The following is a 144,179-nucleotide window of genomic DNA, read 5'->3' as shown; positions in this document are numbered from 1 at the left end:
TTTAGTTGCATAATATTAGGTGGAGAGGGTTCAATACTCATGTGTGACGCATTTTGCTTATTATTTGATTTTATCTTCCTTTAGCATTTTTTATCCTTTTAGTATTTTGTTAATATCTTCTTTTTACGTTAATATACTTATAATTTCATTTGTTAATAATGCATAGTTATTGTATTTGAATTTAGTTCAAAAACCATTTTTTCAAACTATAAAAATCATACTTTTCTCGGTTTAATATCGAGCCCATTTTCTACACCCTTGTAAGTCGATTGCTTTTTAAGCATCGCCATCAACCTCACATAGCTTACTCTTGGGCTTTCTTACAATGAGCCGGTTCCCTTACACTTACACTCATACATTGTTTATTGTTTCATTATTTCATTCTTTGATTATTTGATTCGATTATATACTTGTTTATATCTTACTTGTTTGATTAACTGTTGCCTACTTGTATGATGTATGAGGCATATATTTATATTGTTTGATTGCCATGACAACCCCCATTCATAACAAATGTATCCCTCTCCCATGAAATGTATAATATTTATTCTTTCATTCTTTATTCATTTGTTAATACAAGAAATAAAATGGGCATCCGATAACCATTTCATAACAAGATCAAAACCTCGATCCAACGTCGAGTAATCATTTTCAAAACTTAACAGAACCAGCACGTATTCCTCCACCCTTTTGTAAGTCGATTGCTTTATGCATCGCCATCAACCTTGTAAGTCGATTGCTTTATGCATCGCCATCAACCTTGTAAGTCGATTGCTTCATGCATCGCCATCTACCTTTATCCCTAACACTTCTCCTTGCTCCATTCGTCGATTCTTGTTCCGATTAGGTAGCACCCATTAGATAGAACCCTTTGTATGATAACATAGGTAGAATTCCCATATTCTTTGCATGCTAACCTTAGGTAGATATTCCCATTTGTAAATCCTAACACTTAAGTACACATTGCATGACAACTCTAGGGCAGAGCTTTCCCATTTCTTTTAGACCTTTCCGAGCGTCTCCGATCTTGTGGCATGTAGTCCGTCCTATTGCAAAGAGGTAACTGCCTAAGACTCGATTCAGCGAGCTGCGACACCTACTGCTAGGACGTGAACACATCGCCCACTCTCCTTTGACACAACTGGTGTCCTCCTTTGTAAGTCCATGTTCAAATGGCAACCCCTATGGAGGGGAACTACATCGCCCTGATCCTTGTTCCAGACGAGGTATGTAGGCAGGTGGTCGTGCGAGACCACTCCGGGCACCTTTCTTTTTCTTTTTGTGTGTGTTTTGGTTCGGATGCTGATGTAAGTCCAGTGATTGGCAGTCGGGCTCCACGTTTGCCCTTTTGTGTGTATTTTGGTTCGGATGCTGATGTAAGTCCAGTGATTGGCAGTCGGGCTCCACGTTTGCCCTTTTGTGTGTGTTTTGGTTCGGATGCTGATGTAAGTCCAGTGATTGGCAGTCGGGCTCCATGTTTGCCCTTTTGTGTGTGTTTTGGTTCGGATGCTGATGTAAGTCCAGTGATTGGCAGTCGGGCTCCACGTTTGCCCTTTTGTGTGTGTTTTGGTTCGGATGCTGATGTAAGTCCAGTGATTGGCAGTCGGGCTCCACGTTTGCCCTTTTGTGTGTGTTTTGGTTCGGATGCTGATGTAAGTCCAGTGATTGGCAGTCGGGCTCCATGTTTGCCACCTTTTTGTGTGTAGGTGTCTTGTTTTGTTTGGCGTGCGTGAGCCGAACTACGGCAACTCTGATTCTCATGTTCAGATGAGATACGTAGGCACAAGATGCGATATCTTGCCGAGTTTGACTAACGACTAACAACTAATCCTTGTTTGCTTTCGCCCTTGTTGCGATCCTTTCTCTCGCCCTCGTTGCGATCGAGACATTCCCTTTCTCTTGCCCTAGTTGCAATCGAGACCCTTGTTCCCGTAGTTAGTTTGAACTACGTTTTGCTCTGATTCTCATTCCCGATGAGATACGTAGGCATAAGACGCGATGTCTTAGCGAGCACACTTATCCTTAACCCATAGGTAGCCGAGCTACGAAGACTCTGATTCTCATATTCAGATGAGATACGTATGCAGTGGATGCGACATCCGTGCGAGTCATTTTCTTTGACCCTTTCTTTTAGTAAATAGTACATTAGATAAACGCACACCCTTTAGACAAGAAACAACAAGAGTGGATCCCGTAGAGTACTACGGATGCGTAGGGGTGCTAATACCTTCCCTTCGCATAATCGACTCCCGAACCCAAGATTTGGTTGCGAGACCTTGTCTTTTCCTTTCCTTTCTCCAGGTTTACTTCGAGCATTTCCTTTCCCTCCTTTGGGATAAATAACGCACGGTGGCGACTCTTCTGTCATTTTCTTTCTCGTCGGTTGTTTTTTTCGCAGACCGTATTTTTCGGGTCGCGACAGCTGGCGACTCTGCTGGGGATATCGGTTTCCCTAAGTGAGTCCCTCCTAGCTTTTGTAGGTTTCTTGTTTGTTGGGTGTTTATTCTTTTGTACAGTTAGTTATTTTCAGCATTTACCTGCCTTACCTTATTGCATTCATGTACATATGCTTGCTGTATCTGTGGTTTGTTTGTTTGTTGGGTTGGGACTGTTCTATGAGAGATAAGCCCACTACCCAGGCTTGAGTGTACACATAGGTGTTAGAGTGGATAGTCGTGAGGCTTGCGTGGTATGTTGCTACGTTAAGTCGTTCATGAGACCCACATTCCAGACGAGGTTTCTTTTGGATATATTCTGTCCTATGGGTGTTCCATAACGACAGATATTCCTCTAGAAATTGTCGACTCTGGTGGCCATTTCCCGAGAACTCAGTCGAGGCCTCTCCTCCGAGACGTGATTATGTTAGCTCTGGTGGGCGCATTCTCGCTGCTCAATCCGAGGACCCCGAGACTGGGAACTTGCTTTAGGATATCCTGTTGAGGGGAGTCAGCAGAGGTCTTTTATCCCGTAATAATGCCAAACCTTCAGTGGTAAACGTATTATTCTCGACTGAAGGGCTGAAACTGACAAACTTCTGTTCTTAGAACCTACCAGTGAGGGGCGGGCTAAATTCAGGAAACCTTAACCTCCAACCAACCCGGTTTTCTGGAGCAAAGTTTTGGTCTTGTATTATATTCCTCAGTGGGTTTCTCTTCAGACAGTGCAACCCGACAGATGTTCAAGCGGATACAGCAGTCCTGGTTTCCATGTCATTACATTGCATCACATCATTTTGCATTCATATCATTTAACACATGTTTATCCATTTCTAGGGGGTTTACATCTTCTTCTTGATTCCGGTCGGGGTTTTCTGGTTCTCCTGAGATGGATATTAGCAGGAAGAGACACGTCGCTTACAAGTTTCCAGTGGTTTGTCTGGAGCCTATTCAACAACTGATGAAGTCAATGGATCACGATTCTCTAGAAGGATTCCGGAAGGATTACGGTTTGATTCTAAGCTTCGTCACGGTTCTCTCCAAAGATCAACACGATGCTCTCTTTACACTGCTGCAGTTCTATGACCCTCCGTTGAGGTGTTTCACATTCCCGGATTATATTTTGGTCCCTACTTTGGAGGAGATTGCCAGTTTTCTCAGAGTTCCTATCAAGTCACAATTGTTGTTCTACAGTTCTGAGTTTCTGCCTGATCTCAGCATGGTTGCTTCGGCCACATATTTGGGGAAATCAGTCTTGAAGGCTAATATGTGTCAGAAGGGAGGAGTCAGTGGTTTTCATTTGAGTTTCTTATTGGGAGAAGCAAAGAAGAAGCTTGAAGATGGTGACCAGAGGGGTTTCAATGCTGTGTTGGCTCTCTGTGTGTATGGGATTGTCCTGTTCCCTAATGTTGCAAAATTTGTGGACATAGACGCAATACGCCTCTTCGTGTTGGGAAATCCAGTGCCGACCTTGTTGGGAGATTTCTTTCATTCGGTGCACCACAGGAATGAGAATAGAAAAGGAGGATTGGTGAATTGTTGTGCGCCTTTGTTTTATAAGTGGTTTAGTTCTCACCTACCCAAATCAGGAGCGTTCGTTGATGTCGAGGACTCGTTGAGTTGGTCGAAGAGATTGATGGGGTTGAGGACTGAAGATATTTCTTGGTGGTCTGACAGGAGTTTGCTTCGGGCAGATATTATTCACAGTTGTGGGAATTTCCCAAATGTACCGTTGGTAGGAAGAAGAGGAGGAATCAACTATAATCCTTCTCTAGCAGTCAGACAGTTTGGATATGCTTTAAGAACTCCGCCTTTGGAAAAGGATGTGGAAGAATCTCTGTTTTTCCATTCTTCACTTGATTCGACTGTATCCCGTAAGGCAGCTGAGGCCTGGCTCAAGGTGATCAAGAGAGGAAGAGCTGTGCTTGGAAAAGGAGATTGTAGAACTTACCCTCAGTGTGAAGAGTGGCTTCAAGGAAGAGTTGAAGAGTTTGGTCTGCCGTTTCCTATAGAAGAACCTTTGTATCCACCGACTCCTGCGCAGTCAACAGTAGTGAGCCGAGAGGAGTATGACAAATTGAAGAAAGCTATGGAGGAGCTTCAAATTGAAAACTCGGAGTTAAGTGTGAAGTTGCAAGACTATATGCATCAATTCCATGAGGCAGAATATCAGAAGGGGGAAGCCGTAAGATTGCAAGGGGAAGCAGAAGGGAAATTAGCTGTGGAGGTGGACTTCTTCAGGAAGACAGACAAGGCCTTGGGATCATCCAGTTCTGAGTTGAAGCGAGTCAAGCAACAATTAATGGATGCTTATGGTAAATTGGCAGGGTGGCAAGAGCGATGGGATGCATTTTCAAATTCTCGGAAGGCAAAGGAGGAGGAGATGGTGACCGAACTGACTGGTCAGATGGGGAAATTGAAGACTTTGCTGAAGGAGAAGAACAATGAGCTTCTGTGTGCCCGTTCTACCAATGGTTACATCACCGATCAACTCAATGAGGCTCGAGGACAGATTGAAGAACTTAAGGTGTTGGCAGGTTTGAAGAAGTCCAGACTTGAAGAGGTATTCGGAGAGGATGATGGGAATTACTACAGAGAGCACATCAACGAGATGGATGGAGTTATTCACAAGAGGAATCTACTTATCCAGCGTTTGACAGAATCTCCAGATCATCCCGACACGATAGCATTACTGGCTGAAGTGAGGAGCAGTCCTTATGGTTTGTACACAGGAGGCTGAGTCCTGATTTTTGTTCCTCCCTTTACTTTTGCTTTATTGCTGTGTAGTGATGATCCACAGGCTTGTTGTGGAAATCCTCTTTTAATGTACTATCGGCTAAGGCCATTCTCTTTGATTTTATCTATATGAAGACCTTCTCTCTATTGCATCTTGATCTCCGAAGTTTATCTATGGCTCGATTTTCTCGTGAGACTGGAATCAAGGGGGTAGAATACCTTTTTGAAGTGATAAACATGTCATTGCATTAACATTTCATTTTTGCATATTCTTGCATAACAGGTGTCGCCGCGGTGTTCTCATATTATTTGGTGTTCCATCAGCAGGATAGCCGATTCAGGAGTTCACCGGTACGGTACCCGCAGAAACCAGCAAAGAGAAATGGAGAATCTACAAGCAGAGCTCGCAGAGATGAGGGTCCGCATGAACCAGTTCATGGACGTGGTCCAGGGAGTAGCGCAGGGACAGCAAGAGATTAGACAAATGATACAAAGAAATCCCGCAACTACTCAACCAGAGGTCGTGACTGATCCTCCAAATGCAGAGGTTAATGGACCGGGGCCTGTCCCGATCCCACATAACAATCCTGATCAACAACCCATCCACGATGATCAAGATGATCAGTTCTTGCTGCCAGAAGACTTTGGCATGGGCCATGGCATGGATCCCATGTTCAGGAGATTAGAGGAGAGGCTGAAGGCGGTAGAAGGACAAAACCCTCTGGGGGTAGATGTTTCTGACTTGGGATTGGTCCCAGGCGTGAGGGTCCCACCAAAGTTCAAAGTCCCAATATTTGACAAGTACAATGGCAGCTCTTGCCCGAAGACCCACGTGCAAGCCTACTTCCGAAAGATGGTTGCGTACTCTGATGACGAGAAGCTACTCATGTATTTCTTCCAGGACAGCCTAGCTGGGGCATCCCTGGAATGGTACATGAGATTGGATAGGGCCCATATCCGTTGTTGGAGGGATTTGGCGGAGGCTTTTGTGAAGCAATACCAGTATAATGCAGACATGGCCCCAGACAGAACTCAACTCCAGAACCTGTCTCTTAAAAGCAATGAGTGCTTCAGGGAATACGCTCAACGCTGGAGGGAGACAGCTTCCCGTGTTCAACCTCCCATGTTGGAAAAGGAGATGGCCAACATGTTCATGAATACGTTGCCTGGACCTTACCTTGAGCGTCTGGTGGGGTGCAATGCCTCTAACTTTGCTGATGTGGTCTCTACAGGAGAGAGGGTAGAGAATTACCTGAAGACCTACAAGAACTACAATGGAGGTGGATCTTCATCAGGAGTAAAGAAGCCGTTTATGGGAGGACAGAAGCAGAGGGAAGGGGGTGTGAATTCTGCATCTTCATATCAAAACAGGGATAACAGGAGGAATAATTTTCAGAACTATCATCAGCAACCGTATGTTGCGGCTGTGACTATTCCGGCTGCAGCACCACTACAACAACAGCAACCACAACATCAACAGAATCAATACCGACCACAGCAACCACAACGTCAACCAGCTCAGTATCAACAACAACAACAACCAGGTAACAGACCCACCTATCAACAGAGGCAGAGGATGATGGACCGGCGTTTCGACACTCTTCCAATGTCGTGCGCTCAACTGCTTGCCAATCTTCAACAGCTACAACTGGTGCAGCTACGCACTCTGGCTCCTCCTGTGGGTAGACTTCCGGTGGGATACGATGCCAACGCTAGGTGTAGCTTCCACTCTGGGGCACCTGGCCACAACATTGAGAACTGCAAAGCTTTTAAGCACGTAGTTCAGGACCTCATTGATTCAAAGGCTATCAGCCTTGCACCGGCTCCAAATGTCGTCAACAATCCCATGCCACAACATGGTGGTGCAAACGTGAATATGCTGGAAGAGGAAGCCAAGTCTGTTAAGGATGTGTTGAAGCTGAAGACCCCGTTGCTGGAAATTAAGGAATGCTTGTTGAAGGCCGATGTCTTCCCCGGTTGTGGGAAAGGTTGTTCGGAATGTGCTACACAGGGTAAGGGTTGCTTGAAACTGCAACAGGGTATCCGGGTCTTGCTTGACAATGGTACCCTTCAAGTTGAAGACTTGTCTGTCAAAGAGTTTGCTGAAGGGGTAGTTGAAGAGGTGTTTGAAGATGCTGTTGAAGAATTCACAGATGTTGTTCCTGCTGATTGTGTATTTCCCATTGATGTATTTGATTTTCCAAATGTTGTTGATGATATACCAAACAATGTGTTTGATTTTGATGTAACTGAACTTGATTCCGGTGTTCCGGATGTTTTTGTTTCAATGAATGAGATTCCCGAGTATGACTATGATGTCGCTACCATCACCATCTTCTACCCGACTAATCAGATCAGTGTGCCAGAAGCGCAACCAGTGCCACCAGTGCGACCGGCCGCCATGACAATCACAACCCCTGGTCCTTTACCTTTCACAAGTGAAAGGGTCATTCCGTGGCATTATGGGGGGAGTGTATACACACACGATCATGGGGTGGAACGACCTTTGAAGGTAGAAGAGGGTCGAAAGTCTGAACTCGAAGTTGAAGGTCCCGCAGTGGATAATGTTGGTGGAATCGGGCGATTCACCAGGAGTGGCAGACTGTTCTCACCACCGGTTACCCAAGATGATAATGTTGATGCTGCGGCGAAAGCCAAGGGCAAGCAAGTTGTAAATGAGGGTACCTCTGCACCCCAAGCCGGCTCTGAGCCCACTTTTGCAAAGGATGTGGACGAGCTTCTGAGAATCATAAAGAAAAGCGATTACAAGGTAGTCGATCAGTTGATTCAGACGCCGTCTAAGATATCCATTCTCTCACTCCTGTTGTGTTCAGAGGCACACAGGGAGGCACTTCTGAAGGTCCTTAATGCTGCATACGTGCCTCAGGAGATCTCAGTAAACCAGCTAGAAGGGATCATTGCAAATGTTCATGCGAGCAATGGGCTGGGCTTTACTGATTCTGACTTAACACCAGCTGGACGCAACCATAACAAGGCTTTGCATATCTCAATGGAATGCAAAGACACCGTGTTATCTCATGTTCTGGTGGATACAGGTTCCTCTCTCAATGTGCTACCCAAGAGAGCCCTGTCAAGGTTGGAAGTAGAAGGTTTGATCTTGAAACCTTCCGATCTCATGGTGAGAGCCTTCGATGGTTCTAAGAGGTCGGTGTTTGGAGAGGTAGAATTGCCAATTCAGATTGGATCGCAAACCTTCAACACCGTATTCTATGTGATGGATATCAATCCTTCGTATAGTTGCCTGCTGGGTCGTCCTTGGATTCACAATGCTGGGGAAGTCTCTTCAACACTGCATCAGAAAATTAAATTCCCGGTCAACGGACGAATTACCACTGTCTGTGGTGAGGAGGACATCCTGGTCAGTAACCTGGCTACATTCAAGTATGTAGAGGTAGAAGGTGAAATTCATGAGACTCTCTGTCAGGCCTTCGAGTCAATTCAGATCAAGGATGCAGCTCCGGTGGAAGAGGTTAAAGCAGGCGCCCCTATCTCATCCTTCAAGCAGGCGCAGGCTTTGGTGGATTCAGGTGTTGCTCCCGGTTGGGGACGTCTGTTGGAGTTACCAATGAAGGACGACAAGTTCGGGATCGGGTATCAACCAGCGCTGGCTTCTACAACTTCAGCACCTCAGACTCGTCAGGGGCCGATTACTTTCTCCAGTGCTGGCGTCATCCAATATGGCCAAATCTCTGCGATCAACGACGAAAACGGAGATAGTGATTGCGACATCGACAACTGGGTGCGTTCGAGGATCCCGGGTGAAGTCATCAACAATTGGTCTTCCGAGGAAATTATCCAAGTCACTCTTCTAGAGGAGTAATTTTTCTTTGTTTATTCATGCATGTCCAAGTCTTACGTTCCGCCCAGGGCGTAATGACTCATTGTAGGGCTCATCTATGTGACACTTGCATTTTTTATCAAAAATAAAGGACATCTTTTTGCATTCAAATATTTCGTTCCCTGTCTTTCTATTTTTACAGTTTTCAAAATTTCAAAAGAATAAAAATATTTGGCAATGACTTTGTTTAGTTTTCACTCACTGTTCACACTCATAAGCACATACCATCACTCATGCAGATGCACATCACCGGATCCTATTGATAACGGTTCTGCTATGGCTCGCTTCGACTTCGAAAATCCAATCTTCCAAGCTGAAGAAGAGGTTGATGAAGACTGTGAACTCCCTGAAGAACTTGCCAGGCTGCTAAAACAGGAGGAAAGGGTCATTCAACCGCATCAAGAGTCTACTGAAGTGATTAATCTTGGCACCGAGGACGTCAAGAAAGAAATCAAGATAGGGGCTGCTTTGGAAGATGATGTGAAGAAGGGGTTGATTGAACTGTTGCAAGAGTATGTTGACGTCTTCGCTTAGTCTTATCAGGATATGCCAGGGCTTGACACAGACATTGTGGTACACCGTTTGCCTCTCAAAGAGGGTTGTCCTCCGGTCAAGCAAAAGCTCAGAAGAACAAGACCAGAGATGGCTGTCAAGATAAAGGAAGAAGTGCAAAAACAGTTGGATGCAGGGTTCCTAGCGGTTACCAATTATCCGCCATGGGTCGCAAACATCGTTCCAGTACCTAAGAAGGATGGAAAGGTACGGATGTGTGTCGACTACCGGGATCTGAACAGAGCCAGTCCTAAAGATGATTTCCCATTACCTCACATCGACGTTTTGGTGGATAACACGGCTCAGTTCTCGGTATTCTCCTTCATGGACGGCTTTTCTGGCTATAACCAAATCAAGATGGCACCAGAAGACATGGAGAAGACAACTTTCATAACCCCGTGGGGCACCTTCTGCTACAAGGTGATGCCGTTTGGTCTGAAAAACGCTGGGGCAACATATCAACGAGCTATGGTGACTCTATTCCATGATATGATTCATCATGAAATCGAGGTTTATGTGGACGATATGATTGCCAAATCTCAGACAGAAGAAGAACATTTGGTGAATCTGCAGAAATTGTTTGAACGGTTAAGGAAATTCAAGCTGAGGCTTAATCCGAACAAGTGCACTTTCGGGGTGAGATCTGGAAAGCTACTGGGTTTTATTGTTAGTGGAAAAGGGATTGAGGTGGATCCTGACAAAGTGAAAGCGATACAGGAAATGCCTGAGCCAAGAACAGAGAAGCAAGTTCGTGGTTTCTTAGGGAGGTTGAACTACATTGCAAGGTTCATCTCTCACCTAACAGCCACGTGTGAGCCAATTTTTAAATTGCTGAGGAAAGATCAGGCTATCAGGTGGAACGACGATTGTCAAAGGGCTTTTGAAAAGATAAAAGAGTATTTGCAGAATCCTCCTATCCTCATGCCTCCAGTCCCAGGGAGACCGCTGATTATGTACTTGACGGTACTCGACAATTCCATGGGTTGTGTTCTCGGTCAACACGACAAGACAGGTAGAAAAGAGCATGCCATCTACTACCTGAGTAAAAAATTCACAGACTGCGAGTCGAGATACTCAATGCTTGAAAAGACATGTTGTGCACTTGCATGGGCTGCTAAGCGATTGAGACAATACATGCTGACTCACACAACTTTACTGATCTCCAAAATGGATCCAGTCAAGTATATATTCGAGAAGCCAGCTCTCACCGGAAGAGTTGCTCGTTGGCAAATGGTACTGACAGAGTACGACATCCAGTATACATCCCAGAAAGCCATCAAAGGGAGTATTCTGTCAGACTATCTTGCTCAACAGCCGATTGAAGACTATGAGCCGATGAAGTTTGATTTTCCGGATGAAGACATCATGTTCCTCAAGATGAAAGACTGTGAAGAGCCAGTTGTTGAGGAGGGACCTGATCCAGATGAAAAGTGGACTTTAACGTTTGATGGGGCCGTCAACGCCAGAGGAAGTGGAATTGGTGTTGTCATTACAACTCCGAAAGGTGCCCACATGCCTTTCACCGCTCGTCTGACTTTCGAGTGCACCAATAATGAAGCTGAGTACGAGGCCTGTATCTTGGGTATTGAGCAAGCCATTGATTTGAGAATCAAGACTCTGGACATCTTTGGAGATTCAGCTCTAGTGATCAATCAAGTGAATGGTGATTGGAATACTCTCCAGCCTACTCTGGTCCCCTACAGAGATTACACGAGAAGACTGTTGACTTTCTTCACAACAGTAAAGCTGTATCATATACCTCGTGATGAGAACCAGATGGCAGATGCTCTTGCTACTCTATCCTCCATGATTAAGGTGGTTCGGTGGAACCATGCTCCCAGGATCGATGTAATGCGCCTTGATAGGGCCGCGTATGTGTTTGCTGCTGAACTAGTAGTTGATGACAAGCCTTGGTATCACGACATCAAGTGCTTTCTGAAGAATCAAGAGTACCCTGCAGGGGCATCCAACAATGATAGAAAGACTTTGAGAAGATTGGCAGGCAGTTTCTTCTTGAATAAAGACGATGTGCTGTATAAGAGGAACTTCGACATGGTTTTGCTCAGGTGCGTGGACAGACACGAGGCGGACATGTTAATGCAGGAAGTTCATGAAGGTTCCTTCGGTACTCATGCCGGCGGACATGCAATGGCTAAGAAATTGTTGAGAGCGGGTTATTATTGGATGACCATGGAATCAGATTGTTTCAAGTATGCTCGGAAGTGCCATAAATGCCAGATTTATGCTGATAAGGTGCATGTACCACCGAATCCCCTGAATGGGATATCTTCGCCGTGGCCGTTTGCTATGTGGGGCATTGACATGATTGGAAAGATTGAGCCGACTGCTTCCAATGGGCATCGCTTCATCCTTGTTGCCATCGACTATTTCACCAAGTGGGTCGAAGCAGCGTCGTTCGCGAATGTCACCAGACATGTGGTTGCCCGTTTCATCAAGAAAGAAATCATTTGTCGCTATGGAATTCCCGAAAGAATCATTACTGATAATGGTTCCAATCTCAATAACAGAATGATGAAGGAGTTGTGCCAGAACTTCAACATTCAGCATCACAATTCTTCCCCCTATCGTCCTAAGATGAACGGCGCTGTTGAGGCGGCAAATAAGAACATAAAGAAGATTGTGCAGAAGATGGTCGTCACGTACAGAGATTGGCACGAGATGTTACCCTTCGCCTTGCATGGGTACCGCACTTCAGTACGTACGTCGACCGGGGCAACCCCTTACTCCCTTGTGTATGGTATGGAAGCAGTCCTACCTGTTGAAGTGGAGATTCCTTCTCTAAGGGTCCTGTTGGATGTCAAGCTAGACGAAGCTGAATGGATTCGAACAAGGTTCAACGAGTTGAGTCTTATCGAAGAGAAGCGAATGGCGGCCGTTTGTCATGGGCAGTTGTATCAGAGTCGGATGAAGAGAGCCTTTGATCAGAAAGTGCGTCCTCGTTGTTTCCAAGTCGGAGATTTAGTGTTGAAAAGGATCCTTCCTCCTCAGACAGATCACAGGGGCAAGTGGACTCCTAACTATGAGGGACCTTATATTGTCACCAAGGTTTTTGATGGAGGGGCCTTAATGCTCGCAACGATGGATGGCGAAGACTTCACTTCCCCTGTGAACTCAGACGCAGTTAAAAAATACTTCGCATAAAATAGACCCGCTGGACGGTAAAAAGAACAGTCCAGGCAAAAATGGGCATCCCGACGAACCAAGAAAAGGAAAAAGGTTCGGGCAAAAATTAGGGATTTAAAAATGAAAAGATAGTACACCCGGTAAGTTGAAAACCTGAAAAGGCAACTTAGGCAAAAATGGGTATCCCGGTGGATTGAAAACCCGAAAAGGGCAATCCAGGCAAAAGTTAGGGATTTAGCGAATGACTGCGTTCTGAGTTAGTTCTGAATCTCATCTCATGTCGGTGACTGGAAACTTTCAGAAGGGTAGGAAACAGTCCAATCACCTTTTTCAGAAGGCTGATCATCTGGAAGATCTTGAAGACGAGCAAGTCATAGCAGAATTGGAACCCAATAGAAATCCATTTCACATTGCCATTAGATTAATTTCTGTTTTTTATCTTCTGTGCGATTACCTCTTTCCAGGGATTGCTTCCTGATGTAAACGCCTATTCAGAGGCCATTCAATCAATAAAATCATGTTATTCAGTACATCTCTGTGTTCATTTTCATCTTACTGTTTTGTTTGCAAAAATGACGTCCGAATTTTTGATAAACATTGCACCATGAAACATAAGAGCTTTACAGGTACATGCTCAATGAATATTTAAAATTGCTGTAAAGGTACACTCGGGGCATTTCCTTAAGATTCCCAGCAGTTTCTCACTACTTTACTCCCCAAGCGTTTGTTTCAGGACATACACTCCCCAGTAGAGTTAACAGTGCCAGACTGTATCTCCCCAGTAGAGTTAACAGTGCCAGACTGTATATCCCCAGTAGAGTTAACAGTGCCAGACTGTATATCCCCAGCGAAGTTGACAGTACCAGACTGTAGCTTCCCAGCAGAAGCAGCTGTTCCTCAGAGTTCGATGCCAGATCGATGTTTTCAGTCCCAGATCGATGATCTCTTTCCTGGAAGCATAACCTCGGTACCGTATCGGTGTTCGCCTCCCCCTGCTGAGTCATCTCTCGTAGATTATGGTTGCCAGAACCACTATTGATTCCCCAACAACAGTTTTACAGCGCCGTTCTCTCCCCAGTCAGAGCCTCGGTATCTCGCCATTACTAGAACACCGCGCGGCCGGTCATCTCCCCACATAGTTCATTATGCTGTGCATCTCCAACAGTAGTGCCAGGGTTCGGAAGATTATAATCATTTCCCCAACGGGATTCCTTGCTTCAGCTTGGCATTTTCCCCAGCATTTCGCATCCCTGCATGTAGAATCATATTGCATTGCATCCTCCCAAATCGCGTAGCATTTCCGTTTTCACGGAGCATTACGCCATCGTAAAATTCAAACATATGCATGCAAGCATAAAACATTCTCGGTATCCCAAGTGACAAGCCAGAAGTTTGTTTCCAGTGCTCAGACTGAAGTTTGTTCATGACTTATTATCCCCAAGCGGATCGGGTTTGGAGAAAATCATCCCCAGTAGAGATAAGAATGGGTTGCCTCCCCTAGCAGGGTAATCTCCAAGCAGTTCGGGTTCGATGGAGTGCATCCTCAGCAAGGTTTGTCTTTCCCCAGCAGGGTGGAAGTTGACGTGATTATAAGATCCTCAGCACAGTTCCTGGAGTTCCCCGGTGTTGTCTCTGGAGGAGACGTGTGTTTATGCATTCATCATTTAGATAAGCATAACATATTGCATCATTAGTGCATAGCATTTCCATGATCATGGGGCATTGTGTAAAACAAAAAAACTCATGCATCAACATTGCAAACATGTCCATTAGCCCTAGGCCGTGGTGACCAGCCGAGATTGGGTTGTTGGAAAGAGTTTAGCATCGCGCCATTGGATCGGCTTCAGAATTGGGTTCATCAGCATGGTTGAGAAGTTGGTGTTTTCCCGACAAGTGACTCCTTAGTTGAGTGGGTATCCCCAGCAGTGTTACTCCTCGAAGTTGGCAGCATCTTGCAAGCATTGGGTCCATTCCCTTAGCAGCAGTGGGTGTGTCTGATCTCTCCATGTAGAGTCTACCCCTTAAGCAGAAAGTGTCTACCATTTCCTTCTGCGCTCCCCACTGAGTTATATCCTCGTGGATGACGGTTGTTTCCGTTCCCTCCCTAACGGGATGGGTTTTCCCTATTGAGTTCTTTCCTCATTAGGATGAGTCCTGTTTCAGTCTGCCTTTTTGGGTCGATCCTAAATTGGCTTCCTGTTGGTTGTCTCCCGTGCTTCCCTGGGGCATAAATAAATAGTCGCTCGCTAACCGGCACTCATTCATCTCATCCTCAGCGGAATTTGTGGCTTCTACCAACGAACCGGTAGTTGTAAGTCCTATCTTTGTGGTTTTCTACCTACTAACTGGTAGTTGTAAAATCCCACTTTCATCCCCTAGCAGAATTAACCCTTTGTGCTCATCCTGGTCGATGACTGGTTGCTTTTCTGTGGTTTTCTGCCTACAAACCGGTAGATGTAATCCCCTCTTTGTGGTATTGATAGTCTTGTCCCCTTTGGATACTTGCCTTGATCAAGCAGTATTATCCCCAGTGGGTCTTCCCCTTTCTTTTGGGTATTTGCTCCAAGTCAGCAACTTTATCCTCTTTTGATTGGTCATCTTTGGCACGCGTGCCGGCTCACGTATCACTGTTTTGTTATCTTCGCCGACGCTGATGGACATGAAGAATTTTCCGGTGTTCAGACCGAAGAGGCATTCAGGCTAATTTTCCGGTATTCAGACCGAAGTGGCATTCAGGCCAGTTCCCGGTATCCAGACCGAAGTGGCATTCAGGCCAGTTCCCGGTATCCAGACCGAAGTGGCATTCAGGCCAGTTCCCGGTATCCAGACCGAAGTGGCGTTCAGGCCAGGTTTCCGATTTCCAGATCGAAGAAGTTCTCAACAGTCAGGACCAAGAACTTGTGGTGTTCAGGCCAATTTCCCGGTATCCAGACCGAAGTGGCATTCAGGCCAATTTTCCGGTATTCAGACCGAAGTGGCATTCAGGCCAGTTTTCCCGGTATCCAGACCGAAGTGGCATTCAGGCCAGTTCCCGGTATCCAGACCAAAGTGGCATTCAGGCCAGTTTTCCCGGTATCCAGACCGAAGTGGCATTCAGGCCAGTTTCCGATATTCAGATCGAAGAAGTTTCCGACATTCAGGTCGATGCAACTTGTGGCATTCAGGCCAAGTTTCCGGTATCCAGACCGAAGTGGCATTCAGGCCAGTTTCCGATCTTCAGATCGAAGAAGTTTCCGACGATCAAGGCGAAGTACTTGTGGCATTCAGGCCAGTTGCCGATTTCCAGATCGAAGTGGTGTTCAGACCAGATTTCCGGTGATCAGACCAACATTGATACTCTCATATTCCAATGCTTAGTGTTCAGACTAATGTGTGGCGTTCAGGCCATGGGTATTCCTGTGTTACCATTTATTTTGGTATCCAGGTCGATTTTCTGTTTCGGTACTCAAGCCGATTTTCACTGTACTAGACAGATTCTTCTTTTGGGGATTGCTTCTTTGTCGATTCTGACAGGCATGGTTAATTATTTCATCGGGATTCAGGATCAAAATCCGGGTTTTCTTAGTATTTAACCATCTCCCACAATGATCATGTGAAGAACGTCTTGCTTCACATTCTCTAGTTGAAGACGCTTAAATAGGGGCAACTGTCGTACCCCGATTTTGGTCCTGAATTTTTCTTGTTTGTTTGGCATGCTTGGCCTAACTTTGCTTTGGTTTTATATGAGGTTTGGTTTTGAGTCAAAGTCATGGTGTTGTGATTGTGGATACATCTATGGTCTGGGTCATCTGAACAATCAAGATTCTTGTGTTTCCAGCCACTTGCCAGTCATGTTATTGGTTCATGGATACTATGTCAAAACCCTGACCTTACGGTCTTGTTTCATGGTTTTGTTCATACACATTATCAGTCAAGTTATTTTCTTTTCAAGAGTCAAACATTCAAGTTATGATTAAACCAATTGTGAAAACCAACTTCAAACCATTTTATTAATCCATTTTAATTTTATTTCATTACATTTGATTCCATACAAAAAATACACAAAAATTGACACTTTGACCAATTGTTGACTTTGGTCAACAGTTGACTTTTTGGTCAACTTTGACCAAAGTCAACCCAAAATCCACAAACCCAAAATTTCACCCTAACCAATATTTCATTTTTCATTTACAAAGAAAATACAAAAAAAAATGCATTTCTGACCGTTTGTTGACTTTGGTCAACGGTTGACTTTTTGGTCAACTTTGACCAAAGTCAACTCTCATTTGCCTTTTATCATCCAAACTTAGCCTAGCCTTTTTTCTTCAGTACATCACCCAATCTTCATGTTTGTTGATGAGTTTTTTTTGGTTTCTCCCATTGCAAGCAAGTCCCACTGTGCACCTGCCATGTTATCTTGACATTTTGGCATCAATAACCCTTGAATGTGGTCTGTTCCAAATCAATCTCAAAAGAGCTCTAACAGCACAACCTTGTCACTCATGGTTCTAACCAAAGAAACTCCCCCTGAAACTTGCAGTTGGCACACTTTACCGCAACCTGGAATCAACAGCATTTCATAAGCCAGTGTTGCACACAATAAAACCTGCTCCAGGAACACCGACATCCTGCCCAACAATCCAAAAAAAAAACAGTTCAGAGAAAAAAAAAAGCATAGAGTTGAAGGTCAAGCCAAATAATATACCAAAATCAAGTTCCAAATTTCTTTCTCTTACAATGAAGCTCTTATGGAAAACTCACATGAGGCTACAAGTGATTAAACTAGTCTTCTGCTGCAAAGAAGTTCTACCAATTATACACTGAGAATACATCTGAGAGATTAAACTGCAATATAGAGGCTATTTCTGCCTCAGATAACTCAGCTGCTGTTGGCTTTAAAACTCAAGCCAAGTACCTCTCCACAACAGGAGCCAAGCTTCTCCATTGTGTTACCACTACACTGGATGGCGTGTATTGGAAACGACCTCAAACAATAATTTCCAACTCTCGGATTGACCTGGAAGAGAAACTGCAAGACTTGGATATACCGATAAGAGGAATGGACATTGCTCTATCGAGCGGCTTGTCTTTTCCTGTTGGTGGTATAGATGAAGAGCTCAGAGGTGTTCTGCTCGACTGCAGAGAACAAATCAGCCAAAAATTAGATCAGCAAGCTAAATGCTTTGTTCCTTTTGATGTAACCACGGCTCAAGAAATGAAACAGGGCATTTTCAACAAATACCTATCCATAGCCTACAAAGATCTTCCAACCTCATTCTTTTTATACTGTGTGCAACTTCTCGTAGACGACGTGTCTATTTCAAAGAAAACTGACCATGCGCTGAAGAAAGCTCAGAAAAGCGGTAATTGCTGCCAATGGTGCTTCAATAAGATCAGTGAGCTTTTGAAGAACTTGATTCCCAGCTACAAAGGCTTGATCTTTGCATTCAAGTCCTCTCTGTCATTAGGCCTTGCTGTGTTACTTGGTTTGCTATATGACAGGAATAATGCATATTGGTCAGGGCTCACAATTGCAATCAGTTTTGTGACTGGACGACAACCGACATTCTTAGTTGCAAATTCACGAGGACAAGGTTCACCTGGGAAGCTCAACCAGAACGATGAAACAAAAGCACGAGAACAGTTCCATAGCAGTTTGATCATAAGTGAAACAATGAATAAATAAAAACAAGGCATTTGTTTCAGAGGGTCTTGTTGACATTCAAGAGGCCATTTTGAGACAACTTGATAATAAAGATTTAACAGTTGTTCAAGCAGCTTTAAATGTTGATGGCTTGCAAAATATACTAGGTGCTTCTAAGCTTATTGAGACATTGCAAACTGTGCTAAGAAGATGTGTTGGCAAGCTGCTGTCTGGTTCAACTGATAATGTTAGACTAACTGGAGAGGTTGCTGTCACCTGTTTAAAGAAAACCATATCATATTTCCATGATCATTCTGAATATTTGAAACGCTATAGCTACCATTACCTGATTAATGGGTTTGCTGTTCTTGTTACCCAACAGCAGGCAGAGAGACTATCAAGCAGCGATGAAGTGTCCAATGTGGTTTTGGATTTTTTCTGTCAGAACAGCGGCTACACATACTCCACAATTTTTGGGTATGCCACAAGGAGCATGGTCTCAAAATGGTGGTTTTGATATTGCTGGAGAAGGAGTTGTTATTGGGTTTGTTGACATTGGAATAGATCCATCACACCCTAGTATCGGCGACAATAAATCTCAACATCCATATCCTGTTCCTGCTCATTTTTCTGGTATCTGCGAGGTTACTCGAGATTTTCCATCTGGCTCTTGCAATAGAAAACTTGTTGGGGCCCGTCATTTTACAGCATCTGCTATAACAAGAGGAATATTTAACATGACTCAAGACTACGCTTCTCCCTTTGACGGCGATGGCCATGGCACGCATACTGCATCGGTTGCAGCAGGAAACCATGGGATTCCGGTGATTGTTGCTGGGCATCACTTTGGGAATGCTAGTCTCCATAAGTCCATCAGGTTATCAGTCCAGTAGGAATAGATACAATGTTCCATTGGGTACTAGCAATAGTTATGGGAAGAGAGTGGCAGATACCAAGGATCCAATTGTAGAGTCTGAGTTAATTGTTTATGATGAAATGGTTGAACCGAGCTTACATAAGTTTGAGACAATGAATATGGGTAGTCCAAACATGGAGAGGCAAGAATCTTCAAGAAGCAGCAACTTAAGTGTGTCTTCTGTAGCAGGACGAGTGAACGTGGATGGAGCAAAGAAGAAAGTGAACAGCAAAACGAGAGTGTGATTACCAGCAGGACAATGAGACGGGCGTGGCAGGCTTGGCGCCAGTAATTATCTTCACATGAAACCAGTTGTCACAGCAGCTGCATCCACATAAATGAGTAACCTCTCATGACCAGCTTTATAGTAACTCCATAAGACTTGTGAAACACTGAACCAAACCTATGTTACCAACATCCACAATTCAAAAGAAAAGGTGAAGTGATTAATCATAACCAACAAGCAGGAATTATCACACCTTACACTCATGCTTTATGCAAGTCTAGCTCTGCAACCTCAAGCCAATTCAAGGTCCTGCATCATGGTTCAAATAGAGGAAATTGAAAAAAAAGAGTACTTCGCCTGCATTATAATACAGTGAACGTCATTAGTGCACCAGCCAAGAACATCTATTGCAAGACATATATTATTACTTACCATCAAAATGAAACAAACAAGTGCAAGGCCAATTCGAGCATGTTGCAGCAAACCAAGCTCACCATTTTTTTTACTGCGGTAAAAAAGGGACACATTAATCAGTCAATTTGCAAAACCTACAGTGCAAAACCATTAACCAACGGTCAGAGGGCAAAGTCCAAAAACATCCCAAATTGGTATGAGGTCAAAGCAGAGAAGAAAGTTTGTGAAGGATACCTTTTCTTGAATCTAACATGGATAGGGTAATTCTGTGTCTGAGCATCCAAAGTGCTTTGCAGAAACACTCCTTTTGAACAGCAAAGACCCAATTTGTAACCCTAATTCACAGAATATAAAGAGGAGAGGCAAATCAGTAAAGAGGAGAACCTAGAGGCATAAAAAGAGACCAAAAAAAACCCTAGAGAACAACAAAGAACTGGGAGGCGAAATCTGAGAAGAGACCCTAAAAATCCCAAGATTGATTACCTGGAGGCCAGCATCTGTACGTTCTTCACCGCCACCACTGCGACATTTTGTAAGGACTTTTCTTTCTTTCTCTCTATTTTTCTCCTAGCTTGTTGTCTGAAAATATTTGTGAAAGTTGAGAGGGTTTGATTCGTTGGGTTTTGAGAAGTAAGAGGGTTTCGTTGATGAGCGGCGTCATAAGAGGGATGAGAGGGGCGAGTGCGTAAGGATGCCATTGTTGGGGAAGGTCTGAGCTCGTAAGGTGAGAGAGAGTGAGGGAGACGAGCTTCTGTTTCCATTTTCTTTTTTCTTTTTAATTAATTCTTTTATTATCTAATTTATTTCATTTTTAACACAAAAATAAAAAATGTATATGTTCTTATTTTCTTTTATTATTATTATTTATTTTTTTGTTTAGCTTAATTTGTTTTTAACAGAGATATTAAAAAAAACATAAGAATGTTTGTTTTGTTTTTTTTATTTATTTTAAATCTGTTAGCCCAGTTCATATATTTATGGTAGTATTTCAATAGCAGATAGTATTGAGTGGCCTAGTGGAGAGAGTTTAGTTGCATAATATTAGGTGGAGAGGGTTCAATACTCATGTGTGACGCATTTTGCTTATTATTTGATTTTATCTTCCTTTAGCATTTTTTATCCTTTTAGTATTTTGTTAATATCTTCTTTTTACGTTAATATACTTATAATTTCATTTGTTAATAATGCATAGTTATTGTATTTGAATTTAGTTCAAAAACCATTTTTTCAAACTATAAAAATCATACTTTTCTCGGTTTAATATCGAGCCCATTTTCTACACCCTTGTAAGTCGATTGCTTTTTAAGCATCGCCATCAACCTCACATAGCTTACTCTTGGGCTTTCTTACAATGAGCCGGTTCCCTTACACTTACACTCATACATTGTTTATTGTTTCATTATTTCATTCTTTGATTATTTGATTCGATTATATACTTGTTTATATCTTACTTGTTTGATTAACTGTTGCCTACTTGTATGATGTATGAGGCATATATTTATATTGTTTGATTGCCATGACAACCCCCATTCATAACAAATGTATCCCTCTCCCATGAAATGTATAATATTTATTCTTTCATTCTTTATTCATTTGTTAATACAAGAAATAAAATGGGCATCCGATAACCATTTCATAACAAGATCAAAACCTCGATCCAACGTCGAGTAATCATTTTCAAAACTTAACAGAACCAGCACGTATTCCTCCACCCTTTTGTAAGTCGATTGCTTTATGCATCGCCATCAACCTTGTAAGTCGATTGCTTTATGCATCGCCATCAACCTTGTAAGTCGATTGCTTCATGCATCGCCATCTACCTTTATCCCTAACACTTCTCCTTGCTCCATTCGTCGATTCTTGTTCCGATTAGGTAGCACCCATTAGATAGAACCCTTTGTATGATAACATAGGTAGAATTCCCATATTCTTTGCATGCTAACCTTAGGTAGATATTCCCATTTGTAAATCCTAACACTTAAGTACACATTGCATGACAACTCTAGGGCAAAGCTTCCCCATTTCTTTTAGACCTTTCCGAGCGTCTCCGATCTTGTGGCATGTAGTCCGTCCTATTGCAAAGAGGTAACTGCCTAAGACTCGATTCAGCGAGCTGCGACACCTACTGCTAGGACGTGAACACATCGCCCACTCTCCTTTGACACAACTGGTGTCCTCCTTTGTAAGTCCATGTTCAAATGGCAACCCCTATGGAGGGGAACTACATCGCCCTGATCCTTGTTCCAGACGAGGTATGTAGGCAGGTGGTCGTGCGAGACCACTCCGGGCACCTTTCTTTTTCTTTTTGTGTGTGTTTTGGTTCGGATGCTGATGTAAGTCCAGTGATTGGCAGTCGGGCTCCACGTTTGCCCTTTTGTGTGTGTTTTGGTTCGGATGCTGATGTAAGTCCAGTGATTGGCAGTCGGGCTCCACGTTTGCCCTTTTGTGTGTGTTTTGGTTCGGATGCTGATGTAAGTCCAGTGATTGGCAGTCGGGCTCCACGTTTGCCCTTTTATGTGTGTTTTGGTTCGGATGCTGATGTAAGTCCAGTGATTGGCAGTCGGGCTCCACGTTTGCCCTTTTGTGTGTGTTTTGGTTCGGATGCTGATGTAAGTCCAGTGATTGGCAGTCGGGCTCCACGTTTGCCCTTTTGTGTGTGTTTTGGTTCGGATGCTGATGTAAATCCAGTGATTGGCAGTCGGGCTCCATGTTTGCCACCTTTTTGTGTGTAGGTGTCTTGTTTTGTTTGGCGTGCGTGAGCCGAACTACGGCAACTCTGATTCTCATGTTCAGATGAGATACGTAGGCACAAGATGCGATATCTTGCCGAGTTTGACTAACGACTAACAACTAATCCTTGTTTGCTTTCGCCCTTGTTGCGATCCTTTCTCTCGCCCTCGTTGCGATCGAGACATTCCCTTTCTCTTGCCCTAGTTGCAATCGAGACCCTTGTTCCCGTAGTTAGTTTGAACTACGTTTTGCTCTGATTCTCATTCCCGATGAGATACGTAGGCATAAGACGCGATGTCTTAGCGAGCACACTTATCCTTAACCCATAGGTAGCCGAGCTACGAAGACTCTGATTCTCATATTCAGATGAGATACGTATGCAGTGGATGCGACATCCGTGCGAGTCATTTTCTTTGACCCTTTCTTTTAGTAAATAGTACATTAGATAAACGCACACCCTTTAGACAAGAAACAACAAGAGTGGATCCCGTAGAGTACTACGGATGCGTAGGGGTGCTAATACCTTCCCTTCGCATAATCGACTCCCGAACCCAAGATTTGGTTGCGAGACCTTGTCTTTTCCTTTCCTTTCTCCAGGTTTACTTCGAGCGTTTCCTTTCCCTCCTTTGGGATAAATAACGCACGGTGGCGACTCTTCTGTCATTTTCTTTCTCGTCGGTTGTTTTTTTCGCAGACCGTATTTTTCGGGTCGCGACAGGTTACACAACACCTATCTCGTACAGGGGAACAAAATAATTACGACTCGACTCGACCGACTATGCTCTGATACCACTAATGTAACACCCTTCTAGAATACCCCAATAGTTAATTAAAATAACAAAACATAAATCAGAGTAAATATGCAATTCAAGGGTGTCACACATGACACTTCACACCATTTTCCAAAATATCTTGTCATGCTCATTTATTTAATCAAAATAAAACATTTGCATAATACGCAGCGGATAAAATCTAACAACAATGCAGAACATGTAACACATTACATGTAAACTTGCTCAACAATCAACAATGAAAAACAAGTAAAACATCCCGTCCCGATGTTACATCTACCAGAGCATGACCCACTAAGGAACTACACTAGACTCCAAGGACTAGCTTCTACTCAATCACTGCTCGTCACCTGAAAACATAGATGTAAGGGTGAGTTCCTCAATCGATATAATAAGCATTATGAAATATCATGTAATGCTAAGTAATTTAACACATATCATCACCCTAATCAGATCACACATATTCAGCAACGACAATATCAACTCATAATCATCATCATCATCATACTCAAACTCAACACAACCATAAAACACACGTATAATATTGGAATACATCCATTCATATTATACGCCATACATACATATATTATGCAATGAGACTCCATGCATGCGGTACCGACTATTCGTGAACATATAGTTCAACCTCACCGATCAAATCCAGACACGGCTACCAAGCTCACTAGTCCCACTCATTTGAGACCTAGTGACTCACTCACTAATTCCTCACCATGGGAATTAGCTACCACCCCAAGGGCTATGATATGCACGCTAATCACCTAGCATGCAAACATCAACAACAATCCACAATACTAACTCACTAATTCCTCACCATGGGAATTAGCTACCACCATAAAGGCCACAATATGCAAGCTAAATCACTTAGTCATGCAAACATCAACAATCATCCACAATGGACATATGCTCACACTCTAAGCCATAAACAGTCCATTCAAAATTTCATACATGATAGATACATTCATAACATTATGCATATCATCATACATCATCAACATATTCACCACATAATCATATCATGTCATACCACATAGTCAATCACAGTATTAGCACACTCTACTAATACCTATACTACTCAAAACAACGGGAAATGATCCCTACTCTATCATACATCAGCTAAATTACATTACTCAGCTGAACAACCAAAAACTGCACAACAACAGCACAGAAAAATCACAATCCTGCCCATACGCGTACTGCCTAGTCCCATACGCGTATGGCCCATTTCTCAGCCAATCCCATACGCGTATCACCTGTCTCATACGCGTATGCTACGCGTACCACTTCCTCATACGCGTACCAACAGAGACCAAACCACGTTCAAAACATCATCTTCCTCATCCATACGCGTATTGCCTAGCGCCATACGCGTACCAGACCATCTCATACGCATATTGCCTAGTGCCATACGCGTATGACCAGAAACCAGATTTTCAGATCTGCTATGGTTTTCTCTGCTACGAGATCTCCCAATTCCAACCTCCCACAATCCAATTTTACACAGTATTCGTTCATATCATCTAACATGAATCATACCTTATTTGATTTCACAAATTCTAGCATTATTACATCTAATTCCTACGAATTTCCTTCAATTAAACCCATATTTCGTTCATCCAATATTTTCACAAATTTCAGCATACATCATTCTAATCAGAGTCAAAACAATGGTTTATCACTACCCACTACATGTTATCCCATAATACCCATTAATCGACGATAAACCCCCCTTACCTGAGTTAATCCGGCAATCCTTCGGCTTCGAGCTCTTCCTCTCTTCAACCCTTGTTCTCTAGCTCTTTGCCCTTTTTCCACTTTAGAGTCGTTCCCCTGTTTTCACGTGAAAACCTCTTTTTACCAAATGGGACCTTTTCTAATTCCAACTTTTATTCCAATAATAATAATAATAATCCAATAATAATAATCCCAATAATATTCCAATAATAATCCAATTATTTAATTAAATTAATAAATATACTATTAACTTAATTTAAATAATTATCTTATTTTTATCGGGGTGTTACACTAATCAGTTTGAATGTTTAAGAGGGAAATTGGGGATTTGTATTCATGAGAATTTATAGCAATTAATATGGAGTGGAAAAGGTAATAAGAATATTGTCTGCCCACTTAAAAGAAAGTGCCCCATTTATGGTAAGTCATTACCTAGTATTGGAACTAGCATCTATACCATTTTCACACGCTACCTCAATACAACCACTTCCATCTTCATCAAACTTCTCAGACCATCTCTGCTAGGGCAACAAAATTTTTCTCAAAAGTTCAACAAAATGTCACAACATCCCTCATCCTCTAGTTCAAAACCCACTCACAAAGCAAGGAATCCCTCCATGGAGTTTTTGGATGAAGACATTTTGGAGGTTATTCCTCTTTCTGTAATCCCAGTCGATGCCCCTGGTCCTTCTTCCACAACAGGAAACAATCAAGGTAACTTTTCTGATAATCCTCCACCTAAGGATGACATGCACTATACAGATCGTGTCATTAGGAACCTGGTAACTAGGATCCTAAATAAAGGACACTCAGTCAAGGGAGTTTCGACTCCTCTGTCTAGAAGGGACCCCTCACCTGAGGTGGAACCTCAAACTGAGAAAGATGATGATTCATCTAGATCAGAGAAAGACATGGTTGCTGAGGGACTATGCTCTCTAGGTAAAACCTTGCCTGGTAAGAAACCAGTAGATGTTTCTCATGAAACTGCTGAGAAGGTTATTGATTTGGAGGAAGAGAGTTCAGAAGAGGAAGATGACACCTTGGTTCATCATTTGAAACCAAGTGCTGCAAAGAAAATGAAGACCAGGAAAGGCAAGATTGTGGTTGAGATGTTGACAGCCAGAACTAGTAAGAAGGTTGGTGTTGTAGGTCCTTCTAAATCATGGAGTAAAGTAGAGGTCAAGAAGAGGAAGGTCAGAGAAAGCTCTGATTCTGAAGATGATGTCGAAGACGATGTCCCAGACATCTCTCCTGCTAAAAGGAAAATTGTTAGAAAGTCTTCAGCTAAGGTTGTAGCTGTGCATTTGGACAACATTTCCTTTCATTTGGAAGATGGTGCAGCAAAGTGGAAATTTGTGATACATAGGAGAGTTGTTGTGGAGAGGGAACTAGGGAAAGAGGCTGTGGAAGTGAAGAAGGTTATTGAGTTTATCAAGTCTGCAGGTTTAATGAAAACAGTGGTTGCATTACCCCAATGTTTTGAAGGTTTAGTGAAGGAGTTTGTGGTGAATATCCCAGAGGATATTTCTGACAAGAATAGCAAAGAATTCTGCAAGGTGTTTGTGAGAGGAAGATGTGAAAGGTTCTCCCCAATTGTCATCAATAAATTCCTAGGGAGAGGAACTGAATGAGCTGTTGAGTTAGAAGCCACAGACAATGAAGTCTGTAGGACAATCACTGCTGGCCAAGTCAAGGAATGGCCAAGCAAAAAGCATCTTCAGTTGGAAAATTAATTGTAAAATATGCCATCTTACATAAGATTGGTTCAGCCAACTGGGTGCCAACAAACGTTATCTCAACTATCTCTAATGGTCTTGGAAGGATAATCTATGCTATTCGAACCAGGCTCAACTTTGATTTTGGAAGGTTCATGTTTGAACAAATTGTTAGACATGCCTCCACTAATGCAGTTAAACTGCCAATTGCCTTTCCCTCTATCATTTGTGGAATTATTTTAAGCCAGCAACCTGGTATTCTAAACACAAGTGATATCCCCAGTCGAAGGAAGCCTCCATTGTCCATTCACTACAAGTTATTTGAAGGCAGTCATGTCAATGACATTGTCATGACATCTGCAAGGAAGGAGCCAGCCTCACAAGGTGGCTTGATTGCTCAATTAAAAGACACTTGTAAGGAGCTGGAAACTGGGATTATGGTTGCCAAGGCTAGGAAAGAGGATTTAGAGGTTCTAATTAGTAGCTTAGAGCAGGAAGAGATGGATAAGGTTGGTGAAGCCAAGGAGTCAGATGCCCATACCTCAAGTGAGAGGTCTAATTCTCAAGATCAATCTAGTGGCAGTTCTGAATCTGAAGGTGAAGCAGATGCTACCTCCTCATACTAAGTTGTGATGGTCCCCCTGTTATGAAGACATGTGTGTTTTGGATGCTGTTTTGGATGCTTGGATGATTTGTTGTTTTTCTGTTTGATGTTTGTAATTTCTGGCAGTCCTTTTTGATGCCATGATGTAATATTTGGGCTATTTATGAGTTCCCTGGATTTCTGATTATCTCAACTATTGCAGCTGTGTATAATTATGGTTTTGTACCACCTGACGTTTATGTTTAACATTTTATATGTTATAACATCCTTTGTGACATTCTCTGCTGGACTCATTGACATTTATTTTGTCTAATTGGTCACTTTGGTCTATTTTGACTAAAAAGGGGGAGACGTTATTATGTGGAGAGCTGCAGTTAATGTGAGGAGATGTGGAGAGCTGCAGTTATTATATGCTGATGTAGCTAGCTAGGCTAAACAGGTGACATCTGATGTTGAACAGAAAAATGTTATGTGTAGTACAAGTGGTTGTACAGGTGATGTTAAAGGAGATGTCAGAATGTGATTCTGAATGTTACAGATGTTGAAGGAAATGTCAGAAGGATATTCTGATTGTTACAGGTGTTGTTGTTGTTGAAGGAGATGTCTGTAGGTGAACAGACTTAGGGGGAGAAGAAGTACCCATGTGCATTTGTGTATTACTAGTTGCTATTATAGCTAGTAATTGTGTTTGCTTCTGCTGCTGCTTAAACTGCTGTTATGCTGTTTATCTGCTGATGTGTTTTTTTTCTTGTGAACAAAATGGACTGATATATGTTTTAGCCAAAATTTACCAAAGGGGGAGTTTGTTGGTTCTAGGTGTTGGCAACAATTTTGGTAAAACCAAGAGTGTTCACAAGAAGTCACATGTGATGTCTTAACATAAGATATCTTGTACCTGCTGGATGTTGAAAATATAATTATGCAAGATTGTTTCAGGATGTCATACCCGATGTCATGAGATCTGATATAATGTACCTGCTGGATATTTAAAATGGAATTATGCAGTATTGTTCCAGGATGTCAGGCCCGATATCATGACATCTCTATACAGAATATTAAGTTTGAATATTATGTATTATGTGATTGCACTTTTAATGACAATCTGTGTATGATTGATGAGTTAATTAAACACGCTATCAATCAGTAATTACAACATGATTAGCTTATTTTCCAAAGAGATCTAATCAGCTGTCATGAGAAGATTTAAAAGGAAAATAGTTTTAGGGTTTTATGATGTCCAAGCCCAGCAAATTGCTTCTATAAAAAGGACATGGAAAACTTGATTTGATACACAAGAAATGCAGAGCGAAATATTGAGAGAGAATAAGGGTTTAAGTCTTGTGTGGTCGTGTGACTTGTAAGCCATTCAATTCATCCATAGATGATTGAATTGGTCTGATATTTGAGTTGTAATTTGTCACTCTAAGCTTTTAAGCATGAGTGTGTGTCTACTTGATTGAAGCTGCTAAGTAAGATCAAGTGTGTGTCTTTGAAGAGTGTCTTCTTTTCATTGTAATTCTTGTTTAATATCACTGGTGTGATTGAGGGGGAGTGAGTGAGATCTCATATCTAAGAGTTCTTAGGTAGAAGTCACACGGGTAGAGATTAGGTGAAAAAGACTGTAACTTGTGTTGTTTACTGAGAGTCTTTGAACTGATTTTATTTAGTGGATTTCCTTCCTGGCTTGGTAGCCCCCAGACATAGGTGAGTTGCACCGAACTGGGTTAACAATTGCTTGTGTCTCTTGCATTACTGTTCTTTATCTCTTATCCTGTTTGTATTATTCAGATATTAGTGTCGTGACATTACCTTCGACATCTCATATCTGATACCAGAATTTCACATATGAAAACATAAAGATGCGGTAAATTTGGTTTTCCACCCTTTAGTAGTTCATAGGGAGTATTTCTCTAAAATAGGACGTATTAGTATCCTATTTAAGACATAACATGTCATGCTAATGGCATCGACCGATAAATACTTAGGTAGATTACCCTCATTGAGCATAGTTCTAGCTAACTCCTTTAAAACACGATTCTTCGCTCCACAACACCGTTTTGTTGTGTAGTTCTTGGAGTGAAAAAATTATGATCAATTTCATGTTTATCATAAATTCTCAAAGAGGCGATTTTCAAATTCACCTCCATGATCACTTAGGATAGAAACTATTTTTAAATTCATCTTATTTTGGGATAACCTTGCAAATTGTGTGAAAGCTGAAAAAGTCTCATCTTTACTATACAAAAAGATGACCCAACAAAATCTCGAATAATCGTCTACTATCATAAAACCATAGTAATTACCACTTATTCTTTTGGTCTTTAAGCGACCAAAAAGATCCATATGAAGAAGCTCAAGAGGTCTCGAAGTTGAAACAATGTTTTTTGATTTAAACGAGACTTTTCTTTGCTTACCCATTTGGCATTCATCACATAAATGGTCTTTTGAACACTTCATTTTTGGTAGACCGATTTCTAAATCTTTTGAAGTCACTTTGTTTAGTAAATCAAAGCTTACATGAGCTAGGCATCTATGTCATAACCAAGAGTTTCACTCATGGTCACTAGACACTTAGTTCCTATCAAGGATACATCATCTAAATTAAGCATATAGGTGTTATTAACCCTCAAGCCTTTAAATATACAATATTTATTTTCATTATGTTCAAACAAGCAACAAGTATTTGTAAAAGTAACTTTAAAGTCCTTGTCGCATAGTTAACTAATGCTAAGGAGATTATGTTTAAGACCATCAACTAACATAACATCAGAGATAGTAGTAGACAAAGGATTACCTACACTACCTTTTCCAAGTATTTACCCCTTGTTGTTATCTCCATCGGAAAAAATAACCCTTCTTCTTTGGCACAAAGTCAATGAAAAGAGATATGTTAACTGTCATATGTCTTGAGCATCTACTATCGAGAAACCATATTTTCTCCGTAATGCCAAGAAATTCAATCTATAGAATCAAAAAAGAGTAATAGGTACCCAATTTTCATTGGGTCCTTGAGAGTGAGTTAAATTAAGGTTTCATTTGGGTAACCATTTAAAAACACCTTTAGGAATAAAAAGTCTCCTAAACTTGCACTTTTCAATAGTATGACCTTTTTTATAACAATAGTGACAAGATAAGTTGTGATGACATGTACTTTTGCTATTTGAGTCCTTTTGAACATATTTATAATTTTTATATGAAGGGTTCAAAGACCTTTTAAACTTTGATGGATCAATAGTAAATGTAATCTTTGGTTGTAAGGTCTTGTCCAATTTAGCTTGAAGAGTATTTACCTCTCTTTTCCAAATGTGACAAGTTTCACAACTAAACCATGAAGGTTTTCCATCCCCATTCTTGTATTTTTGAATATATACCATAGATTGCTTAAGAGCTTCCATATTCTTTTCAGTTTCTAAAACTTTAGCTTCTAAGTGTGAAAAGACTATTTTGTTTGAAGCTAACTTTTTAGAAGCGTTTACGGGCTTCTCTATGTAGATTTTCAAAAGCTTTTTGTAATTGAGAATAAGATAACTCATTCATAGATTCAAGCTTAGAATGACTTACATTATTCTTCTTCTTATTTTTGTTGGCCATGAAGCAAAGCTTGGCAATTTCGACATTGGAACTTGAGCTTTCATCACTTGAAGAATCACTTTCACTTTCCTAAGCAATATAAGTTATTCTAGACTTGCTAGATTTCTTGTGATGGACATTCTCTTCATCATCGGAATTTTTGTAATCTCTTGTTTCACAACCACTTTGCTCATTAGTTAAGGACTTTGAACTTGAAGCCTTTAGAGCAATAGAATTATTTTCTACCTCCTTGTCTTTACATTTCTCCTTCTTTATCTTATTCTCATGCTCTTTTTCATGTTTTTCCAAGAAAGTGAGTTCTTGCTCATGTTCTTCTAGTTTTCCAAATAAAGTTATGAGATCAAGTGTTTTAAGATCATTCGCTCCTTTGATTGTAGTGACCTTAGGTTGCAATTCCCTATTAAGACACCTCAAAACTTTATTAATAGAAATATCATTGGAAATAGGCTTACCTAGAACATTCAAACGATTTATAAGACGTGTGAACCTCTTTTACATGTCCGTAATGGTTTCACCATGCTTCATGCGGAATAGTTCAAACTCTTGATTTAAGGTATTGATCCTAGCTTGTTAGAGTTCATTAGTTCCCTCATGGGCAACTTCTAATGTGTCCCACATAGCTTTGGCGGTTTCACAATGGGAAACACAATAATATTCATCAACACCAAGTTTGGATATGAGAATATTTTGTTCCTTTCAATCATGTGATCACAATTTATTATCATTATCATTCCATTGTAATTATGGTTTTGGTACGACAACACCTTCACCATTAGTCATTGTAATTTGATTAGGACCATTGGTGATGACTTCTCAAACACCCTTATCAACCTAGTTTATATAAATACGCAGACAAGCTTTCCAATAGCCATAATTTTGACCGGTAAAGATGGACACTCTATTGTACGCTCTTTTAGGTTCGGTAGCCATTTTATAATAAGCGAATATTGAAGCACGAAATCAATTGGAGCTCGTGAAACCACTTGTTAAACGATAGGAAACGATCTAGAGGATAGGGGGGGGGGGGGAGTGAATAGATCCTAAGTTAAAAAACTTAACAAAAATTCTATTTTAAAAATTTTAATGGCTAGCGGAAGTGACCCGAATCGAATCGTCTAAACCGAACAGCTATAAAAAATCTTGGATATGCATATGTAGAACCAAGTTATGATAATGAGAAAAATTTGATCAAAATACTATTAATCACAATCACTTAAATGTTACTCTAATAGTAAAGACTATTCCCAATGATAAAATACACAAAATGCTATAGAGATAAATTATCAAACACCTTGTGTGCAATCGATTTTGTTTAGAATTTTATATGTTTTTATTGATCTTAAAAACCAACCACATTGTAAAAGATTATGATTAACTCAAAAAAACATCTTTCAAAAGGTTATCAATTTTTTTTAGCCAAACGTATTGATCGTACAATTGATGAATTCAACAATTTGCAAATGAAAAGTAATATATATATATATATATATATATATATATATATATATATATATATATATATATATATATATATATATATATATATATATATATATATAGAGAGAGAGAGAGAGAGAGAGAGAGAGAGGGGGGGGGGGAGAGAGAGAGAGAGTATACAAGGATTTGTTTAAGCAGTTCCCCAATCGGCTTCGCTATGGGTACATCTACCCTTAATTCGAACTCGAATTAAGATAATGAAATTTAAATTTACTTTGCAAAAGTAAAATACAAGATAAATGTAGAAATCCAACCCTTCAAAACTTGTGTTTGATGTTGATTCCAGCACTTTCTCTTCCTTTGATCTGAGCTTGATCAAGTCATCCAACAATACCAATTTGATCCATCGCCTCACGCCACTCCTTTGCAAGAAACCTCCGTTGTTCAAAGCTTTCACTCGATTGGATCCAAATTTTGAATTGTTGTAACCCAAGATTTACCAAGATGATCCACCGTCTCACGCTACTCCTTTGCAAGAAATCCCCGTTCTTCAAAGCTTTCACTTGATCAGATCCAAATTGCATAATTTTGTCCAAAACCTTCAAATCCTCAATTGATCTTGAAGGAAAACCCCAACTTGGTTCTCTTGTTTAAAACCCTCAAAGATCTCAACCCAATTTACAATTCAACAACCTAAATTTGAAGTTATCAACAATGATTCTAGATGACACCCAAACAAAGAATGATTATGTTAAGTTTGTTTGTATGTATGTATAAAATGTAGATTGAAGATGAAGAGAACACTTTCAAATCCCGGTTTCATGTAGGTTTACTCTAGAATCTTACTAGAAATGGTGCATTTATGAAGTATTTATATGTATGCAAGTTGGAGGCAAAAGAATGCAAAATATTTAAAAAAAATCATGATTTTTTGGAAAAATGTGTTGCATGTGTCGGTCTATGTAAGTCATGTGTCGACATATTCGATGTATGTATAAGTCATGTGTCGACCTGTATAGGTCATGTGTCGACACACTCAATTGGCACATCAAACAGAAGCTACATGCTTTAAAAATGACTTACATGTGTCGACCTGTAACTCGTATGTGTCGAATCATAGGAATATTTTTCTTCTATGTGTCGACCTATAACACGTATGTATCGACACATAGACTGTTTTTCCCATAAAACCCTTTTTTAATGCATGAAACCTTTTCTAAATCATTTTAAAATGTTTTTATGCTTCATAATGCTAAGATGCACATTAAGAGTCAGAGAGATATCGTCAAATATACATAAATACTAAAGTATTATAGTTTTAACATCATACAAAATACATCTAGCAAAAAGTTGCACTCACAAGATATGGCGATTAAAATAACATAAACAAAACCATACAGAGCATACATGATGATTATAATATTAATTAAATAAAGTAGAACCAGAATAAGTAGACAGTAAAAATAACTTCATTAAAACCTGCTCTAATGGAGACTTGAAGTGCAACACAAATACAAAGAAAGTAAAATAATATTAAACAAAATTCTAGGGTAATGTTGTGTATGTTTCTCTCATAAGGCCTTTCCTTTTATATGCTCTAGAACATGATTACAAACTCAATTTTAGTAAATAACAATCAAGGCAAGTTTTTCCAATCATCAGAGCAGTTTGGAAGAAAAAGGGCAGGAAAAACACTTCGGGATCGAAAAGCTCACATTCTCTTCTAGGGCTGCTACATACAATGTTGAAGGCTATGAGGGAGGGGGCTTAGTGCTGCTACAACCCGTGTTGCTCACAACGGGGCACCCATAGTAGCCTCCGGTCTTCATTATGGAGGAGTGTTAAGGGTCACTACAGGTTGTAGCACAAGCCACATGTCAATCATAGTGGCTACTGGAGATTATATTGCATGACTTCTCATTTTTGTGCTTTATCGTTCTTTGTCATTCCGGGATTTCCATTGTGTTCTAGTAGATTCTTTGGCCTGAAACTAAGAGAAAACATACAAAACACGCGTAAAAGTAGAAATAACAAGGATTAAAGCAAATGAAGACCTACTTAAAAATAGACTAAAAAGGCAGTTATCATTATGAAAATAGGTAATTCATTGGTTCAAGACAAGATCATATGCTGCTAAAAAGAGGAATGATCAATTTTATCTATTTCATTTCTTCAAAGCATGAATTCTCATAACGGAATGAAAAATAAGAGTTTTACACGAGTAAATCAAATTCTCTCAAAACTCGATTTACAAAACTTTGTTTTACAACCTGATATTTATGTGCTTAACGAATGTCTTTAAGAAAGTAGAGGCAACTTCAGATATCGGCCGATGGACTAAAATGTAAAGGTTGATATCAAAACTTAAAAATCAGACAAATAGGTCGACACATGAAAATAATTTAGATTTATCTAAGAAAGCGCATACAAATGCAAATAGCAATTCTTAATGGGTTTTGACGCTGAATCAAACCATAAAAATAGGAGGGGTTCAGTGATTGAGGATACGATCATATGCTTTGAAACAAGATATAATCTATTATTTCTTTGAAAATAAAAATTTTCCAAACAAAGTTAAAAGCACTATTTTATTTGATCTTCTGAAAGATAAAAATCATGATCATAGATGTAATCTTTTATAAAATTTATATCAATCAAAATCACTTCAAATCAAATTGACCATTTTTTAACTAATTAATAAGATAGACATATCTTGTATTCCAAACTATTCTTAAGTAAACAATATAATTTTTTTATATATTTTTTTAGAAGAAGACATATACCAAAGTAAAAAATGGCGATAGAGCAAAAAAAGCCTTTACATAGCTAACAAGTGTCACTCTCCATCTCCAATATAGTACTACTCCTTTAATCTTTGCATGATTGCTTGGTCAATCTTGAAAAGCGATTTCTCCCACTCTCTCATAAATTAGTGGCTTTTCCTTCTTTTTTTTTCATTGAAGACTATTCTTATTTTTCTAAACTTCTTTTTTGATCGGTCATGATTAGAAAAGTAGTTTAAGTCAAGCCAAAAGAGTATTCAAATTCAAATGAAATGACAATGATCACAGCTATATAGGGCTACAAAATAATTGACATAATGTATTGTATTTCTTGTTTTAAAAAATAAAATAACATAGCATATTATTAAACGCAAGATAGGACAAAAACAATCTTTCTTTTGGGTCCAGATTATCCTCAATCGAAATAAAGTTTGCAATGCATAAATTTGTCTTTAAAGAAACTACAAGGTCTAGATTTGATATTAACATTTTTGAAAAATTGATATCATAGGTTTCTTTAGGCATGATAAGGTCTATTAACATTTTAAAAACATATATCATAATTATTTTTATTTTAAAATTTATATCAATGTAATAACATAATTTATTTTTTAAACTAATAAATTAAGCAATTTTAATATTGATGATAGATCATTCAAAGAATTTATACAATGCGATATCCTTCATCTTACAAATCGATTTTGTAGGAGGAATTATCTCAATTCAAATTCATAGATGGTATATGAGAGACAACACTCTATATAAATTCTTCCAATGCTCTATTACCAATCAATATGTGACTTGAGATTTTTCTAATACACCACATCACGCCAACATTCTTTTTTGGGTTTGGTAGGTAGATATTAACGGTGGACAATCCATGGTCCAATCGATAGACTCTGATACTATTTGTTGGACAGTCTGGAGAGCAAGATCCGAAAGTGTCAATGAGTCAAACTTTAGGGATCCAAGAGACCTTAACGCCACATATCCACCTACAACCATGAGGCATTAGGGTATCAATCATTTCCCTCATAAACCCAAAATTCACTATTATAAAAAACGCTTTTTACCTCAGAATATCTCGGCTAAATAAGCAATGTAACGAAGGACGGCATAAAAACTCGTCACTTATCACCTCGGTGAAAATAAAACTGAGAGATAAAGTTATACGGACATGGGTTTGAGCCCCATCAACTACACTTTTATTATTTTTAAAATTAGTTTATCTTACCTTTCGGTTTATAAATAAAACCGAGGGGAAAATTATTATTTTTTTAAAGAAAAAGCGTTATATTGTTTATTCATAATATTACATTGTTTATCCAAAATATTATATTGTATACCCATAATATAAATTATTTACACAATTAAATAAATATCAAATTTTATATATATCTAGATAAAAATCAAATTCCCTAGGCTGGTGAAGATCAAACGTTGGTGCAAATATATTCTCCAAGGCTTTGCATGCATTTGATTCTGAAGCAAAACAAAATAAGGATTAGATAAATAAAATCAATATTCAAATATATAATTTTGTGCTCAAATAAATATTTAAGAAAATAAACCTTAAATCCAAGTAATGTTCTACTCTTCCAATCCATCTTAGAGAACTTTTCCAAATATCTTTATGTTTCAGGCGCTTCATATTCCATATAGGTTAGATTTTCAATATTCAACATGCTTTTATAATGAATGTCCCTTAGGTTTCACGTGAATCACTAATGACAGATTCTTGAGCGTTGATAAACATTAAATGGACGACAAATATTTGTTTAAGGGCGTTGAATATAGTAAAAAAATGATTAACTATCCTTTCGGTCACAAAGAAAATCGAGGTGAATAAGCTGTTTTTTTTAAATTACATTGTTTACACAGAATGTTAAAAGTATATTGTAAAATTTGTTTTCCAATGATAATTTTTATTTTCCAGGTCCAGGTCCCATGCAAGATACTAGAGATCTGTTTCAATGAGAATTTTTATTTTCTGCACTTGCAATTCATCCCAGAGATTTGTAGTAACAACTCATGATCAAATTGATGGTGGTGAATATTTCTTCTCTTTAGGGCTGCTACATATAAGTTAGTTTTAGGGTAAAAAAAATTTAACGAGTGTTTTTATTGTAAAATATGATTATTAAACACATCGGTTATATTATAAAACTGTGGTTTTTTATCTTCTCATTTTCACTATCACATCGGTGATGACGAAAATCAGGGTGAATAATTTTTTTAAAATTACATTGTTTACACAGAATATTAAAATAAATTATTTACAACAAATATTTGCTCTTATTTATGAATATCTTCGATGGTATCCAGATTTAGTTGCATTCCTTTCTTTGTTCAAATGTTAAGCTTCATTCCTTGTTGGTTAAGCTCCCTTCTTTGTTGGTTGAGCTTCATTATTTGTGTAAATTGAAGCAAGAATGATTTTCCGCACTTGCCATTTATCAACTGAGTACTTTTCAAAGGTTGAGTTTCCTTCTTTAACTGAGGGTTATTCCAAAAATACAACGACGACAACATCAACACCATTATGTGAGATAAATTGCAAGGACAGAAAAAATATTTTGTTCAAGATAGAAGAACATTGAAGATTTTTTCTGTCTTGCAATCCATCCCAAAGAATGATGCTTGCGAGTTTGGGACAACTTCATATTAGTAAGGATTAAGGTAAATTTTATTTAACGAGTGCTTTAATAGTAAAATCTTATTATTTTATGCCTCGGTTAAATAGAAAATCGAAGGGTTAAAACTTTTTGTTTACATTTATAAACAAATAAGGTTATAAACTGCGATAGCTCGGAATCGAAGCTTGTACTGAGTTGTTTTTTCACCTCAGTGTTATGAAAAACTGAGGGAATGCATGTTTTTTTAAATAATAAAAAATAGTGCGCCTTGACTTTATACCTCAGTTTTCTATTGTTCAAGATGAAACTTTCGTCATGAAAAGTGTTCTTTGTTATAGTGATTTACTTCATTCCTAATCGATGTCAGACTTTAACACTTTCACACTTGAAACTCAACAGTCTCCTCGACAAATGTGAGTCACACTCACATCACTAGCTTTGATCCACACTAGAATCTACTTTTGCTTCTCCACCGAGCCAATCAGAGCTCTGATACCATATTAAAGTTTGACATAACACATCCTTATAAAATCGGTTTTAAGGTGATGGATGTCACTATATATAAATTATTTCAATGCTCTATCACCAACCAATATGTGACTTGAGATCTTTCCAATAATTAATATGTATATGAGCCTTATATATATATATATATATATATATATATATATATATATATATATATATATATATATATATATATATATATATATATATATATATAATAATTAAATAAATAAAATTAACACATATGACTTTATATGATTTATGTACTTGCTATAAATTACAAAACATGATAACCTCTAATGATTCAGGGTTGCTAGAGATTTTAAGGTATGTTGTAGGGATAAGAGTTAGCTCATGTAGGAAGTGTGAAGCTCTGTATATGTGATTTTCTGTATCAGAATGAGATTGTCCTTCTCAAATTTAGTGTTGAGGTATTTATATTGGTGTTGGGCTTGAATCATATGCCATTTGGAAATATAAAACTACCATTGAGAGGATGCATAAATGGATGATTAATCCACTGCTATTTCAGAGAACATGGTCAAATGACCACTTCCGTACCGTTATAGAATGAGAACACATTATTTCCCCATTTTCCCATGTCGGGCAACCTTTTTAGAGGGAGGAAACATATCCAATAAAAAGAGTTGTGTGTCTATTAAAAAGGCGCTCGAGCTAGAAAATGGACGACCAGGAAGGCGTTATGGACTCAATTAAAGTCCTTGGTCTCTGACTCCACCTTTGTGGGCCCTTTTTGGATAATATTAATACATAGTCCCTCAAGCACGAAGGCTTGTAAAGGGCAAAATGTTATAGTTTCTTCCCATTCATTCAGACGCCATTGAGAGGCCCTTAAGTGGAGTACTTTAAACAGGGTCATATTGAGTTCCTCTAACAAGACTCCATTTGAGTCCCTCAAGCAAGACTTTAGTTGAGTCTCATGGGCGAGACTTTAGTCGAGTTCCTCAGGCAAGAATTTAGTCGAGTCCTTCATGTGAGACCTTAGTTGAGTCCCTAGGCGAGACTTTGTTCAAGTTGTCTTATGGAGATGACATTTATGCCACCCCTTTCTAAGGCGCTCGTGATATTTTAGTAGAGGTCCAATATTTATATTTCCTTTTAAGGAGACAATGATCTTCAAGTGGAAGTACAACATTGATATTTCCCTTTTTAAGGCAGCAAAGATTTTCAAGTGGAAGTCCGACAGTTATATTACCCCCTTTAAGGCGGTGGGTCTTCCATCATAAGTACATTATATTGCCCTTTTAAAAGGCGACAAGGAGATTCTAGTGAAACTCCAATATTTATATTACCAGCAAAGCCAAAATAACCAGTTGTAAATGATAAAAAGTTTTTCAAAGAGATTCATACATTGATATGAGACTCACCTTTCTAATAATCAGCTATAACAATCATAGATTTAATGAATTCCAAGTTTTGTGAACGAGTCGTCCATCTAACTCCTCAAGCTTGTAGGATCCACAAGGTAGCTTTTAGTAGATGTGATATGGTTCCTTCCAGGTGGATTGTAGCTTTCCCTATTGGGCGGGAACATCGACTTGTCTCAACACTAGGTCTCCCTTGTTTTTTCGACCATATCAGTGACACATCTTACCCATGCCTCATTCTCCTATACATTAAACTGAGTCGCCAAGAAGGAAGTCTCCTTGATATCATGTTGCCCCATATACTAGAGTTAATGAGGTCTCCTTCGTATTTGAATGCGGAGTGGTGTGATATGTCCATAATACTTTGTGTAGCTACTCCTCCCATAGTCCTTTGGCATATACAACTTCTTCTTGATCCCTTTCAATATTGTTTTCTTTGTTGATTTTTCTTTCCTGTTCGCTTGTGGATAGATAACCAAAATAAATTTTGTTTACACTCTTAAGTCATGATAGAAATCAACCACGTCCACGCTAGCGAACTGAGTTCCATTGCCCGAAAGAATAACTCATGGAAACCCAAACCTGCACATAGTTATTTGCCAATAAAACAAAAATTCTTTCTACTGTGATCTTGGATACGACTTCAACCCCTATCTATTTCGTGAAATAATCTACTCTAGCGATCAAGAACTTTAGTTTACCGCGAACTAGGGAAAATGACCTACAATATCCACACCCCACTGGTAAAATGGTTAGGTCGTCGTGACAGAGTAGAGGAGTTCAACTGGTGTATAATGGAGATTAGTGTGTCTCTATCATTTATCTCACTACTTGATGAATGCCATATTATCCTCTAATAAGGTAGGCAAATAATAGTTCACCCTCAATAACTTGTGGGCTAGGCTTGTTTGCCAATGTGACTGCTATAAGCCCTTGATGTACTTCAACAAGAACTAAAGTGATTTCATGCTCCCCCAAGCACCTTAACATGGGAGAGGATTTTCCTATTTTATAGAGATTTCATGCCATCATAATATACTTTATTACGCATTTGCAGATTTGTTTCGCCTCTAATTCATCTTGTAGTAATTCGTCTGATTGCAGATAGTTTTTTATGAGCGTCATCTAACTAACTCACTAGGAAACTTCGAAAATATTGGCCTCACTCGCCTCAATACTAGGGGTGGCAAGGCTCTCATGAATTATCGTATGGTTGTACCCCATTCTCTTTGAGCTAGCAAGTTTAGACACGAGATGTGCCCTAAAATTTTGCTCCTTGGGCACATGCGTTATCTCAAAAGTTTTGAAATGCTTAAAAAAATCATGTACTTTTTCAGATGACTGATGAGATGGGGCTTTTTTGTCTGATATTCCACAGCGACCGGTTTTGCTACTAATTAGGAATCACTCTTACCTTTCAGATTCGATGTGCCTACCTCTAAGGTATGTTCCATGTCAACAATGAGAGTTTCATATTCGGCTTAATTGTTGCTAGCTTTGAACTTAAATTTCAGTGATTACTCGATCAACATTAAAAAATTGTTTGGTCATTCTAGCACTATCCATGTGTCATTTTTGTTCACACTAGAGGTGCCATCTACCAACAACGTTCTGGTGGTCAGAGTCTTCTCTCCCATTATCAAACTGAATTATGCCAGAAAATATGCCAGTACCTGTGATTTGATGCTTCCTCTAGGTACGTATTGGGTGTCGTACTCTGACAACTCAACAACCCAAGACACCATTCTTCTAGATAAATATGGGTTCTTAAGGACATGGAGAATAAGATAGTTTATCATTCTCATTACCCAATGTCCTTGGAAGTAATACTTAAGCCTTCTCGCGGTTAACACCACTACCAATGCAAGCCTTTAAATCTTTTGATATCGAGACCTAACGCCCTTGAACACCTTTCTCATGAAATATACATGTCACTCCACTCTATCTATTTCCAGGATGGGTTTTGAGCTCATCAGATACAAGGGCAAACCAACTATCAAATGCGTCAAGATGGAAAGAGATGTTAGGAATGCGTTTAAGTTTGAGAATGCCTCCTCACACTCGTTTGTCCATTCAAATATCTATTTTTCTTCAGCATGATAAAGAAGTGGAAAACCTTATCACCTTCACATAAAAGAAAACGACATATGGCGTTTAGGCACCCTGTTAGTTGTTGAACTTACTTAACATTGAAGGGACTCCTCATATTAATGATGGATTGAAACTTGTCTGGGTTCACCTCTATGCCTTTCCTTGTCAACATGAAACCAAGGAATATTCCTACTTGCACACAAAATAAACAATTGGAAGGATTCAAGTGCATGTTGTAAATCGTGACTGACCCTAAGATATATTGTAAATATACCATATGACTCTCCCCTTTTAAAGTCTTCACTATCATATCATCAATGTAAACCTATAGGTTATGCCCTATATGTGTTTAGAACACTGCATATATGTGTCTCTGATAGGTATCACATACGTTCTGTAGGAGAATTGCCATCCATGGCGCAGCGGAATTTAAAAATTTCTCCATTTAGTGATCCTTACGAATGGGCATGATCAGTGATAGAATCGTTACCTCTTGTGGCGATTCAAACCTTTGGTGAAGATCTCTGATAATGATCAAAACCTTTGATACAGATCCACGGGGCGATCACGAACGTTGAACGATGACAACGTCTCTACTCAGTCCACACGAACGGATTCCTTCAATCGCAGTGCTAGCTGTTATGAATGAAGGCTTTGAGTGAGAGAAAGAGGGAAACAAAATTCCAAGTCTCTACTTGAATTTCTGTCTGAGTGGAGTGGAGTGACAATGCTTCTACCCAAGGGGTTCTATTTATAGAACCACTTGTGTGGGCTTCAAGCTAAAAAGCCCACTTAAGTGTATTTTGGCCCATATCTTATAATATGCCCAAAATCACTTAAGTATTTGGTACCTTACCATATTTCGTCTCCCACTTAAGTGCACCGTACCTTACGGTGTTCCTTAGTTACTCTATCTCTCATCAATCCGTCATTTGTGTGTGACCCTATAGGTTTTCGCGGCGTTGGCAATTATATTAAATCACGCATTTAACATAATAAACAGTGAGCGGTATCTAGCAACACATCACTGCTACCCAAGTCACGAAAATGTCATGTGATATGACAAAACCTCCTGTGATAATAATTATGTGTATAATTACCCCTTTGCCCTTATGTCTATATTGAACACAAGGTATAGACCGTGTCACCCTTGTCCAGTTCAATATTGGACCCATAGACATTTATCATGTTACGCAGGATTGGCAAATTCCATCTAGGACACTCATGTCCCTCAGCATGCTTTGTGGAGTACTCATCAACTGTCTTTATGGTCATCCAGTTACGGACAACGTTGGATCAGCAATAAAGCACTCAACTCTACATCTAGGATCCATAGTGGTTTCAGGTCGAAGAGTGGTATACACTATTATCACCATGAGAATAACTTATGACACTTTGCATAACTTTCTATATAGTATTCTCATAGCGGGTCAATCCGGTATAAATATTACTCCTAATATTCATACCTATGTTTAAGACTTGATAACTCTTTATCCATGATCCATGAGATGTGATCATCAGTCTACGAACATAATAGTCTTAATGCTTTAATGTTATCCCACTTCACACTAAAGCTCGACTACGGATACTTTAAGAATAGTGTCCTTGTGTTTAATGTGTTCTCATGATTAAGTCACACTTAATACATTAAACGGACTATCTATTCCAGGGACTTTATTAATCAACCATAATAAAGAAAATGCCTTTAAATAATTCGATACAAGTACCAAAAGTATTGGCCTCTAGGGCTTACACCAACAATCTCCCACTAGCACTAGAGCCAATCAGGCATACCCCGTATGCCCATTGATCTAGTATGGACATCATGCTTCTACTGCGCAAGAGGCTTTGTCAGTGGGTCAACAACATTGTCAAGTGTAGGTACTTTACATATTTTCACACAACGTCTAAGTATGTGTTTGGATGGTTGGTGAGATCTAAGCTCCTTAGCTTGTGCGATAACACCATTGTTATCATAATAGAGACCAATGGGATCCACAACGCTAGGGACTATGCCAAGTTTATTGATCCAAACAGCTTCCTTTGCTGCACTTAAGGCAGCAATATACTCGGCCTCAATTGTAGAATCAGCAACTGCATCTTGCGTTGAACTTTTCAAGCTCACAGTGCCACCATTTAAGCAAAACACATAACCAGATTGGGATCATTCATATTAAAGCGTCTCAGCACTTTGTCTATGTACTCTGACTTAGGCCAAGCATTTCATGATCTATCTCTATAGATTCTGATAGGTTGCTTCACTCAGGTCCTTCATAGAAAAGCATTTCCCCAACCAAGACTTTACTTGTTGCAGGGTAGGGATATCGATTCCAATGAGTAATATGTCATCTACATATAATACCAGGAATACGATCATGCTCCCACTAACCTTCTTGTAGACACAAGGCTCATCTTCGTTCTTGATGAATCCATACAGTTTAACTGTTTCATCAAAACGAAGATTCCATGAGTAGGTCACAGGCTCATCTTGATCCATGAGTAATACATCACCTTGATCAGATATCCATATATCTCAGGTAGGTGACGTATCCTGCCTGACCTACGTTGGTCTTGTTCTACTTGAGCAGGTTGCTCTTACACAACTACTTGTGTTTCCTGCTCTAATTCCTCCATAGGTGTATCGATGCTTTGTGATTCTTGAATTTCTTCAAGCTCTACTTTCCTCCCACTGGTTCCTTTGGAAATAAAATCCCTTTCTAGGAAAACTCAAGTTCGAGCAACAAACACTTTGCCCTCAGAAGGATTGTAGAAATAATATCCTCTTATTTCTTTAGGATACCCCCACAAATAAGCATTGGTCAGATTTGGGCTTAAGCTTAGTTGAAATTTGTCGTTTCACATAGACTTCGCAACCCCAAATCTTCATGTAAGACATATGTGGTCTCTTACCACTCCATATCTCATATGGTGTCTTTTCAACCTTTTGGATGGAACACGGTTAAGTGTGTAAGCTGATGTCAATGGTGTATGTCTTCAAAAGGAGTTTGGAAGATTGGTGTGACTCATCATGGATCTTACCATGTCCAACAGGGTTCGATTTCTTCTCTCAGATACACCATTCCATTGGGATGTGCCAGGAGGAGTAAGTTGGGATAGGATCCCACACTCTTTCAGATGGTCATCAAACTCTAGGATTAAATACTCACCACTTCGATCTGATCGAAGAGTTTTAATATTCTTACCTAGTTGGTTTTAACTCGTTAGGTTTCACCCTTTTGTATTAATGTTATTAATAGGCATTTCAAGATCAAGGACATATAGTCCATTGTTCATTTGTGCAGTAGCATAGAATATATCATTCAAATAAATTGAGCAACAATTGTTCTTTATTATAAATGAAAAACCAAACTTGTCCAAACAAGCAATGGAAATAATATTCCTGCTAATTGCAGGTACATAATAACAGTTCTCTAACTGAATTATTAAACCACTAGGTAAAGTCAATACAAAAGTTCCTACGGCTAAAGCAGCAACCTTTGCTCCATAGCCAACTCGTAGGTCGACTTTACCTTTTGCCAAATCTCTACTCCCTTTTAGTTCCTTCACATTTGTACAAATGTGAGAACTGCATCCAGTATCTAATACCCATGATGCAGAAGTAGATAAATTAATAACAAAAATACCTGAAGTTGAAGTCTCTACTCCATTCTTCTTATCTTCCAGGTACTTTGGGCAGTTCCTCTTCCAGTGTCCGGTCTTACCGCAATGGAAGCAGGTGCCTTCTTTTGCTATGCCTCCACTAGGCTTCAAAGCAGCAGTGGATCTGGGATTGGCAACTTCCTTGCCCTTCCCCTTATCACTCTGCTTAGTGGGCCTTTTGTTATGTCTCTTTCCATTTCCGATCATCAGAATGGACTTCCCTTTTGACTTCAGATTCTGCTCGGCAGTTCTTAACATGGCGAGCAGTTCAGGAAGAGATTTGTCCATATCAATCATATTGAAATTTAGGACAAATTGACTGAAACTATCTGGCAACGATTGCAAGATCAAATCAGTTGCAAGTTCCTTTTCGAGGGGAAAACCCAATCTCTCAAGGTTTTCCACATACCCAATCATCTTGAGTATATGGGGACCTACAGGGGCTCCCTCAGCTAACTTGCTTTGAAAAAGGGCTTTTAAAACTTCAAACCTCTCATGCCTTGCTTGCTCTTGATAGAGCAACTTCAGGTGTTCGATCATATCGAACGCTGACATGTTCTCATGTTGCTTTTGCAATTCTGAGTTCATGGTAGCTAGCATGAGACAAGCAGTTTCATTGGCATCATCGACATGCTTCTTATAAGCATCTCTTTCTGCCTTAGGTGCAGAATTAGGAGGTTCCTCTTCAGGAACAGGTGTCTCCAAGACATACAACTTTTTATCATGTTTGAGGACAATCCTCAGGTTTCGGTGCCAATCCAGAAAATTTGTCCCAGATAATTTTTCCTTATCAAGGATTGATCGCAAGATGTTGTTAGAGGTGTTTGCTGTCATGGTAATCTACACAAGGATTAATGAAAATATAAGTATCATTGACATATTTAATTAGGCCTTTAATTAAATATGCTCCCACTATTTTACTCAAAACAAATGACCCTCATCATCTGATTCGGAAAATCCCGTTGGAAGATTTTCTAGTGGGTCGAGATCCATATTTCACTTCGTTCTAAGTCCGCGTAGGCGGATTACACACAACTAGGTTATTTAGGTAGGAACTCCTTCCAATTGTATCTCATACAACTCTCGAAAATTTCAATTGGGTGAATAACTCCTTATTCCAATCCATCATATGGATTATTCCCAACTCTTACTTCTAAACATATATAATAAAATTATAATTAAGTTTGAACCATTGTCGTAGCAGTTGGATATTACATTTATCCCATCGCACCCTACTAATATAGAACATTCACCTCGCGTAGGCGAAACCTACATATCCTATACCAATCTTGATGAGTGCTAAAACTTGGAAAGCAAACACATATAATATTATTATAATTTGTTTAGTTAAGTTTGACCCATTGTTTTAACAGTTGGATATTACAATTATCCCATCGCACCTTACTAATATATAGATCATGCACCTCGCGTAGGCGAAACCTACATTATCCATTGCTAGTCTTGATGAGTGTTAAAACTTGGAAAGCATAAACTTAATATTTAATTTGAGGGAATTGCAATTTTTCTGATCTCACCGGCTTGTTTATCATATAAACCGTCTCTCACATGCATCAACATACATTCACATGCATTAACATACATACAAACAAAATGAAATAGTTATGGCCCCTAGCGCAATTGTTCTCCCAAGCCAATGAGAGAACCTCAGCTAACCTACAACGATCTAAGCTTCTCCAAGCAAGATCTTCAAGGTTGTCCTCCTTTGGCACTGACTTCTTTGCTTTCTTCATATCATTACATTACATGAAAGAAACTCGTTTTACATACGAGGGAGTGAGATGAGAAACGAAGTTACATTTGGGAGATTAAGAGAGAGGCGCGACACGCAGGTCGTATTTTAAAAACCCAAAACAAAACAAAGGAAAACTAAGGCCATAACCGATCACCACAAGACAATAATAAACACTTTATTATTATTATTATTATTATTAATTCCTTTAATTAATTAAAATCAAATTAAATTTCGACGACCGATCACACTACGCAGAGTTAGCCGGGGGTCCGCTGCCCGGACAGTGGGAACGGGTGTTCCGCTGCCCGGTCAGCGGACAGGGGTCAAGCGGACAGGCGTTAACCGGTTAACCAAATACGTTAACCGGTTAACACTGTTTGAAAATTTAAAAAAAAAATCGCATTGCGTTAACCGGTTAACACTGTTCGGAAAAGTGTTTAGAACACACAACTCTTGTGCAATCAAACCACAATCGCATAACTCTCTGACAACACAACCCTTGTGCCGTCCCTAACCCTGATGCACCAATTTCAGACCGTCAAACACATCTCGATTGTTAATTCAGTATGATTGATCAACACGTCATTACTTCACCATACTAATGTCGGATCAAGAAGCAAACGACCATTGATCGCTCAAAGGAAAACAATCACTGAGGGTTTGAATGAACGAAACGAGAACACTATATCATATATAATGTATTTTGCATCAGGATTACATATATCACATATATGTAACTTGATCGATCTCAATTTAACCTTTGATTCATTCCGTCTTTAATCATATTATTACAGAACAAAAACAGATATCAGATTCATGGTTTCGTAAGTGGCTCTGATACCACTGTAGGAGAATTGCCATCCATGGCGCAGCGGAATTTAAAAATTTCTCCATTTAGTGATCCTTACGAATGGGCATGATCAGTGATAGAATCATTACCTCTTGTGGCGATTCAAACCTTTGGTGCAGATCTCTGATAATGATCAAAACCTTTGATACAGATCCACGGGGCGATCACGAACGTTGAACGATGACAACGTCTTTACTCAGTCCACACGAACGGATTCCTTCAATCGCAGTGCTAGCTGTTATGAATGAAGGCTTTGAGTGAGAGAAAGAGGGAAACAAAATTCCAAGTCTCTACTTGAATTTTTGTCTGAGTGGAGTGGAGTGACAATGCTTCTACCCAAGGGGTTCTATTTATAGAACCACTTGTGTGGGCTTCAAGCTAAAAAACCCACTTAAGTGTATTTTGGCCCATATCTTATAATATGCCCAAAATCACTTAAGTATTTGGTACCTTACCATATTTCGTCTCCCACTTAAGTGCACCGTACCTTACGGTGTTCCTTAGTTACTCTATCTCTCATCAATCTGTCCTTTGTGTGTGACCCTATAGGTTTTCGCAGTGTTGACAATTATATTAAATCACGCATTTAACATAATAAACAGTGAGCGGTATCTAGCAACACATCACTGCTATCCAAGTCACGAAAATGTCATGTGATCTGACAAAACCTCCTGTGATAATAATTATGTGTATAATTACCCCTTTTCCCTTATGTCTATATTGAACACAAGGTATAGACCGTGTCATCCTTGTCCAGTTCAATATTGGGCCCATAGACATTTATCCTGTTACGCAGGATTGGAAAATTCCATCTAGGACACTCATGTCCCTCAGCATGCTTTGTGGAGTACTCATCAACTGTCTTTATGGTCATCCAGTTACGGACAACGTTGGATCAGCAATAAAGCACTCAACTCTACATCTAGGATCCATAGTGGTTTCAGGTCAAAGAGTGGTATACACTATTATCACCATGAGAATAACTTATGACACTTTGCATAACTTTCTATATAGTATTCTCATAGCGGGTCAATCCGGTATAAATATTACTCATAATATTCATACCTATGTTTAAGACTTGATAACTCTTTATCCATGATCCATGAGATGTGATCATCAGTCTACAAACATAATAGTCTTAATGCTTCAATGTTATCCCACTTCACACTAAAGCTCGACTACGGATACTTTAAGAATATTGTCCTTGTGTTTAATGTGTTCTCATTATTAAGTCACACTTAATACATTAAACGGACTATCTATTCCAGGGACTTTATTAATCAACCATAATAAAGAAAATGCCTTTAAATAATTCGATACAAGTACCAAAAGTATTGGCCTCTAGGGCTTACACCAACACGTTCTTGAGCCCAAAGGGCATGATGTTGTACTAATGGTTACCATGATTATAAACAAATGTTGTCTTGGGCGCATCCGTGGGATCCATCTTAATTTGATTGTATTCAGAGTAGGTGTCTATGAAACTCAATGTTTTGTAGTCCAAAAATTCGTCGATCAAGCAATCTATATTAGGTAGAGGGTATGAATCCTTTGGGCATCCAACATTAAGGTTAATGAAATCGACACACATGTACCATTTGTTTAATAAAAACAAAGCTAACAATTTTTTTCAACAAACTTATAATTGTTGGATATAAATCAAAGATAAAAACAAATTGAATAAAATGAAAATTGTTAGGTCTGTGCTTTTATGATTGGTAGCAATTTTGTTAAAACATGTATCACAACAAGATATTAAGCAAGATGTCTTGACATGTTGATCAGACATCTTTGCAGGTTTTGTTTTATTTCTTGGAAGACTTATTTTATCATGAGGTATGTGAAGATTCTCTGAATATTCAGTTATCATATCTGACTGTCCAAGAAGGTTTATTTTAGGAACTCTTGTTTCGTTTCTAGCTATGCACTTGTTTCATAAAAAGGGAGGTTGAGACATTTTAAGGAAATATTAGATCAAATTTGATTGGATTCTACAGAAGATTATGAAGACTGAATGTCGAAACATTTAAGGAAATATTTGATTTGATTCTGTAGAAGATTGTGCAGACTGGATGTCGAACACATTTAAGGAAACATTTGATTTGATTCTACAGAAGATTGTGCAGACTGGATGTCGAGACATTTAAGGAGACATCAAATTTAATTATACAGAATGAATGTCAAAAAATTTAAGGAGACATCATATTTAATTCTGCAGAATGGATGTCAAAACATTTAAGGAGACATCTAATTTGATTCTACATAATGGATGTCAAAACATTTAAGGAGACATCTAATTTGATTCTACATAATGGATGTCAAAACATTTAAGGAGACATCATATTTGATTTGATCAAATATTATGCAGAATAACTGTCAAAACATTTAAGGAGACATCATATTTGATTTGATTTGATTTGAATTGGATCTGCTGATTTTTATGCCTAAGTCCATGCTTACCAAAGGTTATTTAAAGAGGACGCTACTAAACCTAATTCAGAAGAGAGAGCTACATTTGAGCATTGGAAAATTAGGGTTTTAGTTGTTTTTGTTATTTGTGAGTCATTCTAGTATCTCCTTGATACTTGAATTGGTCTGAGTTTATTGAGTTGTAATTATGAATCACTCATGAGCTTTTAAGCAAGAGTGTATTTTGTTTCATTGGAAGTGTGTCTTCTATTCTTTGATTGTTTTCAGTTGTTATCACTGTTGTGTGATTGAGGGAAGTGAGAGGGGTCTCATATCTAGAAGAGTCTTAGATAGAAATTCCAAGGGTAATGATTAGGTGAGAAGTTTGTAAAACTAGAGGTTGTTTAGAACTTCAAACTAATACTATTATAATGGATTTCCTTCCTGACTTGGATTTCCGTGGATGTAGGTGACGTTGCACCGAACTGGGTTAATAATTGACCTGTGTTATTTCCTTTCTGCTTTTTACACTATAATTATTTCTGATGCGACATGTCCTGAACCTGATGCCGTGACATCGTATATGACATATGTTATCTTCTTACTATTATTGTTGTGTGAAGTCCTGATATTAGTGTCGTGACATCGCATACAACATCTGAATCTACGTACCGGAATTTCAATTGGTATCAGAGCAGGCACCCTGTTCTGTTTTGGGTGAGCTCCGGGGAGATACTTTTTGGTACCATGGAAGGAGGATTTGTTAACAGACCATCCATCTTAGATGACACCAACTATGACTATTGGAAGACACATATGGTGACATTCCTAAAATCTATGGATAATAAGACTTGGAAAGTTGTCATCAATTATTTTAAAAAAACTATTTGAATCATTATTTAAATATATATTACTTTACATAAAATTTACTTTTAATCAAAATTAATTTTAAAATCAATTTTTATCACTATAAAATTTACAACCTACCATCAATTATTTGACTATCCTAGATGCTCTCATTTAGCTCTAATATTAGTTGGTGAATAGAATATTAAATAAAGAACCCTATTAAGGGTGCAAAGAAGGGAATTGAGGTGACTTTTTGAATGAATTTGTGTCCTTCAATGCAGAGAAAATGGCGGAAAAGGAATTTGGAAAGCGTATGTATCTAGAAACCTACACGTTGCATCCCATATATCACGTCTTAACCTTTACGTTAATATACCATGCTTTGACTTTGTTTTAATGTTACTTTATTTATCCGTCTTAGTTTTACCTTTTATATTTAAACTTTTTATAAAATATCTAATTAAAAAAATGTATTTATACTTATTATATATATATTTTTTTAAATTATACTAATATGCTAGTTTATTACGAGTTTTTTTACCAACAAAAATTATATTAAATAAATTAATAAAATACAAAGATTAGATATTAAACTCGACTCGGTTAATCCAAACAAAAATATAACCAAACTAATATATATATTATTAAAATTGTCTTTGAAAAATATTAAAAGAAAAATATCCCTTATTATATTATATTATTAAGTGAAAAAAATGTAAGATTAATATTTTTGAAATTAATTACTAAAACTTTTTTTAACACCTGAATTTTTTAAAATAAGATTATAATTGAAGACGAAGGAAATAGTTGTATTTAATGATTAAATAAATGGTAAACGAGTTAAATAGAAATTTTTGAACTTATTACATTATAATTCATGTTAACTATTAGTCATAGATGGAGAACGATTATATTTGTAAAAGAAATGATATTAGATTAGGACCGGGCCAAACAATACTGTTACAAAGATCAATTTAAATATTAAATATATAATTTTTGAAGATAATCTCTTTTAAAAAATTTAACTCGTTGAATCTTAACAATTTCTTTGTGAAAAATATAAGGAGAAAGAAAAAGGAGGAATTTGAGAGTTAGTGTTCGGGATTACAATTTTTCTCTAATCAATTAAAGAAATAGAGGTGTATGATTCATTAACGGTAGGATATAGCTGATTTTTGGACACATAGTTTGTGAGACACAATGCTATCTTTTCACCGTTTGGATTGTAGAAACAAGGTCCGAGGAAGGTGATATCTTGTTCGCACGACACAAGGTTTTCTGTAATGTTTTGTTGGGGTTTAAAAGAAAACCTAATCGGCACAAGCTCCTCCGGTGTTGATCCATGGTCGACTCTTCCGCTTCTAATGACTCGTATGTCTCCATCCCAACCCTAAGCACAAAAGAAATCTTTTATACAAGCTCTTCAAAATGCGCGTGATATACCCGTTTTTAATTTTACCAAGACTTGTCTCAAAGGTAACCATCTCTTGATCAAGATACCTGAAAAGGTTACAAAACATGACTCGAACGCTTCAAGAATAATTTACATGCGACATTGATCACTACTATAGATAACATGCCATTGAGAATATCAAAATTACATGATAAACTCATGAAATTATGGAGTTCCATCACTAATTGAGATTTAACTCCTTTGGGACATGACTATTTTGGTTTTTCGTTCAAATAAAGGGAGGATTTCATCAAAATTTTGAGTGTAGGGACATGGAATATTAAGCCATCTCTCATGCGTTTTTCTGCTTGGACACCAAGATTTAGACCTGAAAATTTGAAGATTACGCATGCTTAAGTGTTGTTAAGGATGCATGGTCCATCCTTAGAGCATTGGGAACCAACTACTTTATTTGCAATTACTTATGGTATTGACACCCTTTATCAATTGAAGAGCTTACAAGAAAAGGTATTTAGAGCATTTTGCGCGTGTCCAGATAGACCTTAACATGTCAGATATTATCCATAATCGTGTTGGACAAGTGACTCCAAACACAATATGGGGGTGAGTTGTGTGGGTTAGAAAAATTATGTCCAGTTATAAATAATATTTGATAAACTAAATTGTTTAAAACTATTTTGCAAATCAAACATAGAGTAAGCAGGAAAATAAATAAAGAAAACGAAATCAGAGTTAGGAAGATATAAAAGCACATTGGAAATAAATAAATTTTGGATCTATGTGGTTTTGGGTACAGCCAATAAGTGACCCCAGATGATAAATCTTATAGATAACAAATATGCAAGAAAACTACTAGCTGCTTAGTTTTGATGATGACAACACTTGAAGTCAAGCAATCTGCTGAAGATAGCTCAAGCGGTTAAAGATGCACAAGATGGTGTTGGTTGGGAATATAAGTACGAAAAATATCTTGAAGGGAGGTTGAATAGACATATCCCCTTTAATACGGTTTGAAAACTTTCAATACAAAAATTGGAGTTTGGTGGGTGGAAACTAAAACAACATAAAATGAAAACATAGAATCTCATCACAATGGATTCTAACCAATGTATTTCAAAGTTATTGTTAAGATAATGATCAAGAATGACTTTAGTCAACTAGGACAATTTAAGTTGCTTAATCTAAGCAATTCAATATATCAACTTAGTCATGTTGTTTAACACAATCAACTTAAGAATGACTCAATAGGTTTGATGCAAGACAGACTTATGTTTATATAATAAATCACTACAAACATGATCTAACCTAATGACATACAAATTATATTTTGATTTAGCTTCTACATGCTAAACAACAAAAAATAAAGAGAGATAGGGAAGAAAGAAAGTACACAAAGATATATAATGGCTCAACAACCGACCTCACTATTCCTACTCCACTGATCAATGGTTTGAAACCATTGAGAAAAATAATGAAGTCTTCCACTATTTTCAAGAGTTAATATACAAGTATTTTGATACAATAAACTATCATCAATATGAATGCTAATAGCCACACTGCATTAGCCTACACAAGAATCCAATAACATTCCTTTTGTTGATGCAAGTACTCAACTACTACAAACAAGATCCTCAATGATCTTGATCCAATACTCTTTCTATCCATAATAACCTGCTATAAGCTTCCTTTCTGTAGGATCTTCTCTCAAAACTCATGAAGACTTGTCTGAGCGATTTCCATTAGCCTCGTTTAATTAGATAACTTCCAACTTTGTTTTACGAAAACCTTCACATGGTTTCACCAAAGTCTTCAATGGAGTATAGAGACACTTTTCTCTCTTTATAAAAAACAGACAACCAAAATACATATCTCATAATATATTCTTCCACCTGATACACAAAAATACAACTTAAAAGAAAAACATTAGATTCCCTAATGTACCTTTTATCTACCTTTCATACTCAATCTTTAGAGTTGAAAGTCCATAACAATGTTTTTTGACAAGGGTTAAAGATGATGAATAATGTCTAAAGAATCTCACACACACAACTAAAATTCACAAGATCCATATTCTAGAAGGTTAATCACAAGGTATAAAAAAGTAATCAAGTGTTGATGAATGAATAAAACTTTCTAAGATCTCTTAAGATTCTCAGCAAAAATGGGTTTCAAGGTTCTTTAGTGGTTGTTCTAAAAAATTTCACTTGATTGATTGAAGCCTTTCACTTTCTCTGGGTTTCTTGGTTTTCAACAAGAACACAAGAACAACAATGATTATAGTGATATGATTCTCACACTTTTTCTGATATTTTCTCTCAAGGGTGACACATGCTCTCTCATTGAGAAAAATAAGAAAGATGAAAATTGGTGCAAGAAAATAGTCACACTCTCTTGGGAATGTTACTCCCAACTAACTAAGACGGAAGGTTTTTACTAAATCATAAATTTATGATTTAAATCATAGAGATAATTACCTTGAATCAAAGGTTGGAAAGATGAGAAATAGGCCATGATTCGAGTCATGTATATCTCATGATTTGACTCAAAGAAATTGTGATTCGAATTACACCTCGCCATGATTCAACTCAAATGAGGTAGAACTAAGTCCCACCTTTCTGTTAGAACAAGATTTGGTTCTACATCTATACCTTGAGTTTTGATGATAACAATATTGTATTTGTGTGAGAACAATTTTGGTACCCTAATGGTTTGTTATTGTGTAGCTTTAACAACCAGTTCTGATTCTGAATATATGATGTGCAACGTCATTAGTTTCTGAACTACACGTTCTAAATCCTCTTCCGCGCCAGCTATTAGAAGTTCTGAAATAAGTTTAATATTACTGCTATAATGTTCTTTCTGCTTCTGTGTTGATTCACTCATAAGAAGCTTCTAAGGAGACACTATGTTGCTGCTGCAATGTTCTCTCATCTCATGCTTCTGGACGTGACTCTGATCACCAAACTTCTAAAGAATGGCAAGCTTCTGAAATTGTGTTATGTAGCTGAAGATTATGAAGATCTCAAGCCATACAATTGAAGTTAAGGTTCTGACTGAGGACTCTGAAGATTATGAAGATTCTGAAGATTTCAAGCTAGACTACTGACGTTGTCAAGGTTTTGACCAAAGATTCTGAAGTTTCTGAATCTAGCTTTATGTTTCTTCATTTCATGCTTCATCAAATTTCATCAAAAGCCAATGAACTTGAAGATAAGATCAAAATGGGAACGTGATCAAATAATATATAGTACAAATCGAACATCCTTTCTACTACCTGATTTAGTGGGCAAGGATAGTACTATACATCACACCTGTCACTGCTTTTATTGGTGAAGGACAATACATAATATCATTCCTTTCCCATCAAACAATGGACATCCGCTAAAATAAGCTTTCCCCATTTTGCCCTCTAACGGTCTTATGCTTATGCTATATAAGTAACACTTGGAGACTTGAAGAAATGTCGGTGATACAATATTTTGACAAGTCTATTTCTTTGTGAAAAGCTATCATTCTTTTGTACATAGTTTTCTTTAAGTATTTGTTATTCATTTGTGTAAAACTTGCTTGTGTAGAAGCATCTTGTAACACACAAAATATTATTCAAACTATTTGTTTGATTCCTTAAGGAGGTTATCCTTGAGAAGACAAATAATGTTGTTCTTTGTGAGTCCTTAAGGAGACTGGGTATTGTTGGATCCTTGAGAAGACAAAGAAGCTTATTCTTTGTGTTTGTTGTAATCTGTTGATTATAGTAGATTAAGTCCTTGTGTATAAGGAAAAATTACCTTATCGGGTTGATTGGATTAGCTTTAAGTTTCAAGCGAACCAGGATAAATACTTGTGTTTTTATCTCTTTGTTATTAACTTGTTAGTGGTGTTCTTGTTTTGGAAAAAAAAATTCCTTGTAAAATCCAATTCAAACCCCCCTTTTTTGTGTTTTTCACACCTTCAATTGATATCAGAGCTCCAGTTATGATTGTGATAAAAGCTTTATCAACACCTCACGGTATTCAATATCGATCCAGTTTGTGTGAGAAACAATGGTTACTGCTAACGTTGTTAATAATAATGAAAGAGAACATTATAGTGAAAAACCACCTATCTTTGATGGTGAGAAATTTGACTATTGAAAAGATAGAATAAAAAGTTTCTTTCTTGGTTACGATGTTGATCTCTGGGATCTTGTAGTCCATGGCTACGCTCACCCAGTAAGTGCTGAAGGAAATACTATAACAAGAAGTTCTATGTCTGATCAATAGAATAAAGACTTCAAAAATCATCATAAGGCCAGAACCATATTGCTTAATGCTATCTATTATACAGAGTATGAGAAGATAACAAATAGAGGTTATACCAAATCCATTTTGACTCTCTGAGGATGACTCATGAGGGAAATTCTCAAGTAAAGGAGACAAAGGCCTTGGCCTTAATCCAGAAATATGAGGCATTTAAAATGGAAGATGATGAAACAATTGAGACTATGTTCCCAAGGTTTTAGATGCTAGTTGCAGGACTTAAAGTTCTAGACAAAGGATATTCTACAGATGATCAGGTCAATAAAATTATCAGAAGTCTTCCCAAAAAATGGAGACCTATGGTAACTGCCTTGAAGCTGGCAAAGGATCTCAACAACATCAGTCTTGAAGAAACTGTTAGTTCTTTAAGAAGCCATGAGATTGAGCTAGAAGAAGATGAACCTCATAAGCAAGGTAAATATGTTGCTATAAAATCCAAGCTTGAGAAGACAAGAGCTTATAAAGCTGAGGAAGAATCAGAAGGATCTGATGAAGATTATGATGATGATGATGAGTTGTCTCTAATCTCAAAGAGAGTCAACAGACTCTGGAAACACAGGCAAAATGGTCAAGGGAAGTTCAGAGAAGTTAGAAGGACTGTTGGTCGCTTTGATTCTTCGTTTGGACAAAATAAGCAAGGTTCTGGAAAAGAAGTTATCTGTTTCGAGTGCAAGGAGATAAACCACTACAAAATGATTATTCTAAACTGAAGAAGGATAGAAGGACCAAGAAGAATTTCTCTAAAGTCAAGAAGGGGTTGGTGGCTACTTGGGATGATTCAAAATCTAAAGAAGATTCTGACGAAGAAAAAGCCAATGTTGCACAGGTGGAAACTACAGAGGATTCCACAAGTTTTGAAGAACCAGAAGATAAGGTATTATCAGAATCAGAATCAGACTCCAATTTTAAAGAGGTATTTTCTAACCTATCTCGTTCTGATATTGAGTCATGTCTCTCTGAAATGCTGGAAAAGTACCAAAGTCTTTAGAGTAAATACAAGGACCTTAAACAAGTCCAAGTAATTGCTTCTGAAACTCAGAGAGAGCTTGAGAAAGATATTTCCTCTCTAAATGAAAAAGTATTTTCTTTAGAAAGTAACAACTCTGCTTTGAAAAGAAATTTTTCAAAACTAGAGGAGGAAATAATCTCAGAAGCTTCTGGTACTGATTGCGTCATTAGATATGACAAAGCATTCTAGTACTTTCTGGCTAAAAGCATAGATATAAGCAAAATGGCTTCCTTGATCTATGAAGTTAACAAAAATGGAAAGAAAGGTTTAGGTTGTACAAAATCTATAAAACTTGACGAAAGTCAGAAGGTAAAACCAAAACCTCTCTATGTATATTTCGTTCCTGCTGACACTGAGCTTGATACATCTGCACAGACGCAAAAGCATATTAAGGATAAGAACTCTTTTTTGAAACCTAAGTATCATGCACAAATATCTCATGATTATCCTTAATGCCGTCTTTAAATGAAAATCAATTTCTTTATATGTTTAAGTGTAATTCCAACATAAAAATATATTCTTAAAATGATCTATGAAGTATTTTTAAATATTGAAAAAGAGATAATGAACACACGAGACAAAGAAAATAAATGTGAATCGTTCTCCCACAAATACTTTTCAACCTTTAAAAATCTTAGATACAATATTAGAATTTATATCTAAGTTCCGAGCGAAATTAAAAAACTATTCCATAAATATATAAAATAATTTGTAATTATCTAAAAATAAAATCTCTCTATAAAAAAAATTCTATCAATTACCCTTTTGTTTAGTCCAATCAACTATTCAAAAATTTCGTGAGAAATTCTTCCTCACCCCAACCTTTAGTATCTCAAAATTTTCAAAATTTCATTCGAATTTTAGAATCTAATTATATAAATGTTTTTTTAATAGTAAATACTAAAGAAGAAGAAAAACACCCTAAATTATAAGTTCGAATTCTAGAATATGAATATACTTTCTAAATTTTACGTGTTATATTTTCAAAATCCGAATAGATGTTTTTAAATATAAATGTTAGAATTCTAAAATTTAAAGAATAGTCAAATAAAATACACAAAACCTTTTATTATAATTAGATTAATCAATTTACATTTTACTATATATTTTATACTTTTATCATTCTTTTGTACCTTTGGCCTTTTTCTCCTTATGAATCTTTATAGTATATAATTTTCGTAGTACTTGCATTGAAAAGATTTCTATGTCACCTACCATTATATGGTCCATGAGGAATAATAATATTGAGGACTGAATGGTAGGGCACATCTATGTATTTCGTCATTTCTATGTTTGACAAGTTGCACAGAGCACATGAATGTATTTATGATTCATGTACTAGCTCTAGTAAATTGTGTATATATAAAGGAAACATATCGGACATTGTTAGCTCAAATTCAAACTCAACAAATTTGGTAGAAATTAATTGAGATTAGATCTGCATGGATGTAAAAAAAGATAGGCAAAAAGAGAAGCAACATGTAAAGCATTATTTAGGTTGGCAGGTTTGAGACTAGTGAGTTAAGTAGGCAGAATTTTTTACAAAAATAATCCTTTTTTTTATGGAAATTTTCAAAATATCTTTGGTTTTAAAAAAATTCCCAAACTATCCCACTTTTAGGAGGAGTCGCCAATTGAATTGGAGATTCCTTTTAAAAATTGAATGGAGGCGTCAATTGGATTGGCGCCCCTGTGTAGGACTTAAGAGGAGGCGCCAATTCAATTGGAGCCTCAGTGTAAAATGCTATTTTTTTTGGTAAATGGTATACGTGATAGATAAATTTGATATATGACCAATTGATATTAATAAAATTTGCCGTTTACACAAAGAAACCTAATGGTGATGACCGGGATTACCTAACCGACCTCCGGTCCCACATCCTCTAGCTACCCTAACCTGTGACCCTAACCCATGTTGATGATTCGGTACCGGTGTTTGAGCATCTGAGGGGCCAGGAGCGTCACTACCAACTACATGAGAAGGTCTGTTGAGGTAGTCAGACAAGTCGACATAGTCTTCAGTATGCATCGATGATGTACCGCCGTAACTGAGCTCATGACCCATGCCAGAGAAGTTAGGATGTGGTTGACTCATTGATGGGCGACTAGGACGGTTGAAGGGAGACATGGGTGTGAACGATGCGTGGAGGAAAGGTTGGAAAGGTTGTTGGGGTGTTTGGTAGAGATAGGGTTGTTAGATGTTTTGGTTTTGTGAGGTTTGGGCTTCTTGGCTACGATAGGAGGAGGGGCGGTTGGTGTTGAATGATCGTTGGATGTTCTGGCTTAGGCAACTTTGGTAGGGTGATGGGGTGGGTGCGAAGCGATGTTGAGTCTCAGGTTGATGGTTAATTTGTTGGTGGTGGTATGGGGTATGCTCTTGGTATTGGGGTTGGGTGTATGAAATGTTTTGGTTGTATGTTTGTGTGTTGGTTGAACGGAACGTTTGACGGACAGGGGGTTGTGTGTATCCGGTCTGACATTGTTGTTAGGGGTTTGATGTTGAGGTGTCAGGTGTATAAGTCATCTGGCGTGGGTCGTACAAGTACATATCCTCGGCGATGAACTGAAAACCAACCGATCTGTACCAAGCCATATAAGTACGACTTGGTTTTTCTTCAGTTGGCATGACTGCGTCAGTTAACACATGGTCATGACGGTGCTTCCATTTGCGACACTCCGATCTTGCGAAGCTTTGCCATGGATTGAAGTTCCATTGGTCGTTAACTTTGCGCACATGCCATTCTCCTAGGCTAGCTGGGGGATCTGGGATATTTTGGGGCATACAAAACTGCAGCTTCACACGATCACTGTTGTGCATCTCCACAGTTGTGAACCGTATTATCGGTGTGCATGCAGTCCATACGGCCGCGTCTTCAACGTTGACTTGATGGTCATGGTCCAAATTAAGGTATGGACGCCAAATGAACTGAAATGTAAAATAAGATTGGATTATAGTCAAGGTAGAAGAAGTTAACAAAATATAACGAAATAATTAAGTTATTTTCCTTACGTCTGTCGGTCGAAGGTGATCCAACAGGTTGCGATACTGAGTAATACAGTGTCTTGGACATCTGTTGTAACTCATACCACGTGCAGGCCATCTACACGAAAAAGTCAAAAAATATTAGTTAGAGATAATAATCTTTAAAGAAGTAAATAAAGATATAGCAATTTAAACAACTTACTTTTGTGCATACGGAAATGTGAAAGGGTTGTTGTTGACGGGTGCTAGGGACAGTAGTCTTGACCAACCCCATGCTTGTAGTAAAACAACACATCCAGAAAATATAGATGTGTCTTTGTGTGAGTTTTTGCACAAGGAACTATAGAGATAGGCTGGACAACCAGATCCCCAACTATAACTTCCTATTCTATCTACATGTCTAAGTAAAGGTAAATACATAATATGCATGCTAGAACCATACCTTCGGGAAATAAAAACGAGCAAATTAACAACATAATGTAACACCTAGTTTTTATTATTCGAGCATCTTTGGTAGAATGCTCATCTAAGTATAAACTATTATAGTACGACTTAAGGCGTGAAAGTAGTATACCTTGACCTCTTGCGTTATCATCTAACAAATCAGTCTCCAAGAGATCCTTACCTTTAATGGGTAGTCCCAAAAGCATGTAGACGTCTTCTAACGTCACAGTACACTCACCGGTTAGGAACCAAAATGTGTGTGTCTCTGGTCTCCATCTTTCGCATAAAGCTAGAATGAATTTGTTATCTACGAATCAAGACAAAATCTTGCTTATATGACAAAAACCGGCAAGTTCAACATAAGGTTGAATCATCGGGTCCATATGGACATATTCGTGGACCCGAGTTCGGAACCTTGATACATCCTATAAAAGAAAGAAAAAAAAACTTGACTAAGTTGGTGTGTTAAAATAAAAGGGGGTTAGTGAAGATGAAAGATAAAAAGTTAACAAAAGAAAAAACTTACATATGTTGTGATGTTTGCAACCGTTCCTCTATGTGATTGGCCCATTGTGAGGATAGACATTTTGTTGGGGGATTGGTGTAGATGAAACTACAAGAAGTTGTTACAGATGAAATTGTAGAAGAAGTATTGTAGAAGAAGTAGTGAGAGTGATGGTGTGGAAGAAGTGTTGATGGAGTGGATGTATTTATAGGCAAATGGATGGGAGCATGAAAAGTTGTGCTTGCATGGTGTCTTCACTTGAATTGGCGACCATGTACAACCTTTAAGAGGGGACGCCATTCAAATTGGCGCCTCCATAGGGACATGAATGCAAGACCTAGGTCTGATTTCTTGGTTTCGAGGTCTCAATGCATGCTTTGACAAGGTGTCTCCACTTGAATTGGCGCCCATGTGTAAGGAATGAGTGGGGGCGCCAATTCATTTGGAGTGTGTGTCTGCATGTCTGACACGTGGTTGTCCTCTCTCTTGTATGCTGAACATGTCACTTCTTAGTAGCTTGCATGGTTGATACATCATTTCGGAGTAGCTTGCATGTGCGACACGTCAAATCGAAGTAGCTTGCATGTGCGACACGTCACTTCGAACTAGCTAGCATGTGAGACACTTCACTCCTCTATTTAAGTGTCTTACTATCAACATCCAAGACACTTCACTCACATTCATCTGCATTAAGAAAATAGTTTTCATCTGTACAATGTCCTCTTCATCATTATACAGTGTCAACGTTCACTGCAACGGTGAAACATACGAGTCTGAGCTATATGGTTTTTGTTTTTGAAACACCGATACCATTAGACTCACGATCAAGAGAAATGCAACCTTCTTACATTTGAAAAAAAGAATACAATTCTGTATAGGATCGGGTATTGTGTCAAAGATCACATATCAAAATCCAATATTTTTTTAGAATAGTCAATGCAAGTATTTCCCCCTTAAGGTACGAGACGATGAAGATGTTGAATACATGTTTGTTAGTCATGAACATTCAGGCTGCAACTGTATTGAGTTGTACATTAATCTTCAACCATGTATACCATCTCAACAGTCTCAACTAACCAGTCAAGATGAATCTGGTGAATTTGATCCACAATGGTCAGATGAATCTGATGAATGGCCAGAAGCAGAAGTAGAAGTGGATGTCGTTGATGAAGAAGAAGAGGAGACTGAGATACAGGTTGATCACATGCTGAACAACGACGATGAAGATGATGATCAACCACCACCAATACCTCCTAGTCATGTTCACAACCCTCCTCAACATATGACAAATATGGATCTGCACGACGATGAAACATCTGTCATACCCCAAAATTCGCCCGTTAATTTTGCAAGACATTTTTGAGGCACCCCAACTTATTTTCCAAGGCGTTGACCTTAAAGGAACCAAAACCCAGCTCGCAGATGGCCAAATCCAGAAAATGGCCCAAACTGGCATGCTCGCTAGGCGAGCAAATCCTTCGCCTAGCGAACCCTTCGCTACAATACTCGCCTAGCGAAGCTTGCGAATACCAGAAAATTCTGGGCTTCATTCTGATCCCATTAGGTCACAAAAACTATTATAAATACCAAGGACTTCATTCGGAAAGGGAGGAGGAAAACTGAAGGAAAACCGGAGATAGAAAGAAGGCACAACAAACCCTGGAGGCTAACCAAGAGAATTCAGAGCAACCCTAAAGGAAACCCCGAAGGAAGCTCATCCTCATCAAGGTCACCTCCGCCCAACTCAATCCGACTTGCCAATTCAAGGTTGCAATTCGATTGCAAACAGGTTTGTATTACCATTACCGCTTTATGTTCTTAATTTGCATGTGATATTATAATCGAATTCATGGACATATTTGAGATTTTGCATGTGAATTTAAGTGTGCCTGAATATTGTGAATGCTGAACCATGTAATTTGTGTATTGGACGCCATAAGGCGTGCAACAGGCTGAGGTCATACTGTTCTGAAATTCAAAACCCGCAGCCGCTCGCTAGCACATCGCTAAGCGAGCATGTAGCGAATATTCGCTAGGCCTTCGCTAGGCGAGGCAGAGGCGAACGTGACAGTCGCTAATATTTTGGTTGTTCTGTTCTATGCTTATTTGATCTGTCCTATGTTAATCATGCGTTATTTTGCCTGACATTCCTACTGCTGTGTTTTCCTTTGCGGTGTAATCCTCGATTGCACCCCCCATTTGGTATTCTGACCTGTGTGCTGAATGTTGTAAAGGTTCACATATTCCCAGGAACAAGTAGCTTGCTAGGTATTCCACTTTATTTGTGGGATACCCTTGTGGAGATTCCTCCTAATTATTTAGTTGATTTTAATGTGGAGATTCATCCTAATTGTTTAATCGATTTTAATATGGAGATTCATCTCAACTGTTTAATCGATTTTAATGTGGAAATTCACTCTAATTACCTAATTGATTACGGCTATCTAATTAATTGTAAAACTTTTCCTTTAAATAAGTGATCCTGGACCTCTCTTTGTTACCCTACGACTCCGGTATTACGGTCATGTCCCGCGAATGTGGGGATATACTTAGCCAAGACCCTTCGATTAAATCATCATAAAATAAATCATAGTCCCTCGGATGTTGCCTTCGAATATATGATTTTGTCCCTCGATGACCCTTCGGTGTAGCCTACGGTTAAATGATGAGTGTCCCTTCGAAGGCTAAGGTATCCTTACAACTGTTGCCTTCAATGACCAATCGATGACCCTACGATGACCCTTAAATCCAAAAGGACAAGACTACTTACTTCTCAATAGTAAGGACAGTTTTACCCTCATAAGGATAGGAAATGCCCATAAAGACCTTGGGTAGGTATAACTCTTAAATGCTGAATCACAACTCAACATGCTTTTCATACCTCACACTTTACAAAATATCTACTAGAAAATCACCACTTGGTATACATTCATACTAGAATCATTACCCAGTTATATTTTTCTAAACCGTTTTCAAAATCAAACGAGATAAATACTTTGTATACATTCGTACAAGAATCATTACAAAGTTAAACTCTCTTTTCAAAACATTTTAAAGCAATTCACAAACACTTTTTTCAGACAAAACATAAGTGATCCAGCAATTAAGAGCCCATGGATAACCATGGATACAAAGGGTGCTAACACCTTCCCTTTGTATAATGTACCTCCCGAACCCAAAATCTAACTAAGGTCTTTCCTGTTCTTTTCCACCTTTCCTTATTGGATAAAAGAAAAGTCGGTGGCGACTCTTGCTAACCGCGACATTTGCTTTCCAAAGCAAAAACACCAAAAGTCAGTTCACCGTATGACAGAACTGGCGACTCTGCTGGGGATACTTTAAAAAGAAAGGTTACCTTAAAAACAAGATCACTTATTTAAATTGTCTGATTTACTTTTAAGGGATTGCTTGGGTATTTTATGCTTGAGTGAAAGATCCTACACCCGGATCTAGTGTACCTTAGGTAAGTAGCAATAGATCATCGCGACTACCCGGCGGATACTGGAATGGTCAAAATGATGGCTACGGTTAATGTGACACTTTGGATGTCCTGATGTTCCTCATGTTTACTTGAGGAAAAATTTGGCTTCCGCGTGGTGTCATCAAAGCATTAACCAGACTTTAGCACCCTAATTGACTCATCCTAGCCATTAGAAAGTAGTGAGATAACTGGCTTCGTTTCCGACTGGGGTTGGTTGATACTCGATACTACACTCTTTGAGATTGGACTTTAGGGAAGCTTTGGTCAACCACTTGGTGTTGCACTGAACTGGACCTAAAGAAAGGTCGATGATTTGAGATCCTTCTAGAACCCGGTTACTATTCTAGGACAGGTTGAACCAACCAAACTTCAGTGGGGAGGGTATTTACCTATGGAACTCATGCAAGCCTTAAAACCTAAGAACGATTGTTGTGTGACTTGTTTGTATTTTTTACTTATTTAACATCATAACATCATGACATTGTACTAACCATTTCAAGGACTTAGGGATTTAGCTTTGCTCTGTTAAACAGATTATGGCTTCCAGGAAGACCATCCGGATCAATTTTGTAGCCATCTCTCCTCAACTCAAGGATTTAGTGTCAGAACTTCCCGATCACGCTCAGTTCATCAAGAGACATGGCTCCCTCCTCAATTTGGTTACCATTGGTTTCAAAGAAGATATGATAAGAGTCCTATTCCAGTTCTTCGATCCTAAACATCATTGCTTCACATTCCCAGATTATCAGTTGGTACCCACATTAGAAGAATTTTCCAGGCTGCTTGGGATACCTATTCTTGATCAAACACCTTTCAGTGGTTTAGAAAAGATTCCGAAGTCTGAAGAAGTTGCCGCAGCTTTGCACATGACAAAGTCAGACATTGAAACCAATTGGGTAACGAGAAGTGGAGTTAAGGGTTTACTTGCCAAGTTTCTGATAAATAAGGCCCGAGAATTCTTAAAGGTGGTGAATGTACATGCTTTCGAAGACGTTCTAGCATTACTGATCTATGGTTTGGTGTTATTTCCTAATCCAGACCAATTTGTAGATATGAATGCTATTAAGATATTCCTCACTCATAACCCTGTGCCTACCTTGCTTGGAGACATTTTGCATTCCCTTCACACCCGTACTATGAAAAGGCAAGGGACTCTCATGTGTTGCATACCTTTATTGTCTAGGTGGTTTATTTCGCACCTTCCTCAATCAGTCTTGAAGAATGAGCAAAATCTGAAATGGTGTCAAAGGATAATGTCGCTCTCCCATTCAGACATCCGTTGGTGTCCTCATCTCAAAGAAAATGGTATCATCATTGACCATTGTGGAGAATTCTCTAACGTACCACTCCTGGGGATAAGAGGAGGTATTACTTATAACCCAGCTTTAGCCCTACGTCAGTTTGGTTATGCTCGACGAGAGGGTCCACATGAATTAATCCTTCAAGGCACTGTGGTTGACTATGACAATGACTCTCAAGGTCTCCGTCAAAGGTTCATACGAGCTTGGGGCATGGTGAAAAGAAGTACTTTAGGACCGAAAAACTCTATTCCTATGGAACCTTATCTCAGATGGGTACGCGCAAGAGCTCGTGAACTTGTCATGCCATATCTCGCAGTCGGACCACTGATTGTTGAACCAGAAGTTGAGGGAGGTACTCCTCAGATCATTCCTTATCCAGATATGCCTACCAATGTGGAAGAATTAAAGAGATCCTGGATCCAGTTGAGGGAGGAAAGGGATACTTTTGAAGCCCAGTTCTGTGCTGAAAGGAAGAAAGTGTTGGAACTCACCTGCCAGCTTAATAAGGAACGAAGACTCAATACATATCTTCGCCCGAAAAGAAGCCGCCCCTGGGAGACTTGAGCTTTTATTGTATTTTATTATTTATTGTAATAAACATTGATTAAAAATTATTAATAAAAGTCCTTTCGTGGTGGTTCATGCAAAGTTAAATTCCGAAAGTCCTTGAAAACATTTCATACATTGCATAGCATGACATAACATTGCATAACAGGTATTCTAAAGGATCTATGTTCTCACGGTCTTCCTATTGCAAACAGAAAAATGGCTCTCGAACAAACTGTCAAAGATCTCCAGGCTCAGAATGCTCAATTCCAGGAGATGATGCTGAGCTTATCCAAGGGGCAGGAGGAACTGAAGGCTCTCTTGCTCGAGAAGAAGAAAGACTAGAAACCTGTGAGTTACATTAACCCGGGAAGAAGGCGTAAAGGACAGGCTGCGGGAATCAAGATTAGACTTCAGAAAGATCAAGAAGAGGAGACGGAAAATGATTCGGAAGATGAGAATGCTGATCCCCTCAACCAGGAGGACGACGATGAAGATTATGAAGATGAACAGTACTCTCCAAAAGAGGATAAGTATAAGTTGTTGGAAGAACGCATGCTAACTATGGAGGGTCAGAAGGCGCCCGGTCTGGATTTCGAAAGCTTGGGACTGGTCTCTGATGTGGTCATTCCTTGCAAATTCAAGATCCCCACTTTCACTAAGTATGATGGTGCGTCTTGTCCTCAGATGCATTTGAGAGCTTATGTGAGAAAGATTCAGCCGTATACCACTGATAGGAAACTATGGATCCATTTCTTCCAGGAGAGCCTGTCTGGCACACAGTTGGAGTGGTATTATCGGCTCGAGAGCTCTAACATCCGCACTTGGACTGATTTAGCGACAGCTTTCTACAAGCACTACCAATACAATTCTGAATTGGCACCTACTCGGCTACAGTTGCAGAATATGACTATGGGCTCTAAAGAAAGCTTCAAAGAATATGCTAAAAAATGGAGAGATTTGGCTGGCAGAGTCAAACCCCCTATGACTGATCGAGAATTAGTGGACATGTTCATGGGTACACTGACTGGTCCATTCTACAGCCATCTACTGGGAAGTTCTTCATCAGGTTTCACTGACCTTATATTGACGGGTGAACGTGTTGAAAGTGGTATTCGAAGCGGAAAGATACATGCAGCTACCTCCGCAAGCACCAGAAAGACCCATCAGGGAAAGAATGAGTCAAATGTTGTGTATGGTGAAAGGGGTCATAACAAGAAAAGCCGTGACTATACCATCGGAGCAGTTACAATTGCAGCCCCGCCAGCTCAAAACTTCCAGCACAGACAAGACAGGCCAAGAAGGCAGTTTACCAAGATCAATATGACTTTAGCACAAGCATTGCAGGGTATGCTGAAGGCGAATTTAATTACCCTCAGAGGCCCTCCTGCGAATGTCAACACTACTTCTCCTCGTTATAATCCCAATGCCAGGTGTGCATATCACTCCGATAGCCCCGGGCATGATACAAACGATTGCTGGTTGTTGAAGAATAAGATTCAGGATATGATCGACGCTGGAGAAATTGAATTTGATCCTCCAGAGACTCCTAATGTTATCACCGCACCTATGCCTAACCATGACAAGACTGTTAATGCTGTGGAAGACAATTCTCACATTTCTAATGTATCAGACTTAGCATCTCCTCTCCTGACCGTCAAGAAGAATCTTTTGCAAGCTGGTTTATTTCCAGGTTGTGCTGAAATTTGTGATCTCTGTATACTCCGACCCAATGATTGCTTGAAGTTGAGAAGTGGTATTCAACGGCTGATGGATGATCGCACAATCCTCTTCGAAAAGATCCATGAGGTGGAAAACCCTATTGAAGAAATATCTGTGATTGCTAGGTCCAAAGTTCCAGTGAAGATTACCGCTACCAGAATGCCTGTGAAGATCATTGCTGAGCCCAAGGTAGCTCCCCTAATCATTACCGCACCTGGCCCAGTACCGTATTCCTCAAGCAAAGCCATTTCGTGGAATTATGGAGGTGATATTTACATCCATGGCGTGAAGCAAGATGATAATCCTGCTAATCCTAATGACGTTGACATTGTTGGGACTAGTAGAATTACTCGAAGTGGAAGGATCTTCTCTCCATAAATCTCACCTCCTTCCCTTGAAACTCGAGGAAAGGAACCAGTCAACCCTTCTCAGTCAGAGACACCGGTCGAAGTTACTACCGAAGATGTTGCCAAACAAGAAATGGAAGAAGTGCTAAAAATCATCCGCAAGAGTGATTTTGATGTGGTAGAACAGTTGGGGCATACCCCGTCTAAGATCTCGATGTTATCCTTGTTGTTATCTTCTGAATCTCATGCCAATGCATTGATAAAATTCTTGAAGACTGCTCATGTACCTCAGGAGACGTCTGTCGATCAGTTCGAAAATTATGTTGCTCACTTGGCTGTTGACAATGGCCTAGGCTTTTCTGATGCTGACCTGACACCAGCAGGAAAGAATCACAATAAAGCTCTGCATATCTCCATTGAGTGTAAGGGGATCACTTTGTCTCATGTGTTGATCGATAATGGCTCTTCTTTGAATGTACTACCGAAAGCCGTGCTCGATAAACTTGACTGTAAAAGCATTGAACTGAAGCCTAGTGACATTGTGGTGCGTGCTTACGATGGTGCGAAGAGTGTTGTCCATGGTGAAGTGGTTCTCCCTATCAAGATAGGACCTCAAGTCTTCAACACTATCTTTCACGTAATGAACATTCGTCCTGCCTATTCCTGCTTGCTGGGATGCCCTTGGATTCATGGGGCAAGTGCTGTAGCTTCATCTCTCCATCAAAAGCTGAGGTATCCAATAGAGGGTAAGGTTATCACTGTGTGTGGAGAAGAAGAATATATTGTCAGTAGTGTGCAGGCCTTCAGATACGTCGAGATGGATGGTGAATTCTTTGAGACTCCTTCTCAGTCATTTGAAGTAGTTCCTCCGACCAGCCCTGTCCTTAAGCCAACTCCCCTGGTGCCCAAGGTTATTCGTGCTCCTCCTGCCATGATTTCTCTAAAAGATGCTCAAGCCGTGGTTGAAAACGGTGGTCGTATTGGTTGGGGTCAACTGATCAACGTACCATGCAAGTCTGACAAGTCTGGTCTGGGATTTAACTCTGAAAGGGTGGTCAAAGATCAGATTAATGCTGTAGTAGATGCTGATAGCGATTGCGACCTGGATAGCTGGATTTTCCCAACAATTGGTGACGGACTCAATAATTGGAAGGCTGAAGACACTATCCCGATTTCCTTTAGTCAGGAGTAATTGTTATTGTCTGTTTTATTGTTGCAATTTTTTTTTTAGTTTTACAATTGAACTTCTTAAAGCATTGTGTCTATGCCCGAGGCACAATAGCTAATTTGTTAAGGGTTTTGTCATTTTTATAAGCATATTCACGTTCAATAAATCAATGGACTTTTTGCATTCAAATATTGCGCTCTTTATCTTTCCTGTCATCTTCCGAAAAAGCTATGTTTTCTTACACACACTCACGTAACGAATTGCAGATCCATACCCACTCTGGATCCTGTTGATAATAGTTCTACTACTGTTCATTATGACTTTGAAAATCCGATCTACCAAGCCGAGGATGGAAGTGAGGAAGATTGTGAAGTACCTGGAGAACTTGCCAGACTGGTACTGCAAGAAGAGAAGACTATATAGCCGCATGAAGAGTCAATCGAAATTGTAAACCTGGGTACTGAAGTGGACAAGAAAGAAGTCAAAATAGGAGCAGGCTTGGAAAACAGTATTAAAGAAAGATTGATTCAGATGTTACATGACTATGTAGAGATTTTTGCTTGGTCTTATGAAGACATGCCAGGATTGGATACTGACATAGTAGTGCATCGTTTTCCAACGAGGGAAGATTGTCGTCCTGTTAAGCAAAAGGTTCGCCGCATGCGTCCTGAAATGTCTGAGAAAATCAAAGCCGAGGTTATGAAACAATTTGATGCAGGTTTTCTGGCTGTTACTTCTTATCCTCAATGGGTTGCTAATGTGGTACCGGTACCGAAGAAGGATGGTAAGGTGTGAATGTGCGTCGATTACAAAGATTTGAATAAAGCGAGTCCCAAAGATGACTTTCCACTCCCGCACATTGATGTTCTGGTAGACAATACCGTTCAACACAAAGTATTCTCCTTCATGGATGGATTCTCAGGTTATAACCAGATTAAGATGGCACCTGAAGACATGGAGAAAACTACGTTTGTGACGCAATGGGGCACTTTTTGTTACAAAGTAATGCCATTCGGTTTAAAGAACGCCGGGGCAACGTACCAGCGTGCTATGGTGGTTTTGTTCCATGATATGATTCATCATGAAATAGAAGTATATGTGGATGACATGATAGCCAGATCTCATACTGAAGAAGAACATCTCGATCATTTGTACAAATTGTTTGAGAGGTTGAAGAAATACAAGCTGAGATTGAACCCGAACAAATGCACCTTTGGAGTAAGATCCGGTAAACTCTTGGGATTTATTGTCAGTGGTAAAGGAATTGAGGTTGACCCGGCTAAGGTGAGAGCTATCCAAGAAATGCCAGTACCCCGTACAGATAAGGAAGTCAGGGGTTTCTTGGGACGTTTGAATTACATCGCCCGGTTTATCTCCCATTTAACTGCTACCTGCAAACCCATCTTCAAACTACTGAGAAAGAATCAAGAGATGATATGGAATGACGAATGTCAAGAAGCTTTTGACAAAATCAAGAAGTATCTCCAGGAACCTCCGATCCTGATACCACCAGTTGAAGGAAGACCTCTAATCATGTATTTGACCGTGTTAGAAAATTCAATGGGGTGCGTGTTGGGGCAACATGACGAGTCTGGTCGAAAATAGCATGCCGTATACTACCTTAGCAAAAAGTTTACCGACTGTGAAACAAGATACTCACTGCTCGAGAGAACTTGCTGCGCTTTGGCCTGGGCTGCTCGCCGACTAAGACAGTATATGTTGAATCATACCACTTTGTTGATTTCTAAGATGGATCCCATCAAATACATATTTGAGAAACCTGCCCTCTCCAGAATAATAGCGAGATGGCAGATGATTTTAACAGAGTATGATATCCAGTATACTACCCAGAAAGCAATCAAAGGAAGCGTGCTAGCTGATCATTTGTCTCATCAAGCAGTGGATGATTACCAATCTATGAATTTTGAGTTCCCAGATGAGGATGTCATGCTTGTTACTGATTGTGAAGAACCTGAACCGGATGAAGGACCCGAACCGGGATCCCGATGGACTATGGTTTTTGATGGATCCTCTAATGCATTGGGTAATGGTGTTGGTGTTGTAATCGTTTCCCCCAAGGGTTATCATACGCCTTTCACTGCTAGACTATGTTTCGATTGTACCAACAATATGGCCGAGTATGAAGCATGTATTTTGGGACTCAAAGCTGCTATAGACCTGAGAATCAAGTTTTTGAGTGTGTACGTGGACTCAGCACTAGTAATCAGTCAGATCAAAGGAGAATGGGACACTAAACATTCGAATCTCATCCCTTATCGAGAGCGGGTGTTGACATTAATCCCATACTTTGAAGAGATTACATTCGAACATATTCCACGAGAGGAGAATCAGTTGGCAGACGCCTTGGCCACCATGTCATCTATGTTCAGAGTCAGATGGTACAATGAAGCTCCCAGGATCACCATTGAACGACTAGATGAACCAACATATTGTTATGAACTTAACGCTGATGAAGTAGCAGAGAAACCTTGGTTCCATGAAGTAAAAAGATATTTAGAAGCTCAGGAATACCCTGAAGGGGCGTCCATCAATGACAGAAAATTCCTGAGGAAGTTCTCCGCTAAATTCTTTTTGAGTAATGGAATATTATACAAGCGTAATCATGATTCGACTTTGCTTTGTTGTGTGGATAAAAAGGAAGCAGAAAGGATTATGGAAGACATGCATGACGGTATTTTTGGGACTCACTCTAGTGGACATACAATGGCCAAGAAGATTCTGAGATCAGGGTTTTATTGGTCTACCATGGAAGCTGATTGCCACCATCACTCCAGAACTTGTCACAAGTGCCAGATCTATGCGGATAAAGTACATGTGCCTCCTGCTCCTTTAAACGTGTTGACAGTCCCTTGGCCTTTTGCAATGTGGGGCATTGATATGATTGGAGAGATTAAACCTACTACTTCCAACGGACATCGTTTCATTCTGGTTGCTATTGATTACTTTACAAAGTGGGTAGAAGCAGCCTCATTTGCTTCTGTCACTAAGAATGTGGTGGCACGGTTCATCAAGAATAGTCTTATTTGTCGATATGGCGTCCCTGAAAGAGTCATCACTGACAATGGCACCAATTTGAACAACAAAATGATTACTGAACTCTGCACGCAATTCAAGATAAAACACCATAACTCTTCTCCGTACCGGCCAAAGATGAACGGCGCTGTGGAGGCTGCTAATAAGAATATCAAGAAGATCATACAAAAGATGACAGTAACGTACAAAGACTGGCATGAGATGTTACCATTTGCTCTTCATGGTTATCACACTTCAGTACGCACTTCGACAGGGGCAACTCCTTTCTCTTTAGTCTACGGGATGGAAGCCGTCCTACCGGTAGAGGTTCAGATTCCCTCTCTAAGAATCATGAAAGAGGCAGGTTTAGACGAGGATGAATGGATTCAGAATCGACTCGATCAGATAAATTTGATTGATGAAAAGAGACTTGTGGCTATTTGCCATGGGCAGGTATATCAGAAGCGCATGACCCAGGCATTCAACAAAAAGGTCAAGAGACAGGTGTATCAAATCAGCGACTTGGTGATCAAGCGCATCATTCTGCCACAAAGTGATCCCAGGGGCAAATGGACTCCCACATACGAAGGGTCATTTGTAGTTAAGAAGGTATTCTCTGGTGGAGCCATGATACTTGCTACGATGGATGACGAAGACTTCCCACATCCCGTGAACACAGACATAGTCAAAAAATACTACGCATAAAAGAGACCCGCTAGGTCGACGTACCTAGGCAAAAGTAAGGGCATCCCGGCGAACCAAAAGGGTTCGGGCAAAAATTAGGGATAAACACATAAAAAATGTACACCCGGCAAGTCGAAAACCTGAAAAGGCGGCTTGGGCAAAAAAGGGTATCCTGGTGGACTGAAAACCTGAAAAGGCGGTCCAGGCAAAATTAGGGATTAAAAGCGTATGACTATGTCCCGTTCTCCGACAGCTTCATCAAAGTTCAAGGGACTGAACAAGCCAATCAATTCTATCCGACAGCAGGAGATGAGATGCTTGAAGACATAATGACAGTAGTAGAATTAAAATCAACAGGGCTTTTCCTTCATAGCTTTTCTTTATGTCCTCGACAATTTCCTCTTACTAGGATTTCTGTCTCCGTGTACACAAATTGCCTGTTTATAGGCCCTCTTTCAAATCAATATAATTTTATTTCCAAAAAGATGCTTTTGTTTTTACTTTTTCTGTTTTGTTTGCATAAACGTCAATTGATTTAATTTGAATTGATATGTGCATTTGAATATGATCGATGTGTACCAAAAATGCATGCATAAAATAGAAATAGCAATCACTACAAGACTTCAGGATTGAGGAGAAGGTCTAACCATGCGTTCCAATGAATCTGTTGCTAATTCTATCCCCCAGCAAAGCCAGTTATTCCCCAAAAGCAATTGGCATTACTAGACAAATTGGTCATCTCTTCCACCCCCAGCCAGGCTTCTGTTAAATATTTCTACCATCAGACAGAAATCAAGTATCCCTAGATGAGAAGGGGTCATCAATACAAGTATCTCCAACCAGAAGATGGGGATTTATTTTCCCCAGGGGGTCGCCAAAAAAAAAAAAACTTTTCAGACGCATAATTCATTCATTACATCATTTCACAGCATCCGCATGCATACATTGTTCGCATTTATTTTCATAAACATAAAATATCTCATGCATCATGACATGGCATGAGACTAACTTTGTTTTTCAGGTTAATTATCCTCCTGATATAGTCAAAACAAAGGTCCATTCAGACGGACATCTTTATCAATTACATTCAGGATTCAACTACATCTCTCAGATATAATCCATATGAACATTCATTCCACAAACACTCGGATATCCTCCTAATGGTGGCATCCCAGATATTCATTGCAAATACAACATATACAAATACTATCAGACATAGCCTAGCGTACGGTTCATTCTGACTCAGCTCAATATATGACTCCTTCAACTCAGATACAGCCTAACGTACGGCTCATTCTGCAACTCCAATACGGTCTAGCGTACGACCCATTTGGACCTTCAAATCCTCAGATACTGCCTAGCGTACGGTACATTCCGGGGTGTAGTCTAGCGTACGACTACTTTCTTCTTCAGATACAGCCTAACGTACGGCTCATTCTGCAACTCCAAGACGGTCTAGCGTACGACCCATTTGGACCTTCAAATCCTCAGATACTGCCTAGCGTACGGTACATTCCGGTGTGTAGTCTAGCGTACGACTACTTTCTTCTTCAGATACAGCCTAACGTACGGCTCATTCTGCAACTCCAAGACGGTCTAGCGTACGACCCATTTGGACCTTCAAATCCTCAGATACTGCCTAGCGTACGGTACATTCCGGGGTGTAGTCTAGCGTACGACTACTTTCTTCTTCAGATACAGCCTAACGTACGGCTCATTCTGCAACTCCAATACGGTCTAGCGTACGACCCATTTGGACCTTCAAATCCTCAGATACTGCCTAGCGTACGGTACATTCCGAGGTGTAGTCTAGCGTACGACTACTTTCTTCTTCAGATACAGCCTAACGTACGGCTCATTCTGCAACTCCAATACGGTCTAGCGTACGACCCATTTGGACCTTCAAATCCTCAGAGACTGCCTAGCGTATGGTACATTCCGGGGTGTAATCTAGTGTCATACGGTGAACTGGACTTTTTGTGTTTTTTATCGCAATGTCGCGGTTAGCAAGAGTCGCCACCGACTTTTCTTTTATCCAATAAGGAAAGGTGGAAAAGAACAGGAAAGACCTTAATTTAGATTTTGGGTTCGGGAGGTACATTATACAAAGGGAAGGTGTTAGCACCCTTTGTATCCATGGTTATCCATGGGCTCTTAATTGCTCGATCACTTATATTATTTTTGTCTAAAAAAAAAGTGTTTGTGAATTGTTTAGAAAAATTGTTTTGAAAAGAGAATTTAACTTTGTAATGATTCTTGTATGAATGTATACAAAGTGATTATCTCGTTTAGTTTTGAAAATTGTTTAGAAAAATATAACTCGGTAATGATTCTAGTATGAATGTATACCAAGTGGTGATTTTCTGAAGGTATTTTGAAAGGTGTGAGGTGTGAAAAAAAGTTTTAGGTTGTGAGCCAGCAATTAAGAGTTATACCGACCCAAGGTCTTTATGAGTATTTCCTATCCTTATGAGGGTAAAACTGTCCTTATTATTGAGAAATAAGTAGTTTTATCCTTTGGATGTAAAAGGGTCATCGTAGGGTCATCGATTGGTCATTGAAGGCAACAGTTACGAGGATACCTTAGCATTCGAAGGGACTATCATCTTTTAACCGTAGGCAACATCGGAGGGTCATCGAGGGACAAAGTTGTATATTCGAAGGCAACATCCGAGGGACTATAATTTATTTTATGATGATTTAACCGAAGGGTCTTTGCTAAGGGTATCCCCACGTTCGCGGGACATGACCGTAATATCGTAATCGTAAGGCAACAAAGAGAGGTCCAAGATCACTTATTCAAAGGCAAAGTTTTACAATTAATTATATAATTAGGATGAAACTCCACATTAAAATTATTAAAAATAATATATTAAAAAATTAATACATTAGAAATTAATACATTAAAAAATTAATTTAGGGTGAAACTCCACAAGGGTATCCCACAAATAAAGTGGAATACCTAGCCAATAACCTTTTCCTGGGATATGTGAACCTTTACGAAACTCAAAAAAAAGAAACATGTCAGAACACCAAATCAGGGTGCAATCGAAGATTACACCGGAGAAATATCACAACAATAAATAGGATAGGATAAATAATGCATGGCTATGATAAAAACATAAAAAAAACAGACTAGAAGAATCAGGTACTGTCTCGTTCGCCTCTGCCTCGCCTAGCGAAGGCCACGGATTTTGAATTTGAAAACAGCCCCATGTTAGGAACTTTGAATTTTATGGCATTTTATCACAGGAATAACATGGTCAAACATTCAGGGTATTCAGGCATATTTAAATTCCCATACGAAAGCAAATTATATATCAACATTTAATCATGATGCATTATATATGTAGATATGGCCAATTGAAAGTATAAACAATAGAGATACGCAAACCTGTTTGCCAATTCAAGGTTGAAGGGATTGACCACTTGTAGTATCGGAATAAGTTAGGCAGCGGGAATTGGACGGCGATGGCTTCGGTGCAGATGGGCTACCTTCAGGGTTTCTTTACTCTGAATTCTCCGGGTAGGCAGGGTTCCTATGCCAAAGTTTCTATCCGTCCTTCTCTGTTCTCTCTCTTTCTTTTTCCTCAAGGTTTTGTTCCAAGGAAACCTCAGAGTGTTTTGCTTCTCTTCCTTCTTTCTCCAGTAAATCTCCCAGTGTAAACTCCAAGTCTCACTCCCCTACTGAAACTTCAGTATTTATAGACTAATTTCGTGGGTAATGGGCTTGGAATGAGGGAGACCCAAGTCCAAAATAATTTGTTATATTTTATTTATTTATTTATTTTAATTATTTAATTAATTAATTAATTAATTAATTAATTAATTTTTTTTTCTTTTTTTTTTTTTTTTTTTTTTTTTTTTTTTTTTTTTTTTTTTTTTTTTTTTAGGAAAAATGATGGGTAATTTTTGGGGTATGACAGCTGCCCCTGTTCAATATTCTTGAACCGAGAGAGTTAGGATGGCGTGTATGTCATTCGTGGTCTGGAGGTGGAAGATTATTGAACACTAGAATGCCCCAAAAATTTGCACTTGAGAATCGACAGTTGGTCTTGATGGAGATGGGCTTAAAGATGCCATCCGGGAGGTTTGATGACGAAAGCTTCAGATCGCGCCGTATATTAGGCCAATTTGAAGACATGGGTGCCACACTGGGTCGTACGTTAGACCGTATAATGAGTCATCCATTAGGCTGCCGACTTCGCTGGGGAGTCGGAGTGTGTCATATGCTGTTGGGGCTAAAGGATCAGAATGGACCATACGCTAGATCGTATCTGAGTTGCAGAATGAGCCGTACGTTAGGCTGAATCTGATGACGAAAGGGGTAGTCGTACGTTAGACTACACTTCAGAAATGTACCGTATGTTAGGTAGCATCTGAGGGGATGGACATCCGAACGGGTCGTACGTTAGACCGTCGCAGAATGAGTCGTCTGTTAGGCCGCATCTGATGATGAAAGCGGTAGTCGTACGCCAGACTACACTTCAGAAATGTACCGTACGTTAGGTAGCATCTGAGGGTTGTAAGATCCAAACGGGTCGTACGTTAGACCGCGTTGGGGTTGTTGAAGTTCAGAATGGATCGTACGTTAGATCGTATCCGAGTTGTAGAATGAGCCGTCCGTTAGGCTGCATCTGAAAAAGAAAGTAGTCGTACGCTAGACTACACCCCTGAATGTACCGTACGCTAGGCAGCATCTGAGGATTTGAAGGTCCAAATGGGTCGTACGTTAGACCGCATTGGAGTTGCTGAAGAAGTCATATGTTGGGCTGAATCAGAATGAACCGTACGTTAGGCTGTATCTGATAACCTGTATATGTTGTACTTGCAATAAATGTCTGGGATGGGCTTAGAGATGCCATCGTTAGGAGGATATCGAAGTGTTGTCAGAATGAATGTTCCCATGAACTGTATTTGAAATATGTATCTGAATCTTGAATGTGATTGATAAAGGTGTCTGTCTGAATGAACCTTCTACTTTGACTATATCAGGAGGATAATTAACCTGCAAAGAAAAAGTTAGCTTCATGCTATGTCATGATGCATGAGATGTTTCGTGTTATGCTAAAATAAATGTGAATGTTGTATGCATGCGTATGCTGTGAAAGGATGTAATGAATGAGTTATGCGTATGAGAAGTTCTGCTTGGGGACTCTACTGGGGAAAATAAATCCCCATCTACTGATTTGAGACATTTGTGTCGATGACCCTTTCTCGGCTGGGGATGCTTGATTTCTGTCTGATGGTGGAAATATTCAACAGAGCCTGGCTGGGGATGGATGAGATGATCAATCTGTCTGGTGACGCCGACCTCTGTTGGGGAGTAACTGGCTGTGCCTGGGGATACTGCCATTTTCTGAGGAAAAAAAAACAGGCTTGCTGGGGAAGAGAATTGGTAGCGGATTCATTGGAAGCATGATTAGACCTTTTCCTTGATCCTGAAGTCGGGTAGTAATTGCTATTGCTATTCTATGCATGTATTTTTGGTAAACATCAGTCATATTCAAATGCACATATTAATTCAAATTAAATCAATGGACATTTACGCAACCAAAACAGAAAAGTAAAAACAAAAGCATCTTTTTTTGAAAGAGGGTTGTATTGATTTTGAAAGGAGGCCTATAAACAGGCAATTTGTGTACAAGGAGACAGAAATCCTAGTAAGAGGAAATTGTCGAAAACAAAGAGAAAGCTATGTGGAAGAAGTCCTATTGATTTTAAGCCTACTACTGTCATTATGTCTTCGAGCATCTCATCCCTTGCTGTCGGATAGAAGTGATTGGCTTGGTCAGTCCCTCGAACTTGGATGAAAGTTGACTGAGAACGGGACATAGTCATACGCTTTAATCCCTAATTTTTGCCTGGACCGCCTTTTCAGGTTTTCAGTCCACCAGGATACCCTTTTTTGCCCAAGCCGCCTTTTCAGGTTTTCGACTTGCCGGGTGTACATTTTTTTTTATATATCCCTAATTTTTGCCCGAACCCTTTTGGTTCGCCGGGATGCCCTTACTTTTGCCTAGATACGTCGATCTAGCGGGTCTCTTTTATGCGTAGTATTTTTTAACTATGTCCGCGTTCACGGGATGTGGGAAGTCTTCACCATCCATAGTAGCGAGTATCATGGCTCCACCAGAGAATACCTTCTTAACCACAAATGGCCCTTCGTATGTGGGAGTCCATTTGCCTCTGGGATCACCTTGTGGTAGAATGATACGCTTGATCACCAAGTCGCCAAGTTGGTACACCTGTCTCTTAACTCTTTTGTTAAATGCCTGGGTCATGCATTTCTGATATATCTGCCCATGACAAACAGCCGCAAGTCTCTTCTCATCAATCAGATTTATCTGATCGAGTCGAGTCTGAATCCATTCATCTTCATCTAAGCCCGCCTCTTTCATGATTCTTAGAGAGGGAATCTGAACTTCCACTAGTAAGATGGCTTCCATTCCATAGACTAAAGAGAACGGAGTTGCCCCTGTCGTAGTGCGCACTGAAGTGCGATAACCGTAAAGAGTAAAGGGTAACATCTCATGCCAGTCTTTGTATGTTACTGTCATTTCTTGCATGACCTTCTTGATATTGTTAGCAGTCCCCACGGCGCCGTTCATCTTTGGCCGGTACGGAGAAGAGTTATGGTGTTTTATTTTGAACTGCGTGCAGAGTTCAGTAATCATCTTGTTGTTCAAATTAGTACCATTGTCAGTGATAACTCTTTCAGGAGACAGCAGGTTTCTCAAATAGGTATTTGATAGAATCCATCTTAGAAGTCAATAAGGTGGTATGATTCAACATATACTGTCTTAGTCGGCGAGCAGCCCAGGCCAAAGCACAGCAAGCTTTCTCGGGCTGTGAGTATCTTGTTTCACAGTCGGTACCTTTTGCTAAGGCAGTATATGGCATGCTCTTTTCGACCAGACTCGTCATGTTGCCCCAACACACCTCATTGAATTTTCTAACACGGTCAAATACGTAATTAAAGGTCTTCCTTCAACTGGTGGCATCGGAACTGGAGGTTCTTGGCGATATTTCCTGATTTTGTCATAAGCTTCTTGGCATTCATCATTCCATACCATCTCTTGATTTTGTCTCAGTAATTTGAAGATGGGTTTGCAGGTAGCAGTCAAGTGTGGAATGAATCGGGCAATGTAATTCGAGTGCCCCAAGAAACCTCTGACTTCTTTCTTGTTTATTTCAGTACCCAGATTTACAATTTCAATTGATTCCTCATGCGGCTGTATAGTCTTTTCTTCTTGCAGTAGTCGGGAAAGTTCTCCAGGGACTTCACAATCTTCCTCGCTTCCATCCTCGGCTTGGTAGATCGGATTTTCAAAGTCATAATGAACAGTAGCAGAGTCATTACCAACAGGATCCAGAGTGGATATGGATCGGCAAATTGTTACGTGAGTGTGTGCAAGAAACATAGCTTGTTTGAAAAATGACAAGAAAGATAAAGAGCGCAATATTTGAATGCAAAAAGTCCATTGATCTATTGAATATAAATATGCTTATGAAAATGACAAAACCCTTAACAAATTAGCTATTGTGCCTCGGGCATAGACACAATGCTTTAAGAAGTTTGATTGTAAAAGAAAATTAAAATTTGCAATTCTAGAATAAACAATAACAATTACTCCTGACTAAAGGAAATCGGGATAATGTCTTCAGTCTTCCAATTGTTGAGTCCGTCACCAATTGTTGGGAAAATCCAGCTATCCAAGTCGCAATCACTATCAGCATCTTCCATAGCATTAATCTGATTTTTGACTATCTTTCCAGAGTTAAACCCCAGGCCAGCTTTATCAGACTTGTACGGTACATTGATCAATTGACCCCAACCAGCACGATCACCATTTTCAATCGCGGCTTGAGCATCTTTCAGAGAGATCATGACAGGGGGAGCACGAACAACCTTGGGCACAAGGGGAGTTGGCTTAAGGACAGGACTGGGTGGAGGAACCACTTCAAATGACTGAGAAGGAGTCTCAAAGAATTCACCATCCATCTCGACGTATTTGAAGGCTTGCACACTACTGACAATATACTCTTCTTCTCCACATACAGTGACAACCATGCCTGCTATTGGATACTTCAGCTTTTGATGAAGCGACGAAGCTACCGCACCTGCCCCATGGATCCAAGGGCGCCCCAACAAGCAGGAGTAGGTGGGACGAATGTCCATCACGTGAAAGGTAGTGTTGAAGACTTGAGGTCCTATCTTGATAGGGAGAACCACTTCACCATAGACAACACTCTTCGCACCATCGTAAGCACGCACCACAACATCACTAGGTTTCAGTTCAATGCCTTTGTAGTCAAAATTATCGAGTACAGCTTTCGGGAGCACATTCAAGGAAGAGCCGTTGTCGATCAACACGTGAGCCAGGGTGGTCCCCTCACACTCGATGGAGATATGCAGAGTTTTATTGTGATTCTTTCCTGCTGGCGTCAGGTCAGCATCGGAAAAGCCTAGGCCATTGTCAACAGTCAAATTAGCAACATAATGTTCGAATTGATCGACGGATGTTTCTTGAGGCACATGAGCGGTCTTCAAGAATTTCATCAATGCATTGGCATGGGATTCAGAGGATAATAACAAGGACAACATTGAGATTTTAGACGGAGTATGCCCCAATTGTTCCACTACATCAAAATCGCTCTTACGGATGATTTTCAGCATCTCTTCCATTTCCTGTTTGGCAACATTTTCAGAAGTAACTTCGACCGATGTCTCTGACTGAGGAGGATTGACTGGTCTTTTTCCTCGAATTTCGGGAGCGGGAGGTGAGATTTCTGGGGAGTAGATCCTTCCACTTCGAGTAACTTTACTAGTCCCCACAATATCATTAGGATTAGCAGAACTACCAACTTGCTTTAGGCCATGGATGTAAACGTCGCCTCCATAGTTCCACGGAATAGCTTTGCTGGAGGAATATGGCACGGGGCCAGGTGCGGTAATAATCAGGGGAGCCACTTTGGGCTCAGCGGTAATCTTCACAGGCACTCTAGTAGCGGTAATCTTCACTGGAGCTTTGGACCTAGCAATCACAGATACCTCTTCAATAGAGTTGTCCACCTTAGGAACCCTTTCAAATAGAATTGTACGATCATCCATCAGCCGTTGAATGCCGTTCTTCAACTTCAAACAATCATTGGGTCGGAGTACACAGAGATCGCAATCTTCAGCACAACCTGGAAATAAACCAGCTTGCAATAAATTCTTCTTAACGATCAGGAGAGGAGATGCTAAATCAGCAACGTCAGTAACGTGAGAATTGTCGTCCACAACATTAACATTCTGGTCATGATTAGGCATAGGTGTTGTGATGACATTGGGGGTCGCCGGAGGATCAAATTCAATTTCTCCAGCGTCGATCATATCCTGAATCTTGTTCTTCAACAACCAGCAATCATTCGTATCATGCCCGGGGCTATCGGAGTGATAGGCACACCTGGCGTTGGGATTATAACGAGGAGAAGTAGTGTTGGGATTTGCAGGAGGGCCTCTGAGGGTAATCAAATTGGCCTTTAACATACTCTGCAGTGCTTGGGTTAAAGTCATATTGATCTTGGTAAACTGTCTTCTCGACCTGTCTTGTCTGTGTTGGAAGTTCTGAGATGGCGGTGCGGCAATTGTAACTGCCCCAACAGTATGGTCACGATTCTTCTTGTTATGCTTCCTCTCACTGTATACAGCATTTGATTCATTCTTTCCCTGATAGGACTTTTTGGTGCTTGCAGAAGTAGCTGCCTGTATCTTTCCACTTCGAATGCCGCTTTCAACCCGTTCACCTGTCAAGATAAGTTCAGTGAAACCTGACGAGGAACTTCCCAGTAGATGGCTGTAGAATGGGCCAGTCAGTGTACCCATGAACATGTCCACTAACTCTCGATCAGTCATAGGGGGTTTGACTCTGCCAGCCAAATCTCTCCACTTTTGAGCATATTCTTTGAAACTTTCTTTAGAGCCCATAGTCATATTTTGTAGCTGTAGCCGAGTAGGCGCTAACTCAGAATTATACTGGTAGTGCTTGTAGAAAGCTGTTGCTAAATCAGTCCATGTGCGGATGTTAGAGCTCTCAAGCTGATAATACCACTCTAACTGTGTGCCAGACAGACTCTCTTGGAAGAAATGGATCCACAGTTTCTTATCAGTAGTGTGCGGCTGAATCTTTCTCACATAAGCCCTTAGATGCATCTGAGGACAAGAGGCACCATCATACTTAGTGAAAATGGGAACCTTGAATTTGCGGGGAATGACCACATCAGAGACCAGACCCAAGTTTTCGAAATCCAGACCGGGCACTTTCTGCCCCTCCATAGCTAGCATACGTTCTTCCAGCAACTTGTACTTATCATCCTTCGGAGAGTACTGTTCATGTTCATAATCTTCATCGTCGTCCTCAGAATTGACGAGATTAGGATTCTCATCTTCCGAATCATTCTCGGTCTCTTCTTCTGAATCCTTCGGAATTCTAATCTTGACTCCTGTAACCTGTCCCTTAAGCCTTCTCCCCGGGTTGATGTAACCCACAGGTTTCTGGTCCTTCTTCTTCTCCATCAAAAGAGCTTTCAGTTCTTCCTGCCCCTTAGATAAGCTCAGCATCATTTCCTGGAATTGAGCATTCTGGGCCTGGAGATCTTTGACAGTTTGTTCGAGAGCCATTGTTCAATCTGTTTGAATCTGCTGGAATCTGTTTGATAGGAAAATCGTGAGAACACTGATCCTTTAGAATACCTGTTATGCGATGCAATGCAATGTATGAAATGTTTTCAAGGACTTTCGGGATTTAACTTTGCATAAACTAACAAAAAGAGCTTTTTTTTTCTTTTCTCTTTTGTTTTTGCTTTTGTTTTTGTTTTTTCTGTTTTTTTTTTAGCAGAGTTAAATCCCTAAATCCTTGAAATGGTTAGTACAATGCCATGATGTTATGATGTTATGTTGTTATGATGTCATGTTGTTAGATAAATAACAAGCACAAGCAAGTCCCACAACAATCATTCCTAGGTTTTAAGGCTTGCGTGAGTTCCATAGGTAAATACCCTCCCCACTGAAGTTTGGTTGGTTCAACCTGTCTTAGAATAGTAACCGGGTTCTAGAAGGATCTCAAATCATTGACCTTTCCTTAAGTCCACTTCAGTGCAACACCAAGTGGTTGACCGAAGCTTCCCTAAAGTCCAATCTCAAAGAGTGTAGTATCGAGTCTCAACCAACTCCAGTCGGAACCGAAGCCAGTTATCTCACTACTTTCTAATGGCCAGGATGAGTCAATTAGGGTTCTAAAGGTCTGGTTAATGCTTTTATGACACCACGCGAATGCCAAATATTTCCTCAACTAACATGAGGAACATCAGGACATCCAAAGTGCCACATTAACCGTAGCCATCATTTTGACCATTCCAGTATACGCCGGACAGTCGCGATGATCTCTTGCTACTTACCTAAGGTACACTAGATCCGGGTGTAGGATCTTTCACTCAAGCATAACATACCCAAGCAATCCCTTAAAAATAAATCAGACAAATTGAATAAGTGATCTTGTTTTTAAGGTAACCTCTCTTTTTAAATATTTAGGGTCCCCAGCAGAGTCGCCAGTTCTGTCATACGGTGAACTGGACTTTTTGTGTTTTTTATCGCAATGTCGCGGTTAGCAAGAGTCGCCACCGACTTTTCTTTTATCCAATAAGGAAAGGTGGAAAAGAACAGGAAAGACCTTAATTTAGATTTTGGGTTCGGGAGGTACATTATACAAAGGGAAGGTGTTAGCACCCTTTGTATCCATGGTTATCCATGGGCTCTTAATTGCTCGATCACTTATATTATTTTTGTCTAAAAAAAAAGTGTTTGTGAATTGTTTAGAAAAATTGTTTTGAAAAGAGAATTTAACTTTGTAATGATTCTTGTATGAATGTATACAAAGTGATTATCTCGTTTAGTTTTGAAAATTGTTTAGAAAAATATAACTCGGTAATGATTCTAGTATGAATGTATACCAAGTGGTGATTTTCTGAAGGTATTTTGAAAGGTGTGAGGTGTGAAAAAAAGTTTTAGGTTGTGAGCCAGCAATTAAGAGTTATACCGACCCAAGGTCTTTATGAGTATTTCCTATCCTTATGAGGGTAAAACTGTCCTTATTATTGAGAAATAAGTAGTTTTATCCTTTGGATGTAAAAGGGTCATCGTAGGGTCATCGATTGGTCATTGAAGGCAACAGTTACGAGGATACCTTAGCATTCGAAGGGACTATCATCTTTTAACCGTAGGCAACATCGGAGGGTCATCGAGGGACAAAGTTGTATATTCGAAGGCAACATCCGAGGGACTATAATTTATTTTATGATGATTTAACCGAAGGGTCTTTACTAAGGGTATCCCCACGTTCGCGGGACATGACCGTAATATCGTAATCGTAAGGCAACAAAGAGAGGTCCAAGATCACTTATTCAAAGGCAAAGTTTTACAATTAATTATATAATTAGGATGAAACTCCACATTAAAATTATTAAAAATAATATATTAAAAAATTAATACATTAGAAATTAATACATTAAAAATTAATTTAGGGTGAAACTCCACAAGGGTATCCCACAAATAAAGTGGAATACCTAGCCAATAACCTTTTCCTGGGATATGTGAACCTTTACGAAACTCAAAAAAAAGAAACATGTCAGAACACCAAATCAGGGTGCAATCGAAGATTACACCGGAGAAATATCACAACAATAAATAGGATAGGATAAATAATGCATGGCTATGATAAAAACATAAAAAAAACAGACTAGAAGAATCAGGTACTGTCTCGTTCGCCTCTGCCTCGCCTAGCGAAGGCCACGGATTTTGAATTTGAAAACAGCCCCATGTTAGGAACTTTGAATTTTATGGCATTTTATCACAGGAATAACATGGTCAAACATTCAGGGTATTCAGGCATATTTAAATTCCCATACGAAAGCAAATTATATATCAACATTTAATCATGATGCATTATATATGTAGATATGGCCAATTGAAAGTATAAACAATAGAGATACGCAAACCTGTTTGCCAATTCAAGGTTGAAGGGATTGACCACTTGTAGTATCGGAATAAGTTAGGCAGCGGGAATTGGACGGCGATGGCTTCGGTGCAGATGGGCTACCTTCAGGGTTTCTTTACTCTGAATTCTCCGGGTAGGCAGGGTTCCTATGCCAAAGTTTCTATCCGTCCTTCTCTGTTCTCTCTCTTTCTTTTTCCTCAAGGTTTTGTTCCAAGGAAACCTCAGAGTGTTTTGCTTCTCTTCCTTCTTTCTCCAGTAAATCTCCCAGTGTAAACTCCAAGTCTCACTCCCCTACTGAAACTTCAGTATTTATAGACTAATTTCGTGGGTAATGGGCTTGGAATGAGGGAGACCCAAGTCCAAAATAATTTGTTATATTTTATTTATTTATTTATTTTAATTATTTAATTAATTAATTAATTAATTAATTAATTAATTAATTAATTAAATTTTTTTTTCTTTTTTTTTTTTTTTTGTTTTTTTTTTTTTTTTTTTTTTTTTTTTTTTTTAGGAAAAATGATGGGTAATTTTTGGGGTATGACATCTAGCGTACGACTACTTTCTTCTTCAGATACAGCCTAACGTACGGCTCATTCTGCAACTCAGATACGATCTAGCGTACGATCCATTCTGATCTTGCATCCCCGGCGAAGTCATCCGCCTAATGAACAACTCACTTTGTTATTCAGATACGGTCTAGCGTATGATCCATTCTGATCTCTTATCCCCAGCAACGTATAACACACTCTGGCTCCCCGGCGAAGTCGACAGCCTAATGGATGACTCACTATATGGTCTAGCGTATGACCCGGTATGACACCCATGTCTTCAGATATCATCTAATGTACGACGCACTCTGAAGCCCATCTTCATCAAGACAAACTTTTAATTAACAAGTGAAAATTTTTGGGGCATTCTAGTGTTCAATAATCTTCCACCTCTAGACCACGAACGGCGTACACACCATTCTAACTCTTTCGGTCCAAGAATATTGAACAGGGGCAGCTGTCATACCCCAAAATTCGCCCGTTAATTTTGCAAGACATTTTTGAGGCACCCCAACTTATTTTCCAAGGCGTTGACCTTAAAGGAACCAAAACCCAGCTCGCAGATGGCCAAATCCAGAAAATGGCCCAAACTGGCATGCTCGCTAGGCGAGCAAATCCTTCGCCTAGCGAACCCTTCGCTACAATACTCGCCTAGCGAAGCTTGCGAATACCAGAAAATTCTGGGCTTCATTCTGAGCCCATTAGGTCACAAAAACTATTATAAATACCAAGGACTTCATTCAGAAAGGGAGGAGGAAAACTGAAGGAAAACCGGAGATAGAAAGAAGGCACAACAAACCCTGGAGGCTAACCAAGAGAATTCAGAGCAACCCTAAAGGAAACCCCGAAGGAAGCTCATCCTCATCAAGGTCACCTCCGCCCAACTCAATCCGACTTGCCAATTCAAGGTTGCAATTCGATTGCAAACAGGTTTGTATTACCACTACCGCTTTATGTTCTTAATTTGCATGTGATATTATAATCGAATTCATGGACATATTTGAGATTTTGCATGTGAATTTAAGTGTGCCTGAATATTGTGAATGTTGAACCATGTAATTTGTGTATTGGACGCCATAAGGCGTGCAGCAGGCTGAGGTCATACTGTTCTGAAATTCAAAACCCGCAGCCGCTCGCTAGCACATCGCTAAGCGAGCATGTAGCGAATATTCGCTAGGCCTTCGCTAGGCGAGGCAGAGGCGAACGTGACAGTCGCTAATATTTTGGTTGTTCTGTTCTATGCTTATTTGATCTGTCCTATGTTAATCATGCGTTATTTTGCCTGACATTCCTACTGCTGTGTTTTCCTTTGCGGTGTAATCCTCGATTGCACCCCCCATTTGGTATTCTGACCTGTGTGCTGAATGTTGTAAAGGTTCACATATTCCCAGGAACAAGTAGCTTGCTAGGTATTCCACTTTATTTGTGGGATACCCTTGTGGAGATTCCTCCTAATTATTTAGTTGATTTTAATGTGGAGATTCATCCTAATTGTTTAATCGATTTTAATATGGAGATTCATCTCAACTGTTTAATCGATTTTAATGTGGAAATTCACTCTAATTACCTAATTGATTACGGCTATCTAATTAATTGTAAAACTTTTCCTTTAAATAAGTGATCCTGGACCTCTCTTTGTTACCCTACGACTCCGGTATTACGGTCATGTCCCGCGAATGTGGGGATATACTTAGCCAAGACCCTTCGATTAAATCATCATAAAATAAATCATAGTCCCTCGGATGTTGCCTTCGAATATATGATTTTGTCCCTCGATGACCCTTCGGTGTAGCCTACGTTAAATGATGAGTGTCCCTTCGAAGGCTAAGGTATCCTTACAACTGTTGCCTTCAATGACCAATCGATGACCCTACGATGACCCTTAAATCCAAAAGGACAAGACTACTTACTTCTCAATAGTAAGGACAGTTTTACCCTCATAAGGATAGGAAATGCCCATAAAGACCTTGGGTAGGTATAACTCTTAAATGCTGAATCACAACTCAACATGCTTTTCATACCTCACACTTTACAAAATATCTACTAGAAAATCACCACTTGGTATACATTCATACTAGAATCATTACCCAGTTATATTTTTCTAAACCGTTTTCAAAATCAAACGAGATAAATACTTTGTATACATTCGTACAAGAATCATTACAAAGTTAAACTCTCTTTTCAAAACATTTTAAAGCAATTCACAAACACTTTTTTCAGACAAAACATAAGTGATCCAGCAATTAAGAGCCCATGGATAACCATGGATACAAAGGGTGCTAACACCTTCCCTTTGTATAATGTACCTCCCGAACCCAAAATCTAACTAAGGTTTTTCCTGTTCTTTTCCAACTTTCCTTATTGGATAAAAGAAAAGTCGGTGGCGACTCTTGCTAACCGCGACATTTGCTTTCCAAAGCAAAAACACAAAAAGTCAGTTCACCGTATGACAACATCCAACAATGTTTTCTATAATTCGTATCCGAGATCAGAAGGCGAATTAAAGGTGGGAGACATGTTTCGTACCAAAGAAGAATGTGTTCTGGCTATCAAAAAATTCCACATGAACAACTCTGCTGATTTTACAGTGAAACACACTGATTCTAGAAGGTATGTTATCGAATGTTGTAACATGCTTTGTAAGTTTCATTTCGCTTCAATAGACCCACCTCACAGTTGCATTGCAACTAACGTTGAACAAGATCATCGTAAACTAAGCGCAACGTTGATATGTCAAGACATTCTGCCGTTGGTTAATAAAGACCCATCAGTGAAGGTGAGTATAATTATATCCCATATCATAACAACATATAATTATACTCCATCTTACAAGAAATCCTGGATTGCGAGGACAAAGACTGTTGAACAAGTTTTCGACAACTGGGAGGATTCATACAAGGAATTGCCACGGTTTTTATGGGCACTAAAAACATATGTCCCAAGAACTGTGGCAATTATTGAGACATTGCCAACGATGATGCCAGACGGAACCTGTGCTGCAGGTAATAGAATCTTTCACCGTCTCTTTTGGGCATTTGACCCGTGCATCAAAGGTTTCGCATTCTGCAAACCTATTATTCAAATTGATGGAACTTGGTTATACGGAAAATACAAGGGTACTTTTCTCATGGAGGTTGCACAAGACGGCAACAACAATGTCTTTCCCATTGCCTTTGCTCTTGTTGAAGGTGAAACGGCTGGTGGATGGGGTTTCTTTCTTCGACATCTCAGAACGCATGTGGCTCCACAAGCCAATCTCTGTTTGATTTCTGATAGACATGCTGCCATTGAGAGTGCCTACAACAACCATGACAAGGGATGGCATGATCCTCCTTCTACCCATGTCTATTGCATCAGACACATTGCACAAAACTTCATGCATGCTATAAAAGATAAGAATCTTCGCAAGAAAGTGGTGAATGTTGTGTATGCTCTAACTCACCCGTCATTTCAATATTATCGTGATGAAATTAGACTGTCTAATGAAAATGCAGAGAGATGGTTAAATAACATACCAGTAGAGCAGTGTACAAGGGCATTTGACAGAGGTTGTCGATGGGGCCACATGACAACAAACCTTGTGGAATGCATGAACGGGGTATTCAAAGGAATTCTAAATCTGCCAATAACCACCTTGGTAAGATCGACCTATTATAGGTTGGCTTCTATGTTCGTAACCAGAGGTGAAAGATGGAGTGCGGTGTTAATGTCCGGGCAAGTATTCAGTGAGTGTTGCATGAAGGTCATGAAATATGAGAGCATCAAAGCTAGCACACACGCTGTAATAGTCTTTGGCCGTCATAGGAAAAATTTCAGCGTCCAGGAAACAATGGACCACAATGAGGGGAGACCAAATTTAGCCTACGTTGTTAGACTAAACAGAAGTTGGTGCGATTGTGGAAAATTCCAGGCCTTCTGCATAACTTGCTCCCATATCATTACAGCATACGCTTATACTCATCAAGATGCTTACAGCCATTTATCTGATGTGTACAAGGCCGACACCGTCATGAATGTATATAATCAAAGCTTCTCGGTACTACCAATGGAGGATCATTGGCCTCCATATGAAGGTGATATTGTTTGGCACAATGACGAGATGCGCAGAAAGAAAAAAGGAAGGCCAAACAGCACACGTATCAGAACAGAGATGGATTCCACAGATAAAATGATAAGACTATGTAGTATCTGTCGTCAACCAGGACACAACAAGAACAACTGTCCCAATCGAGGAGCATCATCTAGGTCTTAAGCTTTTTGTAACATTGTATTTCTGTAACCTTCAATCATTATATATCATAAGTTTTTGTTACAACGAGGTTCACAACAAACATCAGTATAAAATAAGCTATCTGAAAATAGAAATATTTCTAACTGATTACAACAATCAAATTGATGTCGTCTCGACCGAACATCATTTCCCTAGCATCGTTATCAGTCTTCATTCGCACCCAACCAAAGATACTGTCAAGTCTCTCAATACTTCTAATTTTTTCCCCTTCTGGTATTTTCCCATCTAACCAACGAACCAGCTCCCTCTTCAGTTGATCGAGCGTAGTGATGTTCCAGAACATCATCAACATCTGAGGTTTGTCTCTCGCATTAATCACCTTTCCGTATCGGCGACAAACACCAAACATGATTGCCAAATGATTATTTGAGATGTGGAACAATGACTCATACAACGCATCTATTTATAACACAAAAATAACATTTTACACTGAGGCTCCAATTGAATTGGCACCTCCATTCAATTTTTAAGAGGAGTCTCCAATTCAATTGGCGACTCCTCCTAAAAGTGGGGTAGTTTGGGGTTTTTTTTGAAACCGGGGATATTTTGAGAATTTCCTTTAAAAAGTGAGTTATTTTTGTAAAAAATTCAAACAGGCATATTAGGCCACTAAAATACATAAGGAGATATAGTATTTCTTAAACTATATTTATTTGGTCTTAAATTATAAGCTACTTTAATATTTTTTATATAAATTAAAATTTTAATTATTTTGTTATATTTATAATTTATAAAAAAAAATCATCTCTAATGAAACAAGAAGGATAAATTAATGTACACATTTATGTTTACAAAAAAAATTGTTTTCTTATTGTGAATAAATATAAAGGATTTTTGTAGAAACATTATTGATCATAAAAAATTTATTGTTCTGTGTCAGTCAAGGGCCTAAGGACACCCGGTCCACTCGGGTCAAAGGCCCAATAACTCAAGGTCCATTTATTTCATCTGCTCCATTAAGCCTAGTATAAATACATTCATAAATGGTTTTCAGGTATACAATCTCTAATCTTCACTTTCGTCACAATTATCTTGAACCTTAACTGACTTGTGTGTTGGAATGCTAACCATGCAACTACCCCCTAGGTCCACCGTATCAGAGATAACCAACTTCGATTCAAGATCGACACCGATTGATGACATATTGAAGATCAACATCTCTGGTTCAAGAAGCACTGTGATCGCAACCTTCGATCCACAATGCCATATTGTAGAATCACTCGCGAAGCTTTAGTCTATCGTGATTTCCGCAATCTCATCCATTACTTATTCCGCAACGGAATAATGGCGCAGTCCGTGGGAAACGACTTTTGATTCCTACGATTTCCATAAAGTCAAGTTTGATTCTCATATCTGAATTCGAAAGCATCTCCAACAAAAGAATTAAGGCTCCTCAAAGTCAAGATCTCAGTTACGCGACGATGTTGTCTGCCAAATTCTGACCCGAGTATGATTGATTGCTCATTTGAATCTTGCTCCACCAAGAGATGACACCAGAAAACATCCTAGGGCCAGGGTACAATTCTATGATGTTTTGACCGACCAGAGGTCCCGGTCCGAAACCCTTGGCGAAATCGATCGACGATTCCCTTATATCCAGATTTAGATTCGCGGAGCCGAAATCGATCAAGTCACATCTCGCCTCCAACCGAGCAGTATTCTCGGACCATCTCCACTCAAATTATCCCATATCCAGCCTACACTGGATGTCTCATCATTGTAACAACCAGAGCCAGGTCCCAAACAATCACCAAGGATTCGGGACTGCGGAATGATAAGAGAGTTGCGACATGATATGGAGCCCCAAATGTGGGGTATTTCAAGGGATCAGATGATCGAACTGGTACCCATCCGATGGAATAAGTAAGGGCCATATGACTCTCCATCGGCGAGAAAAATTTGCCAACTCCCAGCTTGATTCACAAAGGGAAACTATGTGGGTGACTGGGGTGTAACTCAAGAAGGAGTAAGATCCATGTATGACGAAACATAACGGTTATAACTACCTGGGAGATTTTGCACGTTACAAAGCTGAAAGGGCATCGAAAATTGGCCAACTGCTACAAATGCCAATTTGAATCTCCTGGCTCCCGACCTAATATCTAAGCATCCCGGATGTTATAAAGAAGATCCGAGTTTAAAGATGCAGGTCGGTCCTGAACCCGGGAAACAGAACCAGACTCATCCATCAAAGGTTGGCCATGTCCCGAGCCAAGGACCCAGTTCTCCAGAACAGCCAACCATTAAGCCACTCGGACAACACTTTCGAGAATTAGCGGTCGGTATACACTTGCGATCGACCGCAACATTTTATATATATATATATATATATATATATATATATATATATATATATGTATATATATATATATATGTATATATATATATATATATATATATATATATATATATATATATATATATATATATATATATATATATATATATGCGCGTGCGCTATTTTATTCTTGCTATTCTATTTTTTGCATTGTCCTTTCCTTAGGACATCAAACGCGAATGCACATAACAGCGAACCGGAGTATAACCAATTCAGCTGATGCCCAAACTTAAAGATTTCAGGGGTGTTGTCGGAGACGCTCTACACGTTCGTTAAAAGCAATCAAATCCCATTAACATCGAGTGCATATGCGAAGTCCAGGGTGTTGTTGGAGACGGTTTGCACGTCCGACTACATAAATCAATTCCCCACAACTCCTTACACGCCTTCATAATTCATAGGGAGTTGTCACAGACTCTTTGTAGTCTGACTAAAACAACTAATTCTTCTAGGGGTGCTTTCAGCGACCCTTTGCACATCCGAATACAACATTCAAATACCCATTGTCAAATAACTACACACAATCTTACGTAGCTGGTGTATCCCCTTCAGATCTAGCCAAGCCAAGGGACGTGAGTGGTGGAGCCTTGACACGTCCATCTCGAACCGAGCTAGAACCTTAGGGAGAGGGACTAGGATCATGTACCCTTGACCGGTGAATGATCATTTGTGACGCAGAGCACCATTCAAAAAGAATGGCCGCATCTAGTAGGTTTCATGTCCCCTTGTTTGTAAGTATTATTTAAAGCATAATCGTACTTAACTAAACTCATGCTTTGTCGCTATGAATATCATCCAAAACATAGTTACCCATAGCCAGTTTCATGCTAAATAATTACAGGTGCAACTTAAAGTGTAACCACTCAAAGTTGAGCTCATGTCTCACTGGCACAAATCCAACAGACGGACAAATCAAACTAACAAACGCTTCACTTGCGCAAGCACGTTTCAATTACAACCGCATCCAGTTGGCTTAACATTCCACCAGGACATTGCATACATCTTAACGCAACACACTCACAAACAAACATCCATACATGGCCTCATAAAAAACTTAAGGTTATTTACACTTTAAGTGAATATTATTTACCACTTTTTGTAGCAAAAAAATTATGCAAAATGCAGGTCTCAAAAGCAAGCCTTAGCTCTCCTTAAATCTCAATCGGATAGAAACAACGGTTGAAAAGAGCACAATACAAAACCAAAAAGCACAAACATGCAAAAGGTAGTTATATGAATAAATGTTAATATTGTTTGCAAACATGGGCAAAATCCCGAAAAAAAATTATAGGACAAAAAACAAAAATAAAAATAAAGGGGAACACAAAAACCCTCAAATGCCAGCACACAACTCTGAAGCACCCAGGTCATATATAGTATTTGTCATACCCCAAAATTTGTCCTTCATCTTTCATTTTTCATCTGATTCTCAGTTTAAGATTCACCTACGTACATAAATGCCAATTACATATGTATCATTCATTATGTTAGAATTTGCAAACATCTTCATAAATTCAATATGGTTGTTTATACCTAACTAAACATAGGGTTTTCTTGAGAATCACTCACAAGATCATTTCTAGTTTTTGATAAGGTTCCTAGAGTCATGGACTCTAATCATATTAGCATCATGCAGCAGGCTAGCTGCTTTATAACAAGAGTGATGAAAAGGTTTATTCTGAGCAGGGGTTTCATGTTAGGAGCGCAAGGAGTGGCCCTTGGAGACTAACACTACACAACCACCAAAGTAGAAACTGGTTTTAAGAGGGGTCTTAGAGTCATGGACCCTTCATGAATCGATTTTATGTGATAGGCTAGATGTCTTATAATGAGATCAATGAATAGGTCTACTCTAGGGGGAGTCTTCATGCTAGGCACACAAGGAGAGACCCTTGGGGACTAACACTATGCAACTTCCAATTCTAAATTATATGTTCTCTTTTTTTTTTCCAAAGTTTGGGTGTAGAGCTTTATTCATGATTCCAAGATCCCAAGACAAGTATGAGCCTATATAATGAAAAGATAAAACGATAAAGCAGAGAAAATAAGAAAGCACATAGAAATGAAGAGAGCAAACATAAAAAAAACAAATCAGAAAAAACCAACATTCATCGCAAAGTTAGCTAAATCGGGCTTGACTCTCTCTTGCATGGAGCTAGTCCCCAACAGAGTCGTCGTCTGTCGTACCTCGAAAAATACGATCCTTCGCAAAGCGCATCGCGCGCTCATGGAAAAATGTTCGAACAAAGTCACCCCCGAACTTTATTCATTCCAATGAAGGAATAGGAAAATATCGATAAAATCTTTGGAAAAGAACATGATCATCACAACCATATTTGGGTTCGGGAGTCGATTACGCAAGGGGAAGGTATTAACACCCCTCACGTCCATTGTACTCAACAGGAACCTTTTAGTTAATTTACTATTTATAATGTTAGTTTATGTTATTTGTTTTCTTTGATTTATTAAAAATGTAAAGGGAAAAGGAAAGGGGTCGCAAATATTTTTTTTATTGTGCCTGACAAAATTACTGTTCTTGCTCCTACGTATCTCTAGATGCAATATAGAACTCTAGGCATACGTAGTTATGGGTAAAAATGTTTGTTTGTTTGTCAATTTTAGCGAAGGCTACTTTATATCAATCGATGGAAAACTTTGTTTGAACCAAAGCAGGTGAGGAGTGGGGTTTGCATCATATTGAATGAATTTCTACATATCAACATTCACGAAAAAATCGTTACTTACCTCAACTCAATGATTATGGATGAAGCATTGTCTTGCATCATCTCGAGACAAAATGTCTTTCATTTGAAAAAGGTTTTTAAGATCAATCGCACGACGGCGAGAAAATAGTTTGATTGGTTGGATTGTTTTATAAGTGAATGACGAATGTTTGATGAGAACAAGACATAAGCCTCGGGAACAATCATTCGGGGTTACAGCGGAATGCTAGATTTCAACGGTCCTTTTTCATTCAAGGTATTTAATAAATTTGTTTGTTGGACAACGAACACTCAATAAGAATAAGATGTAAGTTTTGGAATCGATTGTTCAAGGGTTCCATCAGAATGCTAGATCCTAACGATCCTTTTTAGTCAAAGTTGAAGGTGTAAAAAACACAAGAAAGGGGGGGGGGGGGTGAATTGGGTTTTAAAAACAAAAGATTTTTTACCAACTCAATAACACCACTCAAATGTTAATAACAAAGAGATAAAAACACAAGTATTTTTATCCTGGTTCGTTTGAAACTCAAAGCTACTCCAGTCCACCCGCCAAAGTGATTTCTCCTTATACACAATGACTTAATCCATTATAATCAACTGATTACAATAATCACAAAGAATAATCTTCTTTGTCTTCTCAAGGATCCGATTATACCCTAGTCTCCTTAAGGAATCACAAAGAACAACTTTCTTTGTCTTCTCAAGGATCCGACTATACCCTAGTCTCCTTAAGGAATTACAAACAAATAGTTTGAATCAAAGTTTTGTGTATACAAGATGCTTCTACACAAATGATAAATAAACACTTAAAGAAAAACTGTGTATAAAAATAATAGCTTTTCACAAAGAAACAGACTTGTCAAAGTGTTGTAGCACTCTGCAGCTTTTTTCAAGTCTCTAAGTTTCACTTATATAGCATAATAAAAGACACCGTTGGAGGGGAAAATGAGGATACTAAATAGAGCGGATGTCCACTGTTGGGTTGGTGAAAGGAGTGACACATAGTACTATCCTTCACCCACAATTTCAGTGACAAATGTGATGTATAGTACATCATTTTCCCATAATACCAGGTAGTGGACGGAATATTTGATTTTGTACCATGTACTATTTGATCATGTATCCATTTTGATCTTATCTTCAAATTCATTGGCTTCTGATGAAAGTTAATGAAGCATGAAATGAAGAAACATACAACTGAACTCATAAACTTCAGAATGTTCAGTCAGAACCTTGACATTGTCAACAGTCTAGCTTGAGATCTTTAGTATCTTCAAAATCTTCATACTCTTCAATCAAAACCTTGATAACCTCAACTTCTTACTTGAGATCTTCAGAATCTTGAGCTAAGTAACAAAACTTCAGAAGCTTGACATTCTTCAAAAGCTTGATGGTCAGAGTCACGTTCAGAAGCATAAACCGAGTGAACGTTGCAGCAGTAACATAGCGTCTCCTCAGAAGCTTCTCAGGAGTGAATCAGCACAGAAGCAGAAAGATCATTGCAGCAGCAACTTGAACATATTTTAAAACTTCTAATTATTGGCGCAAAAGCGGAATTAGAACACAAAGTTCAGAAACTGATGACGTTGTACGTCATAAACTCAGAATCAGAATTGGATGTTAAAGCTACACAATAACAAATCATGAGGGCATCAAACTTGTTCTGACACAAATACAACATTGTTATCATCAAAACTTAAGGTATAGATGCAGAACCAAATCTTGTTCTAACAATTATCTCTTAAGTCACACATTTAAATATCTTGGGTCCATAATACAAAACTATGGAGTAATAGAAGGGGATGTAAACCATTGAATTTAAGTTGGGTGGTTGAAATGGAAAAGAATATCAGATATTTTATGTGATGCAAAGGTACCACTCAAGTTGAAGGGAAACTTTTATCAGATTGTGGTAAGATCTCTAATTTTGTACGGGATAGAATGTTGGGCGGTTAAAAATCAACATGAGAATAAAATATGTGTAGTAGAGATGAGGATGTTATAGTGGATGTATGATAAGACTCAACGTGATAAAATTATAAATGAAAATATTAGAGAGTGTCGTGGTGGCGTCTCTAGTGGACAAGATGGTATAAAGTAGATTTAGGTGGTTTGGGCATGTAGAGAGAAAACCGATAGATTTTGTAGTAAGCGTGGTAGACCAGATGGAGAGAAGGTAAACAATTATAGGAAAGGGGAAGACCTAGAAAAACTATCAGAGAAATTATTAAAAAAGATATTGAGATTAATGATTTGGATAGAAACATAGTCATTGATAGAATATTATGACGAAAGTTGATTCATGTAGTCGACTCCACTTAGTGGGATAAAGCTTAATTCTTGTTGTTGTTGGTTTTAACAACAAAATCTTGCATATAATTGGTTTTCGATTTATCCTTGAAAACGTTGATCCATAAATATAAAAAAAAGGAATAATGTCTACAAAGAATCCTACAATATTAACGATTCATTGATGTCTTTTGTTATGGATGGAACTAGTGTAAATGGTAGACTTTCCATGATTTATAACTCGACTAGAAGTTTTACCATATATTTCCAAAAGTTTCTTGAGATTTTGCATATTAGACGAGGTGTTTTTTCAAAAATAAATAAATCATCTAAGTATATCACATGCAAAGAAATTAAGGTTCCTCTGCAAATTTTATCAAAATGAGCTTACACTATTCAATGAAACCAATGATACCTCTATTAAGGACCTTTTCACCAAGATAAAGAAGAAGAGGTGATACATGATCACCTTATCTCACACTCTTTCTAAATATATATATTATTTATATTTGGTAAGGTTTTTCTTTTCTTTTCAATTTAGCCTCTAAAATGTCAGAGCCCGATACAGAAAACCACCAATCAATAAATGGGTCAAATCTGTTTTGATGTTGCTATTTGTAACCTCTTTTTTGTTCAATGCACTCTCATTAACTTTCAGAATTAATGTCAAACAATTGGACACTCCTGAAAATTGGATGAAGTTGAAGACATCAACCAACCTCATTCACTTTGTTATCTTGTTAAACATAACATTAAAATTGCAAACTTCAAAATTGGCTTAATTGCCGACATGCATTCTACACATCAAGGGAATTTTTAAAGAAATTTCTCATTATATATATATATATATATATATATATATATATATATATATATATATATATATATATATATATATATATATATATATATATATTTATTTATTTGTATTCTAACTCTTAATTTAAATATCGATAGAATTGAAAGGATTTAGTTTGATAGAATTTGATTCCGTATGACATAATCGATACGTCGAAATTTTAGGGCGCTTGTTTGTTCAACTATATTTCATTGTCAACTGTGATGCTTTATTTGGTAATAGGAATTCAAATTCTCGTAGAGTTGATTGTAACTTATTTAATTTACTCTAAATTTAAATATGGAGAGGATTTAAAATAAAGATTGATCCCTAAAAATTGATAGGGCATAATTTTCGATTCAAGGGTCGATCAAATTTTACTCATACATTCCTAATAAGCATCTTAAAATAAAAATCACTTATAAATTTATTGATTTTAAATTTAGATAATTGAATTAGGAGACTAAGATACAACTCGAGTTTCGTTTCCATAAATTATATTTTTAATAACTTGTATTTTACTCGTGTGCATTCAATAGATCAAAATTGGTGTCGTTCTAAAGGACTATCTAATAATATATGCCAATTTTAGAACCCTACTAAAAAGCCTAAAATTTGTTTTTGTGTTTTGTTGATCTACATGTTTGTAGTAATTATATTTGTTTGTCACGAAGGTGACATGTTAGCTACTTTATTCGAGTGCTCTAAATTGTTTTCCACAAAACCACAAATATATCAATGTTTCAAATTCCGTTGCTTAGATCAATTTTTGAGTTTTTTATTAATATTTATATTATACTTGCATTCTGCATATAAAATTATTAGTACCTCAAAACATGTCTTTATCATATAAAATTATTGTGTATTTCCTTTTTGCAATAGGGATATTGCAAAACATGTTGTAAAGTATTTTAGATTTTGTTTTTCATTTTCCTTACTTAACTTCCAAAGGAAAAAATTATTTTGTTGCAAGATAGTTTCATTCAAATGTGTAGGATACCATTCTTCATAATTTCCCATATTCTCTTTACCATAGATATTTGATTTTATAAATTTATTCGTAAAATATTTGAAGATTTAAATTTAAATGGTTATAACATTTACATTGTGATCTGCTTGCTTCAGTAGATGTTATTGATACTATGTTTTATAATTATTAGGTAATTTATTTTGATCTTATATTGAACAAAATTGATGGTATTGTAACTCTGTGTTTTATTACCATCGATGCCTGAATGATCTATTTAAAATTTGATTAAAGTTGAACTATTCTGGAAAAATTGATGTGAATAATGGTTTATTAGGTTGATACAAATGATATTTTGAATACCATTTATAATATTTGAAAACTCAAATTAGGGCCATCCAGTCTAATGAAACTCAAAAGCGTTTTTTCAAATTTTAAAAATATACTTTCGTACACATCTAAAATATACCACAATACTTCGTAAGTGAGCCATTCATCCCATTTTTTCAAAAATAATCAGAAAATATATTTTTCGACTAAATCCAGAAGTATACTTCTGTACTATTAGGAGAGATAAATGGAGGAAGATGGTTATTTTGCTGAAGTTGATTGAAGATATACATGTTGATAGTCTTTATGGTGGAGTATGATTGTCGGTGAAGACAATTAAAACTTATGTATTATTTTCAATCAAGGTGGAGATTATTGGGGTTAGTTGAAAATATACATGTTGAAGAAGTCTTGCATCGTTTAATTTTGTGAATGAGAAAACTTTTTAGGTGGAGTATGATAATTTTTTTAAACTATTATTGTCGGTGAAGACAATGTGAAATTCTTGGAGTGATTTAGTTTCAAGTGAAATTTATTCTTCATGATAAAGTATACGATTGTCGGTGATGACAATGTGAAATTCTTGAAGTGGTTTATCTTCAAGTGAAATATATTTTTTCATGAGAGAGTATGATAGTTTTTTAAACTATGATTGTAGGTGAAGACAATGTGAAAATTCTTGTAGTAGTGTAGCTTCAAGTGACTATATTTTTTATGGTGATGTATGATTGTCGGTGAAGATAATGCAAGTTTATGTTTTATTTTCAATCAAGCTGGAGGTTGTTGGGGTTGATTGAAGATATGCATGTTTATACTCTTTATGGTGTAGTATGATTGTCGATAAAGACAATTAAAGCTTATGTATTATTTTCAATCAAGGTGGAGTTGTTGGGGTTGATTGAAAATATACATGTTGAATAAGTCTCACATCGTTTAGTTTTGTGAACGATGAGAGACTCTAAGACTATATATATGATACAAGTTTTTTGAAGTCTCACATTGCTTAGTTTTGTGAAGGAAGATGAAATCCAAATCTATATATAGGATTCAAGTTCTTCATTCTATAATGCATCAGTCAAAAACACTTTAAACTTGTATTTGTCTTTCTTTGTTCTCTTATACTCTTGTTTTAGAGTGTTGTCAGATGTAGTTAAATATTTGTTTTGGAAGGTGATCTGGATTAGTTAATGATATATTATGTGTTGCAACAATTTTTACATAGTGTTAGTTTTTGGTTATTTATTGACAACGGTCGTGATTTTTCCTCGATTTTGAAGTTTCCACGTTATGTTCTTATATTATGACTGTGTTAGTATAAAAAAAATCTTTAAGATGGAGAGGAATTGATGTGAGATCAATTGTGTGGTTTATGATTATTTGAAGTTAAGTCGAAAATTTTGAAGCAACCGGATAGTAGAGATCATAGTATTTTGGGGTAGAAGTTTAAATGTAGGGGTATGTGAAGTAAAATATCCAATACATAGTACTACCACACTCTAGGCCTTAGCATTGACCAAAATTTTACTATTAGTCTGGTCCATAGCCAAGGAATATTTATTAAATATGGGCTAGCTCTGATACACTGACATGCTAGGCCAAGCACATAATTTACTAATCAATTTTCCAAAATATTTTTCACACCCCACCATATTAAATGCTACTAAAAAAACAGTTGAACTCTCTTAAATGTTGCAACAAAAAAAATGACACTAAACTAGTACTAATTTCATTGATGATTTTCTAATTTGTTAGAACAATTAATTATCATACAAAACAAAAGAAAAAACCTATTACTACTACTATGTGATGATGATGATGATGTATTTTCTATACAAAAGTCTAAGTTAATAAGATGAGACTCTTATGTGTAATCCATTTGGTGCCACAACTCTAGGAAATTTCATTAGTTTATCTCCTCCTACTTCTTCCCATCTGCAATATCAATGAAATATATTTGTCTCAAATTATTTGTCACTTTAATAACACAGACGATGATGATAAGATTAAGTTCTCTCACCTGTATCTAGTTACAAAATAGTGTAAGAAAGTCGAAATTTCGGCTATGCCCAATTCTTTTCCTGGACATTGTCTAGTGCCTCCTCCAAATATCAAGAAGTGACTTTGTGACTCTAGACTATTGCCCTGCATTTTCAAGTTACTTGTTAATTAAGATTGCATTTAAAGATTTTGTGCATAGTAAAATAAAAAGAAAATGTAGTGAAAAGTTGTCACTAACCAGCCATCTCCAAGGGTTAAATGTTAGTGGATCATGATATAGAAAAGGGTCATAGTTTATCTCTCTAGTATATACATATATCCTCCATCCTTTAGGTACCAAATAGCCTGAAAAAACCAATTACAAAAAAAAAACAATTAGTTTTCATAATCGATGAAACACTAACTATGACAATGACACACTCATAAGACACAATACTAATTCGTACATGTCAACGACAATTATATTTGTTATATCATGTCACATAGTCAGATTATTGGATATTGATACATGTCAAATACTTGATTTATCACAGACACAATATCAAGAACAACAATTATGTGTCAGTGTTGTGTCAGATATGTAAGATTACGGTAAGACAAACATTTGACTTATTAATATGCAGCCTACATGATTTTTTTCAACTAAGATTATGTGATATTAAAATAATCTAAGTTGAAAAAGATGCATTTTTTGTGCTAAAGTTTTGACATAGTGAAAAGGGTCTAGTTGGTTTGTTGAAAGGGTGGTCAATGCCATGTGAACAATTACACTATCCTAGGGATGAATTTCTTTTTGTGGTTACTGTTTAAAAAGCTTTATGATGCTGAAAAAAGTTGCTGAAAGAAACTTAAAAGGTCAAACATTTATCTTGAGCCCATAAATACATATAAACTAGAGAAATGAAGTGTAGGCCAATCACAAAACCCACCATTTAATTCCATGTCATGAGTTGTTTTTCTCAGAACTCCATTAACTATTGTAGCTAACCTCGAGGTCTCAAAAATCACCTGCATAAACACAGTTTAATACAGCTTAGTGAAAAAATCACTTAAGATCATCATCAGAAGTAGAATTTCAGCGTTTTCTTATTGTAACGTACTAATGTCTAAGACAATGAAATGATCAATGCAACTTAGATGATACTTATGATTGAAGAAATATTACTAAACAATTCTTACCGCGCGAGTAAACCTCATTGACTTGAGATCATTACAATCGATGGGATCTTCTGGCTTTTTCCTTTCTCTAATAGCAAAGTGTTCTTTCTGCAAGATTTCATATAATCATAAAAAAAAAAAACTTAATAAAAAAGCAATTCTAGTGAGAACTTTTGCACATACTCTCATTTCTTCAAGAACTTTAGGATGATCATGAAGGTACTTTACAGCCATCATTGAAGTGGTTGAAATAGTTTCATAACCAGAATACATAATTGTAATGATTAGATCAATAAGTTCCTCATCATTAAGTTTGCATCTATTATTATCATTATTCCCTCTCATCAAACAACTAAGCATGTCTTCATACTTCTCTTTTGATTCCCTCCTTTCCTTTAGTAGCTTACTCAAAATGCTAATTATACTCTTCCTTGCCTACACAAAAACCATTCAAAATTAGTACCATCATCAACAAAGTGCTATAACTATAATTCAGGTCGTCACAGACCCAAAATTTGTCACAGTTAAACCGTGGTTAAATAATGTCTAATAAAATATTTGTCACAGTTCAACTATGCTTAAATAGTTAAACTACGGCTATGACTATATTTACCTGTAATCCGCGGCGATAGTTTGTGCCGGGAAGGTTAAGAGGGAGGGAGAGAGTTCCTAAAACAAGCTTAAAGAACTCTGTCATGAAAGGCTGAGAGATTGAGCTTGTTTCCATACCAGCAATCTGCTTCAAGGATGATAGAAATGCCATCTGTCGAATAAAAATTCATTTTTTATTTTGAGAAATAATCATATTGATATGTGATTTGGTTGAAGCTACATAGAAAATGTAGGTTGTGATGAATTGATATATCGAACCTGTTTAGTTTTGTCTTGAATGTTGATAACTTTGTTTTCCCAATGACTCAAGTGAGTTCTCATGAATTGATCAATTTTAGGTAAAAGCTGATTTCTAATCAAGGTGGGGCTAATGATTGAAAGCAATGTCCCTCTCATGTACTTGTGAGTGGAGCCATGAACAGCTGCAATGTTACATTTTCCTAAGATATCTAACATGGATTGAGGGTATCCTGGAACAAACCCTTTTGCTTCATTCATCAATATGTATCTATTTAGCTCTGGATCCATTGATACAATTGTAGGACACCCTAATATATGTGATTTGAAAATATTTCCATACCTGTGTCATTCATATCAAAATAACACTCATCATCATCAACAAAAAGACCAAACAATGATGATGAACAAAAACATGTCAAGTTGTTATGTTTTTTTTTTACCTTGACCTTTGATTTATCATAAAGTTAGGACCTTGTTTAAGAAACTCAGTAGTTTCTCCAAAAACAGGCCACCCCATTGTTCCTTGAGGCAAACCTTTTCTTCTGTATCTAACTTCATTCCATTTGAGAAGAGCAGAGAAAAAGCAGAACACAAAGAAGAAAGCAAGAATTGCAATGAAGATAGCCATTGGCAAGGTTGAAAACAACTTAGTAGTAATTGAGTTGGAAACAGATTAGCACAAGTGCTTATATATATAAGCACTTTGAGGTAGTAGTAGTAGTACTAGTAGTAGAAGCATTTGTATAGGAGAGTGGACAAAAAGAGCCACCCTATGAGAGAAGTAACATCCCCCTATAGTTTGTGTTGGAGAATGAGAAAATAAATAAATGAATTGATGAGATTGTTGGAAGAAAAAGTTGGAAAAAAGGAGTTTTCAAGTTAAGAATAAAAAGTGATTATGGAAATGGAGAAAGAGAAGTATTGGTTGGTTATATAGAGAGGGAAAAGGAGAGAAATGGGGTGAAGGGTTGGTTGTATGGATGTTGATGGATGAAGTAGATATGGTAAGCTATTTACTGCCTATGTTGGTTTTGTACAAGGTGTTGGGCTTATCTATCATAACTATTGCACAATTCTATTCCATCTTATTGTACTTTCAATACTAATTCTCACGTTTTATAAATATATTACTAGTACAAAAAATTTACACAAACTTAGTTTTATTTTATTTTGATTTAATAATTTATTGGTATCAATATATACAAACTTAATTTTATTTTACTTTAAAAACGAATAGTAAGATATCCAATACTCAAACATGTGTTTAAGTAGTTAGAAATCCTTACACAACTATCAATTGAAATAATTTAACAGAACTAAAAATATATTGTCTGAATAAGTGGGATGTAGTCGGAAGATCACATACCTGTAAACTTTCAGCGATTCCAATGAAAAACTCGGGTATGCTTATGTTTTCATTCTCATCTTGTATCCGGATATGAGTTCATAGAATATCAGAGTCACGCATGCCTGATTCAATTTGATTTTGGGTTTTTTGAAATAAGGGTTCAAAATTTGGGATTTACTTTAATCTTCCAATTTGTGTAAATATTAATCTTTTTAAGTCGTAAATCATATTTTTGGTGTTATTTGATGACGTCTTGATCAAATTCGTGTTGGATGCTGAATCAAAATCAACAATTTTTTTACTTTTTCCCGGATTTGTCATTGTTTTTTGCAAAAATCGCAGTCTGGGAGCGATGACGATTTTCACCCTTGGGGACGGGCTGACTGTCATGCTCACAAGCCCAGTTACATGCATGATTTTTGCTACAACGGTCAACACTAGTTTATGGGGTACCTTGTTCTGATAACGACCGTGATCATTGGATGTAAGACCCTATGGTCCTTATCGGTGTAAAACCCAAATTTTGACCCTAAGATCCCTCATGCAATTTCATCATAAGCATTAGCATTGGGATCATACCTTGGCATCCTCCTTGCCCCTCTTTCATTAGGGTTTGTTTTGGGAGAGATCACCAAGCACTTTGTGATTGTATCATACTTGTATATTATCATTTTACTAACCAAAATACAAAAATATGTCTTTGCATTTGCCTAACTCTTTTGTAGGTAGGGCATGATCTCCATTGATTCATCAAGTTCATATATAGGGTTTGAGACCGTAATGACAAAGAGCACAACCATGAATTGATCCAAGAATGGTTATGAGCATCATATATGAGTTCCATTGATTCCTACATGTTATATTGATCAAGTTTTCTTCAAGAGTTTGGAGGTGATTTTCCTTGGAAACCCTAGATTGATTGGGTATCTTGAGTAACTTCTCCAACAAGTTATCTCACCAATTGATCAAATTTCTCAAGGGACACTTCAAAATTCATCATCTTATGCATATATAAGCTACCGTGAGTCAAGAATGTCAAAGGAATTAAAGGTTAGCAAGTTGGTTGATGGTGGTTGGCCAGATGAATTCATCTGATCAAAGCTGGGTCTCCCTAGACCCTGTCTCCTACAATTTTCACCATATGAAAATGATTCAAAGAGAAAAGTTACTCTAAATGACATTACAAACAACTTTCATGTTGATAACTAGATCTAGTTTTGCTTGGAAAATCATTTTCTATGTTGAAACATTATAGGTTATTTTGTCTAAACCCTAATTTGAAAGTCAACTTCCCAAGGTAATAACTTGCTCAATTTTTATGATATGAAATATTTCCAAGTTGCACAATCAAATTCAAGATGTCTACTTCAACTTTGATGTTTGGAGTGAGAGTTGATTCAACTTTTATGAGCATGTGATATGAGGTTACATTATAGGTCATTTTTTACCTATACCATTGAACAAAGATTTTTCCAAACTTCAAAAATGCATAACTCTATCATTCCAAACCTAAATGACATTAAATTTATGACCATTTTGAATGTCTTTGAAAGATCTACAGCTTTGATGAAGACACGTTTCTAATTTGAAGCTCACATAAAAAGCTAAGCAAGGTGGAATATTGAGATATATGGCTTGACACTGAGAAAAATTTTCAACATGTTGAAATTTCCAAACTTCCACCTCAAAATTCTCCATGTTCCAAACTCCAAATGAAAAAAGTGTTGAATATCAAACTTGTTCCCCTTGATCCATGCTTTCCAAAGAACTCAAGTTCGTGCATTTTGGATGAGGTTTGCTAGGTCTGCGCATGGCTTTAACAGAGCTGCATCTTTGGCAAGAATCAATCCTCAAAACTTCAATTCACTTTGCCTTGCCAATCAAGCTTCCATTCAGACTTCATTTGGATTGATTTTGGACCTTTTTGCATTGCATCATGGGCCTGCACATGCCCATGCACTCGTGCCATCAACATTGCTAAAATTGGACAAAATTTGAAATGTGCAAATATCATTCATTCATGCTATAAATACATGCTCTCTGTGCTCATTTGAATCAGACCTTGCACACCAGCTTTTCCCCCCGTTGAAACCCTCTCATTCCAAAGGAAAACCTGATAAATTTCAACTTGAAATTTGAGTTTGAATCTCAACTGTTGGAGATTCAAGAACTCTAAGACCCAAAGCCTTGCAACCTCTCTAATCACTTCCTGCTAGCTTCTCAAGTGTGATCAGATCGTGTTTGGAGCAAGCAACATCAAGAACTGCATAACATTGAAGGTAATTTTCAGAAAACTTCATCTCTTGGATTCTCTCTTAATTCTTCTCAATTCTCTTGAATCTTTGGTTGTCTGAAGTCCTACCAATGTAGGAAAGAAGATTGAGTTGCTTAGAGGTCAAATCGAAGTAACTCAGTTGACACACCTCAAAATTCAACTCCTCATATCTTTCTATATATGTGGAGTTAGTTAAAATTGAGGTCAAATTCGTGCTCTACGCCATTTTTTCTTTCAGATCATGTCCTCTTTTTTCATTTTCTTGATGGTGATGAGTGAACCAGTCCGGCTAGGGTCACCGGAGAAGATGACCGGCCTTTGGACGCTGGTGATGCGCTGGATGTGTTCAGAGCCATTGATCTGGTTCAAATTGTTTTAATCTCGGGCGTTGCTTTTAAATACCAAACATATGATGCGTTGACTGCAGGGCACCATGGAACGCGCGCTAGTGGCCACTTGATCTGCCACCTCAATTAATGAGGGAGATCAAGTGGTCCACGTTTTTTCTGATTATTTGAATTTCATTTTAATTGCTTTATTTTCATTAATTCATATTAATTTTAATATTGATCCAAAAAATATGAGAGTTTCACCAAAAAATTTCAAATAATTTCCTCTTTCATATTCTGAATTAAAATTATTTTTTGGATCATTATTAATATTTCTCATGATTTAATTGATTATGTGTTTATTTTAAAATTTTTAAAAATACTTTTAAGTCTTTAAAAATTTTGAAATTTTTTCTCCAAGGTCCTTTGACCTTGTTTGACCTTTGATAAATCTCATGCCCATTTATTTGGTGTTTTGATGAGGTTTTAGGAATTTGACAAATCATATTTAATATAAATGCCTTATTCTAGTATTTTTAATTTGAATAAATGCCAAATAATTTTGTTGACCAATTGTGATGGCTTGTTTGTGTTTGACTCTTGTTGTTGGGCCTTAATCAAGGTTGATTTGACTTTGTCAAGTATAATCATTGGATTTAGGGGATTGATGAAATGTACATTCCATCTCCCAAAATGAATGGATGATATTAATTTGGTAAAAGTCCTCATTTGATCAATTTGAGTTTTGATCCATTCCCCTCCCTCTTCATCTCATTCCCCTTCTTTATGCATTCATCTCATTTGGCCTATGATATCTCAAAGTCCTAAAGCTAGTTGATTGAAAAATTAACATGAGTATGAATGAGATTAGGCCACCTCTTTTGCATGTCTCTTTTTGTGTGTGGTATGTTTCATGAGCATAGTCCATTATACTATGTCTCTAACATGCATTAACACCAAAATTTTATTGCCCGACCTCAAATAGTTATGACTTCTACATAAGTCCAATTACGATTGCTTAACATATCGCTAAATTTGTGACATAAAAAGGCATAGCATTCTAGTTAGTGAGATTGTAAGTCTCCCCTCTTTCATGGTATTGTATGGAAACTTGGCCTTTTTTCCTTCCTTTGGAAGATGTCTTGGCTCAAGGATCCATGCTTGTGATAAGTGGGTTGAATGTTCTCCAAAGAATGTATAAAAATGAAAAGCAAAAGCAAAACAATACTAACTTCTAACCCATTAACAACTAATGTTTAATTTCAAGCCATTTACTTTAATGTCATTTAATTCTAGCCTTTATTCATTTGCCATTATTCATATCATTCTAATTGTTTATGTTAATGCAATTTTCACTTTGTCCACTTGGACCATATTGTGTGATATATCTTGTTTGTATATACTTTGCTTGTTTGTGTGGTCTTTGACCATTAATATACATAATAACAACAAAAAAACCTAAAAAACTTTTGTGTGGACTATTGGCTTGATCTTTGACAAATGGACTTAGAATTTATGCAACATTCCTATGCTAAAGGATTTGGTCAATGCCAACTTATTGAGAAACCAAGTGCTTGCAATTTGAACTTCATCTGATACATCATTCAAGATCCCTTTGAGTTCATCTGTAACATGATCATTGTGAAGCTGTTATTGTGAATCTGTGACTTGTGGAATCCATCTGTTACATGGGCTACTTGGAAGAAGATCATGGAATGATTAAAGCTTGGATGTGGCTATCTTTTCTCATCCTCCCATTCTATTTGTTTGTAAACATCATTTTGTACCAAATACATATGCACACAAAAAGGGCTCCCTAGGAGTACCTAGGACACTTTGGGTGCTAACACATTCCCTCTGTGTAACCAACCCCCTTACCTGTAATCTCTGACATTTTATTAGTTTTGATTTGAAAACTTCTTACTTTTGGGTTTTGTTCGTACTTTTTCCCTTTTCCCTTGGAAACAATAAAAGCGCGGTGGCGACTCTTGTTATTTGATCTCTAACTTATCCATAGCTTGATGATCATGAATTTACTGCTACAATCGGGTGACGACCCTCACGGGTTGTGACGCCCTGACCGTCACCCAGACTGTTTCAATATCGTTTTTTTTCTTTTATGGGCTTTTGAGTTTTGTAAAATTTAGAACTGTATTTTGTTGTTGTGCTTCACATAACAAAGCAAACACGGACTGGAACACGGGCATGTCGTTTTGGTTTGTATGGTCGTGCCCCTTAGTTGTTTCATCCATTAACTTTTGTACAATTTTGTTCAAATTTTGGTTATGGTTTATAATTTTATACAAAGTTTAACATTTTGATTGATTCAATTAAAATAAAATGTCACCAAAGTGACCTTTTTTTAGGAGATTTCTTAAGAAATGTTAAATATTTTTATTTTTGTGTGTTTATCCATGCGAGTATCAATTGATCCAAATGAAAATTAATGTTTGGTCGGATTTCATACACACATGTGATGGTAAACATATGATAATTATAAGGTTTCACATGTGAATGATAAATTAATCCAAAGAGGGGTTTATTACTTGACATATTTTATCATCAATGTTTGGTCATTACAACAAGAGTACCACTAGCATACCACTAGCAGTTAATATTTTTGTTCAAAGACTCGATATTGATGGTGCACTATGCATTCTAAAGGCATGAGGCCTAGTTGCTCTTGAACTCCTTTAAGCATGGGTGAATCCTAATTCTAAGTCCTTTCTCCTTTTTGTATTTTTGGTTCACATCAAAACAAACACAAAACAACACAAAATAGCAATATATTTATATACAATAATTGGCTCAAATGAGCAAAAGAAAAATGATATAAACATAAAATATATGCTCAAGTAAGCAAAGTGAAAATCAAGATGAATAATGAACAAGAAATAAATGACATTAAAAGTAAATGACAAGAATTTAAAAGCTCAAATTAAACTTAGTAGTTAGTAGAGTTATGTTAGCTTGTCATAAGACAATGTAGCGCTATGTTAAGCAATCATAAGTGGACTAATATAGTAGTCACACCTATCTGAGGCCGATCAATAAGAATATAGGCAAAGAACACAAGTTAGAGGTCATGACTAGTAAGCCAAGCTCCATAAACTTGCCATGCCAAACAAAAGGGAAATGGCCTTATATTGACTTTTGATTATTTGCTTGACCAAAAAGTAACCTATCTTTGACACAAAATAACTCACTTGATCATAGATCAAGTTGAGCTTGGTTTGGATCAAAGAAGATTAAACTCCTATTTGTCAAGACTAACCTCAAGACTTTAACTCATTGGCCATTGAGGGAAAGAAAGGGATGAAGATGAAAGGGAGGGGGTAAGAAGACAACAACCAATCCCAATTTATCAAGGGATAACTCATCCTTGATCAAATTCATTCATCTTTCTAGGTGATGATCCTTAAGGATTTTCAAACCACAAGATCCAATGAATTTGATCAAAGTTGAATCAATTCAAGCTTGATCAACACCAAACAGAAGAGGAATGAATATAACAAGTCAAGAAGTCAATAGTATTTTTTTGATCATTTTTGAATTAAAAGAAAATACAAATAAAAAATAAACAAACAAAGTTGAACCTCCAATTCAATTCAAAACAACTTCAATAAGTCCAATTAAATTCTCATAGGTTCAATATAGTCAAACAAACTTTGACTAATTTTATCACACATTTTTAAAGTCAGAAAGTAATTAAAATCAATTAAAAAAAACTAAAAATAGCATAATATGAATTAAAATCTCAAATAATCTCAAAACAAACAAGAAATTGTTGAGACTATTTTTCATTGACTTATCATGATTCATAGATGCTATGAAAATATTTTTGTATTTTTTAAAAGTCAGAAAGTATTTTAAAATGAATTAAAATCACTAAAAATCAAATAATTCATGAAAAATATCAAATGAGGTCACAAAAATAATTAAAAATCATAATATGAAACTAGATTTTTCAAGAAAAATTTCAAAGTTGGTCTCATATTTTTCTGACTTCATATGAATTTTTAATGAATTATTGAAAATAGAATGAATTAAAAGAAAATAAAAAGAAAAATGAAATAAGCAAAAAAGCTGAGCCACCAGATCGAATTCATTAATTGACGTGGCAATGGTGCATGGTCTGGATCTGAGGATACACTGTGGGCTCAAGTCAACAGCGAAACATAGTGAATTAAAACATGTAATTGAAATGGACGCATGAGATTAGATCGTGGGAGGGAGATCCAAAGGATGGGATCAGAACACGTGGCGGTGGTGGTGGAAACCACCATCTTCTCCGATCAACCACACAAACTCCGGCCAGAATTGCAGGAAAATAAATCTCATCAAAAATGAAAAATGAGGGCATGGAAATGAAGCTCGTGTGATTTAGATCATCATTGTACCATTAGATTCCTATCATTCTTCCTATATTGAGAGAAAGATGAAGGAGAAAATCATGGTGTCCACACGGATTGTTCATGAAATGGCAAATTAAATGCACTAAAAGCTTGCCTTAAGTATGAGGACTTCAGAGAACCACCAAAACACAAGAATACTACATTGAATTATGAGTTTCAGATCCAAACAATTTGAGCTTATACCTTCAAAATGGTGAGTTTCTGGCCACAAATTCTTCAAGCTTTTTGCTCCTTTTTGATCTCTGAATGTAGGGAAGATGATTGGCTAAGGAATCTAGCTTTGAAACTCAACTAATGTTGCTGAATTTCAAGCTCGAAAATCTGAAGAAAAAAATGGTGAATGATTCCTTTTGTGAGGGTGTGGTTTCAGTTCTGCAGCATGTGGGATCTCCAAAAGGTTATGGAATGAAGGAGAGGAAGCCTTTATTTATAGGTGAATGCATCTGAATTCACACTTTGCTCATGTGCATGGGATTTGAAATTTTGAAATGCATGGGCCTTTGTGGACGTGTGAGAGGCCCATGAATGGCTGAAGGAGCTTGCTGAGATCATATGGAAGGCATGTTGTCGTGCACATGGGATGGAAAATGCTTGCACTTCAATCTTTAACATAAAATATCAAGAATGCACATAAATGAAAAGAAATTCGAATCTCCTAAATGGTAGATCCAAATGACTATTGTGAGTAATGGTTGGAAAGCTTTTCAAATAAGGAACAAAAGTCATGTTGGGCAAAAAATCATTTGGCATATGCAAATTGATCAAAACTGGCTTGGAAAGTTCAAGTGTAAAACATGTTCAAATCATTTTGAAAAAGTCACCCAAAAGTAAGCTTGGTTAAACCCCTATGTCCTCATGATACATGCTTCAAATGAAAAAATATCCAACATAAAAGTATTAGCTATTTTCAAGATAGTCAATTTAGACTCAAAGTTTGCATAATTTGGATTTTCTATGACAAAGTTATGGGCATTTGAAGTTGGATACGTTTTCAAATTCAATGAATTAGGTCCAAGATGACCTATAATGTTTTGCAATGGAAAATGTATTTCCTTTAGGATTATGGAATATTTTCCAACATAAAATTTTAATTAGACATCTTAAGATTTCCAATGCCTTTGGTCCCACCTCAAAATCATAAAAGTTGAGAAAGTTGTACCCTTAGCAAGTTGACCCAAAATTAGGGTTTCTGTCAAAATGACCTATAATATTTTGAAATGAATGATGACCTTCCAAGATTCAAATGGATTTTTTATGAACATGAAAGTTGTTTATATGGTTCTTATTAACATTTTTTATTTTTGGGTCATCTTCATTTGACAAACAAATCAAAAATTATAGCTCATTGATCCTCAGCTTAGTCAAATGACTTGATTGGTCAACTTTTCAAAGTCAAACTTCCAATCTTGATGAATAAATGATTGAGGGGCCTAAAATAGGCTCATATATGCATAAAATGATAAATTAAATAACTCCCCTTGATTAAATTTGATCAGAGGTTGAGATTGCTTCATGGGCAAGGCATAGTCAAAGCATAGTGAAATTAGGGTTTCCTTGGGAAACAATCTTCAAGCCCTTTGGGTTATCTTGATCAAATTGGAAAATTGAGGTACTTGGGATACATATATGATGATTAGGACCTTTGTGGAGCATTGTCATGCTTTTTCTCTTCTTCATCTAGCCATTGCATTGGGCTTAGGAGCCTCCTAGGAGCATTGTGGAGCACATGATCACTTGAGCTTCAAAATAAAAAGAGTTAGTGACATATTTTTGTGCTTTTGGTTAGTAATTAAATAAGAAAAACAATAACATACAATACAAGCATGCTTGGTGATCTCAAATCACTCAAACAAGTCCCAACCCTAGGGTTAAGGAGCCAAACATGCTATGATCCTTGAGGCAATGCACTTTTGCAATAACATGATGCCATGAGGGATCTTAGGGTCAAAATTAGGGTCTTACACTTAGTAACCCCATGATCTTCTTCAAGATTTCCCATGTATCATATGACTTCAAAGATGGCATTAGGCATAGGTTCAAAATAACAGCTTCACCATGATCATGTTGCAGATGAACTCAAATGGATCTTCCATATTGTATTAGATGAATGTTCACTTCACAAGTATTTGGTTTCATGAAAGTTGGCATTGGCCAAGTCCTTTGCATAGGGAATGTTGCCTAGATTCTAAGTCCAATAGTCTCAGATCAAACCAATAGTCCACACAAGATGTTTTTTAGGGTATTTGTTCTTATTATGTACATTAAGGTCAAAAGACCACACCATCAAACAAGTATATACAGACACAATATATCATAAAATATGGTCCAAGTGGACAAAGTGAAAATGACATAAAAGTAAACAACTTGAATGGTATGAATATTGGCAAATGAATAAAATCTTGAAACTAAAATGCATAAAAATAAATGGCTTGAAATTAAATGTTAATCGTTAGTTGGTTAGAAGTTAATATTGCTTTTGCTTTGCTTTTGTTTAAGTCATTCTTTGGAGAACACTCGACCCACTTATCACAAGCATGGATCCTTGAACCAAGACATCTCCCAAAGGAAGGAAAAAAGGCTAAGTTTCCACACAATACCATGAAAGAGGTGAGACTTACAATCTCACTAACTAGAATGCTATGCCTTTTTGTGTCAAAATTTAGCGTTATGGTAAGCAATCGTAATTGGACTTATATAGAAGTCACAACTATTTGAGGCCAGACAATAGAATTTTGGTGTTAATGCATGTTAGAGACATAGTATAATGGACTATGCTCATGAAACATACCACACACAAAGTAATAAAAATATGCATTAAATTAAATTATGGTTGGTCAATTTCCTAAAACCTCATCAAAAAACCAAAGAAATGGCTATGAGATTTATCATAGGTCAAACAAGGTCAAAAGACCTTGGAGAAAAATTCTCCGAATTCTTGGAAACTTAAAAGTATTTTTAAACAATTAAAAACATTCCCAAAATCAATTAAATCATGAAAATATTAATAATGATCCAAAAAATAATTTTAATTCAGAAAATGAAAGAGGATTTTATTTAAATTTTTCTGGTGAAACTCTCATATTTTTTTGGATCAATATTAAATTTAATATGAATTAACGAAAATAAGACAAATAAAATGAAAATTTAATTAATCAGAAAAACGTGGACCACTTGATCTCCCTCATTAATTGAGGTGGCAGATCAAGTGGTATGAAACGCGCGTTCCACCAAACACGGGAGTCATCATGCTACATCAATGGTAATCATAAAGAACACTAAGGATTAAAACACATTGGCTTGATCATGTGGCTCAGAACACGTCCAACATATCACCGGAGCAAACCACCAGTCATCTTCTCCGATGACCCTGGCCGGACTGGTTCTTTCATTACCATCACAAAAATGAAAAAGAAAGACATGATCTTAAAGAGAAACTGGCACTGATCATGAATCTGACCTCAATTCAAAATAACTCCAAGTATATTGAGAGATACATGGAGTTGAATTTTGAGGTGTATGAACTGAGTTGCTTCGATTTGACCTCAAAGCAACTCAATCTTCTTGCCTACATTGGTAGGACTTCAGACAACCAAGGATCCAAGAGAATTGATGAGAATTGAGAGAGAAACGAAGAGAAGAAAAATCTGGAAAAATACCTTCAACGTTGTGTAGAACTTGATCTCTCTTGCTTCAATTCGTGTTTGATCTTGCTCAAGAAACTTGCGGAAGTAGATTAGGATTGGTACAAGGCTTTGGATCCTGGAGTTTTTGAATCTCCACCAGTGAGATTCAAACTCAAATTTCAAATGAAATTTCTCAGGTTTTCCTTTCAAATGTGAGGGTTTCAAATGTGGGAGGTAAAGCTGGCGCGCAAGGGTCCAATTTCTGATGCCAAGGGCCTCTTATTTATAGCTCAAGCAAGTGTTATTTGCACCTTCAAAAATATTTCCAAATTTGGCAAAGTGAAGTGCATGCTTGCATGGGCGTGTACAAGCCCATGAAGCTACTCAATTCAATGAATATGCAAGTGTAATTGAGTTTGAATGTGGATTGTGATGCAAAGCAAAAGTGTATTGATATTTGAAGATTGATCCTTGCCAATTGATGCAGCCTTGTTCAGACCATACGCAAATCCCTCAAACCTTGTCCAAAATGAATGAATTTGGACTCTTTGGAAAGGTTAGATCAAGAGGAACAACTATTATGTTGAATACTTTTTCATTTGGAGATTGTATCATGATGAATTTTGAGGTGGAAGTTTGGATATTTCAACATATCAAAAAAATTTCTAAGTGTTAAACCATATGTTCAATTATTCCACCTTGACTAACTTTTCATGTGAGCTCTAAATGAGAAAAGTGTCTTCATCAAAGTAGTAGCTCTTTCAAAAAATTCAAAGTGGTCACACATTTGACCTCATTTGGATTTGGGATGGATGAGTTATGCATTTTTGAAGTTGAGGAAAATCACTTGTTCAATGGTATTGGTCCAAAATGACCTATAATATATCCTCATATCACCTGCTCATAAAAGTTGAATTAGCTCTTCCTCTAAACACCAAAGTTGAAGTAGACACCTTGAATTTGATTTTGCAACTTGTAAATCCTTAATCTCATAAAAATTGAGCAAGTTATGGCCTTGGGAAGTTGACTTTCAAATTAGGGTTTAGACAAAATGACCTATAATCTTTCAACGTAAAAAATGACTTTCCAATCAAAATTAGCTCTAGAATTCAACATGAAAGTTGTTAGGAATGTCATTTAGAGTAACTTTACTCTTGTAATCATTTTCATATGATAAAAATTGTAGGAGATAGGGTCTAGGGAACCCCAGTTTTGATTAGTTGAATTCCTCTAGTCAACCACCAAGAACCAACTTGCTAGCTTGAAATTCTCTTGACTTTTTGGATTCTTGGGAGATCATATATGTATAGGATGATGAAATTTGATATGCCCTTTGAAATATATGATCAATTGGTGAAGAAGCTTTTTGAAGAAGTTACACAAGATACCCAGATGAACTAGGGTTTCCAAGGCAAACCAACTCCAAACGCTTGAAGAAAATATTGATCAAAATAACATGTAAAGATCATGGGGACTCATATATGATGCCTAGAGACATTGTGGAGCATTCCTTGGTTGAGTTATTAGCAATGAGGGTCTTAAACCCTAGATGTGAACTTGATGGATCAAAGGTGATCATGTGCCTTACCTACAAAAGGAGTAGACAAATGCAAAGACATATTTTTGATATTTTGGTTAGTAAAATGATAAAATAACAAGTATGATACAATCACATGGTGCTTGGTGATCTCTCCCAAAACAAACCCAATGAGTAAGGGGTAAGGAGGATGCCAAGGTATGATCCCAATGTCAATGCATATGATGAGATAACATGAGGGATATTAGGGTCAAAATTGGGGTCTTACACCAAGATAGTAAAAGATCCACTTCAAGTTATATCTACATGTTTGCTGGTGGAGCAGTTTCTTGACGTAATGCCAAACAAACTCTTATTGTTTCATCCACCATGGTAGAAAAATTTATAACATGGTTTGAGGCATCTAACCATTTGATTTAGTTGAGGAACCTTATCCCTAGGCTCAAAATTATGAAAGGAATTGAAAGACCACTTAAGTTATATTGTGACAATGAATCAGACATCCTATATTCCAACAATAATAGGAGCTCGACCAAGTCAAAACATATTGGCATCAAGCTCCTAATTATTCAGGAAAGTGTACAAGGTTGGCAGATTTCCATAGAACACATAAGACAAACTTTACGATAGCAGATCCTTACAAAAGGTCTTCCACTTAAGGTCTTTCTTGAGCACACTGCTCGCATTGGTGTTTTACGATTTGACAAATCTTTAGTTTAGTGGGAGTTAGTCATTTGTGAATTTTTTGTTTTATGTTTGGTATTATGTATGCATATTCTGGTTTTGATTTTTTTTTTTGTTTATAAAGTTTGATATTAAGATATTTGTACTTTGAACAATAAGGTTATTGAATGATCTCACTAAACAAAAGTATGACCAATTGAAAATCGACATGCACATGCCACATTCTTGTGATTTTCATACTACACGTTTCATGATGAATCTATGTCATTTAGTTACGTCACTATTAGTAATCATTTATAAATTTAGTTATGATTGATATAACGAAAACTCATTTTGGTTCTATGTACTGGCACAACTAATGGGCAAATACTATTTGGATATGATAGAAAATTTTGAGATCACAAAGTCTAACACGTGTGTAAAGTTACATATGTGACCAGTGGGAGATTGTTAGAATTTTGGGTCACAAATGTAATATTTAAAGTGTTGGGGCCATTATTTAATTATCCAAAATTAAAGTGGTCTAATTAATATTAATTCTATGGTTATGGGATATATGCCATGAAAGGTTACTGTGTAGATTTTATAAGTCAATATCCTAATTTGACGACGAGCCAAATTATAATATTAAAAACTAAATAGAAACCCTAAGGGAGTTATTTGTATGAGTTACGATCCCCATTTGTAGAAAACGATCAATACGGTTTATCAAGTTTTCTCGCTTCATCTCCATCAGAAGAGAATCAAGACATTCTAAGGCACTCTACAAATCAGAAGATCACATATCCGCAAATCTTTGGCGATTTCAATGACAAACTCAAATACGCTTCCGTTTTCATTTCCATTTTCGTATTTGAGTATAGATTCATAGGATATAGATTTATAGGAATTTTCGTTCTTGATTTTTATATGAATAGAGATATATAATATAAAGAATAGATCTAATAATTTTTTTTTATTGTTCATTCTAATTAATATTTATTTTCATATTTTCAAATTCAATATTTTCTTTTTGAGATAAGAAAATTTATAACATTTCATTAATTAAAAGGTGCTCAATACAATATAATAAGAGTTATGCTATTCTTACAATTTTTTTCATACACCTTATATACACCATAGATTTTAACCGATAAAATTATTCTTGCACAAAAATTAAGATAGCATAAATTATAAAAAAATAAAACATCTATATCATATGTATATAAATACGGTGTTGGTATTAAAAACTGATGTAAACTTATCATTTCCCATATAATAATTCTACTATTAAGTGGGAGTTAACTAAAATTAGAGTTGTTATAATAAGTAGAGAACAATTTTCTACAACAATCTATAAAATTCTTAAATTTGTTGATTTTTTTTCCAAGGAAAAGAAGTTGTCCACAACAATTTTAGCATCGAACTCTAAATCAACAGGACTCAAATTAAGTTCATTAATCCAAGTAGACCTAGAACTTTGCCCATTAAGCATGACATAAAGGGGAGATCCACTAGGTTTAAGTTAGAACATAGAGTTATACTCCTCTCTGATACAAAATTCAATTCCTACTCTATTATTGAAATTACCAAGCCTTAAAAAGTTGTGATGTGAGAATATGTTGACCATCCAGGATACACAAGCCCTGTTTTCCAAGTAAAGAAATATTCAAAGCATTAAGATTTTTAAAAACTATGACTTCATCATTTTTATGCTTTTTCACCTTATATAAAGACATTTAATGCAACTTTTTTGTGTGAGACCCAAAAGTGCCCAAATTCATAAACCATATGATGTGTGAATATCAAAGAGTTTTGAAATTTTCAAATTCATCTCGATTTACCTTCTCCCTTAAGAAGTGAAATTTAGTTTCGATGTGCTTATTCCTTCCATCTAAAATTGAATTCTTCACAAGATTTATGGTTAACTTGTTGTTGATCTGCAGAACCAGAGGTTTCTTCACTTCGACCACAATCTCTTCCAGCACAGTTTTGATCCAGATTGCTTGACACGCAACAGAAAATCCTATTATATATTCAGCCTCACACGATGAAAATACCACCATAGTTTTTTTTCTCGAGCACCATGAGTTTAGGGCACCAAATACTTGAAGCATACTGAACTACAATTTAACGCGATCACTATGGTGCATCTCCACAGTGGTGAATCTTATGATCAGTGTGCATGCAGTCCAAACAGTTGCGTCTTGTTTGTTGATTTCATGGTCATGATCCGAGTTTAGATATGTACGTCAAATGAACTGAAATGTGAACATATATTAAATTATAAATTTGTTAGAAGAAATTAACAAATTATTACGAATTAATTAGGTTAATGGCAATACATCTGTTGGTCGAAGGTAATCCAAGAGATTGCGACCAACAACCATCTATCTGATGTCATTGCTCACATGTCATTACGGCATGTGCACATACTCGCCAGGATGCTTACAACCATCTATCTGTTGTTTACAAGACCATTACCGTCATGAATGTGTATAACGAAAGCTTCTCGGCGCTAACAATGGAGGAATACTGACCTTCATATGAAGGGGACATAGTTTGGCACAACGATGAGATGCGAAGAAAGAAAAAATGATGGCCAAACAACACGCGTATTAGAACAGAAATGGATACGACTGATAAAATGATAAGATTATGTAGTATATCTCGTCAACCCGGACACAATAAGAAAAAATGTCTCAATCTAGGAGCAACCTCTGCATCATAATTTAGTACCTCATTTTAATTTTTGTAACCTTTGATTTTTATATATTAATAGCTTTTTGTACAACAAGGTTAACAACAAACATCAATCCAACATAATCACACTTAAAACCGAACAAGTCTAAATAAACAACACAAACAACAAATATCGAAACAGATGAAAATACTTAACCACAACATTTAAAAATAACATTTATAACTGATTACAACAATCAAACTGATGTCATCTGGTCCAAACATCATTTCCCTAACATCCTTATCAGTTTTTACTCGCACCCAATCAAATATATTATCGAGTCTCTCAATACTTCTAATTTTTTACCATCTGGTATTTTTCCATCTAACCAACTCACCAACTCCCTCTTAAGTTGCTCGAAACGACATATGTTGCGAAAGAGCATCTCCATCGAAGGCTTGCCTCTCAAATAAATAACTTTTCTATAAAGGCGACGAAGACGAAACATGTTTGCAATATGATGCAAATAGATGTGAAAAAATGAATCACACAACGCCTCTATTTATGCAAAAAAATTACACATTACACTGAGGTGTCAGACCAATTGACGCTTCCTCTCATTTAGTACGCATGGGCGTCAATTGGATTGGTAGCACCACATGCTGTAGGCAATTCAATTGGTATCCCTCTTAAAAATTAAGGGTAGTCGTCAATTGGTCTGACACCTACGCCTTAACATTTTTTTTTGAAACTGAGATAGTTTGGAAAATTATTTTAAAATTGGATTATTTAAAAAAAAAATTAAAAATATGAAATATTTGAGTAAAAAATTCAAATAATAGATATATTTTACATGGTTTAATAGTAAAATTTAAAATAATGAATACTTTAAAAAAATAAGAATAAATGAAGTTATATTACTTATGGCGACGGCTAATCATGTAATCATTACAATTTAGAACATAAATTCATAATTCATTTATCGCACTGACCAATCATATAATTATTTTAATAATGATATAAATCACTTATATGAATTTTTTTTAATGATATTCCCATTAGTAATTCAATTGAAGGTGATATTAATAAAAAAGAATAAATAAAAAAGAGATAATGATATTTTTACTAAAGTGCCCTTGTCAAATATTAAAAATTATGAAAGTCATATTAGTTAGATGGTAGAATTGGAAAAAGTGTATTAAAAATTGAAATGGGTCATTCATTTTAAGACACTCTTTTATTTCAAATGGATCATTCATTGTTGGACGGAGGAAATAATTATTTTTAAAAATAATACTAAAATAATCATTTTTTCAAATTATTTACTAAAATAGCCATTTTTTAAAAGGAGTAGCCAAGACTAATGGTGCATGTTTAACAGGTTTACATATAAGCGTCATTGCATGTGGTGATTACATGCACCACATGCCAATGTTATTGGCTCATCTGGTAAGTCAATAAGAGCATGCGTCATTGTAAGTGGCGCATGTTTTATTTTAATTTTTTAAATTTTTTTTAAGTTATAATTATAAAAAATTAAAATATAAAAGAAAATGAAAAATGGTTAATAATATTATGTTATAAAATTCGAACAAGAAAATCAATGATCCGCCTGATCGAGACTTCCCCCTATTCCACATCCTAGTGCATGCCCTAAAGGTCTTCCACAATTTTCCTGAGATGTTTGAGGTCTTTGAGTGTTGACCTGAGGAAAAGGTGGTTGGTGTGAAGGTCCTGCGGAATTTGACAAATTTGCCATCATTTTCCCCCAATAGCTAGGGGATTGTCGCCAATGACGCTGCCATAATTGAGTTTGGTGTCCATGTTGTCGTAGTTGCATCGTTGTGGTTGAGTTATGAGTTGACAGTATGGTTGGCCGAATTGAGACATTGAATCGTTTTGGAAACGAAGTAATGGTTCCTGTGGTGTAAGAAAGTCAAACAATCGTTGGATGTTGTGGTGGTGGGATGTTTAGGTGTTCATTGGTGGGGGACTATGGTGGGATGAGGTGGAATCGTATGAATTATCGGACTGCGGAAAGTTCCAAGTCTTTTGTATGCCCTGCTCCTATGTTGTTCAAATTTTCGACAAGACCCTTCCAACTTATTATCCGTCGTTTACAAAGTCATAAACCTATGCAATGTTTACAACAATAGCTTTTCGGTGGTAGCAAAAAAGGATTATTGACATGCATATCAAGGGGGCATACTTTGGCACAATGAAAAAATACGAAGAAAGAAAAAATGTCGCCCCAACAGCACGTGTATTCGAACCAAAATGGATACGACGAACAAAATAGTGAGATTATATAGTTCATGTCGTCAGCCCAGACACAATTGTACAAACTGTTCCAATATTGGACCAAGCACAACAATATAATTTAAAATGTAATCGTTTTGTTTTTTATTAAAAACAACTTTCATTTCATAAATATCATAACATCAGTTACAATAACTTAAAATCAACAACTAAACAATAATTTAAACAACAATTAAACAATAACGCAAACAAATACAACAATATAAACAAATACAACAATTAAACAACATAAACTATGCGATTACAACCATCAAAACAATTTTGTGAGAACTATACATCATCATGTGAACATCTCTGTCAGTTTTAACATTCTCCCAAAAACGAACTTCTCCATTTTGGTTGAACGTGGTATCAAGCCTTTGAATTCTTCCGATCTTTTCACCCTCCGCAATGTCTCAATCTAACCAATGGATCAAGATACTGTTAAGATGTTTGAACGTCTCTATATTCTAGAGCCGGATCTTCATCGGAGGCTTTGCTGCCGAATAAATTAAATCACAATTTCTCTTGTGAATATAAGGACACATATATGAAGATATTTTGAAGAAAAATTGAAGATTGAAGAAAAATGGAAGGAGATGTTAAAAATATGTGTGAAAAATAATGGGAGGGGATGTTGTATTTATAGAGTGTACAAAATGCAATAGCCACATGCAGTGGCGTATGCACTAAGTGGATGCATGCATGCGTCACATGCAATGGCGAGTTATGCATGCATGTGCTACTATGCATGGTGCTATAGTGCAACAATGCAATGCATGCACCATTTGGTATAATGACTTCATTAGACGTGTAATTTTTTTTTTGAAAGTGATCATATTAGTAAATAATTTGAAAAAATAATTATTTTGATATTATTTTTGAAAATAGTGGTCATTTTAAAAAAAAATTCACTTATATAAATAGTTCCAATTTATATCAATTTCATGTTTATTTTACTCAAAACAGCTATAATATTATATTATAATATATATTTTTACAAGTAGTTCATATATAATTCATAATTAATATGCAAAGACAAAAATTAATAATAACAAAACGTCTTAACATATTTTTTTAAAATAATTGCAATTACTTGACCAAAAATAAATAAAATAATTACAATTATAACGATAATTTATAGCATATATCACTGGAAAAAAAACTAACACTTTAAGAATTGACCCTCTTCTTTTTTCAAAAGAAATTGGAACGCAATTACTAAAATATTATATATAAATATATATTTTCTTGAAATTATTGACATATATTTTATATAATTTGACTTATATACAATAAAAACTCCTTTTCTCAAAATGGAGAGGAGCCTTACTCAATAAATAGAGGTAACCTGTCATTCATCGATAATTAAACAAGGTAACTATGCATGATGGAAATAGATTTTGTTTTTCCCATATTTAAATTTGAATCCAATTAAATACTCATTTTATTATTCAAATTCAAACAGAAATAAGTAATTAAATCTAAAACACATCTCAAACGATTTTAGACATTCCTATCTCTAATCTCTCCATCAGAATCAATAACTTAAATTGAAATAATCATTTTTCTCAAACTAATAATTTGTCTCAACTTTAACAAATATTAAAAAATTATAAAATACAATCATAAATTTTTTTTAACATATATTTTAAATAATAAAATACAGATCAAAATATTAATGTAATAAAAAATGAATAATTCTAAAAAATAATCAAAATAAAATAGTACAAATTTTCAATAGACAAGTTCAGGATGGGTACTACTATCTTCAATATCCGTCATGTACCCATCTCTTAAAATCGGCAAAAATTCAAATTCAAACTAAAACTCAATCAAAACACATTTTCTTGTCAAATGCAAAATTGGTTCGGACGAATACCCGTGAATACGGATTTTGTTTTCATGTTTAACAATAACAACCAAAAATTTATAGTAACAACAACTCATAAACCTTCATAACACCTATAATTAAATTTAAACAAGTTTTATCACTTAAAATTGTCGAATAACATAATTAATTACTAAAAGAGAGAAAAAATGACTAAAAGGGATAAATCGTAGAAAGTCTCAAACGGATGAGAAATACGTCATTTTCGTTTGTTATACACTTATTAAACCCATCAGACTTTTTGCCTACAGTACCCCACTTCTGAAAATTATTTCCCACAAAGCCCCATTCTGAAAAAAAAAATCAAAAATGTCCCACTTTTCTTTTTGGTCTCGCTCATTCATTGGACGAGAGACTGATGCGTTTGTTTTATTGGGTAGACTCGGTCATTGGTTGGCCGAGCTTATGAAGTAGAATATTTTATTTATTTTTTATTTATTTTAAATACAATTATATAATTAAATAACCTTATTAAAATTATTATTAAATAGTTTTCTAATTAATTTTATATTTAAATAATAAAAATGATTTTTTTTAAATAATAATAATATTTTTGTAAAATATTAATAATAGTTTTCTAATATTTTTTTTAAAATATTAATAATAAAAATGATTTTTTTTAAAATACTTATAATACAACTATAAATATTATAATGAGGCATATAATGAATTGTAATGATTAATAATTATTTTATTGATATAATGGAAGAAATACATTTTATTTATAGTGACCGCCTGTTCCACATCTTGTGCCAACTTTTTTGCGTTTTCCCTTGCTTAAGTCTTTTTGTCTTTGTCTTGCGGGAGACGCAGATGAGTTGGAAGACAGATCTTCATGTAGATCTTGTTGTTGATCTTGTTGTTGACTTTGATGTTGTTGTGATGTGTTTGGAGGCATATCCATACCGTCGAGTTCTTGAATGCGAAAAGAAGACATATTCATTAGATGGTCATCGGTGAGGTCAAAGTTGGGTAGTGAATGTGTGACTTGTGTGTAGATGTTGGGTTGGGTGTGTTGGATAGGAGGATACTAGACATCATCAGGGTTGTATGTAGGAGTGGGTTGTGTGAATGTGGTGTTAAATGTTTGGGGTTGAGAATGAGGATTTGAGTATTCAAAGTTGGGTTGAGAAATTGGAGTGTATTGTATGAGTGGGTGTAGGTTGGTTTGTTGTTGATATTGTTGGTTATAAAAGTAGTTTGTTTGAGGGAATGGAGTGTGGGGATTATGGTGTTGGGTTGAGGTGGAATAAATGGTGTGTTGTTGGGTGGTCTGGGTGTGTTGGTAAGTTTGTTGAGCTGATGATGATGGTTGGGCCCCAAATGGGGATGTGTATGTGGGGGGAATGTCTTGATGTGAGGGTGATGTTGTTTGTTGGGTTGAAGAAGCTACACGTTGACGGGGATTAATAAAAAATTATGTTGGAGCAATGTGCGTAAAAGGAATTGATAAAAACCCATTCTTGTATTCTCTATCCGGCTTAGACTCACCAATTACCGAGTTACCTTGTAACACCAAATGCCTTCTCCTTTTCCATTCTTTTAGCTCTTCTTTGTTTAAATCTTGCCAATGTTTGTCCCAAGCTTGGACCATAGTCATATTATGGTGTTCACTTAGACATCTTGGCTGAGACGGTATTTGTTGTTCAAATCCAAATTGTAGTTTGACCCGATCCGTCTGATGCATCTCAACGGTAAAGAAACATATTATATATGTTGTTGCACTCCAAACTCGGCTGTCACTATAATCAGGCACTGGATATTGTATGTACGGCCTCCATATAAACTGTTAAAAGAAATATAACTATTAGAATGTATAAAAGAAATTTAGATAAGTTGAATATTATAATTAATCATTCTTACATCGTTTTCTTCCATGTGTTCAATTGCAACACGGTACCCCCCTAGATGATGACGAGGATTATTTCCGTAATGCATACCTCGTTTGCACCATCTTGCATATTAAAAAAAATACCTTAAAGCGATGTATAATTAATTTTGAGAAATATAAATTGCATTTCAATGAAAATAAGTACCTTAATGCATACGGATGTGATGGAACCTCGTTACTAACTGGGACTAACAAGGGTATGCGTGTGAATGCCCATACACTTAGTAATACAACACAACCTCCTATGATCTTAACTCCTTTATGGGCTGCCTTGCACATATGTCTATATAGTGTCGCCAGACAAGCAGAACCCCAATTGTATGTGTTACATTTTTCAAGGTCTCCTACTAAAGGTAACCAAGAAGAATGCAATAAATTGTGACTCTTATCTGACATTAAAAAAGTAGCAATTAATAGTAAAATATAAACTTTTGAATGAAGAATATTTTCCGCCTCCGTCGGGTTAGGGTTATTTTTCAGTTGTGTTAATAGGGCTTCTAACCAAACAATTTTGATAGAAGCCCCATTTTTATCTGAAGTTGTTGGTTCGATGCTGAAATTCTCCATGTAAACATCATTGGTTACATTTGTTGGGCCATTAACAGCTTTACCATTAATTCGGAGACCGAGTAACATACTCACATCCTCTAGTGTGATAATACATTCACCCGTTGGTAAATGAAATGTATGTGTCTCGGGTCTTCATCTCTCTAACAATGCAATAATTAGTTTAGAATCTACTTTTAAACTTGCTATCTTGGCTACATTTGCAAAACCGGCTAGTTCCAAATACGGTATTATAACCGCACTTGGTTGAATGTATGTATGAGAATGGACCCGGAACCTACTGTCTTCCTGAAATTCAAATAAAAATGGTAATAAATATTTGATGTGATATTTATATATTGAATTTGTGAAATAGATTTGAAAGTGACTTACATATTCGGCAATGTTCGCTGTCGTCCCATGGTGTGATTCGCCCATCCATAACAAAGACATTTTGGAATAGAAGAGAGTGAATATTTGAAGAGAGTAAATATTTGTGAAATAGAAACTGAAGAAAGATGATGAGAAAGAATTGTAGAGGAAAGGTTAATTTATAGTGGTGAAAAAATATTAAATATATAGGTGAAAATTGTATAGGTTGATTGGACTAGTTAGGGAATGCATGCAAAAAAAATCTGTGTGAATTTGCAAGGAATCCCTGCAAGAACGATTTCCTTGCTGATTGGAAATTTCACTGCAAAATTGCATGCGTGCAGACTCGCCCCTTTGATGGCCGAGCTTAGCCTTGTAGCGTGTTGACTCGTCCAATGAAATGACGAGCTAAGCCTTGTAGCGTGTTGACTCGTCCAATGAAATGACGAGCTTATTCTTCTAGGGTTTTGACTCATCCAATGAATGGGCGAGCTTAGTCATCTAGGGTTTTCATGTTTTCTCTCTCTTCCAATTGAAGGACGAGCTACATGTGACATTTCTTTAGGGTTTGGTTTACTAGGAATTTGTTTTGTTGACTATAAATTGCATTCATATCTTCATTCATTCTCATCAAACCAAATTGTTATGCGTTGACAGCGGCGAAATTTAACTACTATCGGGGGAAAATACGAATAACAAACAATGACGTTTTATCATGGATAGATAACATCCCTCGGGAGAAGTGGGCAAGGGCATTTGACGGAGGGCAACGCTAGGGTCACATGACAACTAATCTGGAAAGAAGCAATGAACTCGGTACTCAAAGAAACTTGAAACCTTCCAATCACTGCATTGGTCAAATCTACGTACTATCGATTAGGATCACTATTTGGTAAAATAGGCCATCAATGGACAAAAATGTTAGCCTCTGGGCAGGTTTTCACTGATAACTGCAACAAGGGGATGACTCAGGAAGTCATGAAAGCTAACATGCATAACGTCATGCAGTTTGATCGCGAGAGATTATATTTCATGGTCCAAGAGAAGATTAATCATAATGACGGTCGACCAACCGATACATTCAGCGTTGATCTGAGGAAACAACATTGTGATTGTGGGAAATTTCAGGCATTTCACTTACCTTGCTCCCATGTAATCGCAGCATGTTTGAGTATACGTCAGGACTACTCCATTCACATTTCAGACGTCTTCAAAATTCTTAACGTCTTCAAGGTCTATAAGGAGAGTTTCCTAGGACTTCCCCCATGAGGAGAATTGACCATAATATGAAGGATTTACTCTTTGCCACGACGACTCTATGAGAAGGAGGAAGAAAGGGTGCCCAAACAACACCAGGATTAGAACCGAGATGGACGACGTTGAGAAGGAAAAGAGAAGGTGTGGAATTTGCCGTGAAATAGGACACATGCGTAGGAAATGTCCTAATGTTGCAGGACCGTCCAGATGATTATGTTTTTTTTAATTATCCGTCCAGATGATTATGTTGTTTTTTTAATTATTAACTACTATGCACGTACTATATATAAACCATTGTGCATTTCTAATGTCTTTTAGAAACAAACATTATGAAATACATTTGATAATCAAAGGCTTCTGGTTACAAAGTACGATCACATCAACTAAAATTCTTAGAGGTAATTAAAAAACTAATTAACAACAACAACCAACACAAGTGGACCTTCAACTCCTCTATTAACTTCACCACTATGTGCCGAAAACATACACTGAACATCTTCATCATTTTCTATATGATCCAGATAATACATGTACGTACCATCGGGACTTGCATCAGTCAATGTTATGTCGGAAGCCAGTGTGGATGGCTGAAATTAGTGTTCTGAAATTCCATTGCGGATCGAGGCAAACACTGATTTTTTCACCATGTCCATAAAATACAAGAACCCAAACAGACATTTTTACCAAAATAAAGGATTTTGTGCTCTGAGTTAATTTTTTACAAGTCCTGCTATTTATAGAAAATTAATACTTGAATACTCGGCCAATCATTGGCCGAGACAGTACAAACACAAAGCATTGCTTGGTCATTGAAAGTCTTTGATAGCAACATATCATTCAAAAAATATTAATTAATTATCTTTTTAAAATTTTAAAAAAAAGTTACAACAGCATAGACTCGGCCATCCATTGGCCGAGTTCAAGCATGGGGATATTATGACGTGTCTACTCGCTCTTTGATTGGACGAGTTCATGCAGTCAAAGGCACACCTTCAGCCTCTCGTCCAATGAATGGGCGAGACCAAAAAGAAAAGTGGGGCATTCTGGGATTTTTTTTCCAGAATGGGGCATTGTGGGATATAATTTTCAGAAGTGGGGTATTGTGGACAAAAAGTCAACCCATAACTCTAACAAATAAAATTCATCACTTACCTTGGTTTAATGGAAGGAATCCATTCAATAAATGTATTTGTGGTTCAATCTTGATTTATCAACTTTCAATTGGTAACACTTTAAAAATCAAAATATAAAATTAAAACCTAAAGAGAAATCACAACCTTTAAGAAAGATTGATAGGATTGATCAAGATTTGATGGAGAACAAAATGATTTTGATGTTTGAGAAAAAAAAGGAGTTCTTTTTTATTTCTAAAGTCTTTTCAATCGCAAAGGATTTAGGAATAAGTAAAAATCATATTTAAACTCTTAAATAATGTAGCAAACGTTAATAGGGCGAGTTGCTTGCATTGTCATTAGAGATGAAATAGAAAGGTTTGTTTCATGCACTAACTTGTCTTGCATAAAAACCTCATCATGTCACACAACGAGATCTATCAAAGGCACAAGTTAAAGACAAAATCATAATACTTGAAAAATGTCAAGCATAATAAACAAGATAGACAATTCGGATTCATCACTAATTTAGATATGAAATATGGATGAATTGGAACTTGGCCTAAAAATAGAAGTCGTAGTTATTTGAATATATTTTCCAACGGTATAAGAATAAGATTGATTGGATAAGTATAATTTTAGATATAAGTATATAATAGTTGTTGGTGCACAAGGTTGAAGATGAAGATGGAGATGAAAAGAATTAAATAAAGAGAGAAACATAACTAACTTTTGAATGAAAAATGATGCTTATCAATTTTGTTAGACAACTTATTTAAATACAAAATTAAAAAAATTCACGTAGGCAAAATGTCAATCTACGCCAACTGAGCAATGCACCTTCTGAAAAACTTAAAAGTAACTACAACTCGAAACTAATTAAGGTTCTGAGCACCAACTTTTCAGTTATGCTGAGTAAGGTTCTGAAGTTTATACCTTCTGAACAATAACACTTCTGAACTATGAATTATATATAACATTATCCCTTAATTCATATTCAGCTAACTAAAATCTACAACACAAATTTCATCCTTCAAATGGATAAAGAGTTCAGTCTTGACAGCTTTAGTCAACACATCTGCAAGTTGCTTCTAAATATTGCACTATACAACTTCTAGCACTCCATTCTGAACATGATTCCTCAAAAAATGAAACTCCGTATCAATATGCTTGCTTCTTCCATTCAGAACTGGTTTTTTGGCAAGACTTATGGCGGATTTGTTGTCAATCATCAGCTTTACATGCTTTTTCACTTTGATTTTCGGATCCTGCAACAAATTCATAAGCCAAGTAGCTTGACACGCAGATAACACAACTGCAATTTACTCAGCTTCACATGTTGACAATACAACCATTGGTTGCTTCTTGGAGCACTAAGAGATATGACCTCCCAGATACTTTGAGAAATTTCAAGTAGTACTTTTTCTGTCAACTTTGTTTCCACGCCAATCAGAATCTGAATAGCACATCAATCCTGATTCAGGCTTTACATCAGAAGGGAATAACACTCCATACTTCAGAGTCCCTTTAATATACCTCAGAATCCTGACAGTAGCTTGGTAATGTGACCACTTTGGTTTATTCATAAACCTACTTACCATTCCAACTGCATAACATATGTCAGGTCTGGTGTTACAGAGATATCTCAATGAGCCAACTAACTATTTAAAAGTTGTAGCATCTACATCATCTCCCTCAACATTAGAATCCAACTTGTGATTCGTTTCAGCAAGTGTGATTGCAGTCTTGCAATTTGTCAGCTCAAATCTCTTCAGAAGTTCATGTTCATACTTCAGTTGGTGCAAAATCATACCCTTCTCATAGTACAAAATATCCATCCCTAGAAAATATATCATATTTTCTAGATCATTCATCTTAAACTCATTCATCAGCGCCTTCTTGAACTTCATTATCTCATTTGAATAGCTTCTTGTCAGCATTATGTAATCAAAATAAAAACACACCAGAATCATATTGCCTCCAGAAGTATGCTGAACATAAACGCCATACACCATCTCACGCTTTCTGAAATCTTGGAGCTTAAAAATGAATCAATTTTCAAATTTCAAGCTCTAGGAGCTTGTTTCAGTCCATACAATGCTTTATGTAACCTATACATAATCCCTTCCTGATTCTTTTTCATAAATCCAGAAGGTTGTGGCATGTATACAAATTTTTGCAATGGACCGTTCAGAAAGGAAGATTTCACATCCAGATGTATCAGAGAGCAATTCCTATATGCAGTTATATCAATCACCAATCTGAATGTTTCATGTCTAACTACAGGAGAAAACACTTTAAAGTAATCTAACCCAAATTTCTATAGAAATTCTCTTGCTACTAACCTTGTTTTGTGTTTGCCAATTGATCCATATGGCTTCAGTTTCACCTTGAAAACCCATTTGGTGCTGATGGCTTTCTTGTTCTTTAGAAGCCCAATCAACTCCCAAGTCTTGTTTCTTTCTATAGCCTCAAGTTCTTCTTTCATGGCCTTCAACCACACTTTTTTCTTGAGCACTTCTTCAACACTAACTGATTCAGAGTCTACTAACATGGCACACAAAATAACTTCCCCTTCATAGTCTATCTCAATATCTTGCAACATGTCAAACTCTGCAAATCTCTGTGGTATCTGACAAATTCTCCATGGTCTGGTTTCAGAGGTTGGATTACCATCAGATTCTAGAGTACCATCAGAACCTGAATCATCAGTTTCACCTTCTAAGTTTTTTGCTTCAGAGTTACTATCAGACTCATACTCATCTTCGGACTCAGAATCACTATCAAACTCAGACTCATCTTTAGATGCATAATCTCCTTCAGAGATAGAAATCTCTTCAGAAGTTAACTCAGGTGTTAACACTGCACCAGAGTTGGATTGAGACTCGTTCCAATCCCTTGTTTCTGATTCTTTCACAACAACATCTCTGTTGAATTCAACCTTATTAGTGTCTGGACAATAAAACTTATACGCACATATATTATGGTACCCAATCAATAACATTACTTTATTTCTATCATCCAACTTCTTTCTAGTAGCACCTGGAACATGTTTGTAATTCGGGAACAAGTGTTTTTATCCAAATACTTTTATAAATAATGTTAAAACAGAAATAATATTACGTACAATAAAATATATCGTTCATCCAAATATTTTTATATAAAAAATTATATTTATGATCCATATATAAATTAAAATATATCTTTCTCTTAAAAATAATAAATTCTTTTAATAAAAAAAATATTTTTCTTTTTTACATTTTTATTATATTTTAAAAATAAATGCGTATAATATATCAATATTATGTTATTTTAAGGTTTGAGATCTGCAGCTCATAAGAATTACAAAGGTTCATTAATCCATTTCCTACTGAAATTATTTTAATGATGATAAACAAAAGCATATTCATATTTTATCCTTTGAATCCAAAGTAAAAAAAAGAGTAACAATTTTTAAGAATAGGCACATGCATAGCACCCCAATCTCACCTAAAATAAAATGTATAGTCATAGCTAGCCTCAGTTCTTCACATGTCTGTCAACAAAATTTGGTCAAACGACAGTAGTTTCCTTCTCTTACCATGTGGATCCTATGTGTTTGTGAGATTTCAAAATTTCGGTTCCATTTTAAAATTCCAAATACAAGTTTTTCAAACATTGTGAGACTGTAATTCCTAGAGAATCATTAACTCAACTGTGCTATTGACTTTCTAGACTGTTGAGTCTAGTGGCTTTTTGGAATGGGTGAATCAATAACATGTACTGCAAGAAAAGTCTCAATCATGTCCATGCAAAAAGGTAATAAAAAAATTATAGTATTAATGCATGGATATTTGTACCCCAACATTTACATTATATATATAATTTAAATTAATTTGAATTAAAAAAATATTTTTTTTCTTATAGAAAAGATTAGAGATGAAATATATAATAGAAAATATACGTAAGTATATATAAATATTATCCAAATTTTGACAACATATTATCCAAAAGTTGACAATAAGTAGTAACAGTAAAATAATTATTTCAAGAATTGTAGTAAAAATTAAAAGAAAAGTAATGTGATTAATGATGGAAAGAAGAAGAAAAAGAAGTACAGAATTTGAAGCAATAGAAAAAGTGCAAGAAAACAAAAAAGAGGGTCTCGTGCAAACTGTAATGTTCAGTGTACATCACAAACATTGGTTTTTTAATTAATAAATTTCATTCGTGTGTGTTTGTGTGGGTAAGACATTCCTCCTCTTCTCTTCAACCTTTTTGGTTGGGCCCCCTCTCTCTTTCTCTACCAAACCAATTATTGATTATCTTGCTTCCACTCTAACGTGCTTCTATATTTCATATGTCAATAATTCACTTCTTAGAATCTCTTTTGTGATTCACTTGTGTCTTATCATATCATCAATGGTAACTTGTTTAGTACTTACAATATGCATAAACATAACAAGATTTTCTACTGCGGCTATTAGGATCAAGCAGATCACATCAAGTTATGGTATAGGATAGATAGGTAAAGGTCAAGCCAAACTTTTTATTTTTGGATGAATAGAAGGTTAGACTTCAAAGATAGCAATCGATATGGAAAGACTTCAATACAATCAGTTGACAAAAGAAAAGAAATTTGAGTAAAAATCCGTTCATAAAGTATCAAATTATGATTTAGATTACACTCTATGTTGACAAGTGTATCTGCATATGTATTCAATAGCTTAAACCTAAACTCTTTTGCTAATCTTAATCCTTCTTAGAGATCTCAAAGTTCATCAATATTATATGTATTACCAGAACTCAAAGATACAATCTCTTAAAAGACTATAACATTCATCTTTCGGATTATTCTCACTAACTATATCTGTGTTCAATCTCACTCAACTCGAATGCGGAGGAGTCTACCTTATTTGTTTAGCCTCTCGAGGCAACTCCATCTTACTACCATACAACTTTGATGCCAAAAAAATATTCATGAGCAACTTTAATAACATATTGCTATTGAATTCTAGATCTCAAAATTTTTTTGTTATGTTGTTCCTTAATCCTCCACATCCAAAGTGTATGACAATAGGTTGTACAATGTTCCGACCACAATGGAACTCCACTAATTCTAAAATCCAAATGCAAACTACCATTCGCTCATTCCTTAATATTACTAGTGAAAAAAAACATTGATATCCAACTTAACTAATTAATCCAAATACTAAAAGTCAACTTCCAGGCTTTTATTTAAATAAAGAAGATTTAAGTTTATTTTATATTTCTTTAATTAAAAATAAATAGGTCACATATCATAAACAAACATTTTTTAAATCAATTAGGCAAACCTAAATCGGTAAATATAAATAATATTTTTGAATCAGAGACTAACTGGATTGATGCAATCAATAAGTATTCTTGAGTGGAAATGGGATAGCATTTCGATGGACTTTGTGACTGGTTTGTCGAGGGCGGCGAATGAGAGTGGTTCTATATGTGTTATTTTTGACAGACTGACTAAATCGGCTCATTTCCTTCTGATAAAGATCAGTTATTCATTGCAGAATTTAACATAGGTTTACATCAGCGAGATTGCGAAGCTTCATGGTATTCCTTAGAGTATTGTGTTAGATAGAGATTATAGGTTTAGGTCAAGGTTTTTGTAGAGTTTGCAAGAGGCTTTGGGAATTAAATTAAGGTTGAGTTTTAATTATCCTCCGCAGACTGATAGTCATACTGAGAGGACTATCCAATTATTGGAGGATTTGTTGAGAGCTTGTGTTATGGAGCAAGGAGGTAATTGGGATAGTTACTTACTATTGATCGAGTTTACATATAACAACAATTTCCATTCTAGTATTGGAATGACACTGTATGAGGCTTTCTATCAAAGAATGTGTAGGAGTCATTTGGGCTGGTATGAATCATGTGAGAGTGCATGGCTTGGACTTGAGATCATTCAACCAACTTTTGAGAATATCAAGATGATTCAAGAGAAGATAAAAGCTTTGTAGAGTATCAGAAGAGTTATCATGATAAGAGGACAAATGCACTTGAGTTCTAAGAGGTAAATCATATGTTCTTAAGAGACACACCAGTGACTGATATTGGTCGTGCAATGAAGTATCGAAAGCTCACGTCTCGTTTTCATTGGTCCATATCAGATCCTCTAGAGAGTAGGAGAGGTGTCATACAGGGTTGTATTACCACCATCTCTTTCGAATCTTCATGATGTCTTTCATGTATCTCAACTTAGGAATTATATTTCTGATTCGTCTCATGTGATCTAGTTGAATGATGTGCAAGTTAGAGAAAACTTAACTGTTGAGGCATCACCATTGCGGATTGAGGATCTTGAAGTGAAGCACTTACGACAAAGAGGTTGCTTCGGTAAAAGTTGTATGGGGAGGACCTGTTGGTGGAAGTGTGACATGGGAACTCGAAAGTCGGATGAGAGAATCTTATCCAGAGCTTTTTCCGTCAGACAATTTTTGAGAGCAAAAATTCTATAAGTGGGAGAGAGTTGTGACACCCTGAATTAAATTAATTTATTAAATTAAACTTTGTTGCTTTATTTAATTATTTTAAATGATTTAATATGCTTTTAATTATTTATTTGATGATAATATGTGGTATGTGGTGTTTGGAGTTATTATAACTTTGATTGGTTTATTTAGTTAAAATAGTAAAATATTAATTAAATAAATAGAGAATGTCAAATAATGAGATTTGGTGGGAAATAGAATTATGAGAAATTATGGTGTAAGTGGTGAGAAATAAAAGTATGTTGGGCCAAGTTGGAATTATTAGTAAGCTGAAATTAAGTTAAATAAATAGATTATGTGATGGGATTAAGGGAGATTTAGAAAGTTTTAGCAGTACGTGAGAAACTGAGAAAAGAGCTTTTGGATGGAAAAAGCAAGGGTTTGAGGAATAAAAAGAGGAAGACATAGCTAAAGTGTTTTTGTTGGAAATATGAGATAAAGGGGGACAGGGACTACTCAATTAAGGGTATTAATTTTATGAATGGGTAGTGAGGATTCCTTAATCCTTCTCTAGATTTTCTCTCTTTTTCTCCCAATCGATGATGTATATGTATATTTGATATAATATTATGATAAATCTGTTTTGAATGTTCATTTTGATATGAAATTAGTGTACTATATTATTTCAAATTGATGCATGATGAAAGTATGTGAAATCTGTAAAATGGTTGTTGTTAATTTGTATGTTTGAGTTTTTATGAGCATGATCTTATTTCATGATAAATTGGTGAAAGTACATCCATGCTTAGAACATGCATCACTACAATCACTCTAGTACAAAGATTTTAGTTGAAAAAAACATTAGAACAACACTATTACAAGAATAAAGTTATGAATCGGTACATCATTAATACAACCACATCTTATACAAGTATTTTAATAGATAAAAGCATTAATACAACATTAGAACATCATTAATACAAACATTAGTTTATACATTGGTATAAAATATATATTACAACCATAACATTGGTATAACATATATAATGCAACATAGTTGTTTGACCCATCATACTTCTTAACATCACACTGTCAGTGCAAAGAACCCTAGCAAAATCATTTAATTTTACTATAGGAAGCAATTGTATACCACAAAGGGATTTTAATGCCATAGTAGAAATATAAGCATAACTTAGTTAAGTTATATATGAATATGAAATGTGTGTGAGAGAGCGGGGCTATGTTGAGAATATAATTTATGGTGTCGAAGCATGTTGCTGTCAAAACACCTAGTTGTCGAAGTGTCGAGGAGTTAACCTCAACATGAATTTTTACTTAGGCCCAATTTTGTAGTGTTAGCAGAACTAAGTATTTTGGACTTTGCTTGAGGAGCAAGCAGAATCAAATATATAAATAGGGAGTAGCCCTTATCATTGTAGAATACACACACTTGCAGTTGCAAAGAATAAAAAATCTCAGTTCGAGAGCAGAGAGAAACTCTACAGAAATTTCTTCTTCTTCTTCCTTACTCGAAAATCCTAAAGTTTTATTTTCTTCTCTAAGTCAATTTTGTTTCTTTTCATTATCAATTGTACAACAAAATCTTGCAATCAATGTTGATTGATTCACTCGAGCGAAGAGTGAAGAACAAAAGGAGTATTCAATAGGAAAGATTAATTCTTGTTCATCAAGATTTTGTTCGAAATTCAATCAGTTTTGGTGAATTTAATGAGGGGAAATTGATGAATTTCTAACATCTGGTATCTATAGCACTGACACGATGATGATGAATCATCCGAATGGGCATTTTCTGGCGAGTCTCCCAATTCTAAAGAATTAGAATTATGAGAATTGGTGCAAGTAGATAAAGGCTGTCTTTTGCTATCAAGATCTCTGGGATCTTGTGAAGGAGAGAGTGACGTTGCTTGCAGCAAACGCGACAGATGAAGAAAGGGTCACATACAAATAATTGAGGATGCAAGATTATAAAACTCTTTAGTTACTCGAAACCCTAAATTTTTCTTTTCTTCTCCAATTCAATTTTGTTTCATTTCATTATCAATTGTGCAGCGAAATCTTGCAACCAAGTTGATTGATTCACTCGAGTGAAAAATGAAGAACAAGAGGAGTTTTCAATCAGAAAGATTGATTCTTGTTCATCAATATTTAGGTCGGAATTCGTCAAGTTTTATTGAATTTTTTTATGAGAAATTGACGAATTTCCAACCGGCTCAGGACTCTGTGCACGTTCAAAAACAGCTTTCAATATAAATTCAAAGGATACACTCTTGCCTAAAATCAACTATAAATCAAAACTAAAAATAAAAATTATCGAGAAAAAAATTATTTAAATAATAACATTCATATTTGCATCAATAAGCCTAAAGTTTCACATGATTATAGTAACTAATTTGTTTTACTTGCATTGAAGACAATATGAATTTAGCCATTTATTTTAAACTTAGAAGTTTAAATTAATTCTAATTTAATGTAAATAAGAAAATGTCTCATCATGATTTGCATGAAATAAAAATTTTACATTAAGTTTATATGCAATGCAATATGTGAACTTCATTCACTTACACACAAATTTCACCTATGCACCTAAAGTCTAAATTAATGCCACAAAACCAACTTATCATGTTCTCTAAGCTCTTACTATACACTATGGAGAACTTGATTTTTAACCTTAAAATCCACTTATTTTCTTTCTTATTAATATTTTAGTAGATTTTCCATTGTTTTAATCTTTAAAAGTCCACTTCTTTTCTTTCTTTATTAATCTTTTAGTGGAATATAGAAGTCTCTTTTATTGGTTACTGCAAAAATGCTACTTAAGAGTATTTGTATTTTGATCAACAGTCTATTGAATTAAGAATTCTAGGATTTGATATAGATTTGATTCAATACCTCAAATGAAAATTTAGAATGATTTATGACTCTATGAATGGATGAGACTATGGTTTTAAGAAACGGATCTCCCGACCGCAAAATCGGCGGCAATAAATATATCAGAAATTAAGACTGAACTTATATATTAAAAATATTTTATTATTATATTTATGGTTGTTATCCTGTACAGATGCATCATAAATTTAGGACTAAACATACATATCAAATACATTTTATCATCATTAATTTTTTATATTTAGCAAACAAAATCAAAGAAATCAATTTATATAATATCTATGATTAAATGATTATATCAATAAAAATATATTATATATAATTTTTGAACGATCTACACTCACTTATTACTAAAATGGAAGAGCATAGTCTCAATGAAATATATATCTATAGATACGTCTTGATGATCGCAACTATATTAACACTAAAAATAAAAATTATAGAAGAACACAAATATAGTACGAGTAAAAAAACTAAAAAGAACATAAATTATTTTAGGTTTTTCTTTTTATTTCTACTTATTTTTGTATATGCAAAAAGAATTTAAAATGATAGGCACATTTATATTTGATTTGTCCAAGTATATTTCGTAGTAGGCAGAATGTGAAGTAAGATGATTTCATTCTAAATAAAGGCAATGCAAACCATTTTCATCACGGCTCTATATTTGGCTGCTTCTATTGATTAGTACTTTTCTAGAAAATTTTAAAATTTTCGTATCTTCAATTTGGTTTGTATCTTTTTGCTTTGAAATCTGCACGATTGCATGTATTTTGTTTTGATGTGATCATTCATGAACCATCCCATTCAAGTGTTTATCAACCAACTTTCTCAACCATCACAATTTGTTTGATCTCACTTTTCACTATTATAGATTCATTTTAATCAAATCCTTAATTAATCATAAACTTTTAGTACGATGGTTATAATTTTTTGGTGTTTCATTTCAACAATATAGTCTAGATGTGAAATTTTGCAATTATGTTAAACATAACTTAAGGTCACACTTAAATAATGGAGAATATTAGAGATGTTTTCGTTTAATCTATAATACAAACAACTTTTGAATATGGATCAATTATTAAGATGAAGAAAAAGACCATGATTTTATGTGAGGTCAATAACTAAGGATTGAGATTGGTCGAAAACTCTGGTCAATCCAAAATATATCATTATTTTCTCGATTCATATAAATATTTAATTTATGTATATTTTTATACGAGATTTATGTTTGATTTTCAAAATAGTTATGCCTAATAAATATCTAAGAAATAAATAATAATAATAATAATAATTGGCTAAGAATATATTTGTGCCTTTAGCTTCAATTTCAATTTTACCCTTGCTTACTTAAATATAAACAAAAATTAAGTAAGCATTAATTAAATTTTTTATGATAATAGAAAATAATATTTTATTAAAATATACTTGAAAATTGAAGATATTGAGTTATTAATGATTTAAGTAATATTAATTTAAAGAAAAAATAATGAAATAATATTAAAAATAAAAAATGAAAAATTTATAAATAAATTACATATTGATATTAAGGGACATGTTTGTTTTAGCTTTTAAAAAATTGATATATTTTTTGTATTTTTTAAAATAATTTTTACAAAGATGTTTTTTAAATATTAAAAATATTTTTAAAAAAAATTAATTTTTATAAATTGAAATACTAATTTTGACATCCTATAAAAATTAAAAAAAAAAATTTTAAAAATATATATTTTAAAAACTATTTGAAATAGCTTTAAAATTAAGGAATCTTTTTATTTTAATATTATAAAAATAATAAAATAATAAAGTTATAAAATATTTAAAATAATATTTTGAGAATAATTGTTCAAACTAATTTTTATTTGAGATTTTTTAAAAAATAATTTAACACTAGAAAAACAATTTTTTAAAAAATAAAAGAAATTGCATGAGCATAAATAAAATTAGATATGGCCTAGTTATAGGATAGAGATATTTAGAGAGATACATCTTATTCCTCTCCTTGTCATTGAAGTGTTGGGCTGCCAACTTAAAGAAAGAGTAAATACACAATGAAGTTAATGAATTCTTTGCAGAGATCACCTAAATCTAGCACTAGCATCTAGTCTCAGTTCTGTTTAAAAGGTCAGGGTCAGATATCAGTGCTACTGTTGGAACAGCACATAGTGTTCCAACAACAATTCAATTCACAATAATGGTGTTAAATCAGTATTTGTCTTGTAACCATTATGGTCAAATAGGTTACTCCCACCACCTAATTTTGAATCTTATTACAAATTTTTTAAATATGAATTCAATTTCAAACCTAATTTTATTTAAAAATATCAGTCTTTCATTTATTTGAACATAAAATCAATTTCTCGGATAAATATGTGGATGACATCCATCCTCACGACAATGATTTTATGGTCATAATGTGCGGTGTGTCGATTGGAATATAAAACGAATACTGATAGACTTTAGGAGTTCAATAGATATCTTATATTGGAATGTACTTGAGATGCTTTGGTTGGATCCAAACGACCTACGGATTCTCTTGCAAGTAAGTACAGGTGAAATGCCACATAACTCTTAAAACAGTGTTTATTATGCATGAGAGCGTAAAAAAGATTAAGATTAAGTATCTCGTGGTAGAAGCTTCATCTTCATACAACATCATCATATGACGGTCTGCCTTCAACCTTTTCGGGGTCGCCTTATTGGTTTATACATAAGTATGAAGTACCTACTACCTAACGGCGGGTTAGAATAATCCAGGATGATCATGAGGCCTCCCAAGAGTGTTTATATGGCAACTTAAGGATAAGAGAGACATAGATGGTCCTAGT

The 144,179-nt window shown here is 37.0% G+C and overlaps 1 protein-coding gene across 1 annotated transcript; it reads right to left on the bottom strand.

Moving 5' to 3' along the window:
- Positions 1-103,448: 103,448 nt before the first annotated feature.
- LOC127128705 (cytochrome P450 85A) lies at positions 103,449-106,742 on the bottom strand. Its single transcript, XM_051058082.1, has 9 exons — positions 106,193-106,742; positions 105,771-106,092; positions 105,514-105,663; positions 105,084-105,335; positions 104,922-105,008; positions 104,672-104,750; positions 103,981-104,087; positions 103,762-103,886; positions 103,449-103,676 (listed from the first exon to the last, which is right to left on the bottom strand). The coding sequence occupies exons 1-9, from the start codon at positions 106,378-106,380 to the stop codon at positions 103,589-103,591; spliced, it is 1,398 nt and encodes a 465-aa protein (XP_050914039.1). The 5' UTR covers positions 106,381-106,742; the 3' UTR covers positions 103,449-103,588.
- Positions 106,743-144,179: the final 37,437 nt, after the last annotated feature.

Source organism: Lathyrus oleraceus, chromosome 3, assembly GCF_024323335.1.
Source record: "Lathyrus oleraceus cultivar Zhongwan6 chromosome 3, CAAS_Psat_ZW6_1.0, whole genome shotgun sequence".
Lineage (NCBI taxonomy): Eukaryota > Viridiplantae > Streptophyta > Magnoliopsida > Fabales > Fabaceae > Lathyrus > Lathyrus oleraceus.
Note: the sequence above shows the minus strand (reverse complement) of the source record. Positions and strands in the feature narration are given on the sequence as shown.

Bases quoted from the DNA above. Each gene is read 5' to 3' on its own strand.
- LOC127128705 (XM_051058082.1), bottom strand. From the start codon at position 106,380: ATGGCTATCTTCATTGCAATTCTTGCTTTCTTCTTTGTGTTCTGCTTT. The intron at 105,009-105,083 runs GTATGTGCAAAA...GAAATCTTGCAG, and splicing joins AAGTTCTTGAAGAAATGAGA to AAAGAACACTTTGCTATTAG. The intron at 103,677-103,761 runs GTGAGAGAACTT...TTGATATTGCAG, and splicing joins TATTTTGTAACTAGATACAG to ATGGGAAGAAGTAGGAGGAG.